Below are 144,179 nucleotides of genomic sequence, written 5' to 3'. Positions count from 1 at the left end.
CATATTCAGTCCCGTGCTTACTGAAATTTTCAACATAGTTTAAAAATTGAGAAAATTTTAATTAAAAAATTAATTTATTTATTGAACAAAAGATAATTTTTTGAATAATATATAATTTATATGTAATTATGACAAATATCATATGAAAAATAGAGTGATCCGGAAAATTAGGAGGAGTGCACGTGTGTGAGAGCGAGTGAGGGAGATAGGAGAGACAAGTTTAACTGTGTGGGAGGTGCGTGTATGGGGGTGAGAGTGACACATACACAAAGTAACACGCGCGCGTGGGCCTTTCCCCGACCCTACCAGCGTTTACTTACTCGCCGTCGCTTTACCATTAAAATTTTGAATTTAAAAAACACAATACAAATTTAATATACTAAAATTCATTTTTTAAATTAAAAATTTATATGCAATATAAAAGTCACTTATAATAATTATATATTATTAAATCAATTAAATTTTTATTAATTTAAATATATTTTATTTATTTATAAGTAATACCAATTAAATATCAAAATATTAATTTCAATTATTTTAAATTCTATTCTTTATTATAAATAATATTTAAATTAACTATTAAAATTTTAAAAAAATAATTATTTTTACTTTACTTTAAAAAATAATTTTTATTCTTTTACCTCCTTCCTCATAGTCGACATTTGGTGGCCGACAACGGTGCCAAGTGGTCACCTAGATCTGGTTGTCGACCCTTCCAAAATGGGGCTGTAGGGGTAGCGGAAAGGGGTCACGCGAGGTCGGCCCCTTTGACAAGGGCAACCTCGCCGTCGCCCCTTTGTGAGCCTGCAGTGCAGAACAGTCTAGGTGACGGCTAGTGGCGGCGGTTGTCGCCGCCTTAAAATATAGTATATATTATATATATATATCTAAATTATTTAATATCTGGATTGTTCATTTTTTTAAATTGAAGATCAATTGTTATTATATGAAGGGTATAACAATTCAGCAAAAAATTAATGCCGTTAGGACTTACATAACGGAAGGGGAGAGTATGCAATGTTTTAAAAATACAAGGATTTTTTTGTCTATTTTTTTAACACAGGGAATTTTTAGCTGAATTTTAAAACACAGGGGATTTTTTTATGCAATTTATCTAAAACTTATTTAACCTGCAATATTCGTAATAAGTCAATGGGGGATAAATATATATTTTTTAATTTTTTATTAATATCAAAAAATTTGAAGATTTGAGTGATGGAGGGGTTTATTTGTTAGACGGAAACGAACCTTAAGAGTACTAGATGTAATTTCTCAAACTACATAAGGTTTACATGTACTTACGCTAAACCTTAGAGTATGGGAGTATAAGTATCCCTATTTGTTATTTTGTTTTTACTACCCGTCTTTGTGTGTATATAATAAATAATAATTTTATATATATTTTTTAAGTTTGGTATAATTATATGTAGATTTCTTATAATTTGAAAATTATATTTAGAGTATGTTAGGTTGCGGTGAAAAATAGGAGTATAAGAGAAGTGGTAGTAAAAAGCAATGGATAAGAAATAGTTTGGTGTTAGGTTAGGGAAAGAGATAGAGGGGAAGTAAAAATTTTATATATATGAAATCCCTTTAGAGTCCAACTTTATTTTCATCCAAAATTGGACGAAAAAGCGAAAGTATAAAGGTATTTATGGTCTTTATTTACTGTATTGTCCACATATATGTATATATATAGTTTTTCTCCAATTCTTTTCTCATTTTTGCTCATAGTATCATACATAATTGCCACTGAAAAGATAACAAACTCACTGAAAAACTACTGCATTTAACTCAATGATGAACATTTTTATTAATAAAAAATATTCTTGTTCTTATTTATAAATATTTTTGTTAATAAGGTTTTTAAGTTTTTTATAAACTAATACAAAATAAAAAGAAGGGTTATTCAGTAAAATTATAAAAAATAATCTTTTCTTTTGAATCTCTTTTGCTCGTACCAAACAAGTGGAAGTGTTTGAGATTTATCCCCCTTCCAATTATATTAAATAATGTGAAGAAAAAACTATTATTCTTTCCTTCCCCTTCCCCCTTTCACGTTCTTTTTCCTCTTACTTGAACCAAACGAACAATTAGTATTCCTTAGGTTTGTTTACTCCTATCAAATAAATTCTTTCATTAGTCAAAATTCATCGAATTTGTTGGTATTAAAATAAATATAAAAATAATTCATATTTATCCTTAATTGACTTTTTACGGATTTAGTCCATGTCAAATAAATTTTTTATGATCAAATTACTCATATACATCGTCACATTTTAATACATGTGATGAGGTATATCTTCATCGTTATAAAGATAGTTTAGTTAGAAATATTTATTTGACCTGCAATAAGTCAGTAATACATCAGTTGAGGGTAAATATCAATTTTTAGTCAATTTTCTATTAATATCAACAAATTCAATGAACTATGACTGACGAACGTATCAATTTATTAAACTAAAGCAAAGTTCAAGAGTGCTAGATATAATTTTCTAAACCACATGAGGACTATATGTGTAATTATACCAAATCTCAGGGGAAGACGACTGTAATGATCCCTATAATAAATAATCTTTCATATATTAAAATATATTATAAATAAAATAAAATATATAAATCAACAAAACATATTTCAAAAAAAGAAAAAAAAACAACTTAAGGTATTATGAAAACAACAAAATAATTGTGGCGGTTGTGTTAAAATAATGTGAAGTCACTTTAAGAAAACAAAAAAAGTTATAATTAATAATTATCTTATACTATTAGGGTAATAATTATTGTACTTAAAAATTGGTGCGGTGATATCATTAATTGTCATCTGTGAGTGTAGAGAGTATTTTTTTCTTTTTTATTAACTAGTTATTGTGTCACATTGTTCCTACCTGTATATAATAAATAATTTTTCATACTTTGATATATATTATAAATAAGAGTAAAATATATAAATCAATAAATTGCATTGAAAAAATCAAGAAAAGATTAATTTATCAGTTAACGTAAAATTTAAAAATTTAACAAATAAGTTATCTTATTAAAGTGCATTTCTTTGTTTCACAAAAAGTGGTGTGATAATATTGTTAACCGATATTTGTGAGGGTGAATGTCCTTTCTTTTTAAAATAAAAAATAAAAAACGATCGAATTGCATTTTAAAATTTTTAGATTTTAGGCAGACTGCTATTTGAGACAACGACTCTATCCTTTTTTTAAAAATAAAATAAAATTTATTTTGCGAAAATTTGTGTTTGTCTTCTTGCAAAAAAATTGTGCTTGTGCTTCCTCCAAAACATTTTCTCAATTCGAATGGCCAAAATCTTATTCAGTTCTTGCGTAATTTTTCTTTTTTTTCTTTTTTTTTCTTATTGGTGAAAATGAGTTGAAGATTTACAAGATCGGCCGAAGATTTTTTCAATCGAGGCTAGTATAGTAAGTTGCTTTTACTATTTTTTGGTTTGATGTTTATGCACTTGGTTGTTTTCATAATGATATTGTTATTAGCTCAATTTATATATATATATATATATATATATTACGAAGATTTGGCAAAGAAAAACAATATTGATATTATTGTATATTTTAGAGGTCAACGAATTGATTGATATGATGGTGTGAGTTATGATCGCCTCTAGTCGAATTTATGAAAATATGTCATAAAGTTACGTTAGTTGAACTAGAGTCAATTTTGTATGAAGAACTTGGGCTTCGTTTGGTTGATTTTAAGCTACAAATATATTTTAGATACACAACATATAGTACTGCTAGAAGACAGAGATGGTGTTACCAATTAAGACGGTTGGTGATGTGTAATTTTGTTTTTCACTCCAGTGCGTGGATATGTGTTCATATATTTTTGTTGAAACAGAGATTGTTTATGAAAATACTGTATCAGATGACTCATTTGTTGGTGATTGAGGAACATACATGTTTATGTTAACACAAGATTCACACAGCTTGCTAGCAGTGATGGTTAAGGTTGGGATTAATAAAGATTATGCAGGTTCATCTACATACAATCAACAAGACAACGAGTATTTAAATGTTGAGCCAGGAGCAAATAGTTTTTTAAATAATGATCCAATGGACACAGAAATATATGAGGTTGAAGTAGAGGGTCAAATTGATGATAATCCTGAAAATGATGAAGTCAGCATTCCAGAGTTTTATTGGATGTGCTTGGAAGAATGATAATGAGTCAACAAGCCATGTCGAGGAGGAGATTGATTTGAACATGCACGCCATATAGAAATCACCTTCTCTATACCAATTGTTCCATTTTTTAATACAACACGTTCAGAGGTCTCTGTTGACTCATACAATATCCCTACTTGTAATTGGAGTAATCTTTACGATTCAAACTCTAAAGAGCTCGCATATGGAATGATTTTCAAGAGAAAGACCACTTGAAAGAGAGTGTACAAGATTTTTTTTGTGTATTTTGTAACACGAGAATACCATATAGTTGAGGACAAACCAAAATTGTGGAAGGTTGTGTGCAAATATGAAGCAGAGAGTGGGTAAATAACGGGCATCTTATGTTTCATGGTGTTTGTGTGGCATAAAACGACAGTGATTGGGTATTGGGCGCTTCGCCATCATTTGGTGTTCGAATAAATTATAACAACATATTATTTGATCAATACAATGGAATCTATATGTCGAGAAATAACTATATATAAACAACATCATTACCACATACCTCATTCTCTTTCATTCGGTCCAACGGATTTCTGATAACACGCAGGGGATTGTGAGCGCTATATGTCCAGAATATATGATACAATCATCTAAAAGACCATAATGACAAGAATAAATTTAAGTAAAAAATACAGATTTATTTTATCATTATAATTAGGGATAATTACACTCCCCTTCACTGAAGTTAGGTGTAATTTCATTTAAATTTCCTATGATTTTTGAAAAATTACATCTAGCACCCCTAAGATTTGCTTCTGTCTAATAAATAAATCTCCCTGTTAATCAAAATTCATCGAATTTGTTGATATTAACAAAAAAAAATGAACAAAAATCTAGATTTACCTTTAATTTGACTTATTATTGACTCATTGTAGGTCAAATAAAATATTTTTTTGACCAAATTATTATCATACATCTTTACAGGTTAATGCATGTGAGAAGGTATATCTTCACTGTTATAAGGGTAATTTAATCCGAAAAAATTATTTGACCTGCAATAAGTCAATCGACAGTAAATATCAATTTTTATTCAATTTTTTCATTAATATCAATAAATTCAGTGAATTTTGACTAACAGAGAGATTTATTTGTTAAATGGAAGTAAACCTCAGGGATGATAGATGTAATTTTTCAAACTGCAAGGAGCCTACATGTAATTACATCAAACTTCGGGCGGAGGGGAGGGAGTGTAATTATCCCTTATAATTATAAATGTAATAAGCATACCGTGCAACATATGTAGGGACATGTAGGATAATTTCATCGTGAATTATTGTTGGCTGCAATATTATGTCATCGTTGGAGGAAATTGCTTTTACAGTTATAAACCGAGATCATGCCTAAATTTGTAACAGCTACATGGCCCTGCATATATTAATTTTTCCTCTCTACTATGTTGTAGGCAACTCTTTCTACGACATGTCAACACCGTTGTACAACAATTTGAGGTACCACATTGCCAATGTCCTCCATATCTCGTAATATAGTGATCCGTAGTATCGGACATAATACACCCACAGACAAAATACATATTCATGTTTCTTGCAATACTTTCCCCAAATAGCTATCATTGTCACACGTGTTGCCCAACAACCAGTCATTTAAAATAGTGAGTTCTGTTCATGAATGTCTAAAAAGCTTCTCATTCGGATAGCACCCCGACCATTGATAGCAATAATCTTACCACTGTTGAGTAGTCTACTTTGTATCTACTCCAATAATAACATTACATTCAATCGAAATGGCCTAGTTGATGACTATGTCCGAAGTGTCATAGTCACCTCACCAATCGGAAAATGTAAACTATGAGTTTCGAATCGTCATCTCTCCATTAATGCAGTAATAAAGTGTCGGTCAATTTTAGTATGACGAAAATGGATAACCCCTAAGAAACTCATATTTTGCAATACTTATAAAATACGAACATGGCATGGGATCAGTTGAAAACCCCAAAAAAGAAGTATCACCACAACGTACATTTAAAGTTATATCCTGACCTCTAGGCATATCTTCAAATTGATAATTTATCTGTTTGTAAAACATACTACTATCACATGGACCAAATTTAACCATAATTCAACTCTCAATATATATATATATATATATATATATAGATTGTTGCTTGAAACTTTTTTTCCCTTAAGAAATTTTTTTTAAGGATAATTACACTCTCCTCCCCTGAGGTTTGGGGTAATTACACCTAGACCTTCTGTAGTTTGGGAAATCACATCTTGCACCCCTGAGGTTTGCTTTCACTTAACAAATAAGTCCCTCCGTTAGTTAAAATTCAACAAATTTGTTGATATTAATAAAAAAATCAGGAAAAAAAAATCTATATTAACCTCTGATTGACTTATTACTGACTTATTGCAAGCAACCAAATTATTCTCATATGTCTGCACCTATTAATGCATGTGATGAGATATATTTTCACCATTATTTTAGTCCAAAAAATTTATTTGACCTGCAATAAGTCAGTAATCGATCACTGAATTTTTCATTCAATTTTTGGATTGATATTAGCAAATTCAATGAATTTTGAGTAATAGAAGAATTTATTTATTAGACGAAAGCAAACTTTAGGGGTGCTAAATATAATTTCTTAAAGTACAAGGATTTATATGTAATTACACCAAGTCTCAAGGAATGAGAGTGTAATTACCCCAAATTTTTATTTCAAAAATTTGTTTTGGTCCTATTGTGTAAAAGGCATCAATTTTACAGAGGAACTTCTTTTTTTTTTCGGTAAAGGTAAATTTCATTAAGTAAAAAAAGTATAATAGTACAATACATCTTGCTTAATCTAAGCGGTTTCCTCGACAGGCCAAAGAATCCGCCATAAGCGATAAAGCGCACAAGTGCTAATAGCAATAGGTAATTCTACACTAACCTCTGCTGAACATCTCGAACCATCAGCGCACCCACAGTGCGTGTATCTCTATGTACTCCATCAAATCGCCTAATGTTGCGCTCACGCCAGATATGGTACACACACGAGGCCAAAAGAGCGCGGTAGGCCGTAGAAACATAGTGTTTGTCTCTCCATCTGCGAGCAGCCCATAAGACATAGTAGCCCAAGCTCAGTTGGGCCAATCAAATTGAAGTGTGCGTCGAATCACCGTCAAGCAGCCACGCGAATAAGTGCAGCGAAAAAAAGGATAATCATGGGTCTCATCAGCACCATCAGAACAAAGTACGCAGAAACTATTAATATGAGCCAACCAAGGCTTATACATAGTAGAGAGTCTACCAAGGATCGCCAGTCATAATAAAAAAGTATGTCTAGGGATTTTGAAGCGGTCCATCAATAGTGAAGACCAGCCTACCTTGGGCCCTTCACCCCGTAGTAAACGAATCATCATAGTAACTGTTAGTTGTGTATCTCTTGACTGCCAAAGGATACGATCAGCCCCTCCATGGATGGGTGGAAGAGACTGCAAGAGCTGTAAGAAGTGAGTGCCAGTGATAGAGGGCCAACACCATTGCCCATCTAAAAGGAAAATCGCAACCTTGTCCGTCTCCATAGTATTTGTAAGTCGAGGGCCTTGCGGAAACTGCTGGATGAATGGACCAAGATCATGCCAAGGATCGTGCCATAGGAAAAAAGTAGTTCCATCCCCTATGAAATAAAGAATAAAAGGCCGGAGAAGTGGCTGTAAGCGAAGGAGTTTCCTCCAATCCCAAGAACCCCCTCGCTCAGGGGCCGTCCAAAATGGTAACCTTTCTCAAGCATGTATGATATATCCAATCAACCCAAATCGAAGCTCGGTTGTCGTGGATAATCTGCCATAATTTGAGTCCTATAAGTGCGCGGTTAAGAGTAGTAATATCTTGAATCCCTTGACCACCTTCATCAATAGGACGACATATGCAATCCCATGCCACCTTTGCATACCCTCGAGTAGATGATCCCTTCCATAAGAAAGTACTCAACCATTTTTCTATCTCTCGAATAATGCCTTTGGGTAGAATAAAAGCGGATGCCCAATAGATATTAAGGGCAGTAAGAATAGATTTAATAATATGTACTCGTCCTGCATAAGATAACACTGTGCCCTCCCATCCTTTAATGCGCTGATCCAGTTTTAACAGTAAGGGTCGGCAATTCAAAATAGTGAGCCGTGATGAGATAAGAGGAAATCCCAAATACTTCATTGGCAGAAGTCCCTCTTGGAAGTGGAGTTGGTCAATAAGCAAATCTCGGATCCCCATAGCTGACCGTGAGATAATAAAGTTACTCTTTTGGGGGTTGACCCGAAGGTCGAACAAATCCCCAAATAAATTAAGTCCCTGCTTGAGCACTCATACGGACTCTAGCTCAGCCCAACAGAACAGTAATAGGTCATCTGCAAATCCAAGTTGAACCAATCTCAACGGCTCGCATTTCCAGTGAAAACAAATCTCTTGTCTTGATCAATTAGTTGCTGCAAAATAAGATTAAAAACTTCCATAATCAAGACAAATAAATATGGGGACATGGGGTCTCCTTGGCGAAGATCCCGAGCACCAGCAACGAAACCATATGGTTTCCATTAATCCCAATAGAGAACGAGGTAGTAGTAATACATTCTTCTACCCAATGAATAAGCCTGTCAGGAAATCCAAAGAGCTGCAAGGTAGCAATGAGGAAATCCCATTTAACTGTATCATATGCCTTACGTATATATACCTTAAGGGCACAGCGAGGTGGCAAGCGCTGTTGATTATACCCTATAAAAAACTCCTGCGCCAGTAGTATATTATCGCTAATAGAGCGACGTGGAACAAAGGCTGTCTGCGCTGGACTAATAAGTTTATCCATCACCAAACTCATTCTTTGCACAATGATTTTAGTAATGACTTTATACAAAACATTACAACAAGCAGTCGGTCTAAAGTCAGATACACGTGTAGGATTGTGTACCTTGGGGATGAGTGCCAGAACTGTAGCATTCACCTGTCTCAAGAGTCGGCCAGTGGTACGGAAATTCCGAACAGCCTGCATCACTTCAGCACCTACAATAGGCCATGCGGCTTGATAAAATCCCGAGATATACCCATCCGGCCCAGGGGCTTTATCAGCTGCAATATCAAATATAGCCAATTTAACCTCATCATCTGACACCGGGTGCATCATCACTCGAGCCTCTTCATTGGTCACAATGTGGTGTACCCACGGACATAGGTATCGAAAGTCTAGAAACCTTCTACACCGCTCGCCCCCCAGCAAGTTGCCATAGAACCCAATAAACTCCTGGATCACCTCCTGGTAATCCGTACAGGTATGGCCAAGCTCATCATCAATTTAGAAAATTCGTCGTTTTGTACGATGCTGCGCAATTTTTCGAAAAAATACTCGCGAGCATTGATCTCCTCCTTTCATCAATTGCATCTTGGCACGCTGCTGAAGCATAACATGCTCAAGCTGCACCGCTCGTGCATATATCAATCTGCAACAATGCTCAAGCGACAAGAACAGAGAATTATGTCGATCCATGCTGAGTAACCGCTGAGCCGTATCAAGAAAGTCCTTGGCCAGCTGCACATTACGTGATAAATCTCCCTTATTCCTTCACTGTTTTCGAAACACGGGCTTTAGTGCTTTGAGTTTACGCATAACCGAGTACATTGGAATTCCCACAATATGGTGCCGCCAAGTATTCTGCACACTAGGAATAAATTGAGAGGATAAAGCAAGATAGTTATCAAAACGAAACATACCTCCCAACCGTTGTTGGGTGTTCCCTCTAAGAACAAGGGGGGAATGATCGGAAAAACGTGGTGTGAGGCTTATGTAGGAAGCCCTCGGCCATCTCATCACCCACATGTCATTCCCTAGCATTCGGTCCAATCGCTTCCATAAACTATGGGAATCAGTACTACAGTTGTGTCACGTAAACCATTCCCCTTGCATAGGTAAAGAGAGCAAGCCAGTATGCACGATACAATCATTAAACTCATCACTAGCTAGTCAGTTGTCACCCGCCTGGCCACATACTTTGCTAGAATCGTACACCAGATTAAAATCACTTCCTACCAACCACATCTCCTTAGAACACTGTCCTGCAAGCGTAATAAGTGCCTGCTAAAACTCTCGGCGGGCACTAATATCGTTCGCTCCATAGACAATCGTAATAGTATAGACATTATCGACATTCCTCATACAGACACGATAGTGGATATATTGTACACCAATATCCATAATAGTGACATCAAGTAATTCATCATCCCATGCAAGCCATATTCGATTCCCAGAACTCACATAATCAGTAAACCACTTCCAACGAGGAAGTGTGGCAAGTTGAATACGTACCGCATTTTTTGCTTGGACCCGTGTTTCCAAGAGGCCGAGAAAGTGTAAGTGATAATCCTCAACCAGGGTGGAGACTGCAAGTTGGTGGTCTCGCCTATTGAGTCCCCGTACATTCCATATAACTAAATTCAGCATGGATTACTATATGAGGGGTTGCATTTGTTAGGACCCCGAGTGACTTCATCTGTATCAGTATCAAGGTAGGTTAGCGCATCAAAACTATTATGCATCGCAATTTTCTTACCTTTATCACATCTATTTCCCGTGTTAGGGACCCCCATGCTGTCATCCATAGCCACCTCAACCTCCGGAGCAGGCGAAGGCGGTATAGGTGCAACAGAAGCTGCCACAGCTGTCTGAGGCCAAGCACGCTGAACATACACTGAAACCGGGGGCTTCAAAACTTTATTGATCGCACAATCCTTCATTGCATGTCCCAGACTCATACAAGTGGTGCATTTTGGAGGGAGCCACTCATATTCTACATCGACTTTACATGCGACTTCCCCCCCCCCCCCTCAGTCGGAGACATGACAATAAGATGCTTTAGTAATTTCATAGTAACATCAAGCATAACACACACACGAGCGAAATCCAGTCTCGTGCATGCTCTAGTGATCGCATCCTGATAGAACGGCCATCCTATTACACTTGCCACTTGCCACCATACTCAATCCCTCATTAGTCCACAATTCCATCGGCAGGTGTCGAATTCTAACCCACATCGGGACTTGTGTGTGTTTCAACTTTCTCATCACCATGCCTGGTTCCCACTTCTGCAAGTCTATGGGTTGCCCTTGGAATAACCATGGACCCCCCTCAATGATCTCCTCCATTGCCACAGTCGTTTTAAATCGGAAGAAGAAAAATCCATTTGAACTTGTTGTAACATCAATCAACAATGGCTATATAGATTTAACGTAATCTTTAAGGTAATGAAAATAAGGACGTTTACTAAGAAAATATCCAACCACTGTGGAATTCCAACGACGTGACCCAATTCGAATAGTTTCCAACGTAGGACGAATAACAATCTCTCCATTTTGCTTCGATGGGAGAACATATTCCAAAGTTTTACGGGTCGAATTATGGAATGCATCTGCAATTTTGTCACTAGCATTAGGAATATTCAAGCAAGAATGCAGGAGAATGTTACCGACAAAAAGTCTGGTCTGCGTCAAGGCCGGCATATGTACAGAAGCCGTCACGGGAGGCAAACCCACTACTGATGGCTTAACAGGTTGCGGCGCAACGGCAGTAGCAGAAGTCATCACTGGTGGCGCAACAGAATCAGTTTCAGTCGTCGGTAGCGTACGGACTGGCGACGAAGCAACATCCATCCTCGAACAGGCCACCACTGGCATCAAAACAGAAACCGGCAGGGACTCAACCACAGCAACAGAGTTTGTTTCCACCGTCTGTGCAGCAGAAGCCGGCAGAATCAAAGCAGATGGGGGCCGGCAAGCCATGCGCAGTCCTCGTGCTAAACGCACTGTCAAAATACGGCTCGGGCGAATTGGACCATAACGCGATTCCCACTTCTTTTTTAGGGTTTCCAGCGCCGTTAGGGAAGCGACATCTCCATCATCAATAATCCTATTTGCCAGCGTCAAGAATTTTGCAATGTTGAAAGAAGAACGAACGTCATCCAAATCAATTGGCGGCAATAAACCAATTTCATCCTCTCTCTGATGGAACTTGCCTCCTAGAGCGGCCTCACCGGCATCCTCCACTACAGCACCATCGTCAGTGCCGTGCATGAGGATAGGAGAGTCCATCTCGTTTGAAAGTGCTGCAATTTTTCCTTCAGTTCATGCACAAAGATAGCCATTGAGTCCTCAAATTTCTAAACTCTTTCCAATCTTCTGTCTGCAACTTTTGCCTATGAAATTTCACAGAGGAACTTCACCCCTTATTCAAACGTTTGAAGTCACGACTCACCTCAAGCAACATAAAATTAGTCTTTTTAGTACCGGTTTGACACATGCACGCGTCAACAGTCTCAACCACAAATTATATATAGAGTAAATGTTATATTTGGTTTCTTAAATTTTCGTTTAGAATCATTTTAGTCTTTAAAGTTCACAAATTATATATAGAGTAAATGCTATATTTGGTTTCTTAAATTTTCGTTTAGAACTATTTTAGTCCTTAAAGTTTATTTTTTGACTTTAGCATCCTTAAACTTTAGTTTTTGCCTCAGTTTGGTCCCTCTAACTATTTTTTGGCAAAAATATGGCCGAATTTAACTCTCTTGAGGGTAAAATGATTGATAAGTTGAATTTTATCACTTTAGTCCCTTAAGTTAATAAAATTATTAAATTAGTCCTTTTTTAAACAAAAAAGATAACTATTTTGTATTTTTTATATTGAGATGTTCTAATTATTTTATGTAAATAATGAAAATTTTGAACTCTTGTTAACATAATAATAATAATAATAATAATAATAATAATAATATATTGCTTAACTTAAAATAACTAATTTTTTTTAACAGTAGTTTCTATAAAAACAAAAATTATGAATAAGTTTTATAAAACTTATCTAATTTGAAAATTTAATAAAATAATTTAAGTCTCTAATTTTTTTTAAGAGTTAAAGATAAAATTAAACCTTAAAAGGTAGATTATACTTTTTAACTAGATTATTTGGTGGGTTTCATATATGTATAATTCACTTTAGAGGTTTTATTAATATATAGCTCCATTTTATAGAAAAAAATTTTATAAATTAATGAATTTTATATATATTTGAAATCCACCAAATAATTTAGTTAAAATTACATTTCACCAACTTTTTCTTCAAAATCATAGCTATTAATATATAATAAACATTGTCAAGATATAAATATACTGAGTTATTTTTAACTCTTAAGATTAAAAAGTAGACTTAGATTTTTTTAATTATATTTTCAGATTAGATAGTTTTTATATAATCTAATCATAATTTTAATTTTTTTTATCACTTTTGAAAATATAGAAAAAAGACTATTTAATTTTATATAGCAATATGTTATTATGTTTACAAGAATTCAAAGTTTGCATTTTTCATATTAGATAATTACATTATATTCACCATATAAAAATACAAAAACAAAATAGTTTCCTTTCTAAAAAAAAAAAGGACTAATTTAATAGTTTTACAAATTTAAGAGGTTAAAATGATAAAATTAAATTTATATTAACCATTTTACCCTCTAAAAAAGTCAAACTCCGGCCACACCCTCCAAAAAAGTCACACTCACACCCTACTCTGTTTCGAATTGAAGACTTACTTAAGTAGATTAAATTTATTTTTTGCTAATATAATCGTTGATAAATTACAATATGTTCCTCAAAAGTTTGTGTAATTATAAATATTCTCTTATTATTTAAAAAATTATTAATATTTCACTGATGTTTAATGAATTATGTAATCCTTCAATAGAAGCTTCGATTTGTCAACTTTCTCCTTATTGTACTTTTGAAAAAAAATTGTAAAAACATCGGATGAGGTGGACGAAAAATTTCTAAAAAATTTATCCATTTGATCCATAAAAAAATTCTAAAAATTTTAAAAAAATTAGTAATATTTTGGTCAGTCACCACAAAAGTATATGGGAAACTTAACAGAAACTAACAGATTTGACTATTTGCTGAGCTACGTTAAAATTAAAGGGTATTGATAATTTGTCAAATAATTATGGTATTTGTAACTATGTCAAATTTCAGGGGAGCTCATTATCCTATAACTTTTTATATTGTTTTGCTCAATTTCTTAATAATAGTCGGTTTTGAGATTAAATTCCATTAAAATCACATTTCGATAAAATTTTAAATTTGTAGCTTATTTTCATCTAATTATTCATTATACCTATTGAATAATATTTAATTTCTTCATTGATTTTAGGGATAATTACATTGTTTTTTTTATATTTGGTGTAACTACACTCAAAACTCTGTAGATTGAAAAATTATATCTGGTGCTCTTGACTGTTGTTTTCATCCATCTAATAGATCCCTCTATTAGTCAAATTTCACGAAATTTGCTGATATTAGTAAAAGAATTCAATGAAAATCCATATATATCTCAGTCAACTTGTTACTAATCTATTGCAAGTCAAACAGATCTTTTCTAACCAATCGGATGGTAAATATAGATTTTAATTCAATTCTTTTTTGTTTGTATAATCAAATTTGATGAGTCTGACAAACGTTAATGGTACTATACGTAATTTTTCAAATCATAAGAGGCTTATATGTAATTACATTAAATTACAGAAGAAAAAAAAGGTATGATTATTCCTTAATTTTAAGAATAAAGTTTTTTTGAAATTTAGTTACAGTTTGTACATATATAATTAATTATGAAATTATGGATCAAACACTAAAAATTGTATTTTTTTCTTAAATTATTTTATTTTAAAATCAATAATTCTATAGTGAAGAACATGATTGGTACGTGTATTTCTCATGCCGTCTTTTCACCCAACCAGAGCCATACGATTCACTTTCGGTGGGTCCGGGGAGAGCCCTGGCGTACAAGACCAAGAGGGCGTGCGAATGTGATCACCTAGGGTGAGACGGAGTTGCGCCACGTCATCTGTGGGCCGGAATATGATGTAAAAGGAGTATGAGGACCACATGGAGCAGCAGTTCCATGGGACCCACTAATCTTCTTGCCCCCCCCCCCCCAAAAAAAAAAAGAAAAAGAATGAAAAAGAGTATAATATGTGAATCAGCTAATTTGATTGAACTCTCAACTGAATTTTCCAACCCCAATGCTTTTGTGGGCTCTTTTTGGCTTTATTTCAATGAATATAAATACATGATAATATTAATATTTTGATAAATTTTGAATCATATATTAAAATTAAATAAATTAATTATAATAATTAATACAAAATAAGATAAATACCCACACATCTAGTGAAATTCAAACGCACGATCCAAACTTATTTACAAGACATTAGTCTTAAATACTAGACTGAACGTGAATTGGTAATATATTAATTATTAATATCGAATATCAATAGCTAATTTTGTTGATATGTCATTAATCAAGTTATTAATATCTAAATGATACATTTTTCCAGTGAAAAACAAATTTATTTTTTTTAAATTTTTTAGAGAGGGACCAAAGTTGCAATTTGAAAATAAAAAGTGAGGGACTAAAATGTTTTTTTTTTATGTAAAAAAGAAAAAGTTGTTATAAGGGTAATATGGAGAAATCATCTATTGGAGGGATTAATTCGAAGCGAGTTGAAAAGATAGGGACTATTTTGAAGTTAAAATCATCGCTAAAATGAATTTTACCGTTAATACATCAATATAACTAAAAAAATAATCAGAATCTAATTACAATAATAAGCATAATGTGAGGCAAATACTCACACATCTTACGGGACTCGAGAGCATGACCTCTAACTTGTTCATAGAACTTCAGTTTTAACCACTAGGCTAAGAACATCATGGGTTTTTAATAGATCAACTATTTAAAACTAATCAACAACTGACGTAAAAGTAGAAAAATAACTACTATTAAATTACGATAACAACTTACATACTGGTGGGATTCACATCCATAACCTTATAGCTTAAAAGGCTTCAACCCGACCAACTGAACTAGACCTTATGCTTATGAGCGAAGACGTGTCGAAATGAAAGCCCCTGGAATATTAAATGTAAATTTGTGCACTAGTCTATGCAAACACGTTTAAAAAGCTTAATGGTTAAAGGTTTAGGCTCTATGAATAAATTTGATGTTAGAGTCGCATCAAATATATAGGTATTTATATATATAACTTTATGTGAGCTTTGTAACTGATTTGGTGAATTACAAACCCCTCTTCAGAGGTTTTGGTATATTTATACGTAGACCTTTTGTGGTTTGAAAATACTAATAGAGAGGTTTATTTGTTAGACGGAAGCAAACTTCAGAGTATTAGATGTAATTTTTAAAACCACATGAGGTTTACATGTAATTATACCGACCTCAAGAGAGGGGAGTGTAATTATTCCTAATTTATTATTATTTTTAGTCATTCAAAATGTATTGATTAAATTGATAATTTATCACTCAATTTATCAAAATATTAAGAGAAAAATGTACTGTATATTTTATGAAAATTTGATGCTAGGTACCGACTTAGACTATTATTCAAGAATTAGACAAAATATTGGACTAAATTTTGGTAGCCAAACTTTGACAATTTTATCCAACTTATTAGGTTTCATTCATGTTCTTAGTCTAAAATTTTGAAAATTTCAATGACTCAGTAAAATATATTTTATTGTATTTAACTATTTTTTTTAATACTTTAATAATTAATTTAAAAGGTAAATTACAATCGTCTCCCTTAAAATTTAGTATAATTCATTATAAGGGTAAAACACACTTTGCCTCCTTGAAATAGTCTTGACGTAACATTTTCCGTCCTAAATTAATAAGTGTAACACTTACCCCTTAGTTGGACAAAAATACCCCTCATGTCTTGAACAATTATATTATTTTTAATATATTTTAATATTTTACATATTAAATTATTATCAAATTATTTTTTAATAAATAAATAATTTAAATTGAAGTGGAGTATAAATGAATCTATGTAGTAGATACTCAATAAATATAATATAACCAACAACTCATATATATTTTTTTAAAAAAATTGACAAATATATGCACTAAATCAAAACTTCAATATTTTTTTTAAAATAAATATATATGTATATACTTTATCATAATTTTTAAAGAAAATATGTTCAAAAAAATTGATATGTAATTACTTATTTTTATCTAAAAGAATAAAGTTAACAACTTAATTCTATAACCAAATTAATAAAAAGTTAAATTATAAATATCTCTCTAATTTTAACATTCGTCTAGCAACGAGTCTATTTTATTAGCTTTTATTAGGTTTTTATCTAATTTTTCTTGTAAACTGACCAAAAAGCCTCTTTGAATTATGAATTTTTTTAAATTTTTTAAAAATATTTTATGGACTAATAACTTTTATTGATTATTTATTTACCACCCTTAAATTTTTTACATGTTTTTAATATATTTTTGAAATTTCAGCAAGAATAAAGTAGTAATGTCCATTTTATCGTCTATAGCTGTATAATTAATTTTCACATGAGGGGAGTATTCGAAGTTTTTTAATTGCCAAGGGGTATTCATAATTATTTCAAATTTCAGGAGAGGTAGCTGTAATTTATTCTTAATTTAGTTAAGATATTATTTCTCATTAAAATTGTATTTGGAACATATTATTTTAGAATATTTCAAAATCATAAAAAAAATAGATTAATTACACTTAGGCCCCCTCTAAAAATATAAAATTATACTTTTGTTTTTTCAAATAAATTTCAAAATTTCACTTACAACCTGTCTGAAAATTCACTATTTACACATGACCTCTTTTCGTCAAGATTTGGATGAAAAATATTGATGTTTGCAGAAAACTTATATAAATTTTTAAGAAGAAAAATTTTGTACTTATAAGAAGAAAAATTTAATGATATTAACCTCACTCCAAATATATATATATATATATTTTATACTTATCATTTTATAAATACAAAAATATATTTAAAAGAGTTAAATCAGGGATAAAAATATATCTAATTTATTTTCTTAATGTCATTATTTTTATATAACATCTTAATTGGAGGGGGTTGGGTGTTAACAATGAATTTTTGAAGGGGTCGTAAGTGCAATTTCATAACTCTTTTTGAGTAAAATAAAATTTTACAGTTTTAAGAGGAGATCATATGTTATTAATCGAAAAATATATTCACCCTAATCAATTCGACCCGTCAAATCTAAGTTTGGATCCGAATCCGCCCCAGATACGTTATACTAATCCGGATCTTTCATATTAGGGCAAATGGGGCCGCAGTAATTATTGACTTTTGAGTTCTAAGAAGCGGGATCTGCCCACGTGCGACTACCAGCAGGTTGGCCCCCGGACCCCAATTACATTGAAATCGCATTTGAGGCGTGGGTGGTGGGGTTTGGAAGTGACGCGACTGTGCTTAAGCATACCAATCTATAAAGTTCTAATTAATATTTGACAAATTATTTTTGAGTATTAATTACAACGAGCTCTTCGTATATTTAATAAAATAATAAATAATTTTTTATTATTTTTAAAAAATTATTAATATTTTTATAATTTTAATAATTATTTAACAACTAGTTCGATCAGTTAGTTTACGTTTGATTTTCAACTATTTTTTGTAATAAACTAATTAAAATATTTTTATGAATCCTGAATTATAATTTTATTTTTATAGGCTAAGTGGATAAATATTTTCCAACTTCTTTCAGACTTTTTCATCCACCTCATTCGATTATTTTTATAATTTTTTAACTTTTTCTAAAAATAGAATAAAATATAACAGGGGCAAAGTTGACAATTTCAAACCTCCATACAGTGATTATCCAATTTTATTAAATACCAAAAGGTATTTATAATTTTTCAAACAGTATAATGATGGGATTCATAATTATGTCAAACTTTTATGAGAGTTCGTTGTAATTCCACCTTAGTTTCAACACTATGAGTTTTCTTTACCGACGATGTCTTAGTCTAATGATTAAGATTGAGTTTCTAAAATAAGTTTCGAGTCTCACCAGATGTGTATGTATTCTCTTTATATGAGTATAATATTATTTATTTTTTTATTCGTAGGATCAATTTTACACTTGAACATCTGAAAATGTGAAATTACACTTTTCCTCAAAATAATTTTGTAATGACACTTGTACCCTTCCGAAAATTCTCCATTTACACCTCAATCTCTTCCATTAGGGTATGAACGAAATGCTGACATTAGCAAAAGAAATTACATAAATTTTTAATTTTCGCTTTATTTAAAATTCTCATGTATATTTTTATATAAAGGGATAAATCTATTATATATGTATATATATAATGAGGTTAATATCATATTTTTTCTCTTAAAAGTACAAAAAAATTATTAAAAATATTAAATAAGGGATAAAATTAAAATATTTATGTAATATTTTTATTAATGTCAATATTTTTCATCTAAACTCTGATGAGGTCTATATAGAATAATTCTTGAAGGGGTATAAGTATAATTTATACTTTTCTAAAAAATATAATTTTGTACTTTCAGAGGAGTGTCGAAGTATATTAACCCTTATTCTTTATTATATTAATATCACCATTTTTTACAAAGTTAATATATATATCTATTGTTTTTTATATGTTATTAAATAATAAAATAAATTTTATTTTAAATAATATTAAAAAAATTACTATTTTCATCAATATATTGACGTACGGATCAAATATTGGAATTTTAATGTAATTATGGGTCGGATGCAAGCAATCTAAAAGGGGCCCGTTTATTACGGGTTCGGGCAAAATTAACCCCACACATAATAATAAATTCATAAATTGAAAAATAAAAACTCAAAATAATATATATATGTATATATTAATAATAATAATTAATGCCTAGGAACAAGGTGTGGAACGTGCATGTCACGAGGGGCCACGTGCTGGTCTCTGGTGGCACACCGGAAGGGCTACATCTGGAAATTACTTACCTAGACTTGTATTTTTTTTATATTTGTCATAATTATAAATAATTTTTTTATCATTTAAAGAATTATAAATATTTTTAAAATTAATAATCGTCTAACAAATATCCCATCACGATAGCCTATTATAGGGAGTGTTAAATTAGACGACTGTCAATTCGGAAAAGACAATTTATAATTTTTCAAATAACGAGAAGGTATTTATTACTATGATAAATCTTAGAAAAACCCAATATAATTTACCTTATATTTGATATTTGGTATACAAAATATCGAATGTAGCTCTCTCTCATGAAGTAAATATTACTACAAGAAATATGACATGTGGTTACGATCAATTATCATATGATCAAAAGTAAAAATTGTGACTAAAATTAATTAATTATGGTTGCGTAACGACTATTAGCTATTATTTCTGTAGATGTGATCAAAATATTTGCTATGACTGCACACCATGCTAATATTTTAATTGCAGCTAAAATCATGGGAAATTTAATTAATCATGATTGAAATTTAAATTTTTTTATTAATTTTATATAATATTTAATTTTCATAGTTTTTAAATCGCAATAATTTATTTATAAGGATTAATCCATTTCTTAAAAATTTGTGAACGAAATATGTACTTTAGTTACAAGAATTCAAAATAGGCCCTCACGTGATCTTGCTTTTCTTGATTTATATAAGTTATATTAATTGATTGTGAAAATATCGAAACAAAAATACTAATGTTTAAATTTTTTAAAATAAATAAATAATTAAATTATTTACGACTTATTTTCCGATTAATTGGTTGGTATAATATTTTGATCTTTTTCATTTCTATTTATTTATAATCTTTTTTCTCATTTTATATATTGTTCACAAAAATCAGCATTTTGTATCCCAACTTTTCTTTAAAAAAAATATCGACATTTTAAAATCAATCAAACATATTATTACAATATTTAATATGCAAATATATTAATATTTTAAATAATAAACAATTTATAGCAAATAAAAAATAATATGTTATTATTAAAAATAAACTAAATATCTATAATCATATGACTCAAACTCATCACCTCTCGACAGGTAAACTCAAATCCCATTTGTCTACATGAAATGTAAACAATTAGAACTCAAAAAGGGAATTCCGAGAGCAGAAATATTAATTTTAAAGTTTATTATTTTTTAATTATTCAAACAATTATATATATATATATATATGTTGAGTCACACGAGAGGATCTCGTTCTGCAAAAGCAAATATTTCTCGAGATAATACAAATAATATATAGTCTAAGTAAACTTTAATAAGTTGTAGACACTAGACAGGTACTCTTAATAAATAAATTCTTGTACTACTACTACATAATTAATTAAATTTAAAAATTTGTATTTAGTATTCCTGATGTTAGTTTATATTCAATAAAGAGAGTTCTAAAATTCATGACATTTGCTGATATTAGCAAAAAAAATTGAATGAAAAATTCATATTTACTAACAATTGACTTATTGCTGACTTATTTTAGATCAAACTAATCTTTCTGACCAAACTATCCTTAACGGGGTAAAAATATATAATTTCACGTGCATTAGCGCTTGTAAAGATGCATAAGAGTAGTTTTAAGTATAAAAGATATATTCGATCTTAAATAAGTCGGTAGTAAGTTAATTGAGTACTAATTTTTTTGTCCATATCAGCAAATTCGATGAATTTGATTAGTCGAGACCTATTTATTGGACGGAACAAATATCAAGTATATCAAATATAATTTTTGAAATCATATGAAATTTATATATAATTATGCTAAAATTTTTAGGAAAAATGATGTAATTATCTCTAAGTAAAAAAGAAACAAAAAAAGGTGTTGGTTGGTAGACTTGGATTGTAATTAGCACAAGTTATGGGACTTTGTATTGAAGCATTGTTTGCAATGCCTTGTTTTGCTCAAAGTCATGTCTCCACTTTCCTTCTCTCACTTTCTAATTTTGGGCTCCACAAATTGCCTCTTTAAGGGACAAAATTCATGGAATTTTGGAATTTGTTTTTTTTTTTGAAATTCTTTTTTATGTATGTAAGTTCATGGGTTTTGGTGCAAGTTTTGGATATTATTTTATTTTTGGGTTAAAAGAGAGCTTCATCTATCACTTTTCTAAGTAAGAGAAATAGTCATTTAAAAAAAATTAAATGAATAAATTTAAGAGAGCATGATCTCAAGATTGTTAGATGATGTTGAATCCCTTTTAGATTCGGTGGAGAGCTTTCAGTAGTTGGAGGATTCCCCCTGGACTCGATGGAGGGTTATTTTTTAGCGATTGGAGATCCACAATTCTCGGAGGGCAATTGGAGTCTCTGTTGTGGATGTCTTTTCGGATTTTCAATAAGGTGTGCATCTAGAGATCTTACATAGATGCCACATAAATCACCTGTGGATGCTATGGGAGATAAGCTTTGACTTTAGTTGAGGGATTTCAAGTCCCTAAACTTCTTTATGGGCTTGTAAGGTCTTCTTGTATTGGAGCCTTAAAGATTTGGGTTGGTTGGATTTCTTTTGGCTAATTTATTCACTGGAGGCGTCTGACGGACTCCCTAGGTGCTCTACCAGGATTGGGCTTCTTGGGGTACATTTTGGATCCCCTCCTAAATTGGGCCTCTGGGGGTCACCGTGATCCTTTCGTTCTTTTCTTCTTTTTAGACCGTTTAAACCTCTTCGGGTTAACTTATTTTTACGAACATCAATCACATCTGGAAAAAGAGCTAAAATTTGTAACTTTTAGTTCCATCACAATCATTTTTTATATAATCAATAATTAATTATAATCATTAAATAATGTTTTAATTCCTTCATCAACCTTAAGAATGAAGTTGGTCTTGAAAATTGACTACAATATCTGCATTTATCTGATCAATTATGACATTGTGAATCCAGATGTCTTACGTATTCTATTTTGAAATCAATTATTCCAAAATTAATTCTATCACAATCACTTACTTTATGATCATTTAGACAACAACTAAACCAAACTGAATATCAACAGCATCAAATTGTTGTGTATATGTGAACAAAATAATTAGATTTTTGGTATTATTTAAAAAATAATAATTAGCGTCCCAAATATTTGACTCAGTGGTTTCAAATCATTATATATTTTTAACCAAAAATATTCTTTTTGTAGGTGATAATTAATATTTTTTTGGCTTGAATTTCAAAATATTTGGTATTTCTTTTAGTAATTAAATAGGTTTTTTTTTTTTTTTTCTTTCGTTCAATTCTATGATTCTTTGGCTCTAAAAGTGCAAAATTCCAACCCCTTGAAGACAAAAGCAAGTACATATAGATTCTTTAGGTTTAATAATAATAACTAAAAAAAAAAAGGTACGTTCTGATGCATCTTTGAACGACATATTTATATATAAACAAATGATGTTTAATTATTGAAATAATACTAAACAAATTCGAATATTCAGAACTCTGCATGCACTAACCTCGTACTCTCGCACACACATACACATGTGTGTGTTTGTATGTATACATATTTATTTGGGTAAATTATAACGAGCTCTCCTAAAATTTGACATACTTACAAATATTTTCTCATTATTTAAAAAATTATCAATAATCCTCTAATTTTAATGACCGTCCAGCCATTTGGTCAAACTATTAGTCTCCTTAGATTCTCATATTTTTTTTTGTGGTGAACTGATTAAAATGCTTTTATTTTGATTATAATTTATAATTTATTTAAATAAATATTAAATTTTTTTATAAATTAAGTGGATATTTTTTTTATAATTTTTAAATCTTTCCATCCATATGGTCTGATTTATATTTATATATATATATATATAAAATAAAATACAACAATGACAAAATTGATAAATATTAAGAGGTATTTATAATATTTTAAATAAAAAAAGTATTTATAATTATATCAAACCTCATGTAAGCTCGTTATAACTTTTTCCCATATATTATATCAAGATTCAAATTTGAATATATGTAAAGAAATCTTTGATTATAGGCTTAATTTTGTATCTCTTTCTCTTTTTAAAATAGTTAGGTCTTTTTATAATGTATTATTTTAATAAATTTTTTGTATTAAAATAATATGGGCATTTTAATTCATTAAATGGGATTTTTATATTCCACTTTCTCTACAATATTGAGAAAAAAAAATTAAATAAAATAATCACTCTTAATTAAATCTAAGCCAACTAAATAAATTCAATATTAGAAAAATTAAAAGTGTATGTATAAATAAAATTAGAAAGTTATTTTATATACTCTTTGAGAATATTTTTAGGAGCAAAATTGAGTTTAGGTCAAACTTTTTGTCCGTACAATAATAGGCCCGGCCCAATAAGGTATAAACTGTGGGCTTTTACAACTGTGGCCCATGAAGCCAACACATGAACCAGAACCCAGTGGGCCACACATCCCTCACAGTTATGTGCCCAATCCAAACACAATTCACAGAGTATTTGCAACTGCTTTTTTATTGAAAAAAAAAAAAACTTCTCAAATTTTGATTTAGATAAATGATTTTTAAGGACTTTTTAAACCAAAAGTTAGAAGCATCTAAAGTTTGGTGGATTAATTGCGATTTTGGTTCTCAAACAAAGTAATTTCTATAGTTTTAGCCCTCAAATAATTCGAAATTACAGTTTTGGTCTTTAATTTTTTTTTTTTTTGGTGTTTTTAGTTCTTTCGATAATAAAACTATTAAAGTGAGAAGAAGTTTTATTTCTAGGGAAACAAAATAGCCATTAACATTCTATTTTGTGGTATTTTTTAAGTTTTGGTAAAATGCACAAATTTCTCCCATTTTTCTTCATGCTTTAAGAGTGATTAAAAATAATAAATTTAAGGAATAATTTTTTTTTATATAATCTTAACTTAATCATCTCTTTATTTATTTTGCATTTTTTTCTGAATTTTTATGACCTATGGATAAAATAAATTTGATAAAGTCAATATTATAAAAACAATAGAATAAATATGACAAAACTAATATTTCACGTTACACATATACAGGTATTATATTATATACAAAACGGATTATTAATAATATTTTGTTAAGATTATATAGAAAATTTATTTTTTAAATTTATTTTCTTTTCTCTCTCTGTTGAAGATTGAAGAAAAATTGGAAAGTGATGATGCCCCCTCAATAATTTTGGTTCTTTGCATCACACATTTATTGTAGGATTATTTCTTTCTACTCCAACAGTCCAATACTAAATTCTCCGAAGGGAGGGGGGGCGGGGCGTGATGATGCCCCCTCAAATATTTTTTTCTCAATATCCAAGAATGAGAAACATACCTTACCAAATAACCTATTAGGTCAGACATTTCAGGCCCGTGAACCAGATACACGTAAATCTTCTATAGTTTGAAAAATTACATTTAGCACTCCTGAAGTTTGCGTCTGTCTAGCAAATAAGTCCATTCATTAGTTAAAATTAACTGAATTTAATATATATTAAAAAAATAAAAATGAATGAGAAGCTAATTGAAACATTTTGATAAGTTAATTTTGATAGGAAACATTTTGATAAGCTATATAGCATGGTCTTGCTCTCCTTTCTTCACCAATTCCTACAGCTGGCGATTACCCTCTCTAGCTCCTCTATCCTCCTGGAAGATTCCTCAGACAATGGATCACCCTGCTCAATCCAGTTGAGTAGGCCAACCTGCCAAAATTTCATGTGATTCAGTAAACAGAATAGAAATTCCATCAGTACTTGATTGTCGATCTAATTCGATGAAGAATGTACTTAATAATATAATGGGATTTTTTGATAAATGAAAAATTCAAAATGCTCGGGAATGCAAATGAGGCAATGTCTACAATACCTGGATTTAATTAGATCCAATTTGAAGGATTTTGTAGGTTCATTGATTAGGGTTTGACAGAAGAACTTTATAAGTTTCCAAAAATGGAAGATACAGATCATGAAATCGCATTTCAATTATTTGTGGAAGGATATCAATTGGTAGAATCGTTGATAAAGGAAAGAAATGCTGTGTATAAATCACTCACATATTCTTCTGAATTATATGTATCCGCGGGATTAATTTGGAAAACCAGTAGAGATATGCAAGAACAAACTATTTTGATTGGAAACATTCCTCTAATGAATTCCCTAGGAACTTCTATAGTAAATGGAATATATAAAATTGTGATCAATCAAATACTGCAAAGCCCCGGTATTTATTATCGGTCAAAATTGGACCATAACGGAATTTCGGTCTATACCGGCACCATAATATCAGATTGGGGAGGAAGATCAGAATTAGAGATTGATAGAAAAGCAGGGATATGGGCTCGCGTGTGTAGGAAACAAAAATTCTCTATTCTAGTTCTATCATCAGCTATGGGTTTGAATCTAAGAGAAATTCTAGATAATGTTTATTATCCTGAAATTTTTTTGTCTTTTCTGAATGATAAGGAGAGAAAAAAAATTGGATCAAAAGAAAATACCATTTTGGAGTTTTATCAACAATTTGCTTGCGTAGGTGGGGATCCGGTATTTTCTGAATCCTTATGTAAGGAATTACAAAAGAAGTTCTTTCAACAAAGATGTGAATTAGGAAGGATTGGTCGACGAATATGAACCGAGCCTAAAAAATGAGTCCAATTTAGCAAGCGTAGTCATCATACAACAGAGAAGCCACATTATATAGGTGGTTGTCACCCCAAGACACATCCTATTAAAAAATCTCCTATTAACTCCAAGAAATCCAATTGGAATTGACTGTTACATCTCTAGATACGTGGGCAGACTGAGCAAAGCTTGGTCAAATGGTCATATTTTCATTTAGATAAGTCAAAACCCTACGTTTCTTTTTCTGTTATGTAGCTAACACGTGCAGCTATCCAATGGAACCAAATTCACCCCAACTACCTTCTGAATCTTGCTCTACAGATGCTTATAATTTAAAGTATTGTGCAGTCATTTTGATAACACAAGCTATCACATCCACATTCTCACACTCTCTTGATTTCTAGACTATTTTAGTATACTTTTTGCCTTTCACGTGATTTTCATCACTTAAATATCATTTTCAACTATTATTCTCACTTTGATTGAAATTTTTCTTTCATTTAATCAGTCAATATATTACTAACTTAAGCATCAAAGTACTAACTTATGTTTTGCAGGTTAGTCCCCAGATAATATTAGAATCCTTACAAAAAATTTTCAATCATTGTGGTGTTGTTGGACTCCGATATGCATCATCATCAATATTTAATAAATATAGCGTAAAGAGGTGAAATGTTTGAATACCTTTAAATTTAGAGTTATCTAAACAAACTCAAAGAATTTATAACTAGATATTTGAAATCTATAATTCAAAATCCATATACAAATGTAGCCTAAAAGAAATGAATTATTGCAATCTTATTAAAGATTATAAATTTGTAGAATCATCTACTATTATTAAACATGAATAAAACAAGTACTAACAAGAAATTAATACAATAAATTCATCATATTATTTAAATAAGATGATATAAAATAAGAGCTGATTTGGGGTTAGGGTTTTAATCTTATTGGGGTATTTGAATAAGTCCAATACATAGAAAAACAAGCCCAAACAATAAGTTGTTTAGTATGTGCCAAGTTTGCGTTTGGGCTTGACAAAAATTTGACATATTGGAAGTTCTCAGTATGGGTGTCAATGGGTAGGGTAAAACTCTACTCAAATTCATAGATTAACTTTAAAACTTAGATCCAAACTCAATGAATATTATTAGACCAAAACCTAGAATCATTGAAAAAGTATAAATTGGGTTTGGGTTGGGTCTCTAACCATCAATACCCATGGGTTTATATATCCGATTTGGACCAAAAAACTATATTTATTTTTTTCGCTATTCAATTGAATTATTATTTATCAATCGATCTAACTTTAAGTGAACAAATTTAAAATACTTAAGACATTATAATATTATTTATCGTGTAATATTTTTATAAGATTATTTTATAAATGATATAATAAATAACATATATTTTAAAAAATTTATATAAAAGGAGTTATTTGTAAATTCATCTCAATAATTTTGAATTTATTAATAAATTATTAAGGGTGTCAAAAATCTGGTTAAGCAGTAAAAAATCCACCGAATCGAATTTTGGTCCGCACCTAAAATTGAATAAAAAATTCAGTTCATTTTTTTATTTTTATTTTTTAAAAAGATCAGTACAATTGGTCAGTACGATTTGGTTAGGTTGATTAGTCATACGGACCGAATAATCAAAATTAAAAAATATATTTATATAATACAGTTTTATAAAATATATTAAGATATATTATATTTATAATTTATAGATATATTATATTATAATAACTTAATTTAAATTCTACTTATTTTATATCTAAAATATAAAAATAAAAAATATTAAATTAATTAATTGACAGATTTTTTGTTATGAATTTGGTAATTTGGCTATTAACGTAACAGAGTCGAAAAAATATTTAGTTAAAATCGAACTAAATTGATTAGTTCAGTTCGATTTTGGTTATGCCGAATCTTTTGGTTAACAGAATTAAATACCACTATAAAAAATAAAAAAATAATTTAATTAGTATGATTTGCAAAAAAAAGTTATCGGACAAAAAAAAATTAGGTTTAGGTCTGACGAACCCAAACATTGGCCTGGTTGGGTCTCGAGTGGGGCAAAATGGATTGGGTAGAAATTGGGTCTAAATTAATTTGTTTGGATCCTTTTTGGGTCTGGATCTGAGTATGATAAGACTCTACCCATTGTCAGGCCTAGTTTCGAGCATGTCTACTTCGTCGTATTCAAGTTACTAGTGATTTATCATTTATATTATTAAAATACTGATAAAAAAAATTATTCTATGTGCGTATATATCTTTTAAATAAGTGTTCACAGCACACTCGATATGCATAAATGTTCCAAAATTTTATTATATTTATTTAATAAATACTAAAAAATAAAAATGCCACAAAATAACTGATAAAAAATGATAAAATAAATTAACTTTAAATGGGTATAAACAAAAATTTTTGATAAACCAAATCTCTTTATTCTAACCAATTTTATTTTAGTTATTAATTAAAAGATACATAGAATTAGGGGGGAAAAGGACAGTATAGATAAAAAAATATAAATAATCGAAAATAATACATAGTCGACACATGTCTATTTATTAATTAGAACCGACGATTAATTGATATTATTAAAATATAAAAAGACAGTAATTAATATATTTTTTATAATTTTAAAAGAATATAAATATAATTTAAAAAATATATAATTGATGAGTTTGTGAGTTGACTAAATTATCTAATTAACAAAATAGCCTATATATTTGCTTAATATTTCAATTAAACATAGACCATATATAGCCATAGCACAATAATAAAACAAGTCAAAGTCAAATAATCAATAGGTCTAGTACCATATTTTCAAATGTGGGAGATGAAATCTTAATATTTTCAAATAAGCACTCCAATTAAATTTTTGTATTTTTTTTAAAAATATTTAATAAGTAGAAATACTTTTATAGGTTATATAATAATGAGTTGGGTCGAGAATTTTAAAAACTCGAGTTAATTTCATATAAAATTATTTGAGCCACTATATTTATATAGGGGTGATAGACGAGTCGAGCCGGTTCGATTTGAGCTCGACTCGAGTTTAAAATATTCTGTTTTTATATATTTAACTCCATATTCAATACTTTGTATTTAAAATTAACCATATATTATAATTATTAAGTAACATCACATATTTTAAATTTATCTAATGATAAAATATGGTATTTTTATTTATATATTTAATATCTATACAAAAATAAGCTTAATTAACGAGTTAGTAAGTTCATTATTATTACTATATATTTTTTATTTTATGTTAATTATTAATTTCTAAAATTATCTAATAGTTTAAAAAAATTAAGAATATCTTTTTATTAAAAATAATTTGGACTTGTCAATCTAACATAATAAATAAATATTCTAAAATAATTTTTATTTTAATTATAAATAAAATTTAAAGAAAATGCTCAAGCTCGAGTTCGAATTATGTACTTTACCAAAAAGTTTTGAGCTGATCGAATGAGAGCTAAATTTTTTTATCGAACTCGACTCGTTTTTTCACCCTTACTATAATCACTTTTTAAAGGTTTGGAAAAGTATAATTACTATAATTAAAGTCATCATAGCATTTATCCATTTCTAGATTATGTCTCCATCCCTATGAAAGTGGTGCAAAAGAAATAAAACTCCATTCAATCGAAAAAAGTAAATTGCAACGAGCTCTTATGATTTTGATATAATTATAAATACCTTATTATTATTTAAAAAATTTATTAATACCTTCTTGATTTTAATAGTCGTCCAACACCTAGCATAATCCGCTAGTCTTTGTTACGTTTTCATTCATTTTCTGTGGTGAGCTAATTAAAACACTTTCTTGTGGATTATAAATTATAATTTTATTTAATTTTTAAATTTTTTATGGACTAAGTGGATAATTATTTTCAATTTTTAAATTTTTCCATCCACTTGCCCGATTCTTTTGTACAAATTTTCAAGTTTTTTTAAATACAGTAAAAACAAACTTGACAATTATAGAGCTTTCGTTCAAGAATTGTATAATTTTATCAATATCATAAAGGTATATGTAATTTCTCAATAAATAATGAGGTATTCATAATTGCACAAAAATTCAAGAAAGCTTATTGTAATTTATCGTAATTACCGTAACTTTGAACATAATGTAGTACTTTCTTCTCACATTCATTAAGAATAGGTCTTAAACCTCTAGATATGGTGTACTTTATTTCTTTCTTATTACATGGATTGAGCTCATAACAAAATGCTATTGAGCATATCTTATTGATGCTATTAAGGTTCTTGAGGATGTAGGATGGGAGTGTTTCATTGTCCCATTCACAAACGTCTAATACGATTCAAGACAGGGCTTACGTTGTACTACGACGTTTGTGGATTGAGCCGGGCAACAAAACACTCTCCTTTTACATGGATTGGGGAATATTTGTATCACTTAAAATTGCACTTAGGTTCAAATTTGATGCAGTGATCATACTTAGACCAATAAATGACTAAAACATCTTCTATAAAAATGATGGAACACTCCAATAACCCACTATTTTGACTCGAAGTTGGTTCAAGACATCACTAGCTTTGATAATCGTCTGATCGTTATTGATTTATACAAGTTGGCCATTACCATAAATACATAGCCCCCCAAATAATAGGTATGTTCTCATTGCCACATTTATTACCACTTACATTATTTACGAGGAAAAGCTAAACGGCTTAAGCCAAAGTCCAATGCTGTTTGAAAAATATATTTAAAAGTTTTGAAGTTTTGATTCTATCATCCACACTAATATAAAAAGAAAAGTTTCTCCAAACTCACAAATGGCGGTTAACAGCACCGCTGCACCAATTATTTACGAAGTAAAAAATGTATAAAATAACTAACTTATTCAATTTTTTAAAATTTACATTAATTGTTAAATTATTATTATTTTTCTTTCTATCTTTCTATCTTTCTATCAATGTAATGTGTTGATTTATATGTTCTACTCTTATTTATAATATATTTTAAAATATAAAAAATTATTTATTATATGCACGTAGGAATAACGTGCCACAACGATTAGTATGAAAAATAAAAGCCCTTTTCACCCACAAATAATGATTTATGACACCGCACACCAATTTTTCTATTATCACATGGATAATACTTCTAAATTGATTTTTTTTAAAAAAAATATAATATATTAGTTTATATATTTTATTTTTATTTAATAATATAGCTTGAAACGATTATTTATTATATACACAAGCACTGACGTGCGGCCATGCCTAATTTCTTTTATAAAGAAAAGGGGGACAACCACTTTTGTCTCTTTTTTGGTTGCTAGAATTGTACTTTGATACTGACACCTTTTTTTAAAAAAAAAATAAAAACATTATATATTAAATGTAATTTTATCAAATCTCCTAAAATTAAAATATGAAACACATTTATTCGAGAAAATAAGGGATGGAATTTTATATACATATGTATATTCTTCTATTTGTTTTGGGCTAAATTACTATATATTATTTAGTGGATAAATATCAGAGGAATATTATGATAGTTTTTTTCTTATCACATAATTGAATTAGAAAAAAATCTGCAGAACCGTACATGAGATTTTCACCTCATACGGCTCCTCGTTCAATTCTTTCGAATTCATTGGATCCTTTTCCGCGTTCGAGAATCCACTCCTTTCTTCCACTCTATCCCGAAGAGTAACTAGGACCAATTTAGTCACGTTTTTATGTTCCAATTGAACACTTTCCATTTTTTATTATTCTCAAGACTATTACAATAAATCACATAATCATTGTAACTTGCTGCAATTACTATGATCATATAAGCAATAAATGATGAAATTGGTCATTTTTTCATATAGTAAATCATACTTTGGACTAAATTTCAATTAAATAAAATAATTAGTTATACACTTAATTGCATATGATTTTTTTTTTGTCATAATTAATCACCATAATAAAAAAATTATGGTAAATATTAATTCATTACGATTGTACAGTGATAATTACTCATTATTTCTGCTAGTAAGATAAAAATATTAACCATCGCTAAGAATCATGTCAAATGTTTTGGCCACCAGGGCAACTGTCGATTGATCGTGATCAAAATTTAAATTTTCATATTGTTTCTATTCGGTCATGGGAGATAGTATTGATAATTTTTAAATTATAGTTATTTATAATATAGGGAATTTATTTTCTCTAATGGTATGAGCTATTTAGACCAAAATATTAATAAAGGGTAAATTACAAGGGACTCTCATAAAATCCGTCATAACTAAAAATACTCCATTTTTTTTTTTGAAAAATTACAAATACCCTACCGAATGAACGATTGTCTAACAATTATCTTCTCGTGATATCCCATCGAATGAGGATTTTTGTTAGATAATTATTAATTTCAGAGATATTTATAATTATGAAAATTTTACGGGAGTATGTTGTAATTTATACTGTTAATAGAAAAAAAAAGAAAGAGAGAAAGGTACCATGATGAGGACCTACTTGAAATATTTCTCTGACTTTGGGGCCATACTGTACTGTACCCAGAGATTCGGGTCCTTTTTTGAATTTTTCAGTTTCAAATAAATGCAAATGATACAATAGAATGAATAAAATAAAGCACATAAAATATAAAATAAATAAATCAAGCCATCGTGCCCCCAAATTTTCGCAATTTCCATTTTCCATTTTTCCCTTAATCCAATCTCAGAAAGCGAAAGAGAAAGGGGGATGCAGTTTCATTGATGAGACCGATCGTTTAGCTCGTCATCGTATCAGGTTCACCGCGCAGCGCTACTGTTTTATATGCATATGTATGATATATACGTGATTTTTCATTTTTGTTATCTCAATTTATTTATTGAGCTTGATTGGGATGCTGGAAACTGAAAGAGATGTAGTTGAGTTATGGGTTTAGTTGGATTTTAGCTTGTTTTAGTATGGGTTGTGATTGTTCCGGCAGGAAAAGAGTGAAATGACTGATGCTTTCGAGCCTTTTATGCTTTCTTGATTTTTGAATGTTTTAGTTGCCGATTGGAGTTATGTTGTTTGAATTTTCGTTGTTTGTGGAATGCTTTTGTATTGGTGGAATCTTTTATTTTATCTTTTAATTTAGTTAATTTGTTGGGAAGGAGCTTCTAGAACTGAGTTGCTCCATGTTAAAGTCTCATATGTCTTTCTTTCTATGCTTTTCGGCAGTGCTTTATGGATAAGTGTTGAATATCTCTTGGGTTATTCGCTGTATGCAGGGGCCAGTATGGATTTCAATTGTCATCCAGATGACGATGACCTTCCAGTACTGCACTTGCGGAAATGGGGTCCTTCTGAATTTCCATACAATCCTTCCAATTTTAAAGAAGGTTTTATTTCTCCAACAAGGAAGTCCTTGCTGTTGCTTTCATATGATTCTGAGGCATTGTTTCTTCCCTTAGTTAAAGGTGACTTCCTAAGTTTCATCGAACCTTCATTTTGATAGCACACTGCATTTGTTTTCAAGGAATTTTGTTTATGTATTCTTTTTTGCAGGTCGATGCATGAAAGATGAGGATCCTGAAATTATTCCTGATGAAACATTTGTTAATCCCACTGAATCGGGTGTGCCTAGTATTTCTGGTTCAGGGGAGAATATCTCTGGCTCTGGATATGCAGACTTGGATGGTGGTATTGGTTATGCATCAGGACTTATCTTTTCAGGATCCACACCTGCATTTATATCTGATATAGATTCTGTGGCCTGGGGTCTATGTGGGGATACATTTGATAGGCATGAAGAGGCTTCATTTCAGGAGTTACTTTTTTTGTCAGGAAAAGAGGGGGTGGTTGTACATGCTTTTTCTCGATTCAATGAATCTAATGAAGTAATAAAACCGTTACAAGCAAGTGTTGTTGGGGAAGGGATGTGGGTAGAGTGGGGCCCATCCACGATGTTATCTTCCAGTTTGGATGTTCAGGAAGAATCAAAATCTCCTCTTAAGGCCTCTCCAGAAAGGTCAAATACTTTTCATCCAGAAGCTATGGAGGGTGGGCAGTCAGCAAGTCCAAAGATATGGATGCGGACTTTATTGACTAAAGTAGAAACATTAACATCTGGTAATACTGTTTGTACCAGGTTTCCGGATAGACCATCATTTCCCAATAACATAGTTGTTTCATTTAGGCTATTTGATCAGGATTCACAGTTCTTGGACTTACTTTCTCATGGTAGTCCCACATCTGTTGATCAAGCTAATGGCAGCATGTCAGTTGTGCATCCTTTTCAGAATGAATCAGATACAAGTCTCAGTTCATCTCACCTGAAACTTGAGGATGATAGTGTGACTAACTCTAGAAGTGGTGCAGCGAGCTGTTCGTATAAATGTGTCAAAGTGTTCTCTAACAATTCGTATCAGTTAGTTGGATTTGCTCTATCCATGATTAATCCTAGACCTCTTGTTGCCAGCCATGTGAATGATGAAAATTATAGTAACATTCGGATTGCTGTGGCCAAAATTGTTACTTGTGGAATACAGTGGGTATACGCAGCAAAGCTTGATGAAAATGTAGACAAAGGCCCATTTGAGTGGACGGACTTTACCTTTTCTCATAAATTTCTTATTTGTCTGAGTACCTCTGGCTTGATCGCATTTTATGGTTCCATGACTGGTAAATTTCTAGCCTTGCTTGAGGTTGCAAATATTATCGGTCCTGGCCATTGTCTAAGCCCTCAGGAGCGAAAAAATGATAGTAATGTTCTTAATCAAATGCATGAAAAGTTGTGGCACCGAATTGGTAGTTTTACCAGGAGGTTTAGAAGGCTCTTTGTATTTCCTCACTCCTCATTGTTGGGTGTGATGGATGAATCTGGTGTAACTTATGTTATACTTCCTGATGCCCATGTATCAGAGGACCTTTTTTCGTTTGAAAATGTGCTCCCTTATCAGCACCATCTGGACCTTGGACTTTTAACTGGCTGGGAGGTTGGGGGTGCTGAAATTGGCTACCAAAGGGTACTCTTTAATAATAAGTCACCTCGAGACATTAGTAGATTACCAGTACAGGGTAAAAATTCATACTCCTTAGGTAGTTTTCCAAGCTATGAGCGCTTGAAAAATGAAGATATTAATATCAAGAATTGGAGGAGTAACTATGATCCGTACATCACTTCCTCTTCAGGTGCAAGACAGATAATGAATCAGAAGAAGTTCCTGGTTTCTGATTATCGATCCTGCCTCATGAGGAAAGTTTTTCTACCACCATGTGCATCCAGTGAAGACGATGTTCTTTGTTGTTCTCCTTTTGGAATTACTCGCATCACTAAACGATATGGTTCTGAGAAGAAAGGGTGTCAGGTTGGGCATGCCAATCTACAATTAGATTTCATTGTGAATGACGATGTAAACTATAACATGCAAAGTTGGGAAACCTCTTCTGTCGAAGCTGTTGGCTGCAATTTCCATGGATTTTTGTTTTTAGTGACACAAAAGGGGCTTTCTGTTGTTCTTCCCTCAATTTCAGTGGCCTCAATTTTTTTTCCTGTGGAAGCAGTTGGATACAGCATACCATATTGTACTGGCAGCACAAAATGTAGAGCTGGTAATCTTATGGAAATTTCTGGAATTAAAAAACCTTGGTCACCTTGGAAACTAGAGGTTTTGGATAAAGTTCTTCTATATGAAGGACCTGAAGTCGCAGAAAAGTTATGCCTAGAAAATGGTAAGAACCTCTATAAGAATAAATAATACTTACTCCATCCAGAAATGGAGGATCCTGTTTCTCATTTTGGGATGTTTATAGATTCTGTTGGATTTTCTAATGTAGCAACTTCTAATGCATCCTTAATTGCAGACACCATTTGTGAACTACCGTTTTGAGGCTACAACTATAAGTACATGTTGAAGTTTGCCTTTTCATCTCTTGTATGAAACTCGTGTCCCAGTTTAGATGAGAACAATTGTTTGTTGATGACTTGATGGAGGGAGTATTTCACTGCCCTTGTTGTTCTCTACATTGTTATTATATTTTATGCTCTATTTTCAAACCCAAACTTGAAAACTTCTTCAAGCTTTTTGGATACTTGTTTTGTCCTTTCATTGTTCACTGATACATGATATGTTACTTGATGGTTTGTGTTCTTTTTGTTTGAATTCTAATCATGGTTTATGCAGAGGGAGACCATGTGATAAGCAGAAGTATAGCATAATTAACTAGGATGGTTGTACATGCTATGTTTTGATGCTTGGCTTAATTTCACTGTAATGCATTGGTCTGGTGTGTTTATTAACCTAACATGATGTTATAGAGAAATAGTTGAATTAACTTTTACAAGTTGATATCCAAACCACATGTTGAACTATTGATATGATGGTATGCTAAGATATGATAAGTTGAATCAGCCAATTGTTTTCTTGAACAGATGCTGCTCCATTTAAGATGGGATTTGGACTTTGACCATTTATGTCATAGATTCACTTTGCATTTATTACTTTCATCCGATATTGCTATCATTAGATGCCATATTACATCTATGCTAAGTATTAGACGCATTGTTAATTAAAGAGGAAAGACATAAGAAAAGTGAGATGTAAAGCAGCTGACATTGAAATGCTTTCTATATCATTAAAGAGGAAAGACATAAGAAAAAAGAGGATATGCATAACAGCTGACATTGAAATGCTTCCAGGGTGGGACTTGGGCATTTCTAGGATCCGCCGCTTGCAGTTGGCTTTGTGCTACCTGGAATTTGATGAAATTGAGAAGTAAGATTCACTATCTCGCTGTGGTCTTTACTTAATTTTTTCATTTAGAATATGAGCAGGCTGATGCAAAAAGTACCGGAAATTTAATTTGTATGCCTGAATGGTTGTATGATGCTTTCTCATCAACATTTTGTTTGAGACTTATTTACTTGGAAGCATGCTGTGATGGAACCTAAACTTCTGCTTCTCAATTGGACAAACAGTTCTTTAGAAACGCTTATGGGGGTGAATCTGGCAGTGGAAGGTATCTTGAGGTTGCTCTTTGCTGCTGTTTATTTGATGTCCTATAAAGTAAGCAACGACAATGAGGTTTCTGCTGCATCAAGGTATGATTTAGACCGTGTTTATCAGCTACCTTATCTTAAATGTTAAAGGAATTAGCTGCATAGGACTTATAGCTTGCGATGGAACTCAATAAAAGAAAGATGCATTTTCTGATAATTATATGCTAGTCAAAAGTCTTAACCGTTGCAATCAGCAACTATTTCTCTGCACTTTCATCTCAGAAGTAGGTGCTGGACTATATAATGGTAATGGGGTTGGGTTTTCTAAGTGTTGAATTTTCATGTAGTGATAGTGTAAAATTCATTAATGTCTCTAGGTATCAAGGCTAAACCAAAGACCTGAATGAAGGATAACTCTGTCTTTCTTTCTGCAGTATAATTGTAAGTGCCTTAATTAAGAGTAGGCACACAAGTTACAACGACATCTGAGATTTCTGCACACAGACTTGTGACAAACCAGTAATATTTTAGTTGTCAAATACACGGGGCCAAGTGGAGAGTTTGTTTGATGTGACATATATGTTGTCACTTAGAGAATGAATCTATAGGAATGTTCTGACCTTTCTATTTCTCTTTTTGTTTGTAAATTGTGGTTCAGGTTAAACCAATCGTAGTCCCCCTCTCTTTTGGATATTTCAGTTTGGTTAAGAGAAGTGAGTTAAATGGGTTCAGCCACTCTTGCCCTTTGTTTTCCACCATAGGTATAATGGAGGTTAGATATATGTTCCCTCCTAAACAAGTAGGTCTCTTGCCAACCCTTTCATGAATAGGTGAGGCTTAATGAAGGGAAAAAAATCTCGGAATTCACCAGCCGAATCTCAAACATCAAAAGAATACAGATGAGAGAAGTTCAGAGCTTGAAGTCATTATAGGATCCCATTAGGACACCACATTAGGTTTTTCACTGTTTTGGTTGTCATCTAGCTTTTCAAGCTTTCTCAATCAGATGGGTCTCCAACATCAACCATTCAGGCAAAAGAACCTGAGTCCACAAAATGATATCATTGCGAGGCTTTGTAATCCATTTCCCTCCTGTCCAGGGCAAATTTGAAAACTCTGGTCTTTAGAAAGTATTGCTCAAAAGTGAACTCTCTCTGTCCTTATTCTTTTTTTCAGCTCTGTGGAAGTGAATTTCATCTTCCTACAATGTGTAGGGCTCTTCAAATACCATGTAACTGTGGCTATTCCTATGTCTAACCAGGAAAGATGGATTCTGAAGTACCTCATATGGGTGGTCGAATAGGTCCTGTGAATATTTTATCTTTTGATATATTATACTTTGAATTACGTTGGCTAATTGTCTCAAGTTTAGTGGTGCATTTTCGTTCAGTTTTTCTGTTATTTGCTGAGCTGGTGGGAGGGGAGTGAGGAAGAACATCAATTCTCGTTTCAAGTTATTAAGTGCATACCAATCATATTTATCTTTCATCTTTGAAGCATTATATTATGGTAGATGATATTTGAATATTTATTTGGCATGTGTAGAATAGTTTGCATAAAGCTACACAGATTTATAACCACATCGAGTGTGCTTAAATAAGTTTCAGTTGGTTTTTCTTTTCAATGGATTGGTTGTATTTAAATTATTAGACCTCAATAAATGTGATACAGGCTTCTAGCATTAGCCACTGGTTATGCAACTAGGGTCATACGTAAATATGGCCTATTGCAGCATAAGAAAGCGGTTGTGAGGCCATGGGATGCTGGAGGTAATGAAGGTTTTGCTCTTCCATTAGAGTTAACAGATAAAGAACATGATGAAGAGGGCAACACAAGAAGCCTGAAGGAAATGGCACAACTTTTGGTGATTATCCGTAGTTTGCAGGGGCAACTAAATGCCAAACTAAAAAGGCCAGGCAAACCGTTGGTAAGTTCTTGAATCATTTTGCTTATTGTATTTGTGCTATTCAGTCATTATAATTAATGGAAAACTTTCCTGTGTCTTTAGACCAACAATGCAGGGTTGCCGAATTTGATAAGCGCAGACTTATCTGAGGATGAAGCCAAGGGTCCAGTTGTTTCAGAAGATGCCTTATTGTTGAATATGCCAGATCGACGTGAAACTGCACATCCTCCATCTGCGACAGACTTGGGCAACATGGAAACCCTTGCTTTAGTGTCTGCAGATACAGTTGGTGCTAAAACCACAGATTTTCAGAACTTCGATAGTGCAATCCTAGTTCCTGGAGGAAGTGCTTTTGGAAAGAAGACTATTCAAATTGAGAATCCTAAAGATATGATTGCACGTTGGGAGTTGGATAATATGGACCTTAAAACTGTTGTTAAAGATGCATTACTCTCTGGCCGTCTTCCTTTGGCAGTACTCAGACTGCATCTTCATAATCTTAATAGTTCTTTACCTGGATCAGAAACTCATGATACCTTTAATGATGTCCGAGTAGCTGGAAGGGCAATTTCGTATGATTTATTTGTAAAGGTTAGTTTCGTTTTGTTAGTTATTTGGAAAAGAATTTCTTCATGCTTGTTCTGATTATTTGTGAGTTGCAATGGATAGGGTGAGATAGGGCTTGCTATAACCACATTGCAAAAGCTTGGGGAGGATGTTGAAACTGCCCTGAAACAGTTAGTGTTTGGCACTGTTAGAAGATCTCTTCGGGTGCAAGTTGCTGAAGAGATGAAAAGATATGGATACCTTGGACCACATGAGTTAAAGATACTGGAGATGGTATCACTGATAGAGGTATGTGACACAGTTTATACTTAACCTTTCGAAGATCTAAGAGATTATATCAATGTGAAATTACGTTTGTGCTAACACTATTATGTTTTTGCCAAAGAGGGTGTATCCTTGCAGTAGTTTCTTCAGTACTCTGGCTACCCAGCAAAAAGAGCTTAAGAGAACATCTGCTGAAGCAGCACTTGGGGAGATAAGTCTACGCCTAGTGCATCCACTATTTAAAAATCTTATAATTTTGTGTGGTGAGATAGATGGAGTTGTTTTGGGTTCATGGACAACTGTTGACGAACAATCTGTTGCTGCTGAAGTTGATGATGACAGCAGTCATGCTGCTTATTGGGCTGCTGCTGTGGCATGGTCTGATGCCTGGGATCAAAGAGTTATTGACCGTGTAAGTTGGATGTTGCATTTTCTGAAAATAACCATATTGGCACAAATGTGAAGCTTTAGAACTAATATTATGACTTGCCCGTTGGAAATATTAGTTGTCTTTTTCATCTTGATGTTGACATTTCTTGCTATTCTTCGCCCTTCAGCATCTTGTACTTATAACAGTGTCTTCTGGTGCATCATTTAATTCTATATCTCACGTGTAATTTGTCAACTCAGTTTATGAATATATATGTGAGCATTTTGCAGTTCTGAAATGCATTTATAGTTTTATGTTTCTTGAGTGGATCAAGGTTTTATGTGTCATTTTGATTTAGTCTGTAGGAATCTCAAAGAAGCTTGTTGAGTTTTTTGGAGGTGTGGTTATTGTCCAGGGGCATGATATATAAATTACACAGATCCATTTCAGTGAGAAACCTTTGTTCCTTTTCAGGTGGCAGGAGATGACACTTGCCACACCTGCTTTATTGGGATTCATTCTTTGAATTCTGATTCATGTCACAGACTCAACCTAAGCAAGGGGCACCGAGTTTGCACATTTTCATTCAAAGTGATAGGAAGAACCAAATGTTTTGGAGCAAAACCAATATATCTGACTGACAATGAAACTCAATACTTCTATCATTCATACACCCTTTACCTATAGACCAAGGTGTCAGCTCCCATAGCGCCTTTACATGCCAGTTGATTGACTCTTGAGTGGGCTTCACATCTTCCATGGTCCGTGTTCGAATCTCCTTTTTCCCTGGACCCTAAACCCTAAACCCAAAACATGGGCAGCACCTTGCCATAGTACCATTTATATTTGTTCCTTTTCAGTTGTTTCTTAAATCGAGATGTGCGGCGCTCCGTTTGACTTTCTGACAAAGTTCAACCTCACTATACAGCTCCATACTTTCTTTTCCATGCCAAATTAGTTTATCTGAAAAAAGAAGTGATGAAAAATGCGAACGCATTGCAGTAAAATCATTTTTCTGGTCAATTCTCGATATTGGAATTTGTGACACCATTTTGCTAACTGTTTCTAGCATGCAATCAAGAATGTATATGCATATCTCCCTTTTGACTGGCCAAAATCTTATTAAGGCAATGAAGTACCTTGGTTCTTTTGTTAAGGATTTCAAGAAAATTTTTCCAATGGAACTGCCGACATTTAATATTCTTTTTCTCCTTGTGTAGATACTGCTGGACCAACCTCTCCTAATGGGTGTTAATGTATTGTGGGAATCACAACTTGAGTACCATGTATGCCACAATGACTGGTTAGAAGTTTCCAAGCTGCTTGAGGTAATTCCATCGTATGCACTGTCCTATGGAAGCCTTAGCATCCGCTTGGATGATGTACATCCAGCTTCGTCGATTGAGTATGGGGAGGGGATTCCAGGATATAACAATTACACGAACTTTCTTGAAGAGTTGGATGCAGTGTGTATAAATGTTCCAAGCATCAGAGTTTTCAGGTTTTCTGCAAATAGGACATGCTCCATGTGGTTAAGAATGCTTATGGAACAGCAGCTTGCAAAAAAACTTATCTTTTTAGCTGATTATTGGCCTGGTACAGCAGATATTGTACCTTTGCTGGCCCAGTCAGGTTTTATGATTGACATGCATGATGATTCATTTCTGGATGAAGCCAACGACAGCTCATCTGATTCAATACTAGTTATTGGTGATGCATCAATTAGTCCAGACACAGTTCAAGCACTACATAAAGTTGTTATACACTTCTGCTCCCAGTATAACTTGCTGAACCTTCTGGACATTTATCTAGATCTTCACAGCCTGGCTATTGACCATGATTCACTTTCCTTTTTTCTGGATGCAGCAGTAAGTACATTTGTTTATGATTTCTTCATCTCATTTTTTGTTTTCTGGTTTTAAGTGATATATGTGGTGTATGGTAGACACACAGATAATTTTTTTGCCTTCAAAATGTTTTGCAGTTCTTAAGTTATATATTCTCAGAGACTTTTTATGGGGCAAATGTCATGCTTTATGTTAGTTCAACCTTTGAGGTTCGTTGTTCATAGTGCATGCTTTTGCAGGGTGATAATGAGTGGGCAAAGTGCTTGCTCTTGCTGAGGATCAAGGGTAGAGAATATGATGCATCATTTTCTAATGCCCGCGCAGTTGCTTCCCGTAATTTAATTCCAGGGAATAAACTTAATGTTTTGGAGACTGATGACATCATTCAAGCGGTTGATGACATAGCAGAAGGAGCAGGGGAAATGGCAGCTTTAGCCACATTGATATTTGCTCCTATTCCTCTGCAAGACTGCCTTAGCAGTGGTAGTGTAAATAGGCGTTGTAGCTCTGCTCAATGCACCTTGGAGAACCTTAGACCAGCCCTGCAACGGTTCCCTACGTTGTGGAACACCCTCGTGGCAGCATGTTTTGGTCAGGATCCTCCTTGCAACAATTTGGTTCTTAAGACAAAAGGTATACAGCCTTATCTTACTCAATTTGTCTGCATGACCTACACCCTCGTCATCTTTTATGGTTCTCTAATTGTTTCCTTTGGTGTATAGTTTCAGGCTATTCTGATTTGTTAGACTACTTGAATTGGCGGGAAGGTGTATTCTTCTCTTCTGTACGAGATACCTCAATTCTGCAGATGATTCCATGCTGGTTCCCTAAGGCTGTCAGAAGATTGATTCAGCTCTATGTGCAGGTTGCTCTGAAACTTGCTTGATTATTGCAGTTATTATAGATTTGTCTCTTTATCATTGGGGGTATATTTAATTTTTTACTACTTCAATTGTATCTGTATGCAAATTTACCATGTAAAACCCGTTTCCTATTGATGATAGCCTTCGTCAGTTGCACAATAAGTAATCTATGACTTATTGCTAGACTTTCTCCTTTTACCTAAATTTTCTGTCTGACCAGGGGCCAATTGGCTGGCAATCCTTAGCTGATTCAGAGACTGAAGAACTTTCAATGCTGAGAGACATCTATTATATTGTAAATTCCAGTGGTCATGCTCAGATTAGCGCCACATCCTGGGAAGCTTCTGTCCAAAAACACATAGAGGAGGAACTCTATGCTTCTTCTTTAGATGTATGATCTCTGTCTCTAATCATTATTATGTGTTGCAAACTGATTCCAGATTCTAAACTCTCTAATTGGTCTCTCATAAAAGTTCACTACTTGTGAATTGTCAGGAACCCAAGTTGAAATGATTGCTCTTCCCTTGCGTTACCTAAATGAGATTATGAATCCATTGCCTAAATTTTCACTTAATCAAATGGCCTTTTTGTCTCCTCTGTTGTTGCATGATATTTTAATTTGCTTAATTGGTGTTAGGGAGCTGAGATCGGACTTGAACACTATTTGCACCGTGGACGTGCATTGGCCGCTTTAGATCATCTGTTATCAGCAAGGGTCCATAAGTTGAAGTCTGATGATAAGCATCGGGGACAATCTGAAACCCCATCGAGTGGGCAAACTAATGTCCAATCAGATGTACAAACCCTTCTTGCACCAATAATGGAGAGTGAAGAGTCACTTCTTTCATCTGTAAGTACCAAGTACATTATGCATAACTAAAAGGAAATCATCATTGATAAGCTGCACCAGAACTAACTATGTTTTGCCTGCATGTTTATTTTTGCTCGGGTAGTACCTTCCATGACTAGTTTTTGCGGACCTGAACAGAAAAATCATTCTGCGAATACTGTGATGAATTCATTTCTTTTGACTGTTCTGTTCTCTGTGTTTCTGGCATAGATTGCTTTAAGTTGTGCGATCAGAAAAAAACCTAGAACTAGATCTGCTATTTGTGTGAAGTCAGGAACTGGAGTAGGATATTTTGGTTCCAATTGAGGATGAGGGACTTGTCATTAGGACTATGGACTTTTTGTCCTTTATCTGGAGACATGATGCTCTGTGTAGTAAGATGGAGTTAAAAGAATCTAGGCGTCCTAGGTTGAACTGAGCTAGGGACTGTTGTAAAGGAATGGTAAATGTCCTCCAGGTTTCTAATTATAGTCCTGTTGTCCTGTCAAAGAGTCCTCTTCAATAGGTCAATTTAGTTTATGTCCATGTGATGTCTACTACAGATCTCTGAAGTTACATGAACTTTTATTTTAGGAGAGTAATCTAGCGAGGTAGTATTTTGTTATCTGTGAAGGATGTACTAAACCATTTTCCTTTGCAACTTCAACTCTTCAAGAACTAGAAATCGACAACTTTGGATATCCCTTTCTTTTTTGGCTCTTGGGTATATATAAAAGTACAAGGATGATAGAACGAAATATATTCGAAGTAGAAGCTACATATCCAGGGGGAACCTATAAGGAGGTGCTAATTATAAAATCTTTCTGTTGTTATGATAATGTAAAGCCCAATGTAGTGTAGGGTTTGAGATGATCAAAGTCTAAGGACACATTCTGATAGGATCTTTGGATACTGCTGATTAAAAGTAGAAAACAACAAATCTAGCAAAAGATGGAGACATATCTGGATGTGAAATAAATAAACAAGGATGAAACTAACTGATATTGATCCTAAAGATCTTAGCTAGGTAAACCTTATAACTGAAGCATGAAATGGTAACCCGTCAGCAGTGTTCAATTTTCCTACAAAGAATTTTACCCAACAAGCTGGTTCTTTACCTAATTTATTACAGACAAAGTTATTCTATCTTGTTTGTGATAATTTAACTTATCCTTGACTATGATTGTTTTGTTGGTTTTATTCTCAACATTATAGTCACTATGTATTTTACTTTAGTTTCATATTTTTACCAAATACATTGCAGTTGAATCCGTTTTGAGTAGATTATCTGAAATTAATATTTTTTTTCAGATTATATCCATTTTATAATTTGTGGTAACTATATTTAGCTGTATCATTATTATCAGATTAATATTAGCTTTAAGTTTACATTTTAATGTACACCGTTACATCATTGATACAAGATTAAATTAAACTGTAGATTATGTTTATAATTTATTGTAAACATATTCATTGTGTCATTTTATACACTAATATTCTTTAATGCTTTTGTACAATGACTTTCATTTATCCTTTATTTTTATTAATTAGTTTATCCATTTTAATATAGTCATAGCATGTCATTTTATATTTAAGTTAAATTAGTTTTATGACCATCATTGTATTATAATTATAATTGTGCACATCTTATTATTTTTTATTAGTTTTTTATGGATTTGTAAGACACTAAAACTATATCTATACAAATTTATATTGTTTCACATTTTGTACATAATTGATTCTGATTTATCATGTTTCTAATACGTAATTTTTAACATGTGAAAAGAATTATATTTATGTATATTACAAATGAACACATTTATTTTGTCTCACGTTTTATTATAAATTTTGTATTTTAGGTTTGCGTTGTGGTAGGGGCATAGGTGTATTTCCACTTGTACATCCACCGCAACCGAGGTCCACGTGTTTAATTTTATATACCGTGCTCCAAGGGGTTGTAACAAAAGATTTTCCAAACCAACCAGTAAACGAAGTAGGGTACCTGGGGTGGGTTTTTTTGGTTGGGGGGGGGGGGGGTGGGAGGGCACGAGGGATTGTATACCCCAACATCAAGCAAAGCAAAAAGGTCCTAATTTTCAGGGATTGCTTAAATATTCAAAGTAAAACTGGAAAGTTAAACTCAATAATGTCTTTTTGCTCTACTCGCAGGTTGCAGTAGAACTCTGACCCTCATTTTTTAACCTTTTCAGGTTATACCTCTTGCTATTGAGCATTTCGACGACACTGTATTGGTGGCCTCATGTGCGTTTCTTTTGGAGCTATGTGGCTTATCTGCTAGTACTCTCCGAATTGATATTACTGCCTTGAGAAGGATATCTTCTTTCTACAAGTCTGCTGACAACAATCACTATAGGCAACTATCCCCTAGGGGCTCTGTACTTCTTCCAACACCTGCTGAATTTGATGTAACAGAATCTCTTGCACGATCACTGGCAGACGATTATCTTCATAAATGTTCCAGGAACATAATGCAGAAAGGTGACAATCAACCATCACGAGCCCTGCTGCTTGTTCTGCAGCATTTGGAAAAAGCAAGTCTTCCATTGGCATCCAATGGAGTAACATGCGGATCATGGTTGTCAAATGGAAATGGAAGTGGAGCGGATTTAAGGTCTCAACAGAAAGCCACGAGCCAGCAGTGGCAATTGGTCACAGCTTTTTGTCAGATGCATAACATTCCTTTAAGCACTAAATATCTTGCTGTCTTAGCAAGGGATAATGATTGGGTACACTTTTCTGATATCCCTTTTTCATTTTTATCATGTTAATCATTGGCTTTTCTGGTTTCTAAGAGTAAAGTCATTTGTTTTCGTCAAACTAGGTTGGGTTTTTGTCAGAAGCCCAGGTTGGAAAATATCCCTTTGAAACAGTAATCCAAGTGGTAAGCTTCATATCCCTATAAGAAATGCTTTTTTCAGGAAAAATCTCCTTTGCTGTGGACTACCTTCTTGGTATTTCAACTGAAACTGCTGATGCAATTGTACTTGTATTGTCTGCTGTGTGACAGGCATCGAAGGAGTTCAGTGATCCACGCTTAAAGGTTCACATTTTGACAGTTTTGAAAAGCATGCAGTCTAGGAAAAAAGTTAGTTCGGCAAACATGGATATTGCAGAAAGAAGGGTTGGAACTCTTTTGTCAGATGAAAACCTTTACATCCCCGTTGAATTATTCGGAATTATAGCAGAATGTGAAAAACAGGAAAGACCTGGCGAGGCTCTTCTCCTAAAAGCTAAGAACTTGTGTTGGTCAATATTGGCTATGATTGCATCTTGCTTTCCTGATGTCTCCCCATTATCCTGCCTAACAGTTTGGCTGGAAATAACTGCGGCAAGGTTTTGATTATCATCCTTGATCTAGCATGTCATTGTAACAATGTTTATAATTTTTCAAGTATTTCTACTCAGTTGGTCTTGTGGATGTTTTTCTTTTGCCACTATGATTTTTTCTTTAGTTTGGTAAGAATAAAATGTTTAAAATTTCATGTCTTATCAGGGAGACTTCAGCCATCAAAGTTAATGATATTGCATCCCAAATTGCAAACAATGTCAGAGCTGCAGTGGAGGCTACTAATTCTCTCCCTGCTAGTGCTAGAACCATAACATTTCACTATAACAGGAAAAACTCAAAGCGTCGACGCCTCGTGGGACCCATTCCAGAGGAATCTTTGGCTTTGGCAGCCTCTCAAGTTTCTAAAGGTTCTGGTGTCTCCAAGACACAAGGTGTTATTTATGACAAGGAAGTGGAGAAACTAGGTGATGAAGATACCATACTTTCAACTGATTCTAATGGCATGGCTACTGCTTTGTCAAGAATGGTAGCTGTGCTCTGTGAGCAGCACCTGTTCCTCCCTTTGCTACAAGCTTTCGAGATATTTCTTCCTTCATGCTCTCTGTTACCTTTTATTCGCGCTCTTCAGGTTGGTTAATCTACTGTACTTAATGTCATTACAAGCATCCCTCTCAAAAAAAAAAAAAAAGAAAAAGGAAATATCATTACAAGTAGAAAAAAGCAGTATATATGGAAATAGAAATATTGCTTTCTTCTTTCCCTCTAATGCATGTCCTACTTGCTAGGAGTTGTCAGCTTTGCCAAGACTAAACTTAGTTTCTGATTATTATCTGGTAATTCATGAAAAACTGCAATTCTCTGTTATAATTGATACTCTAACGAACCATCTACTCAATTGCTTTGTGAATTCCTTCTGGATGTTGATGCCTGATTTCCGCATATGGTATGGTGTGATTGTCAATCCTACTAGTGAAGGTTGCTTCTATTTTGGGTATGTAAGATATCTTATTTCTTCCAAAACCATGACAGTTCATAAGTCATCTGAAAATAACTACGTCTTCTGATTGTCCAATCATTCATTTACATTTTTTTAATATTGCAACTGCCTAAATTATTATGTTATATATGAATGGGTCTTTGCAAGAGTTCTAAAGTTTAGTCCTAATTTCACCTTCCAGTTTGAGCAAGGTATAGAGTACAAAGAAGTTTCTGGTGCTTCTCCTGAGTTTGTTCTTATACCCATTTTACTTAGGTTGTTTGTATTTTACACTCTATGATTTGGTTGCAAAGCTTATTTTTATGTATTTTACACTGTGATTTGGTTGAAAACAGATATTTTTATGTATTTTACATTATTTTAATTAGAAAATCTCACTCTTCAACTGGATAATTTGATCAACTGATTTTTTTTCCTTTCCTAGGCCTTCTCACAAATGCGCCTTTCAGAGGCTTCAGCACATCTTGGATCCTTTTCAATCAGAATTAAGGAAGAGTCTCCTCATACACAACCTCACTGGGAAAGGGAAGGGAAAATTGGAAATTCATGGACAATTTCCACAGCTGTGAAAGCTGCTGATGCGATGCTTTTGACATGCCCATCTCCATATGAAAAAAGAGGCTTGCTGAGGCTCCTTGCTGCTACTGACTTTGGTGATGGAGGGTCTACTGCAACACGGTATGGGCAACTATGTTGGAAGATAGATATGGCTGAACCTTCTCTGCGGAGTGATGAGTGCCCCCTCTTAGGAAATGAAACATTTGATGATGCTTCGCTTCTATCCGCTTTAGAAAAGAATGGATATTGGGAACAGGCTCGCAGTTGGGCGAAGCAGTTGGAGGCCAGTGGTGAACCACGTTGGAAATCTGCAGCCAATCATGTAACTGAAATGCAGGTAACTTCCAGCTTCTGTCTTCCATTAGTATATGCAGAGGATCTCACGAAGTTTGTTTTTTCCTGTAACTGCATATCAAAGTAGCTTGCTTACTTATGTTTCTCTTCATATTATGACTTTCTAGAGTAACTACAACCTAAAATTACCAGAAAATTTTCCTATTAATTTCTACTTGAGTTGTCATCTGCTTTTATGCTAAAAGATGGTGGACACTTGTATTGCTAGGTGCTTTGTGGTGAGATTGATCAATTAATCATATTAAACCAATGAACAAAAGTGAAAATCCTTCAACCTTGTGTGATGGACAGGTAATAGTGCTTTTGTGAGAAATCTCCCCCTCATGTAAACTAGGGAGATCGGTGTCTACATTATTTGAAGCTGCATTTATATGGAATCAAGAGTGAGGTTCATGTGTATGTATGATGCCTCCTGGCCCAATGCAGTACCAAATTAGAATATACTGTCTAAACCAACCAACTGTGGAGAGACTGTCCAGATTCATATACTCATTTAGGACATAATAGTTTGCAAACTGAGAAAAGATTGTCTACTCTTTTGCTCCTCATCATGCTTACAGTGTGCTGTGGGCAAATGAATATTTCACTTTAGTACCACCAACAGGCAGTACTCAAATGGAAAGGTGTAATTCTGAGACAAACAGGAGTGAGCTTGCATAAGTTGATTCAACATTTTGAGATGAGAGTTCAAACTACTTCAATACTTCACCATACAAGACAAGCCATGGTGCCATGTTATAGCAGAGAAGCATTAACCTTAAACTTGGTTGCCATGTAGGTCACCCAATTTTATATAACTCAAGATTGTACTACACTGGGAGCTCTTTGTCATCGGGTAGGTAAAGGCCTTCTCAGATGTAATAGTCAAAAGCCATAACTCATAAGGCTACTGTGATAGAGATTCACTAGATAGTGTAGAGCTTTGTTGGAATCAGCTCCATGATGAAGCATTAAAAAGACGCTGTAATATCATTTTCAATTAAAGAACCTGAGATGGATGGTTTTACATAAGCTTGAAGCCTTGAAGTCATCGTATAAAGTCGTTCTGTTGCTACTTTTAACAGTCATCTTGTAGTTCTGAAACCAAATTCTCATGACAGCAACAGGCTACGTCCTTCTTCTGTATGCAGAATGTCAGTAAACTGGCCCTTGAACAAACCAAAGCAAACTCCTAAAAATCTCTTGTTCTTAACCCTTAGGTTACCTTTTGCGTTTATGTAGTTGCTTGATTTCTTCATCTAGGAGCTGCTTAGGATCTTCTACATTACTTTTGCCCACTAGAGATTCATAGAATTTTTACATATGCGACAAGTTGGTCCAGCAAATCCTTGATTACATCTTTTCTGAGTTGTTAACAACTAAAATCAGATCTGAACCACCAGTTAGGTTAAATCAGTAGCCACGACACTGCAATATGAAGTGTGCTAGTGCCAAGTAATGCGTTGCATCGACTATTATGGCCCTCACAATATGCCTACATTTTACATGTGCACACTTGTTAATTATTCATATGATTTGTTATCGGGTAGCCAGTAGTTACTGAAAATTCTTGCCGGTCGTATCTTCGTTGTAATTGTCTGCTGGTGTTTGGCTTCTGGGGTTCATTTGTTCACCATCCTGTTGCTTCAGTATCTAGCACTGCTGTTTGTCAGTCTGGTACTAGGGGAGTACCAGGGAATGACTCCTGTGATAGAGTGATGTGCGTCCATTGGAACTGTTCTCATAACAAGAGGCCTGAATCATATTGCTACTGGAGGCAATATCAAGTGAGCATGAGTTTTATGCTAAAAGCTTATCGTTCATTTACTTGACTGTTTAATTGATTGCTTTGGCCTTTGTCAAATAACTAGCTATTTTCCAACATTATAGGTGACTTATGAGCTCTGTACAGTCACTGAAGTACTTAATGTAACCTATAGTGCTAGATACGTTGTGTTTAGTGTCACAGTTTGGAGGTTGGACCATGGTTTGTTGCCTGGTTATCATAGTTTACAGCGATATTCTTTGGTACTTTGATTGTTAACCGACCATCAGCTTCTACTACAATGTGTGCGAGTATATATCTGTGGTTTGTTTTCTTGTTCAATTTTTCATATATTTGTCCTAAATGCATTTTGATGTTTCTGCTTATGTCTAGGCTGAAGCCATGGTTGCAGAATGTAAGGAATTTCTTTGGGATGTCCCAGAAGAGCGGGTTGCTTTGTGGAGCCACTGCCAGACACTTTTCATCAGATATTCCTTCCCGGCAATGCAGGTGAAATTTTGAGACTAAAAACTTAGTTCGGGGAATACTAGGCATCACATTAGTGCTTAATTGTGTCCCTCATCTCTGGAATGCTGTCCTTGTCCTGGTTGTGATTTTCAAGTTTCCTATCTTTTTCCTTCTTTTCTTTTAATCTTTGGTGCGGTAGGGTGAGACGGGGATGGATGGGTGTTGGTGGTACAGAGTTACATTGTTGCCAACCACCTATGCCCTATGTTTTCATTTCAGCTTGTCACTCTTTACTTTTATTGGTTTTTAGGCAGGACAATTCTTCCTTAAACATGCAGAGGCAGCTGAAAAAGATATTCCAGCCAGAGAACTTCATGAAATTTTGCTACTTGCTTTGCAATGGCTCAGTGGAACGATAACCCAGTCAAATCCGTGAGAACCCCCCTCCCCCACCCCAATTTTTTTGCTTAAAAAATCTGCCTTCAGTGCCCAATGAAGTACTCAGAATGAATTATATTTACAGGTTTTATCCGCTGCACCATCTGCGTGAAATTGAGACTAGAGTGTGGCTCTTGGCTGTGGAATCAGAAGCTCAGATGAAGAGTGAGGGTGAAGATTCATTAACCTATGCCACACGGGAACCTGGAGCTGGCAAGGGTTCTAACTTAATAGATCGTACTGCAAGCATTATTACAAAAATGGACAATCATATAAATGCAGTGAGTCTCAAATCTTCAGATAAGAATGATAGGGAAAATAGTCAGCCACATGTTAGAATCAATCAAACTGTTGACTCTAGCTTTTCCACCACTGCTGGTGGGAGCACAAAGACGAAAAGGAGGGCAAAAGGCTTTGGATCATCAAAAAAGCCTTTATCTGATACCGTGGATAAGAAATTTGAGTCTGAATATACTCCGCACAATCTCAGAGATGATACACAGTTTCTGGATGAACACTTTAAAATAGATGCATCATTATCGAGGTGGGAGGAAAGAGTTGGACCAGCTGAACTAGAGAGGGCTGTTCTTTCTTTGTTGGATTTTGGGCAAACAACTGCGGCCAGGCAACTGCAAAATAAGCTATCTCCTGAGAACACACCATCTGAATTCTTACTCGTAGATGCTGCTCTGAAACTTGCTGCTCTGTCAACTCCAAGCGACAAAGCGTTCATGTCAGAGCTGGATGATGAAGTGCGCTGGGTCATAGAGTCATACAATCTACCGACTGACAGTTGGGTGATTGACCCCCTGAAGGTATAGTTCAGCTTTGCCTCTTTCTTCTTTGTATTGGAGAATTCTTGTGGAGGAGGTTCAACGTGTCTGCAAATCCATTCATCCCATTTGCATGTCAATGTTAGAATTTAGGAAGAGAATGTGAAAGGACGCCTTCTATTTGCTGTGGTATTTTGTATATTCATTTTTTGTTTTTTGCATTCAGCATTTGCTGAATGCTATCTGTACATAGACCTAATTGATAATCCAACTGTTAATTGCATTCTTGAATAATGTAGGTCTTGGAGAGTTTGGCAACAATTCTTATGGAAGGTAGTGGACGTCGACTGTGCAGGAGAATAATATCTGTTGTGAAGGCTGCAAATGTCCTAGGTCTTACATTTGCAGAGGCCTTTGAGAAGCAGCCAATTGAACTTCTACAATTGCTTTCTCTCAAAGCTCAAGATTCTTTTGAGGAAGCCAATCTTTTAGTTCGAACTCACTCAATGCCAGCTGCCAGTATTGCTCAAATTCTTGCTGAATCATTTCTAAAGGTGAATCTGTTTTTTATTTAAATTAATTTTATACTTCGAGTATGAATTTGAAATTTAGATACTATCAGTGCTGCTGTTATTATGGAATTGGGAGTGACCAAGAAGAATTTTCTTCCTCTGGTGAATCCATTACATTTTATGCCACTTTAATTCGTGAACTGCTGCAAACACTATTTTATTTTATCATGCTCGGCCTACTTGGTTTGAGCAAGCAGTGTAAATATAGTTGTTTGAGAAACTTCTTTAGATTTTCCCATTAATTGGCATTCCTTCGACGTTTTTCAGGGTCTATTAGCTGCACATCGTGGGGGATATATGGATTCTCAGAAGGAGGAGGGACCTGCTCCACTGCTATGGAGATTTTCTGACTTCTTAAAATGGGCTGAGCTTTGTCCTTCTGATTCAGAAATTGGCCATGCATTGATGAGATTAGTAATCACAGGGCAAGAAATACCACATGCATGTGAGGTAATGTTTATTCTCCTTTAAATATCAAGGGGCAAAGCTTTAGTCTTGCTTCATTCGAGTCATGTACAACTTCCGCCTATGATGCCGGCCTCATGCCACCAGTGAAGGCTAAGGACTTTGGAAATGTTCATCAAGTGCATGGACATTGTCATAGGAACTCATAATTTCAATTCTTCTCCACTACGTGACTGGTGCCCCTTTTCTCATGGAAACAAGGACGATTGAATTCATTATCTTACTAAGGCCCGTTTTCTTGTGCTGATATCATTTTAGGTGGTAACTTTATTTTTCCCAAAAATTGATGCAGGTTGAGCTGCTTATTCTATCACACCACTTCTACAAGTTGTCAGCATGCCTTGATGGAGTTGATGTGCTTGTAGCTCTTGCTGCAACGAGGGTAGAAGCATATGTTTGGGAGGGTGATTTCTCATGTCTTGCTCGCTTGATAACAGGAGTTGGAAACTTCCATGCACTAAATTTCATACTTGGGATTCTTATCGAAAATGGCCAACTGGATCTCCTCCTCCAAAAATATTCAGCTGCTGCAGATGCAAACAGTGGTACTGCTGAGGCGGTTAGAGGATTCCGAATGGCTGTTCTGACATCTCTTAAGCAGTTTAATCCAAATGATCTTGATGCATTTGCCATGGTTCGTATATTCAGCAATCCTCTTACCACCCATTCCCTGTGGTTCCCCAAAAGTACAAAATGATCTTCAGATCTCCATAACAAAAACTAGACCCCTTTTTCCATCCTTCACTTTAAAATCTAAATATCACCTTTGGTTAATCATTTATTGAGTCCATTACATTTTTCTCTTGTTCAGGTTTACAATCACTTTGACATGAAGCATGAAACTGCTTCTCTTTTGGAGTTACGTGCAAGGCAATCATCTCAGCAGTGGTTTTACCGTTATGACAAGGATCAAAATGAAGACCTGCTTCAATCCATGAGATATTACATTGAGGCTGCTGAAGTTCACTCTTCTGTTGATGCTGGCAACAACACTCGCAGAGCTTGTGCTCAGGCATCACTTGTATCCCTCCAGATCCGAATGCCAGACACAAAATGGCTTGATCTTTCTGAAACCAATGCACGACGAATACTAGTAGAGCAGTCCCGGTTTCAGGAGGCACTAATTGTTGCTGAAGCGTATGGTCTTAACCAGCCAAGCGAATGGGCTCTAGTGCTGTGGGAACAGATGCTCAACCCAGAGCTTACAGAGCAATTTGTAGCTGAATTTGTTGCTGTGCTACCTCTCCAGCCATCAATGCTTGTCGAACTTGCAAGATTTTATCGGTCTGAAATGCAGGCCCGCGGCGACCAGTCCCAGTTCTCCGTCTGGTTAACTGGAGGAGGACTGCCAGCAGATTGGGCAAAGTACCTAGGGAGATCATTTAGATGCTTGCTGAAAAGGACTCGAGACTTCAGGTTAAAATTACATTTGGCGACCACAGCGACAGGGTTTGACGATGTAATTGATGCTTGCAACAGGGAATTGGATAAGGTTCCTGAAAATGCTGGACCCCTTATCCTGAGGAAAGGGCATGGAGGTGCATACCTCCCCCTGATGTAGCTCCCCAAGCACTAATGACCAAATCACAATATCTCTGCGTGATAAGCGTAATTGGTTGTTGAAGCTTCAACCGCTGATTGGGGCGTGACTGATGCCACCAAAAGATCATGTGAATATATGTTAGGTAAAGCTCCTTGTTTTGAATCACGAGTTTTGCTCTCTGTTTAGTGTATGTAGCACAGAGCCTTGAGAACAATACAAGTAGGTAGTGCTGGTGAGTTTGAAAAATGCGGGTTTTAGGCATCAGTTCATTCTTTTGCTTTAAATTCTTTCAAATTGAGGCCAGTTTAGTGTGTGTACGAGTGTAATTTTTGTTTTTGCTGTGAGAAAGAATGCATTGTAAAGCATGTACAATATGTACATATCTCTCACTCAAGAATAAGATGTGCGCCAATTTTGGGTTTGTCATGTTGTATATACTTTGAGATCCAGATAACACTCCTTGAGCATTATCATACGAGTATTTTACTGTGGTGGAATGATAGATTTGAGTATTATTACTATTTAAAGAGTGAATCAGTCACCATAGCTCTACCGAAATGCGAGAACTCTACCAAGATGCAACACAGACCTAATTCATTCATCATAATCAAGTCATTGGTTTGCTATTGTAAGTGGACTTGTGTTTAAATTGATTCATTTGCATAACCACTTTACTAGTGCAAAGACGGTTCTAATCGATGACTTCTTGCAAATAATGAGCCAGACTTTGATAGGCATCAATCCATTAGCAGTCTTTATTGCAGGAGAAATTGAATCCAATTGTGCTTCAGAGTATATCCATTTCGTCATTTTGAGTTGTAGAAAGGAAAAGGTTCCAGACTTGTAGTTGTAGATTATTGAAGTACCCAACCTCAATATATAGGATGGATTTTTTAGGGATAACTAGAAATAAATCAAACTACTTATGTCTAAGAGGTAGGAGACGATATATATAAATAAATTTAACTCTTTTTAAAAATTCGAAATTATGCTTTTTCGAATACAAGTTTTAAAATTACAGTTATTCTCTTTGAAATTTTCGATTTACACAAGATCATCTTTCGTTATGGTTTGAAAGCAAAAAGTTGATAACAGAAAAAAAAAAAAAAAAAATTCAATTTTACTAGTCATTGAGTTTTTCTATGTAATAATTTTCTACTTGTAAGGGAAAAATATAATAATATTAAACTCACTCCATATATATATATATTACATGTTTCTTATAAATATAAAAATATACGTGAAAATATTAAATGAAAAAAAATAAAAAATAATATAATTTTTTATGTTGACATAACATTGTCCCTTCAAACCCTGACGAAGGGGTGTAAAGTGTATATGAAAATTTTTTGAAGAGAGTGTAAATGTAATTTTGAAATTTCTTAGGGAGAGTATAAATTTTGCATTTTTAGGGGGTTTTAAGTGTAATTAACCCTAGTATAAATCCTAAATGATCAATGATTCCTCCATTTAGAATCCTGAGGATCTTAGTCAGCAACGTTTGAAGAATGGGAAGCTGTAATGAGAATGGTCAGGTAGCTCAGCAGACCAGGAAGGATCATTCTTTTGTTCAAGAAAAAACATAAACAAAGTAAACTGAGCTCTGTATTCCTGCAGACATGCCAAGGATTCTAAGTTACTCTCTTGCATGATGCATTTTCATTTTTCAGTCTCAGTTTAATCAAACTTCAACTACCCAACATCTACATATGAATTCTGTATTTTGCTGACACTCTTGACACAATGGATAACAGTCCATAGAAGTTGCACTAAACCCGATCATTTAATTGCTTTCTCTCACTAATTTTCAGTGCAACAAAAGTATAAAACAAATTTCCCAACTTATGGCGTACCCATCCTATGTGCTAGCCAGAGAAGGGGAAAATTAATGTTACAGTCTATTTCCTCAAAGATCTACAAGAATCAACTTGTAAGAACATGTCAGCTGTATGATCCTACTGGTTGGCATTTGGAATCAATTGCCTCTTGCAGTTTTACCATCTACTCTGTCTTTGAATACCTCTGATCATTAGGACGCCTCTCTGCAAGGAATCGCTTTGTTCTTTCAAGGACACCAAAGAATATAGAACCACCGATGCCTATCCACAGCACTCTTGGCCCAACTCCCTGAGATGCAAGATATAAACCAATAAACATGTTTTTCACTTGGACATGCTATATGGCCCCAAACTTGGCCAGAGATGTTTTGTATTTTGTAATGATCAAAATAGTAGTAGAAGTTCAAAACCATTGATTAGCAGGAAATGGATCCCATTATATTGGTTGATTTTTGCGCCGTCAATTTCTTTGTATATGTCTAGAGGATTTGAACTAGCTTCATAATTTTGAGTATTACTAGTAACAGAAGAACGAGACCTACCTTGAGTAGAGCACTAGGGCCTTCTTCTCTGACAATAGTCTGGACACAGTCGAAAAAACCTTTATACTGGTTTGCTGAACCCTGCAAAGTAACATGGAATTAAAATTCACCAGGCAAAATGCTGAGAGGGAGGAACGCGATACATGTGTATGATTCTTTAATAAAATGGTTAGGACATCTTCATCCACATACACACTAAGGCACCCCTTCATGCAGAAAATAACATGTTGTTTGATTTGTATACCTGAACCATCAACCTGGTCTTAATCACATCCAGAGGAGTGGTTATGGCTCCAGTCAGAGCACCTAAAGTTACAGAAAATCAAGGATCTGGTCAGAAATGTAATTATTAATAGAAATCCTTTCATATAAGCCATTCTAGGAACTCCAATGAAGAAAATTGGAACAATATGGTAAATACAAAATAAGATAACAATGAAAATAATAATGAGACAAGGGAGAGACGAAAGAATAGCAAAGTGCAAATGTAACTGTCAAATGTATCCATGAAAATAATAGAAAGCTCTAGGAAGTGCAATTACCAGCAAAGGCACCGATTATAGCATTTTCAGGATCATTGAGATCTCTCTTTGCCTGGTTAGACATTCACATAAAACAATAGAAACTCAGCATTATCAGAATAATGTCAAATATTCGAGAAGTCTATAATACCTAACAGCTTATTTTGGCATGAATTGATGAAGTTGTCAAGACTCCAGGGTCATACTTGGGACAATAAAAAAGCACGCAGCTGGAAATAGTTTCCACCCAATTTATAAGAAGGAAAGTCAACTTTAGAATAAGTTATATAGTCTATCAGAGAGGTGTATCTAAAATAGTAAAAAAGTAAGGTCAACAAACAATAAAATTATCAAACAAACAATCCTAAAAGAGTAGAAATCTTACTGCCAGTTTATAACCAATCCGAAGCTGTTCATAGAGGCAGAATTGGATCGCATCAAATGGCAAATCCCTCAGCAAAAATGATCCATATCCCTATAATAATTTTGAGTTAGCACACTCTATGTAAAGCAGCCATTAAAAGGAAAATGCCATGAATTGATATTCCTGGTAATGACCCCAAAACACTAGTAGTAGTAGCATACCGCATAAAGACCCTTAAAGCCTTCTTTGGAGGCAATAAGCCGGACAGCATCAGAAGCAGAGGTAAATTGACCTGTCTGCATCCGTTGCTTAACAACCTGAAACATCAAGACTAGGTATGACACCAGCAACAATAGTAATACACAAGGTGGCAATGAAGCAAGTTAGTAAATAAAGGATCCAGAAAGTTAAAAGATAAAAGACAATTGGAGAGATTAAGACATCTACCTCTGTAGGGACACGAATGAAAGAAGATGCAATGCCGCCAAGGACACCTGCAGTCTACATAAAAATCAGAGACTCAAATGAAGCAACATTAGAAAAAGTGCCTTCATAAGTTTCTAAAAGGGTTCAATTCCTGATTGAGCATATAAAAGTACCAATACTCCGACGAGAATCCTGTATGATATCTGCGATTAGAACGTACATTATATTTAACAAGAACCCAGCATAGATATGTACTGATGGGCATAAATATGTGTGGGTTCTACTGGATGTGCTAGCCAGCACAAAAGCCCAATATACAGTATTAGACACAGCACAACTCAAAGCCGCTGGGAGGGAAGAAAAAACTCTGATTGAGGGATGCGTGGATCTAATCATTTCAAGGAAGGCAACTGGAAGAGGGATCACAAAGGCGGGCATAGGCTGTGTGCCTGGAGGAGCTACTTTGGTCCCAGGCTGGGACAAAAACTAACAGAAAAATAATGGATCAGTTTAGGAGATATAGATTAGCATTCTTTTGAGTAATTCAGTATGATTCAAGTTAACTCAGACTATTCTGCATTAGAAACCTTGAGTACTTATGAATATCAGGCTTTTCCAAAAAAATTTATATCTGTTTAAGACAACACAGGTTCCACAATTAAACATTATATATACTATGAGATGATTAGCATAGTCATATGTGTATGGCATGATACTTATATCCCAGAAGAAGTCACCCATAATTTGTAAGCAATGGCAACTAGTCAAAGTCAACCCAGTCTATCCCACTTGCTGAGTGTTTAGGACAATCACAGGGTTTTTATGTTTTGGAACCCCATCCATTTACCCATTTAAACATTATATATTTTGTTAACAGTTTATGTATTACTTGATATGTGTATAGTATGTTTGTTTCTGTACAAACTCACATAGAAAAATAACAAAGTAATCTTATAAAGAAAAGTAAGAATGTAATATAAATAATTTATCATTTCACTATAAATGAAAGTAAAAAAGTATGTCTGAAATCATAATTTGAAAAAATCACATTTATACATAAGTTTGCAATATACAGTCCTTTGTCAATAGCATTATTTTCTCATTTTTAAGTAATAGTGAAATAATATTTCTAGTATATTTAAAAATAGAAATGGATCTAGTAGGTCAGTCTTTCTTGAGATAGTAGGGTCAATAAAAAACTTGGCACCGGCTTCCATTTTTTGACAAACCCAGCCTATTATGCATACATGCTTTATATGATGTTAGATTATGTCACATACACATACCTTAATTATGGTCTGCAAGGTTTACAAGTAAAATGTAATAAGGCCAATGATAGCAAAAATGAAATTAGAAGCTAGAAACAGAAAATAAGGCATCCTATAGCTATTGGCATGACTTCAATCAAGTGGTACATTGCACAAAAAGGAGACATGTGTCAAAAGAGGGAAAAGGTGAAGGGAAGTTCACCTAATAGGAGGTAGATGGTGAATAGGAAAGCCTAGAGATGAAGAAATTCAATGAATTTGAAGGCATTAAGGTGCCATGTGAAACCAAAAAGCACTTTTCTGCTGCTTAGGTTAGGGATTAGGGATTTGGATATTAACTTTAGGAACTGAAATGAAAAACCTAATGTGGTGAGGATTTGAAACATTAACTATAAAGGTGAATAGAGATCCTCTCACCAGATGAGCCACGGCACTGAGATTTTCAGGAAGGTTCCTTAATAGTTGTTGCTTCGCAGGTTCATAAACACCAATAAAGACAGCAGATGCACTGTCAGAATAGTTATCAATCAGACCACATCTCACAAATCCTGCATATTCTTTCTTATTAAATAACAAAATCTGTTCTGTTTAAGCCTCCGAGGGCATTGTCATGGAAAAGGATCTGTATTATTACTAACTAGAAACATCTTTAGGTTTATTCCGACAGAAACCCTTCGGCATAACCAATAATAGATGGCACTTAATCAATAAACCCACAATGTCAATTAATAAACAGGAATATGCATTTACTTTGTAATGGAACCAACTCCTCCTGTTTACTTCTATTCGGTTTTATTAATTCATAAAAAGCAACATTTAAAACTGTTGAGTCCAAAAGCGTAAATAAACGTAGAAGCATGTTTACTTAACAGTTAACACATTCAAATGGAGGGGCACTTGAGGATCCCAACTCTTCAAAACAGAAATCAGTACAAATTCTAACAGAGAATAAACAAGTCAATACATATATATATGCGTGCATGTATATATATGTTGCTAACTTACTGCTTATAATATAAGTTCATTCATATTACCAAATAAATAGCCTGAAATAACTGAAATAAAAAGTGAAACATAGACAACACTGGATAGCATATTCCACAATGCGATCGTGGTAAATGCATAACAAACACATTTAAACATGTCCTTACGGTAAGACCCCAGCAAGATTTCCAGCAAGTCCAGAATATAACCCTTTGAGAATTATTTTACCTCCACCACGTGCTGCCTGCAAAACAGTTAAACTATTCAGGCCAACATAAGGTGTCAAGACATAGCTAGCATTTGTCGAAGATAATCAAAGACATTCTTGTTCATCCCTTTCTCATCTCAAGGCAGCACTGAGCAGAAGGGAAATTCTGTGATTTACAGGTCTTCGTATGTTTTTTAACCATAGAACATACATGGAGAAAACATTAACATTGACATAAGCAAAACAACATCTTCACTTGCCAGACATGCAATAGCCAACTTAATCATTTCAAGTTTTTATCATCTTTGCTTACTTTCCCTCCCTTTACTTCTCAAGTATGAATTTTTATCAGGGATGTCAGAATATAACACTCGATTCATTCTAATCCGTGACACTGCCAGGTGCCAACCCAAAGAAAACAAGAAAAAACTAAAAATATCTAGTAGCGTTGAGAACTTTGGACACCAAACCTCCTTTAATCATTATGTACTGCATATCAGAAACTGACCTGCAGCCGGGTCTTTATTGTATCAATAGGATATAGAGCTGTTTCAACCACGACACCAGCTGTGCCACCAGCTATTACACCCTCTGCAAATTTATTCTCAAATATTCAATGAAACTAATCGATGGAAAAATTGTTGGGTTCATATGTTTGTCAATGCAGCGTGATTAATCAAATGCAGTTTGTTATCTCCATGATTATAGGAGCTTTTTTCCTATTGGGCTCCTAACTCTTACATCCCAGGCTCCTCTCCATATCAAAAACTGTTGGATGTAAACTAAGAATAGAAGTATAAGCAATTGCTGAGATTAATACAGCACTGCAGGAGAGAATGCTTGTAGATGCATCATTGGTTTTTCTCATGGAAACCTTCCTAAATACTTAGATAAGCAGTAAAAGAAATATGGAACTACATTTCAAGCATACCAAATAATATACGCAGAAAATCAAATGGATTTTCATCTCGTGCATTAACCGAGGCAAAGAACTTTTTTGGTTCCAACTGAAGCTCTTGCATTTTCCTATTTGAGGCGTCTGCAAAGATAAAAAAAATTACATTAGTAGAAAAACCCAAAATCATGTTTTCTTCCTTCTACTTGTTTGGTAAGCTCAACCAGAATTCATAGCAAACACAAGCACAAAATGCAATTTAGAAGAAGTCTCGTCACGAAATTGCATATAAACTACACAAACAAAATACAAAGCACTCGTAATTAATTTACTTTCAGGCATTCAAAATATCAACGATGAAATGAATCACTAGCAAATTCATTCAACAACATGATTTTTCCGCCAAGCTCCGCCACAAGATTGTTCTTGCAAATTCTGACCGAAACAAAACCTTATGCAGTTACACAAAGCTCAGAAATAAAACAATTACAACAAAATAGGGAACTCAAATCACCTGAAGAGATTCCACCAGAGCTCTTTGCATCAACAGCCAGCGTAAACGGACCCATTAAACGCTAAATTTGATGTTCATTTCAGTAAGCATCACAAAAGAATCAATATAATGACTGAAAATAATATCCAGAAGCACCAATTCTCGTAGACACATGTACAGCAAATTCATACGGAGAGAGAGCGAGAGGGAGAGAGAGGAAGTACGTACCAATGAGGAGTCTGAAGGAAGGATGGGGATAGTGAAAATGATAACAGTGTATGTGTACAAGGCATTAGCTTACCCACCCTATATCTACTGCACTAGAACCAACATGCCAACACATGTGCATAATTTAAACACTTGTAAAATTTTGGGTAAATTATATTGACACCACTCATATTAGATCAAATTACACAAATATGTTCTATATTTTATAAAAGGATGTTAGTGTAATATTTTTTGAGGAAGTATTTTTGTAAGTTTTGTTATAACTTTAACTTCAGGGGGCGTAATTATAATTTTATAAAAAGTAAAGGGTAATGGTATATTTTGACCTAATCTCGAAAGATGTCAATGTAATTTATCCAATTTTTAGTATTTGAATTTTGCTATTAATGCTATTTTGTTGTCTGTATAATTATAAATAATTTAATTAGTATTCAAATTTCGACGTTCCTTTGATATATGAGTAATTACAAATGAATTAATCTAAGTTTGACACTAATTCATGTCTTTTTATTTATTTATTTTATTATCTTTTTATATGATGGTCATTTTATCTTTAGATATTAAAATAAATACATCATAGAGAAATTGCATAAATTTCTTTCCACTATATTATATCTTTATTTGAAACAATTCATTTAGGGTAAAAAGCAGATATCGTCATTCACTCAAGATCGCTAGTTCCTCATGGAAGCTAGCTTGTTGAATTGGATAGGTAGAGATTCTATTCTATTCTTCCTCGGAGTCAGAATAGGCCCCCAACGTATGGGATGATTTGCACTTTGCCTCAAATTTTTCTTTTTATACTTTTTCATCTAATCTTTTGATTTTGTTTCACTTAATATTTTTCGGAGAATAATGATGGAATATTCCATCCGCGTGTGTACACGCATCTGAGGGCGATTTTGCATTCGGTGAACTTATTAAGGTTAAATGCAGACAGCCCCCAACGTATGTAATTATTTGTACTTAGGCCCCCAACCTTTTAATAGAAATAAAATAAATAAAAAATAAAAAAATGGGGAAAAAATCCAAAAATGGAGAAAAAATTCAATACATAATTTGCAGATAAATAATTTCACATTTAGAAGATAAAATTAAATAGAAAAACTATGAACTTTCTGCAATATCAAGTGTGTAGAAAATAAATGGTCCATGACCCTTAATGATAGGCCCATCCCAAAAGGCCCATCATCTATTCTCACTAGGAAGGTTCACAACAATCCACCATCTTGGCCAATGGTTCGACCCACTACCTGACCCAGTTGTCCATCCTATATAATACAAACCCTAACCCTAATGGCTTTTAGCAATCGTTTATCTTCCTCTCTAATCGCTCCTTCCTCATCTCTCTCTCTCCCTGGTTTCTCCTGCCTCTATTTTTCGATGGTCTTGAAATCCTTCATCCACGGGGCTCATTTCCTCTGCCTCTTTAATGCTTGCCTCTTTAAAAGGCTATCTTGGCCTTTGGGCATTCCTAACGACTGAAGACCCTCTACTGTCTTCTCTGAGTCGTTGCATTTTATTATTTTTGAGTATTTTGTTCTTAGATCTGTAATTAGTTTAAAAGATCTGTATTCTCCATTATTTTTGTTGTATATTTTTATCTAGGTTTGCAATTTTAAGGGTTTCCTACCCACTATTTTTGTAATAGTTGATTAAAGCTTGAGTTTGGAGAACTCACTAAAGGGATATTCCCCTACAGTGGTATCAGAGCCTTGGGCTCTGCATCAGACGACCTATGGTAACATCTTTCTCTTGACTCGTTTAACTGCTTTGTGCTATTGTTTATGTAGATTTGTGCTAATTGCTTTGTGCATGTTCTAAACTGTTGAGTATACCTGTTGAAGCACTGTTACTGTCTTTATATTTTCTGTCGATTTTTTATCCTACTCTTAAACTTATTTTCTATTAACGTGAGGCTTAACTCCCTGCTAATCCCTCACCTGGCACGGACACGTGAGGTCGTCTGGTATCTGGTCAAGATTTGGCCTGGGAACTTTCTGTTTTATCCATTGTGACATTGCAAGTTTTTAACTGTTGATTTTTCCTGTGAACTGTTGTTATTTCTGTCAATATCTTTGTTAACTGTTGAATTTTTTTGTTAATATTTGTCTGTAATAATGATTGGCTATAAGTTGCAACCTTTTGATGGAAAAAATAATTTTAATATTTGGCAGAAAAATTGAAAGCTATTCTGATACAACAATAATTTTTTAAGGCTATTGATGAAAAATATACAGAAAATATTTCTGATGAAAATAAACTTGAACATGGTAAGTATTCATATTCTTTCATTATTTTAAGGCTTCAAATCAATTTTGGTCCCATAGCTTTAGGGATTTCTCAATTAGGTCCTCTAATTTTTTAGTTTCTCAATTGTGTCCCGTATCTTTCAAATCTACTCTATTTTGGTGCTTCAGCCAAATTAGTGACCCCTTAGAAAAACTGAATATAGTCCAATCACATGCCCTAGTTTGGCCCATCGGCATAGGACTAGGGCTTCCAGCTCGCATGAGCCTGCCAACTACACTACGCGTAAACTCTTGAGTCGGACAGGTACCATTCCCTCCCTTATCTTTTGCAATAATTATTAATTATCCTTTTTGTAGATAAAATTCAAAATTTTCTAGATCCATGCACTCTAGTTCCTTTGGATGGAAGGACTCTCCAGGTAGAAACCCTTAGTCGATCAACAGTACTTAGGAAGCATAGCAGGATTTGTCTTGTCCATGAGCACAAAAGTCCTTTTACTTTTTGTACGAAATCCTACATAGTTTAGCAATCCAGCTCTAGTTTAGCACTCCTGGAGTGGGTGTCCCTGAAATATTTCATGAGCTAAGCCCACAAACAATACATATCAGCCACAATGGTTGCAAATAAGCTAACCCACCAGCTGGGAGGTAAAACCTATAATATTATCTCTCTTTGAGTTTACTGAACTGACAGGCTCAAGAATCGAGCTCATTGCAGTCGAACACGTCATTATATAGTTAGGCAGATACGTCATACAATTTGCCAACAGATTAAGACATGTCATCCTAAAATATCTCTGGTTTAGCTCCTAGTAGATTGATGATAACGAGCCGGTAATCTTCAAGTAATAGATTTTTGAATTTCCAAGTAGACCTCACATGTCCTAGTCAATAGAGTGTATATCAATCAATCCAAGTCCAAATCATAACGTGGATTTTTTGGTTAGTTAGTTGATTAAAAAATCTTTCAAATGACATAGTGAGGGAGTGTATTGGACTGGGAAAGCATTGTGGAAATGCGAAAAAAAAAAAAAAAACAAAGAGCCATAAATATGTATAATTAAAATTCAATCCGACAAAGGGGTGTACCCTTGGTGGTATCCGGGTATTCGATTTAGTATGAGGATTAAAATAAAAACAAGCGAGCACACATACTAAGCTATAGATAAATATAAAAGAATAAATAGAAACATATAATGTAAATGATTATTACCTCTTTGCATTTTGTTTCAACCGGCAAAGCGTACCTCCAATTTGTTCACTCTAGACTCCAAACTAGAAGCCTTCTAAAGATGTCCACACCCACCGAGGGAAGAAAGATTATGATCTCCTTCCTAGAGGACATAAAAATCCGTTTGGAAGAAAATGATAAAAAACAACAATACTATGAGTTAGTGTATTCTCTTTATTAATATTTTCTACAACTCTACACTTGATTCTAGACCAAAGAGAGCAAGAGAAAGTGTGGGAATGTGAGAGAGGGAGAAAAAGGGCCCAAAATGCATGCTAAGCCAAAGTGGGTTTATGGTGTACACAAATACATACATTCCTTGTATGGGAGAGTGAAAATGTGTCTAGATACATTTCACTAAATCCCACACGGCAAGCTCTCTTTAACAAGGTATAATTCAATTATACCATATAAATGATGTATATATATGTATTGCTTATATGGGAGAGTAAAAATGTGTCTAGATACATTCGACTCAATCCCATAAGTAAAGCTCCCTTCTACATGGTATGATCCAATCATACAATATAGAAAGGTCGTCGTATATGGTTGAGTTGCACTTTTCTCGGTCACCTCTAGTTTCCAAGTATGGAAGAGTCCAACTCTTCCATTCATTTCTTGAAAGTCAACCCTTTACCGAATGGACCTTAATTTAATGGATCAAGTTTTATTTTAAATAAATTATAATAAGTCCAAGGTCCAATGAATTTATTATATCCATTATAATAAAATTTAAACTAGATTAAGCACAATGCGTTTAATCCGATTAAAGACATAAGTTCAAATATCTCTAATTAATAAATCCAATTTATTAATTATGACAAGCCCAATTAAATTAATCTAATTAATTTAATCTTTTATTATCCATCCAATGGATCATCCTATGCGTAAATAATCCAATTATTTACATCTTTCGGAATTAATTCCTTTTCCTCCTCAGTGATCTATGTGTGTGAAGGGAGTGGATCGGCCTGGAAAGCGTGACATAAACGCGAAAAATTGAAAGTTAACTATTAAAAGCAATAAATCCATATCAAGGGGTGTACGCTTGATCTTTCCCTCGCTTTCTGTGTATAATATAAAATAAAGGCCATATAGAATAACAAAAAAAATACAAAGAGGCAAAATATGTAAAAATCAAATTTACCTGTGTTGATTTTTCTTACATGGCTTCAAGCGTCACTACAAAAAATGTGTCTTTTTGCAAGGTAATTTTTCCTCACAAAAAGTAAAATTTCGTCACAAGCTCGTCGCAAAAACGCCCTCACATTAGACCAAAATTAGGATAACATGACGAAACTTAATTTTCTCACATAAAAAAATATTTTCATCGCAAATAAATTGTTCTAAGATGAATCTATCCTCACATGGAATATTTTTTTCCTCGTATTGATAATTTTTCTCACAAAAAATAAATGTATGTGACTCCACATGTTGTCATATTAGGCCATGTTCCTCACAAATGATTTTAATAAATGTAACAAATATTTTCTCACATTAGAATTATTCATAATTAATAAAAAAATTATAAATTTATTTATGACAAAAAGTTCATCACATATAAATTTTATATTATATTTTTAGATTTTATTTATGAGGAATGTTTCTTCATATTCATATTTGTATTTTAATTATATTATTTTGTATACCTAATGTAAAGTTATCATCACCAAAGTACATAATGTTTATTTTTAATTGCGTGAAGAATAATTATATATGACTCAAATTTTACACCTCCATCACATTTTTTTTTCAACTTTTGATACAAAATTCATACATGGGAATTTCTCTCCGTGAAAATTAAATCATATGTCAATACCATAACAAAATTCTAACCAATAATCAATAATGCAACTCAATACCATCATTACTTACAAAGATAATAAAAATCAATGTGTCAACAAACATTTGAGTAGTTTTCAACCTCCCAAATAAAAAATAGACTAAACACATTTTAATCTAAAATTCAATTATATTTCTATCTTCATTTAGGATATCAACTTATGAACCTAAAAAGGATCCATCTTTCATAGTGAAATCTGTTAAGAAATGTCAAGGAAAGGAGAAAATAAAATTATTAGAGTATAAAACATCCATGAGTACTACTTGAACACTAGGATAATCATTTATACCACATAGAAAGTCCAATTTTTTGTACAATAACTCCACAATAAAACAGTGTGTAAAAATGGAGCATTTGTTTTCTATTTGACCAAAAACAGTGGCCATAATGTTACCTCTTTCTAGGGGAGAAGAGGCAGCATTGCTGCTTCTCTTAAGTTGTTACAATGCTGCCCCTGTAACAGAAAAATGTAGACAAAGAAACTGCCTCTGTTCCCATAATTGGAAATAGCGTATTATCATGGGTGGCCGACAGTTGGCGGCACTAGAGACTAAATGAATAGCGGCATGAATATTTAAACTCTAAATCCATATGAGTAATAACATATTGTCAACCATCTTCCGACCTTAGTTCAAGGCATGGAAGTGGACGTCGATTCCAATCCTTGATTATGCAACTATGCTTGATACTCGAGATGCGTTTACTCTACTCATTCTATTTAGGAAATCTATCCCTGATCGATCAATTGCTTTGGACAAAGACTTTTAGAGTCTAAACCATCTCATAGCGCATAGAAAACCTCACTATCATATGCTAGCAGAGCAGATCCTTTCTTGGTATCCACAGTCCTTGCTATATACTATGACTGCATAGGATAAGGATTATGTTGACCATGCCTCACGACATAGTTACCACTAGCCATATCCAAGACATAGTCTTCGTATGCACGTGGCTGTCATGATTCTTCAAACTTGAGGACTAATCTCGCACTGTCGGAATAAAAAATTCCAGTCATACTGACCAAGCCTTAAGAGGCTTCCATATGATGATTCTCACCAGTCAGTTCAGTCAGTCGACTGCCTTACCAACTAACTCACCAAAACTGCGCAGACAACCACATCTCCTACTGACCAAACATGGCTGCAGTACTTAGTGCAAGTCTCTATAGGACCCCGATGCCCTGTTCCGAGGTCCTGGACTTGAAACGTTTCATGCCGACCTTTAGGAGTTGGTTTCATAGCTGCCAAACCTATGCGCAACCCAATTCTACGGGTTTAATCTTTCTATCTGTAGGCATTTCGTTTGATATTGAAACCCTATTCAATATTAGTGATAAGCACAATGAAATATACAGCCAACTTGATGAATTCTTACCGTATTCTTCAACTCAATATTATTTAAATCCAATTCAACTAATCTTTCCTGATCAACCATTAATTAAGAGAGTCGCTGCCATGGGTAGTAGTCTAGCAACGATTGATGGCACCAGAAACTAGGTGAATGTCTATGTGAATATTCAGGCTCCTGAAGTTCATACTGGTACAGTTCTTTTGTCTACCGTCGATCGGCCTTAATCTAGGACATGGGAATGGGTGTTGATTCCCATATTGGACTATGCATCTATGCTTTAATACTTGAGACCGTGTTTGGCTCAATTGCTCGACATAGGAAACTATTTTCATTCGACCAACCACTGAGGCCACTGGTTCAGAAAACATGAGCGCATTTCCAAGTGCATAGGAGATACTGTGGTCACATACTAATAAGAGATGGATCCTCTTCTTAAAATCCACATTCCTCACTAGATAATCTAATTGCACTAGATATTGCTTATAATGATCATGTCCATAACACAATAATCTCTCGCTAGATCCAAGATACAACCATCATGTACATGTGACTTGTTCCTCAAGTCTAAGAAACTACTCCAATACTATCTGCGCCGGGAATTCCAGTCATACTGACCAAGCCTCCAAGATTTTCATATGATGATCTTTGCGAATCAGTTTAGTCAGCTAATCGCCTTGTCAACTAACCTATTGAGACTGCCTTGTTAACTAACTTACTGAAATTGCAAAGACATTCAATGTTTGTCGCCGATGAAATATGGCACTCATCTAATGAATGCAATTCTCCATCCAAGTCTCTATAAGACTCTCGATGTCTAGTCTTGAGGTCTTCGACTTGGAATGTTTTAGGATAACCCTCAGAAGTTGGTTCATAACTGCCATCCAATACGCAACGCAACTACTATATGGGTTATCTAATTGGTCTGTTGGCATCTGTTGTGACTTTAGTGCGATGTTAACGTAATTGGTAAGAACAACAAATACATATGTCAAGGATGAATACTTACTTTATTCATCAGGAGAATATTACTTTAATAAAGATTGTTGAATAGCTTCCAAAACCGTCAATCCGATTAGATTTCTAGTCACCTATTCCAACACACAGGATTCTCTACAATAACCTCCCATATTCTGCTTTGTATAAGTCTATATATAGAGGTTTTGTGAAGTCATTTAGTAATATCAACTCTTGCACTCAAACTGTCATTTATTCTCTCAATTCTCTTTTGGTTTTAGGTTGTTTTAAGGTTTCTTTTTTGTACTCTATACAAATATATATATATATATATATATATCTTCTTAACATCATTTTCAACTATTATTCTCACTTTGATTCAATTTTTCTTTCATTTTTCTCATTAAACCATAATTGACTTAAGCATCATAGTGCTAACCTTTATTTTGAAGGGTTACTCCCCCGTCAATCTTAGAATTTCTCTGAAAATCCTTCAATCCTTGTGGTGCGACTGAAACTCGGTATGCATCATGAAGTATTCAAGCAATTTGTACATAATCTTGGTATGAGACGTTTAAAAGATATCTCTCTAAGTTGAGGAGGAGAATGTACAACTGTATTCATTTCGTTAGCCCTGGTTTTTGTCCCATTGAATTCTTTTAGGTAAGATTTTTAACAAGGCATGACATATATAACAAGAGGTGTGCATTCAAGGGGGTATTGTAAATATATACATATAATTACCATGTATGGATACATATACCTCTTGGTATTTCTCCATAATACTTATAACCTTTTGTATTACTATAATTTGTAACAACAATAATTTTTAATAATATAGTTTGCAACAACAATTTTAGTAGTTTATAAATTCCACTATGTAATTCATTTGTAAATAATTTTTTGAAAGAATAAGAAAAGGAATTTGGAGAATAATGCATATTTTATTTTTTTTTATATATTATTTGGAGCGATAGACTAATAAATGAATTGAAAAATTATTTAATGGAGAAAATAGATAATTAGATGAAAAAATAATTGCATCGAATTAAAAACTACGAATTGCAGCTTTTATATCAAAATATATTTTTTTAATAAAATTTAATCTGAAAAATGATTACTCAAACTGTGTTTACAATTAAAATATGGATTTGAACTGCTCAATCACAAGCGAAACGAACTCTCAGGTAAAAAATGTATGAAGTGACAATTCTTTTTAGAAGTGGTTGATGTTTTTATCTTTATTCATTTTTTTTTCGTTTTATTTTTCATTTTGAGCTTGACCAATTTAAACACTTCAGCGTCATTTTTAAAATAAGATTTGATATGTTATAAAGTCTAAAATTATTTTATAAGATATATGAGTTTACAATATTTTTCTTAAAGAATTAATAGTCATTAATAATCAATATCAAATATATACAATTAATCAATAACTATTTGATGGGTGTCGAATCCACCAAAAATAATTCCTACGAACAATTTTGTAGAAGTGGGAGTAGGCTCGAATACACAGGGATTGATTTTAAATTAAATATTTCAAAAAAAAATGAAAATAAAAATAATTGGGGGGTTTATGATTGTGAAGAAGAATAAAAATAAAATTAAATTAAACTAAAGAGCTAATAAAATAAGAAGAGATAAATGTATGATAAAAGTATTCCAATTAAAGATAGGATCATACTTAATTCCACGGTCGATCATAGATGCAAAGATAACAATTATTCATGATTGATAAATTGGTCATGGCCATTGGTACGACCTAACGACCTCACATTTTCTTACCTTATGGATAATCAAGGAACGTCCGTTGACTAAATCCCTAATCAATAAACAACCTTGGGAACGTTCTCAAGATTTAATTTACCGACAACATTAAGAACTAAAAAGGCCCAATTCTAACCAATAAATTCCTACGAGGATTTATTTAAGTTAGATTGTGCATTCCCCACAACATAATCAAAAACTTCTACATAATCAATTATGCTATGTTACCACTAGTTATTGAACTAAACAAACAATTATGGATTTGCAAGTTCAATTGGCTAGGCTAATATTTTTTACAATGAATCAGATTATTTGTAATAAAAGCACAGAGAACAACACAAATACTAATATGAATAAAAGAGAAAGCATAAATTAAATCTCACAACTTGTTGGATTTAAGCATTCACCAAGCCTTTAACCGGATTGAGAAAACTAGCTAGACATGCTCATGGAAGAACGCATGAAAAGCAAAATAAAAAAAATCATAAAAACATAGAGAAATAGAAGAGTTCAAAAGTTGTCTCTTAAAGTGAATTACATCACCTATTTATAATAGCTAAATACCTAATTCTACTAAGATTAAAAGTAGATTCCTAATTGAACTAAAAGACTTATGGAAATAAAATTATAATCCTAGTTAAACTCCTCATTCATCAAAAGGAAGTCCAAGCAGCTCCCAATTCTTGCCAAAAATTGAGTTTGAGTCTTGTCCGGATTTTCATTTTGGTGTTTTTCTTCATATTCCATTTCATTTGTCCTAATGCTGCAAAATAATATTTAATTAGGAGCATTTTAGTAACAAAATGGGTCAAAATATTATATGAAATAAGTATTACACTAGATCATACTATTACTAAAGTAGACCATTACCACATATTAAACCCATACCATGACCAAGATGTCTTTTGACTTCGCCAACTAAATTAGATGGCTCATGCCTCATTTACAGTATAATTTATTGATTGGAGCTAGCGAAATTTTTTTAGAAAAACTATCCTTTTGTAAGAATTATATATAATTGGGAGCAGTTAAGCCCCAACTAATTGATTGTGGTTTTGAAATAATTGATTTTTAAAAATAATAATTATGATATTTAATTGAATTTATAATTTTAATAATCAATTATACAATTATAGATTGTAGTTCAATTGCAAAATTGACATCATGTCAAGTAGTTTGGATAGAATGTGACATGTATATATAACTATTAACTTGACGAAAAATAATTAGGATGTGACTAAACTAAAAATCGCAGCTTTTATCCAAACGTAGTTGTGGTAGAATTTAAGGAAAAATTGCATTTTGGACCCATATGCTAGGGCCTCTTAATTTAATCTCATTTGTTATAATTTTCTGACGTTGTATTCTATAATTGATTTTTTTTTCTATTTTAGTCCTCATGTACATGTTTCGTCCAATAATTGACGGAACCGATAGCAAGCTATTATGGGGCACGTACTTTTTTCATTAATTATTGGACGAATACACGTGAGGATTAAAATTGAGAAAATTTTGAAGTTATGTGATGCAATATGAGAAAAATCATAACAAATTAAACCAAATTAAAAAAGACACCAACATATGGGACAAAAAATATGATTTTTCCAAGAATTTAATTATCCAAGAAGTTATTTTGAAAAACAGGCCTAAATGATATAAAAAAATTAATGTATTTACACTCGAAACGTCGAACGGGCACTTAAAATAACATGCATGTTTGCATGCCATTCATAATTATAAATAAATAAAAAAATTTAAGAAACGTACAAAACAAGAACCTAAATAGAAAATTCAAACTGATTTTTTGTTTGCTCAACGTTTATTAAAAAAATTGAAAAAATCAAGATCATAATACCTATTTTTTCTCTCTATGAGTCAATTTCTCTAGACTCTTGGATTCCCATCAATCCTGTTTCAGTCTTTCCTCTCCTCTCTCCAAGCCACAAAGCCTTATCACTTTCACTAAATATTCCCATTTATTCATATCCAGCCTCTCAAACTTTGAGGGAAACTCTAATGCTAAAAACACCTTCAATGAAGATGGCATGGGGTGCTGCCTTCTTGATTGTGTTGCAGTTCATGTTCATATCCGTGGAGGGAATTGGTGTGAATTGGGGGACTCAGGCTGCCCAGAACTTGCCTCCTAGTACAATTGTCCAAATTCTCAAAGACAACGGCATTGACAAGATCAAGCTGTTCGACTCTGATGCATGGACCGTGTCACATTTCGCCAAGACGGGCATCGAGGTCATGCTCGGCGTCCCCAACAACCAGCTTGCTTCTCTGGCCAAGAGCTACGACAAGGCTAAGGACTACGTTAAAGAGAACGTCACCGTAGCTTATAAAGCTGGTGTGTATATTAGGTAAGCGTTCTCAAGAACCTGACGTGTTGAGGTGCGGATGTGTCGTTGTGTATGATCTAACGGTTTCTGTAATCCAGATTGTGTTGCTAGCGTTTGATGTGCCATATATGGTTCAAGAATTGTATATAGGCCGTCCGGACACATGCATTTAACGTCCTTTCTTGTCTTGTTTCTTCCCTACATGTGCCTAGATTTAAAGTAAAATGTCGATGCTATCATGTATGATCTGACGACCTGTTGGTAATGCGACAGGTATGTTGCTGTTGGAAACGAACCGTTCCTGAAATCGTACAACGGATCCAACCACGACACCACTTTTCCAGCAATGCAGAACGTCCAAAAAGCCTTGAATGAGGAAGGCTATGGAGACAAGATTAAAGTGACCACCCCACAGAATGCCGACGTCTACAACTCAGGTTCTCAAGGCCCATCTGCCGGCCAGTTCCGCTCTGACATAAGGGACGTCATGCTACAAATCGTGAACTTTTTAAAGGAAAACGACGCCCCTTTTCTCGTAAACGTGTACCCTTTCCTCAGCCTGTATCTGAACCCTGATTTCCCTGTCGAGTTTGCATTCTTTGACGGTGGAGCCCAGCCTGTCATGGACAAGGGAACCGCCTACACCAACATGCTTGATGCAAACCTAGACACCCTTGTTTGGTCACTGAGAAAAGCCGGCGCTCCCAAGCTGAAAATCATCCTAGGGGAAATCGGATGGCCGACTGACGGCAACAAGGACGCCAATGTCAATATGGCCAAGAAGTTCTACGACGGGTTTTTCAAGAAAATGGCTACAAAGAAAGGCACCCCATTGTACCCTGGAGAGATGGAATACTATCTATTCAGCTTGACGGATGAGAACCAAAAGAGCATCGCGCCGGGTGACTTCGAGCGGCACTGGGGGGTTCTCAGGTACGACGGGCAACCAAAGTTCCCAATGGATTTCAGTGGGAACGGCAGACAAGTGTGGCCGGTCGGCGCCAAGGACGTGCAGTACCTGGAAAAACAGTGGTGCGTTTTCAATACTGATATCAAGAACATGACGTTGGTGCCGGCGAACATGCAGTACGCCTGCCAAATGGCCGACTGCACGACGCTCAATCACGACGGTTCTTGCGACAAAACATTGGACGACAAGCAGAAGATCTCGTACGCCTTCAACATGTATTACCAGATGAACAATCAGGACGTGCGGGCGTGTAACTTCGAGGGTTTGGCCCGTGTCGTGGACCAGAACGCCTCCACCGACCAGTGCCTCTTCCCGATTGGGATAGAGAGTGTGGGATGGAAACTTGGGATGCATGTGGGAGCTAATGTCATGGTTGGGCTATTGGTCTTATTGTTGTTGTTGTTTAGTCATTAAGGTGTGGGTACCTCAAATATTATTCTAATTAATATATACTTGTCATGTGTACATACATTACGTTCTAAATTTCATTTAAAAATATATATATAATATATATATATATATATATATGGTAGGATGAAATGTACTTTTAATTTTGTAATTTAGGTTATTTGATATTTTTGTTCTTTAATATTTTCTTAGTATTTTTGATACTGCATTTTTCTATATTTAGTAATTTCAGTCTTTTTTTTCGTTGAAGTTCACATTCACCAGTAGAAGGGTGAAATCTAACCAAAAAGAGGACTAAAGTTGCAAAAATAAAAAAGATACAGAATTAGAAAGTTAAAGATAAAAATGCTAGCCAAAATGAACTAATAGGAATAGCATTGCCAATTTTAGAAAGCCACATGTATATTTTTAGTGGGAAGAGTGAATTCCAACAAAGAAAATTGTTGAAATCTCGAAAAGTAAACAAGTACAGTACCAAAATATTATTATAAAAAGTTAAAAAATAAAAATACTAAATAATCCAAATTACGATACCAAAAATACATCTAAGCCTACTTTGATTGCTGGGTTGCTACGAGTATAGGCAAAACTTCCTCCCCTTGTGATGCAAACATGCATTCAGGTTCATCATTAATTATAAAATAACTAATTATGAGAGAATTAATATCGACTATGACGTTTGAATTCACAATGTCAATAATTAATTACATAAATACAAATAAAAAATAGAAATAAAAAGATTAATAGTTGAGAGAAAATATGATAATAATAAGGGTCAATTACAATAAGCTTCCTGAGATTTTTTAAAATAATTATAAATGTTTCCTTATTATTTAAAAAATAATTAATATTTCTTAATTTTTTAGCCATTGTCTGACAATTATCCTGATCTGTTAGTCTTCATTAATTTTTTATCATTCTTTATGGTGATCTGATCAAAATACCTTTATGGAGTACTATAAATTATAATTTTACTTATTTTTTTTAAAATTTTGTAGAAAAAATTTATGGACTACGTAATTACTTTTCTTTTTATAATTTTTAAAATTTTTACATCCACACTGTTATAATTTTTTAATAATTTTTAAAAAAAATTCACTAAGTTGACAATTGCAGACCTTCAAACATTGAGGATATTTATAATTATATCAAATCTTAGAAAAGCTCATTGTAATATTCTAATTATAATAATAAAAATAGTATTAATTGGAAAATTGTGTCATTGTCATTTATTTTCTGACAGAAATTTGGATAGGAAACTAAACGTGTCCAATTTTTTATAATTTTGAAACTATTGTAATTATAAAGCATAAAACTAAATATGAGATTACTTTAAAATTTTCATAAAGTAAAGAATTAAAAATATTAACGGCTATTTTATGGGGCTAAAAATATAAATTCACCAGATATAGATTTCTGGGGCAATTGGGTCCATTTGTTACTTACGATATTTAAAATATCTCGGGGAAGTAAGGCCCAATAGCCCATACGATGCATCAGCAAAACAAAGCATGAAGCACAACCACTGTCCGTCGTTTTCTATTTCCTGATTGCCGCCGCCGAAGTACAACCGCCGTGAAATTGCTGCTTCTCGATAGCTGCGGCCGTCGGTGTACGGCTAGTTGTTTTTTTGGACAAACTCTCCAGAAATACTGCCAGTTGCAAAGCTCCCTCATCAGACTCAGCCAATCCTTCTCCATAGACAAAGTGACCACACTCTGCTATAGCTCTACGTAGCCTCATATTTGAGACCAATTCCTTGGTTTGGGAGGAGGCGTGGTGTAAATTAAGTCGCTCGAGCAAGAACACACCCCCTGCAACATTTTCTGAACAAATTATTGAAATGGCAAACAGCAAGTACGAGTACGTGAAGTCATTTGAGGTGGAGGATGAGATCATGTTGCCCAATATAATCATTGTCCGTGTCGATGGCCGTGATTTCCGCAGGTCTGACTGCAGCATACTTTCTAGGCAAATAAATATTTACCTTCCGTGTGATCCTTTTTTGACAAAAGAATTTTTCCTTGTGTTGGAGTAGATTTTCTGAAGTGCATGAGTTTGAGAAACCAAATGATAAGAAAGCACTGGAGTTGCTGAATGAGTGTGCAAAGGCTGTTCTGGAGCAGTTCCCAGATATTATTTTCTCTTATGGTTTCAGTGATGAGTACAGGTAAGAATGACATGTTATGGAAATAAGTATTTTTTCTTACTTTATTTTTGGATTTTCTGGATGATACTTTATTTTTTGATGTCAGTTTCATATTCAAAAAAGGAACCAAGTTTTATCAGCGTCGGGCGAGGTACATGTTTTAGTTATTGTTAATAAGCTTTTCCATAATGTTCATATGTCATATAAGTTGTCATAGAATAGTTTCCTTTGCCTATGTTTCAATACATCTGGGATTTGATCTTGTATGCTGTTTTTGATTTCGTGCTTTGACTAATTTTCTTGTCATATAATAGTACTTGATTAGATAATGCTAGGGAGTGGCAAGTCAGATTTGCAATTTGTGATACTTTAATGCTTATTTTTCATACGAATTCATATAGGTGAACATATATTTTATACGTTTTGGTTAAAATCTGGTTTCCTGGATGGATTTATGTGACTGGCTACAAGAAAAAGAAAAGTATTCAGTACACAGTGGGGAGGTGAGATAATTGCTTTTCCGGATTGCTTTTCCATTTCCCTGGCTTAGGAAATTTGCGTTCAAAGACATAAGAGATGCTGTCTAGAAGTTTGGGACAGTCTATCTGCGTGCTGGCACACTGGATTTGCGAGTTTTTCCTGGAATTTTTCTGTCTGGTTGGAAATGCCTATATGAGGAACCCTTTAGATGGTCAACCATCTATTTGATGTTCATTGTGATAGTGTTAATTAACCTGAGAGATGGTTGAAGCATGTGCAGTTTTAGGAGTAATGCTGAGAGGGTTGCCTTGGTATTTAAGGAATTCGCTAGACAGGCTTCATATGTAGCAGAAACCTCCAACAAGATAAGAATCAGCATCATTACACTGCTGTTGAATGTAAAAAGTTGAAACTTAAAAAGGAGGCTTGGACATCGTTGTAACTATGAGCTAGCATGGAGATGCTTTCAATGGGTTCTGTCAAACTTCTAATAGATACCAATTGATGCTGATTCCTACCGCATCTACATTTAAGAGTTAAGTTTATCACATCAGCATCTACTAATATCTAAGAGTTAAGTTTGCCACATCAGCATCTACTAATATCTAAGAGTTAAGTTTACGACATCAGTAAAGTACAGTGCCCAAGGAACTCCGGTTGTAATTTGCTAAGGTTGTTAGTGTAGTTTTGCTGTTCGTTTTTGCATGAAACCTACCAATGAAGCTTAAAATGTATTTAGTTAACTGAGACATTGTCCCTAACAAAGTCTTTCGTCATCATTCTCTCGATCTTGTCAACATAATTATCGAAAGGGAGAAGTTGTGATGGTGGAACTTCAAGCGTGGTGGATCATTTTTTACTTTATTTTCTCATATTTATCGTTACAAAAATCTCGTCGTAGGTTACACTTTAGAAATTTGGCTCAGCTTTTGTGGACTTCTAATCCAGTCTTCTAAAATTTGAATAAGCAATGCATTATGAGGTGGATGTGGTGCCATGATGACTCAGTTTCTGGGATGTGGCATCAATCTTCTTTTTTACAATTGTCAAAAGGAAGCTGAATATTGTCGTGCTCAATGTTATGGAATATGTGCATTATAAAATTTAATGCACTGAATAGTTTAGTGGATTTTAGCCTTGCTGAGGACTAATATTCCAATTTATGGACTAATGCTTCTCCATGTTTGTTCTATTATCTCGATTTCTAGGCATTCTTACTTAAAATGAGGTTGGAAGCAGGATATTAAATACCTATGCTTCTTCTTCTATTTGAATCAGAGTCGATTGGCTGACTAATAAAATGCTTTGCAGCAAGATACACTCCCTCATTGTGTCTTTCTTCACATCTGTTTATGTCACTAAATGGAAGGCCCTTTTCCCTCAGAAGGAGTTGAGATATCCCCCTTCACTTCGGTCACGAGTTATTTGCTGTGCATCTGTTGAAGTCCTTCAAGCATATCTTGTCTGGAGACAATATGAATGTAAGCTAATTTTAAACTACTTCCAATGGTGTATTAATCAATATAATGAATTTATAAAGTTGCACTACTCTGTACATTGTATAACTATCATTCATATTTTAGGCTGCAGAACTTTTCAATATCAAGGGGTTCTACATTCATAAATTGAAATTCATTATCCTTTTGGCAGGCCACTTAAATAACCAGTATGATACTTGTCTTTGGAAGCTGATTCAGAGCGGAAAGTCTCAGAAGGAAGCAGAAGAAATCCTGAAGGTGAATTTTTATTGTTCAAATGTGCTTATACCCATCCAATTTGAATTCTTGATGTTGCACGTAGAGATTTAAAACTTTCGAGGCTATATTGTCAATATGATCAATCATATATTTTATGAGACCCTATGGAAATCTTGGGTTCGTTAGGAGTTAGACATATCTTGTAAAGGCTGAAGAGTGTTACTGGATGGTTTTGGCTGATTTAAATCATAACTAAGATACTCTTTGTCATACACAGTATAACTATGTTAACCTTTTATCAGTAATTTGTTCAAAACCATGGCTTCTGCATATGAGAGTACTTTGTAAGCAGGTGCTTCCTCACTTGCGAAAGGTGGAAATATGCGTAATGGTTTATGTCCGAAAATGGCTGTCTTACATTTTGGACTTCTAACCTTTTAATGAGGCATAAGAATTGTTAGATTTTGATGTCTTCTGTGGATCTTGTTGCCTTTTGAGTTTTCACCACCTGAGCTGGTGTAACTGATGATGACTAAAACATTATGAAGTTTCTATAATGAACGTGCCTATATACTAACATGATAGTTCTGCAACTTCATATGCCATTCAGCAGGCTAATGCTGTCCATAAAATTTATGTGTACACAAAGCCTTCTTTCATGTCACATCCTATACAGTGTGTCATCATAATGATGTATTAACGATGGAGTTAAGAATAAACTCTAATTTGTTTCCCTATGGTCTCTTGTTTCCATTAATTATTTTAAGTATTGTATCCATCACATGCTGATCCACTGAAAATAACTTGTGGTTACTATTCTGTAGGGATCTCAGAAACAAGATAGGAATGAATTGCTTTATCAGTGCTTTAACATCAATTACAAGAAAGACATTCCAGAAATCTTTCGTCAAGGGACATGTACCCTCAAGACAGAGGTTGCTGCTGCTTCTTCTTTTTCTTTTCTACTCTTTTCCCCCCTCTCGATTGCCTTTCTCTCACTAGGTAATTATTGTTGACTGAAAGAATTTTATTGAATTTCTGGACCTACTCTGGGATTGTACCTGTCGACTTCTTGACATTGCTTCTGAGCTGTAAACTTGTGAATCTGCTAACAAGCTGGCTTGACTCCTTACTATTATATGTTTCGGTTAAGAATATAAGCTGATTCATTTTGGTTATCAAGTGGTGTATGTAATGAAACATTAACTTGCCAAAATATGTATTTGTTGTGACCAGGTTGAAGATATCGTGAAGTACAAAGATGATGGATGTCCCGTCAAAAGACCAAGGAGGAAGGTCATAACAGTTCATTCGGAAAATGTTGCATCGAGAAGGTTCTGGAATGACCAGTTGTGTCTTCCAAAGGAACTGGGTCCATTTACTGAAGATTTAAACAAAACAAAGCCAGAGTATCTTAAGTCTTTCGAATATGAGAGCAAGTTGATGCCATTTACTTGGATTGTTATTCGCATTGATGGTTGTCATTTTCACAGGTAACTTGCTCATGCTGAGCTCTATAGTATTTTCTCTCAAGAGGTTATTCATCTACAAGTTGCAGTTAGTTGGAGTTGTTTGACTTGTCTTAAGCTCCATCACAAAATATAGATCTAATTGTTGTACAACTTAAGATGCTCTTTGCAATTCAGTGCTCGAATTGACATTCTGAATTCTGGGCTTTTTCAGCTATATCCTATGATGAGTGACATTATTGTGCAGGATCATTAATCATTAATTAACTTTTGTTGACTTAGCAGGGACAAGAAAGCATAATAAATACAACCTAATCTTAAGCTGTTACATCATCCATTTCTACTGGCTCTAGTTTTTACCTCGTTCGTTTGTGCAAGTGAAAGTCTTAGTGCTTTATCATCCACCTAGATGGGACTACATAAAATTTTCTCATTTGAATCTTTGATCACTAAAAATATTGGTAGGAACTTTTAATTTTAGAACTCTGAAAAAAATTCATACATTCTGCTTCTGTGAATGAAGACGTTCTTCGAAAAAAAGAAAAAAGAAAAAGAAGACATTCTTGTGGTACCTGGAATATATATATATTTCATCTCACTCCTTTTCAATTGGCCTTTCTCTGGTGGTTTCTCTTTTTGCCTTTTTTTGTGGGAAAAGTAAGGCATGAACTCTTGAAAGTTAAGGGTTGGTTTGGTTTAACTGAGAGGAAAAGGGGATTGAAAGGGGGGAGGGAATTGAAAAGGCAAGGGGAAAGAAAAGCTAAGTTTTCCTTTACGTTGTTTGATATGATTGGAAATACATAGATTGAGAAGAAAAGACTAATTTTTGTAATTTTTCCGGTTAACCCTTTTTCTTCGTTTAGTATTAGAAAACAAACAAATTAATATTATACTAAAATAATTCGAGTATATCAAAAATTTGAAAACCTTATTAGTAAAAACATTTATCAAGAAGAAATATAATTTTTATTAATAAAAATATTCATCAAATTGAGTATTGAAACTATTTAGTTTAAATAAACTAAAAACTACTACCAATGACCTCAAATAAAGAGAATTTAAATAAAATATGTACTTCTTTTGTCTTTTTTACCTACGGCCACTTTTCGGGCCGAATTTGGACTGAAGGGGTTTCATATACCCCATGTTTTACTTTACCTCTTAAGTATTCTAGCTAACCAAACACCAAACTTGTTCTTATGCATCCATTTTTAGTTTCATTTTTGTTATGCATCCTTTTTTCACCCACAACCAAACAAACCCTAAATTCCTCTTGGTGGTTTATCCTTGCTTTATTTATGTTGCATAAGTTTTTCTGTTAGCCCTTGTAAATAATGCTCTGGTGTTTTTTATCTTCACAAATATATAGCGGTTTTCAACATATTTGGTATGACATGCATCTTAAGTTCTTAACAGTCAAAATTTGAATTGGTAACCTTGACAAGATCACTAAGATTTTTCCTAATTTTGCTATAGTTGGAGGTCTCTCATTGTCCTCTGATGTTCTACTTCATCCTGAAAAGTTCAGTATTGGGAAGAAATAGGGACTTGTACTTGTCACTCATACATCTTGTGGCATTAGCTAAATATTTTTCAAATTGGCTGTGATTACACAGGAAACCGACATTAAGGAATTTATGTAAGCTAACCTGATTCGTTTGAGTTTAATCTTCGTAGTGAATTATTGAAGCATGTATGTTAATTATCTATCATTGTCTGAAACCAAGGAAATGGCAATACTCAACAGCATGTTGGTCTCCGTGAAGAAACAATGTTGCTTTTAAAGTACAATTCCCTCTACTACAAAATGGTAGAATCTACTTAAATTTTAGAAATTAAGTTGAGAAATTTTAGCTAGATTGAGTTGTGTCTTCTGATGCAATCCTTCCTTGGTGAGTAAATATTTGTTGCCTATGTTTGTTACAACATTTGAAATAGCACTCAATGGTTTTGTGTTTTTCCTGGGATTCTGGTAGATTTTCTGAAGTTCATGAATTTGAGAAGCCCAATGATGCACAAGCTCTCAACCTAATGAATTCATGTGCAGCTGGTGTACTAGAAGAGTTCAAGGATATTGTCTTTGCTTATGGGGTTAGTGATGAGTACAGGTAAGTAAATCAGTTTCACCTATTAGGCTTTCACTACATTAATTTTCTAAATTTGTACGTTTGACAAGTTTCTTGGTACTTTCAGCTTTGTGCTGAAGAAAGAGTCTCAGCTCTACCGAAGGCATGCCAGGTATCTCTTCTATGCATTAATAACTTCTAGCAGCTGATGGTAACGACAATCTCTGTGGGCTGTTATTACATATATAGTAACTGAATCTTTTTACAATGTAAATTTCTAGTTTAGATTACAGAAAATTTTGATTAGCATTATTTGTAAAAATTTCCTTTTTCCTCTGCTTTATTTCTTTTTATCATCTTGTAGTGAAATAGTTTCCGCGGTTGTATCTTTCTTCTCTTCGATGTACGCAATGAAGTGGAATGAATTTTTCCGACATAAAGAGATGAAGTACCCACCATATTTTGATGGCCGTGCTGTTTGCTACCCGTCATGTGAGATTCTTCTAGATTATCTAGCATGGAGGCAAGTTGATTGTAAGTTTTCTCTTTCCTTTTCCCTTTTTATCACATTAATTAATTCCATTTTTAATTAGATGGAAGAGGGAATCTACGGGAATGTAGTCATCCTTTTTTTTTCTTTTTCTTTTTTAATGAGTATCAGTTGTTGTTAGCACCCCATATATCTGAAGTTTGTTCGTATTTCTTGTTTGCCATAACAAGTTTTATATTTGCAATTCTCTCATTAAGTATTTTGAATTCGTAGGTCACATCAACAATCAGTACAATACTTGCTTCTGGATGCTTGTAAAGTCTGGAACGAGCAAGCGTGAAGCACAACATTACTTGAAGGTAAGCATTGAGTTTACATAGCAGCATACACCTCACATATGATATAGTTTAACTAACCATTTGAGAATTTTTTACTTGAGATTACTATAAGGCAATGCATAAATTTATTTTGTGCTCACTAATATATACTCCTACTCTGTCGTGTTAAAATACCTTCTAGTAAGGAATGTTTGGTTTCTTTTTCATCTTGACTTCATAATTCATTTACATAAAAACTAGTTCCAAAAGTTGGAAATTGAGTTCCTTGAAAGTTTGTGAAACTAAAAGTATGTTTGAATTATTTGATCTGGAAATGGAGAAGTATTTGGTTAGTTAATGTGAAAATTTTAAAGGGATTGTCTAAAAACAGAAAAATATGTTGGTTTACACATTTCAAACTCACAAGTATTCCTTGAAAATGGTCTGTTTTCTGAAATTGGGGGATGGTGATATAAGGTACAAAATGGGGTTGTGGATATTGGAAGAAGATATTCAGAATGAGCCATTTGAAAATGAGGTAAAACAAACACATTTTCAAATATTGGTTTATGTGAACCTGAAAAACAGATAAGGAAACAAGAACAGGCTAACTGTCCATCAAATGGAGTACATAGGCTGTGTAAAGATATTTGATTGCAGTATGCATACGCATAAAGTTGGAGGTTTAGGTGCAGGTATCTAAACCATTGATTTCCTACCATTGACATTGATTATCTGAGTGGTACATTTACCAGTAATGTCAAAAGTCAGTGTAAAGTGTAGCTGAATTTGACTAATAGATTGAGAGGAGAGCTAGTTGGAGAAAGGTAAGCCTAATGGACTCTGTCTGATTGCAAAGTGCTAAATAGTTTTTTCCATTAGGCGAGAATTTGCATTTCTCAAATTTTCATGGAACTACTGAACGAATTAAGTAGTTCTTCTGAGGAGACCTTTATTACATGTATCCTTTTATGAAGGAATGCTCTGAAAAAATTGAATAGCTGCCGCTAGAGGCGATAGACATTACACATCACTAGTAATTATACTAGTGTCTCGGTATCAGATTATGACAGTGTCTTTGAGTTCGTAAGATAATATTTACCAGATGAGAGAATTTTCAGTCATGTTCACTCTGGATAGGGTAATCTAGTCCACTGCTTTGTGCTTAATGCCACGGTTGATTCGAATCCTCTGATATTTTTGAAATGTCAATAAGTTGATGGATTGTTTATTCCAGATATTTCTTCTCATTCCAGGTGGCTTTTCTTCTTTTCTATTTTGCAGGGTACTCAAGCTCAGGAGAAAAATGAACTTCTGGATCAGCTCTCTGGTATTATCGATTATTATAACAAATTACCACTCATGTTCCGCCAGGGATCATCTGTTTATTGGGACAAGGTTACCTCCTTCCTCCTCTCCCACCCCACCACCAAATCCATCGCAGTAAAAGGATTTTAACAAAACACACATCCACACATATACATATATGCACGGAAATAATGGTGTAAGTTTTGTCATTATGATTTAACACATTCCAAATGCTTGTCTAACCATCTTGTGAACATCTCTAGATGGCCACTTTTTAAGTCTTTTCATCGTGGCATCCTTCTATTGTTTCCAGAATTTGTGCATTTTTCTTCTTAAAAAGATTTAGTTGATTGCTACTATTTTACAAAGTATTGTCCCTGATTATCATTCAGCCTTATTGATGAATCCTTTGAGTGACTCTTTAATTTTGGAGCTAAGAAAATTAAAACAGCATTGAAAAACTATTAAGCCTAGACTTATTATACGAAGGATATTGAACATTGGTACAACATTTTTGGATGAAGACTATAAAACAGTGCTTTTAGAATTGAATAATACATCAAAGACTAAACAAAATGTTGTGAAGGAAGAAAATAGGCTTCATGTGCATTATAAGCCATCCAACTACATCCTCTCAACTATTTCTGCTGCGCTGAAAATGTGGAATCTAATATTTTGCAGGAAAAAATGGTGGACAATGAAGGAGGTGCTGCCGGTAAATCACGCAAGATAGTTGTAGTCAAACATTGCAATATAATTGAGACAAGCTTTTGGGAAGCACACCCAGGAATACTCGATGAGAAGCACAATGACTTTAGATTATAGTTGCATTAGTTCTGTCTGTGGGGTTATAGATTAACCCCAACCAGCCACAGTAAATGGCTTTGGGTGCACCACTGTAAAAAGGGTCAAAACAGATACTCATGGAACATGTATATGTAGGAACTTTTGGTGGGTTAACCATTCATTAATTCCCAAACTTTAAATTCTAATTAAAAGATTTTATTAGAGAAATCTCTAAAATCACCCTCCTCCCTCCCCCAACCCCACCCCCAAAATAATAAACTCTCAACTGTCCACTACCAGCTGCCGATCGCCACAACCATGAAGTGTATATCAGCACTGTCTGTGGACGGCTAACTGAATTGCTGCCCTCAGTTTCTCCACCTCTGGCAACCTCACTCCACTAGAAGCCACACTTGTGTGCTGCTTATTGGTATGTTCACTCGATCATTCAAATGGTGTTATTTACTTGTGTGCTGTTTTTATGGTTAATTTGGATCTGGCTCTGTCTACTAAAACAGAAAATTAGAACTGGCTAATCTTATATGCTTCTTTGCTCATTTTTTACTTTTAGGTATTGGAAGCAGTAGGGATTTGGATAAACTGATTTTACAGGAAACTAAAATGTCCATGACCATTATTTAGTTATCACAATATTTTGTCATTTCTTTATGGAGGGATCAGGGATGGAAAAATGAACTGTGATTTTGTGGTTGCACCTTGCACTTTGTGATTTTTACTGTATAGTACAGTAATCACATTCCCCTGCATCAGCCATCTGCGGGGCCCGTTCAAGCCCTATTAAACTTGTGCCTTCTAGCAAATTGGAAGTGATACCATTGAGTGGACACAGAGCCAATCAGTTCTGCGTATAAATGGAATTTAACTTTTGGAAGTGTTTGACAAATCAAGCTAGACTAATCCCTTGGCTGCTTCCACTAACACTGTTCTTCCTTTACATGAATTCTGTGAGGTCGGAAGAGATATATCCATGTTGTGCATATTCCTTCTATCTTACTCTGTGTTGTAAGAATTTCAAACTTCTTTTGATCAATTGATGATTTTTTTAAAGTAAAAATTGGTAGATTTAGATTTGTGCGGAGGTTTTTTGGTCATCTTTTTTTTTTTAGTCATTTAGAGTGCAACAAATATCCAGATGTAATAGACATGCAAACCCCCTTCGGTGATTTCATTTATTGCTTGTTCATAACAAACTGCTGTTACATAACTGCATTGCTACTAGGCTCTAATTTTACTGGACCTTGACATCTTGAACGCATGCATTTTGTGCTCCAGTGATTTATTTTTCCGCTGTTGTTTCTTCTCTTCTCTTTATTTATTTTTTAGTTTTGACCCTTCGACCACTTGTATTATTGAGGCCCAATGTTAAATGCTGAATTACGCAGAATCTCCAGCTATGCTGCTCTAGGCAACAGCTGCTGTTAATTCTGGAAGCTAGGACTTCTGGAAAACAAGGACAACGAATAATTCGAGAGATTTGCCTCCAAGAAAAGCGGGAACTGAGGTTTTACTTCGGATGTTTCAGTTATGGGCTAGAGATGCAAATAGCTTCAACATCAAGGGTGAAGCTTGGATCTTCTGTCGGATTAAGGTTTCATGTCTTTCTTGCTGAAACTTGTACTATATTGTTTTAACTTCGCAAATTTCATGGTGAACGAAAGGATGGTTTCTGTTTTCAGCTTTTGGCTATTTTAATTTTTATATGTCGACTTTCAGTGTGCCTTATTTTTCCTGGCAAGATGTGCAGATGTGATGCCGAGTATGTTAGTTGAATTGACTAAAAACAGATATAACGGACCTAAGCAGCCAAAATGGATAACCTGGTCCAAGAATCCATCTGAAGCTATAATTTACCTATTTTAAAGTTGTAGTAATCTTGCATGTTTGATTAAAAGTGGATGAAAATAATAAAATTTATTCAATACAGTGTTGGCCTCGGATACAGCTCAGACATGCTTCGGACAGGTGTTGAATACGACATTCATGTGTCTGAAAATATAAAATAAATAGGGACATAATGTTCGACCCGCTAGAAACACGCTTGTTGGAGTGTTAGATGTGTTTTGGGCTTTTTTTACAATTTCAAAAAAAAATTGAGTTGTCTTTTGTTTTTCAAGGAAAAAAAAAATTGGGCTTCGTAAGAAAAAGAAATAATTCGCTCCCAAGATAAAAGTTTTGGGATAAAATTACAGAAAAGTCGAGAGATGTTAGCAAATTTGACAAATTAGACAAGAAGGTTTTAACTTTCGTGCCATCAAGTGAGCAAATTTGCATATTTGCAATTACAACATTTTTGGTACGAAGTACGAAGTAGCTCTTTTGCTATGAATTTACACAGATGATGTAATATAATGATTGCATCAACCTAAAGACTTATCAAACTTGGTTGTTGAAAGAACAAACCTTTCTCTCCAGTTCCTTTCGGAAGTGCAGAAGTTGGAGCAACAAAAAGAATTTGAAAGATCCGAGCAGCACCTTGATGCATTACACTTGTGCGATGATTTGCGTGCAGTGTCGACAATCTTTCACAGTATTTACGTTGAAGAATTGTGATTGTGAAATTTAGATATTGTCTTCAAACGCTAATCGATGAACTTTCCGAATCTTCAGCTCTGATCTTATAATGCAAGCTTGAACCCTCCGGCAGACCTAAAGGTGGATTCTGGCACGAACAATTATCAACGGTAAATAGCTCCCACTCCTTGATGCTACATCTATCTAGAGCAGCTACTAATCGCGGGTTCTGGCTCTCATCCGGATACAAGCCATCTCTGCTAACAAGTACTGCACCAGTATACGACTGTCCTGCAGCTCGAGCAGCTCCATGGTAATGGAACAAACCCCAGCTAAAATCATCAGACACGTCAACAATTGTCCAGAATTCATTTGAAATGACTCCATTATCCAAGACGCTGAAGTAAAATGTTCCTGGAATCTTTCCTCTTTTCACACGATATCTTCTTCGTCTCCACACTAGATCCCCATCCAGGGTTCTTACCTGGAAAACAGGCTCATACCAAAATGATCCCTTCGCCTTTCCTCTATAAAACAACTGGTACTGGCATGGGAACTGATCGTAAGCTGGGTTCTGCCCAGCTACGACACGCCAACTCCAATCCAAACTCCCCAACCAGCCCACAAAAAGATCTTCGGCAGTTTCATAGTCCAAATCCTGTCCTCGGAACTGGACCATTGGGGTAACAAGAGGTTTATCTGGAATCTTAGCATCCAATTCAAGACAGTTATGTTTCTGCAGTACGCATAAAGAAAACTCTTCTAGTTGTCGACTCTCGTATGAAGCGATACATTGATAGTTGCATACCTGGTCCACAGGACTGCACTTGTTCAAGCATTGAAGAGCTTTCCTACAATTTGGATCCAATAGACAGTTCAAAATTTGAGTCCCACAATTGCTTACCATGCAATTCAATGTGGAAAAGCCCTTTGCCCTTAGGTTCTTCAGAATAGGAACTGGTCTGATGTAAGCATTTATTATAACTAACAAACAGAACCTTATATCATCAGAATTTTGTCTGTCCCACGCTTCAAACACAGAGCGAACTACTTCCTCTGATTCCTTTACTTTCTTTGGCTGAGGCAACGGTAATTTGCTGAATATACTTCCAGTGGTTTTGGTTGGGATAACAGATCCCCCTAATTTGTTTTCTAAAGCTGGAGACGAGTCGAAGCATATGACGTTTGAGACATCTTGACAATTGGCCTGAATCCATTCGACAGATTCTTGATTTGTAACAGCAACAATCATCAAAATATTTGCTTCGCGTAGTGCCTCCCTAAGCTGCACTATGGTCTTATCAGCTTCGTAAAAGTTGTCGGGAAATACCAACATTTCATACTCATCATCAACCCATTTCAGTTTTTTTGCCTGATTACACAGAAAACACTTAGAAATAGCCACGAATAGCATGATCATCGTACATACCAATTGAAAGATAAACTTATGCACTTGAAGGATAAACCAAATAATTTAAGCATACCATGTAGTCGAGGAAATAAATTACCACTAGTATACGCTAGCATGAGCAATGACATAACAAATTGATGCATATTCGACAGTATGAAATGAATGAAAAGACGAGACTGAGGTGCTCTAAAATTGAAGAGTACATATACCTCAAAGTAAAGAATCAATCTTTTAAAACAGCTGACTTCTAGCATCTTAAGTTACCACGTAGAACAACCTCAGAACGTGAAGACATAATGGCAGTTCAAGACCGAACAATACCATTTCCCACATGCATATTATGCAGTTTTGCATTTCAAATACAAAAAAGAAGTTAACTCTTTATACATAGAACAACACAAATGTGATATACTTGAGTACAAAATAACATCTACTCACTGAACAATGATTTCCACACACAGTTTGTAAATATCATCAGCATATATTCACAGCTTCTCCTAACATTACCAATATAAGCAATCAAACAACCTTAAAAGAAAGAGTGCATCATTATTCTCAGACCAAGTTTAGGAGAATTTGCACTTTTAGTCCCACAATTTACGAGCTTAGCGCATTTGGTTCCATAAGCTAAAAAATTGCAGCATTTGGGATAAAAAATGCTACAATTTTTTATACATGAGACCAAATGTGCCAAACCCGTAAATTATGGCACCAAAAGTGCAACATCCTCTGTTGTGTGGGATCGGAAGTTCATTTTTCCCCCAAGTTTATAATCATTTAAACTACCATCACAGTTAAATGTGCTAAACAGGTGAATTACTGAAATTTGAGAATAATATATCTGAAGGCAAAATTCAGAGAAACAGAACTTCAAACATATCAATTGTCAAGAGCAAGGTCAGATTTTCATAGTGCTAATAAAACAGTTAACGTTTTAATAGTTGATCATACACTAGAAATGCAAAATAGGAGATTATCAAGAACTCAACTGAGAGAACCCACCCAGCAATTTTCTTCAAATATTCAAAAAGAAAATAAAAGTTAGAATAAAAAAAGTACACACACACCCATTTGGAGTTCAATTTATCTACTTACAGTGTGGAGCATGACTTCATACCAAGGTGTGGACTTAAGCGGGCTGACACTACCTTCCCCAACAAGGGCTACTACTCTCACCGGAGCTGCACCTTCCGCCGCTGCCGGCGCACCATTATCTGTCTTCTTATTCTCACTATCTATAGCGCTTCTGCAACAATACGATGAGCGACGCAGAAGTGGTGAAGAACCCATTAGCCTGGAGAATTTACCCGTGTCGGAGGAGAGTAGCTGGAGGTGGGTTCTGGCCAACCGGCGGCAATCTTTGTAGATGAAGGAAGACGGTGGCGCTGTGCAGCTGTTCAGAGTAGCCATGGTGATGGTGTTCTCTACAGAATAGAGACACTATTTACGTTTGTGGAAAATTGGTAATTCAAGAAACGTGACAGTTTGAGAGCCATTGAAGCTGAGTTCGCGGACTTATGAAAGGAATTTTCTGGCATTTTCTATTATGTTTTAGGAAACAATAAATTTAGTTTAAAATAAGAGTAAAAATTATTTTGATATCTGAGTTTTGCGTATTATTATTTTTTTTAAATATAATTTTCATAAATAGAAAAAATATAGTACAACAATCATGAATCAGATAGTGTTTTCCTTAACAAGTCAAGGGATACGTCAAAATCTATAAAATGCATGTGTACTAACAGAGCTAATTAAGGTAATGCTAAGTATACGCTGTCTAACATCCTCCACAATTAAGCTAGCTACAATATTTCGTATTATTATTGATACATGAGTTTTTGTAAATGATCTAATCGATACCCGATATTTTTTTATATATATCAAATTGATATATGAGATTTTGCAAATAATTAGATTGATACTTGAGTTTCTCCATAATTACCGAATAGATATCTATGTCTATCTTAAAATATTTTGTAAAGATAAATATATCCTTTAATGTAAAAATAGTTTCTCTTTTTTTTTTCATTTGAATCAAAATAATCCTAAGTATTTATTTATTTATCATGGTACATTCTATGACTAAATAAATAACATGCTTTAATTATAATAATAAAAATATTAGTAAAAGGGAGCCACTATTTTATAAATAAAAGGTTATAATTTTAAAACTACTAAAATAAATAAAATAAATGTCAAATTTTAATTACTTTAAAGTTACAATATTTAGGAAAAGTAGTAGAATAATATAATTTTATTATTATAAAAAAGTACACAATAACATATCATTAGATTGAGAAGTATAAAAGCTCATAATTTAAGATAATAAATAAAAATAAAGTCATCTTGATAAGGTAGATGGTTATTAAAAAAAATAAAAGAATAAATATAGGAGATGAAATTTTATATTTAATTTATAAAAATTAGAACTTAAGGAAAAGACTGGTGAAACTATTTTTTTTTCATTTTTTTAGTTTTAATATATTTGTTTTCTTAACTTATAATGTTTTAAAAATTAAATCCAAAAAATTGGTTTTTGCTGAACATGTCTTTAATAACTTTTATTTTTAAAAACATCACTTCCTACCCAATCTATTAAATGTTGATTTTAATTATTCAATGAATATTCTTATATACTAAACTAATTTACTATTACTCACTGTTATCATGTTATAATAGTATAATTTATTTAATTATAAAACTATATTGTGATATAAATAAATGGATATATATAAATTAAGTTATATTAAAAGGGTAATATTGTTATTATAAAATGTCCAAAATAGAGATATGCATCTCTTTTATTTTTATGTAAAAACTCAAGTATCAATTGAGGCATTTATAAAAACTCATATATCAATTCAATATTTATTGAAAAACTCGGGTATTAATTGTATCATTTGCAAAAACTCATGTATCAATTTAACAATAATATTAAAACTCAGGTATTAAAATATTTTTTAATCTTTAAAATAATATTGAAATTTAAAGATAGTAAAAATTTTGATAAAATTATATTTTCAGTCTCATGGCATAGAGGTTCAACACTTCTATTCATCTACTTTTACTTGTTTTTTTTAAGATGATCGTTTTTTCTAAGATGATCCCAAAATTATAAAAAAAATAGACATATTTAGTCTTTTACTTTATGAAAATTTTAAAATGATCTCAAAATTTGAAAAAAAAACAACACATTTAATCTTCTATCTTATGTGATTTATGGAACTAATTATATCTTCTTTTTATAAAGCAAATCAACTTTGATTCTTGAATAATTCACATCACTTCTACTTCTATTATAACACAAGATTCCATTTATGAATTTCATAGTAATCAAAATACATGTCCTATCGAGACAGAATTTGAAATTTGCTATCCTCTTGCCTAGCAGATAAAGATTTATCTACGCATAAAGGATGACTCGTTTGGACTTAGATAAATCGAAAACTCCAAAGTATATTCTACCGCGAGTAAAAGCAAAAAAGACAGTTGGCTTAGGATTCGTGATGATCTAGAACATGGGTTCTAGTCTTCTTCTTTCTTGACCCGATTCCTTCCTTGACTGTTATTTGCATATAACTAGCTAATGCTACTAGGAACGGCCCTTGATAGATTTGCACTTTCACCAATTTAGATATATACATTAAGGGACTATTAATCAACAGGCTCTGTCAACAAGTTTGGATACTGAATCAAGGTATAAAAGTCCTCTATCATTGATGGTGAAGGCTAAGTGGGGTCGGCCATAGGAGCAACCTAGGCTTCTACTCTCTCGTTCTGCTGCTGGTGCTCCTCCATCTCCATGAACATAAATCTTCCATTGTAATCTCATCACACAAGTATTCAATTTTACCGTCGTAATTCCAAGTTGTAATAGTAATATGACCATCATTTATATTTTGAGATGTAAGCGAAAAACTGAATCAAATAACACTCATTTTAAGACAATTATAAATATTCATATAATTAGATAAACCAATTGAGGTCCTGTGATGATAGTAGTAAGGTATTGAATTGGTATTATGAATTCAAGTCGTGAACCTTGCTCTTGTTTGATATGCGATTTCTTTATTACTTAATTTTTAATATGTAATTATTTCTAATTAAATATTTTTTTTTTTAAAAAAAAGAACAAGATAATCTTATGCATGCAGCAGTACAAGTCTAGAATTTTCACAATGGCCTACCTTTCTTTTATTTATTTATTTTTCACCAAAGTCCTGGATAATTCATAACAGTTAACATACTTTATCTAGATGCAACTTCACATAATAATTAAAAGAAAAAAGGGATGCAAATAGAATCAGATTTTTTTTAAATTCTGTTTCACCTTTTATTCCATTTAATATATCCAAACCGTATGTACAAAATCTTTCCTTAAGTAAAACAAATAATATAATCCTTATTCATGTGACGTATGTATATTTAAAATAAAAAATTCAATCCATGAGCATTGGCTCTCTTCACAGGAAAAAGACTTACAGTGAAATAGCTCTTTGCACTTCTTCATAACCAAATAATATTCAGTTCCAAGGAACAGTGTAATGCGTTCTGGATCATCATATTAATTTTCTTGGTAGATCTTTACACAGCAAAGCAGAAAACTGATATGAGATAAGTTACTGTGTTTAAGTATTTCAAAATTGTGTTCCAGGAAATCAGCAAGTTCTAGGATGGATTACCGCGATGACTTTCTTATAAAGCGTCCAGACAATCTTGTGCTCTGTACAGATTTGTTCATACCTCAGTTTGAAGTTAGTTTTGGAATTTCTCAAGGATTTATCTTTGCAGCTCCTTCCGTAGCTTTTGCTTAGATTCTGTTTTTGCTGCCAAGACGACATCATCTAGGAACCCCCTCTGTGGAAACTCTTCAGGAACAAGACTCCGGTAGATCTCAAAGTTTGCATCTGCTTCCTTTCTTTTGTCCAGTAGGCTGTATACGATCCCCTGAGACACATTTTCACCGAGTGACTAATACAGATTTTCCAGATTCCGAACTAATTCAGGAGTCTCTTCTTTAACATGAACTCATATTGGGACTACAAGAATGTGATCATCAAACTATATGCAATTGATCAACATTCACATTGCTTTATGTCCCAGAATCAAGGACAACTTCGGATTTTACGGCCTAATTGGGGGAGATAATACATTAACTTTGTAAATGCCCAAAGTTACGAGTTTTCAATATAATCTGCAAATATTTCCAGTGTATACTTTACCTTTTAAGAAATATTGTTAGCATATGTATGCTAGCGACGAATTACTATAAAGAAACCATGTATAGTTTCAAAAAAGAAAAAATAAATAAAAAATCAGAATAAATGCACAGGAGCTGCTAGTCAACTAACCTGACATAGATAAGGGCGAAAATCCCTTGGATTCTCATCAATAAGAGCTTGAAACTTCTCTAATGCCTCCTCGAAGTCTCCCTGCAAGGAAAAGGAAGAAAACATTCAAATTTCCTGAGATGCAACCATAGTAAAAGAGTATCAATACTGCTGCTTCTTGTTTTGCAGGTTGAAAAATTGTCTTCTGTATCTTTCTTTTTGATTTGAACTTTTTTAGATGGGAAAGTTGTATTTCACTTATCTTAATGTTTAATGATCTAAAAGTTCCTATTTAATCTATAGTACTTAAAATCAGTTTACCAGGATGGAACAATTTTTACCTTTATTATATGCATTTGTGCTACTAAAATTCTTATGTTTCGCTCTTCATTAACCTTTTTTTGCCGGCGAGCAACCTCTAAAGCTCTTTCTAGCATCTCAAAAACAGCTGGCCCTTCATGGTTCTTATGCATCACCATTGCCAGACCCTATCAACGAGAAGGAGAATCTGATGATCAGTCTCACCATCCATAACCAGTATGCAGCAACTAATAAGGTCATGGAGCATAAAAAGATCTTTATTACAGCATAAAGCACAAAAGAAATAAAGCAAGCAAGTTCAGCAAAATGACTTGCGGGTGCAGAAAAGTTAGTACCCGCGCAAGTGATAATCTATTGCTTTGAAAATCGACATGGATAGTCCACATCAATGAGGAACAATATGAGAAAATTGAATTGATTTTGAAAGCATATCAGATATACTGCTAGTGGAGAACTTCTAGTATGAGGACAACAAGCCACGTATTTAGCCTCACGAATAAGATGGTTCTCAATATGCCACAAGCTGAAAGATAAAGTGCAAGATCGTGCATACTCCATAGGAAAATTCCAAATGAGACAAGCAAACAGCAGAGCCTGCACTAATTGTTAAATATTCATCGAGATGTTTAATCGAAGGGGTAGGACGAGAGAAATGAGACATTTATGGTTTTTCGATAGTCCAGCTACATAGCTTGTCTATAGTTCATGCACGGATGAAGAGATTCGAAAATCAGCTGGATTCATGATTTTGCAATTCAAAGGATTAACAGTTTTACCAGTAAGTCCTTCAGATAACTCAGTAGTATACATCAGCACAAAAAATTGAGAAACATCCCCCTGGATGAGCAAATAAGCATATCGTAGTACAATATTTATATAAATCAGATTAGAGAGCAGTGGATCAAATCAGCTAGAACAAACGAAGCTCAAAGACTGGACATCTTCAACTGTTTTATGTCAATGAAGAATTTAATTTAAGAAAAAGAATGGAGCTATCTGTTCGCAAGTACTTCCATTGCAGCAGTGTGCTCATGCTATACATTTTTATGGTTGTAGTAGTTATATAGCAGGTAGTCAATCGACCACTAGAATTCTCGGCCTCAACCCCTACACATATAGGAAATTGATATGAACGAGTTGTTCAGCAAAAACCATGGGGTCTAATGAAAACAATTTTTACCACACCATGAACAGAAGATTCTCAAACTAAACTTGGCAACCAATATTGGCAAGCAGCACATAGTGGTGTAGAACTGAACAGACGAAAAAGCATAAGGGACAGGCTAATACTTATGTCAGTTAGATCAGTAGTTTATGCCTTCAGAAAGCCTATGAACGCCAACACAAAACATAGCTCAGCACAACTCAGAAAGAAAAGAACAATGAAATGCACATCAACAGAGCTAACACATCATACATGCAAAGCTCTGAGCAAGAGAGGTTTCTGCTTGAGTATATTCTTGAACAAGCTCTTGGCCTTGCTCAAATTCCCCATCATCTCATAACAAAGAGCCTGCAAAAGCCTCCACTCCATCTCATTAGGCTGCAACTCAATCAACCTCTCCACATACTCCACAGCCTCACTAGTCTTTCCCTTCTTCATCTTCACATTCACAACCATCTTCAATGCCTCGACATCTCTCGGATTTTCTTGCAACAACTTCACACACATCACCTCTTCTTCACTATCACTACTTCCACCCAGACGGGAACCTTTCTTTTCCTCAACTCTATCACTTTCTTGAACAGGCTGAGCTAAAACTGGCCTTGATTTCAAACAGCCCATAAAAACGAGTGATCCCAACAGTACAGTTGCGATGCTTTCTGCAAAAAACTTGGAAATACTCTTCTGGGGCGGTGAGAACAACGCTGAAACCGAAGGTTTAGATGTGGGTTTCTGCGAAACGAGAAGTTTTCTGACGGGTTGCCGGAGCTTGGGAGGATAGCAAAGAGAGGATGATGAGCTGAGAATGTGGGTTGTGGGTAACGAAAATTTATGGCTATGATTCATGTAACAATGAGAAGAGAGAGTGAAATTGCCGAGAGATAGAGCAGCCATTTCTCTCAGTGGAAAACGGTCGAACACTTGGTGGATTGGGAGCTCAAAGAATAAGAGAAGCAGAGATCAGGGTTTTGGAGAATACGGCCGTTTGAGGGGTTTAGCTGAAATGGCTTCTCCATATATTGCACTGCAATAAAAGAAATATAAATTTTTATGTTATTTGGCCCCGATTTCAATAATTACTTTTAAAATTAAATTTTAGGGTAAATTATCAAAGTTTTTTTGTGAGATTTATCATAATTATAAATATTTTTTTTAAAAATAATAGTCGTCTAACAAATATGATTATCATGAGAAAATATTTGTCAGACGGTCATTAATTTGAGAAGGTATCTATGATTTTTCAAATAATTACGGGTAATTTATAACAATGACAAATTTCAAACTTGATTAAAATTATATTTTGATAAATGTTATAATTTGTATTTTTTTAATTTAATTATAATTATTATTTATTTAATTATGCATATTAAATAATTTTTAAAATTCATTCAATAACTTCAAAAATAAAGTTTTGAAATTTAAATATGACATAATTTTATAGTGGACTATGAAATTGAAAGTTTTAAAATGACTAGTTGTCCACACACATGCAATGCATAAATAAATAAAAAAGTTACGACAAAAATTTTAGGGTAAATATTATTGACATTTTCTGAGATTAGGTCAAAATACACAAACACTTTCTTTTTGGTAAAATGCAGGTTGTAGCTGTAATTACAACTATATTCCTAATCAAATGCAATATTTTAAATGTAATTTTCATTAAACAAATAGTATAATCGTACAGTACAACAGTGCTCAATGAGTGGAGTCTCCCTCGACAGGCCAAGTGATACGTCAAAGTCTATATAACGCACAAGAACTAAAAGTGCAAGCTAAATAAGCAATAAGAATCCTCTATCTAACATCTTCTACAATAAGTCTAGTAAGTACGGTCGGTTCTCGCTCAGACTGCTCAAAACGTCTCAAGCTCCGTTCCTTTCAAATATGATACACACATGAAACCTACCATGATTACCTTCTCCATTTTTTTGTAACCCACTCTATATCCATTGGCCAGTGTCGGTTCGGTCAATTGAAGCGAGTAGATCGTCGAATAGCTATAAGACACCATCGGACGTAGCGGCATCGGAAGAATAAGTGCCTATGCGTCTCATTCGCGCCTTCATCACATAGAATACATGCGTCTAAGTAAGAGAATCATGGTTTATCAACTGTCGAAAGCTTCCCCAATATAGCAAGCCATAGAATAAAATTATGCTTGGAGATCTTGAGGGAACCCAAGAGTAGTGAAGACCAACCTACCTTGGGTTCTGAAGGGACTAGTGACCGATATAGAGATGTGGATGTAGGATTACCATTTTCATACCGCCAAATGATGCGATCAACACCGCCATGAATCTGAGGCATTGACTGTAGAATCTCCAACCAATCAATGTCTATAATGAGGGGCTATTGCCATTGCCCCTATATGATAACGCTACTGAGCTTGACAGAAATCCCAAACTTAGGGAGTGCCGGTCCATGGGGAAATCTAGCAATGAGGGCCTCAAGATGGTGCCAAGGATCCTCCCAAAGATAAAACGTAACCCCATTACCCACCCGAAATTCCACCATCAGCCGAATAACGGATCGTAGATGAAGTAGTTTCCGCCAACCCCACGAACAAATGCAGTATTTACACATATATAAAAAATATTATACAAACACACTAACACCGGCTAAAATGCATTTTACTCCTCTTTTTTGTTGAAAAAGCTTAAAACTCCCCCTATGTTTTCGAAATAGGTTAAAACTCTCCCTGTATTTTCTAAAACTCAATAAAAAACACATTTTTCGTTAGTAATTAACGGAAAGTGTATTACACGCGCTTCTTATGTATTTGTAAATGTTTTTCTTTTTAACTAGTTTTTACCTTATTTTTGAATATTTTTTCACTAAAATACTCTCATTGTACGTATATATTTCACATGTATATTTTTTCATTTATTTTGTGTGGTTTTTTTGCTTTTTCAACTAACAAAAATAAAATATTCTTTTAAATATATTTACTTAAAAATATGAAAAAAATTATATAAGTTTTTTAAATTTTATAATTTTAAATTGAAATATTAAATTAAATTATATTTAATTTTAAATAATTTTTACAATTGTCAAAAACTAAAATTTAAAAATTATAATTGTTAAATCTAAAATTATTTTTAAAAAAACAACTTGAGGCGACGACATCACATCACCCATGGTTTGGGCATCGCCCACAGAAAGGCGGCATCACCCAATTCCCAGAACATGGGTAAATGGGCGATGGAGTCACCGCTGCCCTCTTTCTTATTCTGGGCGACGCAACGGGAGGAGAGTGGAGGCGAGGGTGGTAGGGGGAGGGGGGAGGCGGTCGGGGGTTGCGTAGGGGGCGAGGGGGGAGGCCACGGGGGGTTGCGTAGGGGGGCGAGGGGGGAGGCGACGGGGTGAAGATCCGGTGATTGGGGGTAGACAGTGGGTGGGGGTGCTGGGGATTAATTATTTTTTCAAATAATATTTTTATAATATATATTTTATCAATAAAATATTACTCTTCATTTTTTTTATAAATTTAAAATTTAATGGTTAAAATTAATTAATTATATTTGACGGCTCTGTTATAATCAAACAGATTTAACGGTTATCAAAATAAAAAATAATATATACATATATATATATTAAGTAAGGGATAATATTTATTTTATTATAAAATTAACACCGTTAGTTACATTTAATGGAAAATGACGATTGAGCAATATTTAACAAAACGGAAAGAGGGTTTTTGCCTATTTTTAAAATAGAAGGGAGTTTTTAACAGATTTTTCAAAAGACATGAAGGTTTTATACATTTAAGTCTACTAACATCGCTTAGGAAGTGTAGCTGTAATTTTGTAAAAGATAGGGGGTGTTTGTGTAAATTAGCCTAACCTCAAAGGTTGTCAATATAATTTACCCAAAATATTAATATATATTAATCGATGTATTTAAATTATGTATTTTAGTAAATTTTGATACATATATAGCTTCAAGTGAAACGTCACAAACGTAGTGTAAGTTGAGGAAAAGAAAGAAGTTTGTGAAAAGAAAAAATAACCCAAAGGTGAGAGAGAGAAAAATAACTGTAATTGTGGATTTATTAAATATACAGAAGTTTGTGTGGATTTAATTAAATTAATAATGAACGAAAAAGTAACTTTTAGTCATTACTTTAAAGGTAATTTCTAAGAATAACACAACTATTATGGAATAGGAGTCATTGTTCTTGGAATATTTGTTTTAAAAATTTACTAGTATAGTCAAATTATAAAAAATAAAATAAAAATTAAATGTCATGTATTATTAAAAAAAATGGCCAATCGTGTCAGCCTACTAGCTCGAATTGGTGGTTAAAACTCTGGACCCATTGTAGCTAAATCAAGATCATCCTTCCACGAACTATTTCTTTCAATGAGCTCTAAACTTGTTATGAATGTAAAAATTAAATGACCATAACTGCCATGAGATATCCCTCCTAACGAATCCGTTGTGGCTACTTCAGAATGTTCATTTTGCCACAACTCGTTGGGACATTATCAACTTGGTTATCATAGCCTCACCAACACACTAGTAAGTCAAACATAACATTCACTATATCAAGCATTGTGGCAGTCACGGACATCCCGTCATGCACCCATGACTAGTTCTATATCCTCGTCGAAGTTCAAAATTCGTAATATTTAAGTTGATAATTGAATATTTGACAGTCAAATCAATTATAGAATTAAATATATCTATTTGACAAAATCGGAATTTTTTAATATACTAATCATCACTTTACTGCATTGGTTTTATGAATAACATTTTACTTATACACATTAAAATTAATTTATTTGATCAATTTTGATTAGTTATTCATTTTATTTCATTTATTTAAATAATTATAATAAAATTTAAATATACATAAGCCTCGATTGTACTTTGATCACTAATAAAATAATAAATGGGATATTTATAGTGACAATTATATTCATTGTCACTATATTTGCACATAATTTTTTTACACCAATTATTCTTGCTCACAACATTTATTTAAATATTGTCACTTTTAAAATTATGAAAATTATTATAGTGATAAAATAAAAATAATAATTTTCATTTAATACATATAATTAATGACAATATTAAATGATCATTTGAATTTTTGAATGGCTGATTTATTGTTTCTAGTGCTTGTTTTATTAGCAACAAAATTAATTAATTGGTCATAATAAGACAACATGGTTCATGGAGGGGTGCAACATTGACCAAGATAAAAGAAATTATTGATATAATTGACAAATATTTTATCTTTTTTTTTTAAAAAAAAAGAAAAGGCAAAATACAACTTTTCCATTATTTCTTGAGGGAAGCTTCTTGGGAGGTGGGGAAGCACTAAAAATTCTACTCCATATATGTTTGAAACATGAAGTTATAATTATTAGGTGGACTTGGAAGAATATAACCCACCCCATTTCCATGCACCTTCTCTTCACAAAAAATTATCACTATTTCCTAAATAAGACAACCTTAATGGATAGACATTAATTGAATTGTTTTTCTCAGCCCAAACAATAAAAAAGAAAATAATATTTTTTTCCGACTTATATAGAATTGTATGATAAGTCATACTATTTTTCCTCATGTTTGGTTGTGTTTTGATTTTTAATTTTCAATTTTCATTGAGAAATGTGTGTTTTTAATTATGTAAGATTTTTGAGCGAAAATAAGGATTATTTGAATTAGTTGATACGATTATGTTTTATGTTGTTTGATGCATATTTGGGTTCAACAACACCGCAACAGTCAAAGGAATTTCTTAAAAATTCTAAAAATAAAATGGGTTAACCTACAAAATAGAGATTAGTACTCCAATGATTAAGTCAGTAACTGAATAATTGAAAAAAACAATAAGAAGAACTTGAAATAATGCGAGATAAAGCCAAAATAAGTGACGTGGAGTGCAAGAATGGATGCTGAAGTGAGCTTGTATGAATGTGAAAAATGAGATGGGAGCTCGAAGCCTTGTTGTTTTTTTTTTTTTTTGGATAAATGTAAGTTTCGTTAATAAAATAAGATCGTACAGTACAACAGTACTCTATTGGTGGTTTCTCCCTCGATAGGCCAAGGGATATGCCATATTCTATATAACGCACATGAACTAACAGAACGAAATAAATTAACACTGATAATCCTCTGTCTAATATCTTCCATAATAATGATGGCTATGACATTCGGTGGTCACTCTGTATTCAAACAACAAGAAGCCTTGTTGTTTTGCAAGAAAAAAAAGTGTTAAGTGTGAGGGGCCAAAGTAACTTACCTTTTGAATGACTAGGACCTTTCTTTATAGGCAAATCTAGATGAGATTCAGGAGTTGGTTATAGATAATTTGCATATTAACCTAATCCCCTGGATGTTAGCTAACAAATGAAAGTATACACGCCTATTTTGGACATATCTTTAGAGACTTATGATCATTTGAACGAACATTACCCAATTAACTCGAGAAATAGAAAAATTAGTTATTAGCTTCGTTGTCCAACTGCTCCCGCTCATACAGGAGGAGTTAGTTGGAGATCTTTTAGGCTGATGTTGTCTTGACGTAAGAATCCAGATGATGTGTCATCCTTGTTGTCCAGTGTGTGGGCGTGCCGATTGGGCCTTATTTTTATTTCCTACTGTGTTAAGTTAATTTTGATGAAATAAGTTTGATACATTTTGTTATCGGATCAGTAAGGCTTAGGCCTACTGGGCTGATAGATAGGGGCCTACTTCTTTGCCTTTGGCTGATAAATAGGGGAGAATTGTTTAAATTAGTTGATAAGATTGTGATTTATATTGTTAATAGTGTCAAACGAAATAATTTTTTTATGTGATGAAAATTTTTACTTTTTATTGGTGGTGTCAAATCAAGTATATATCTTTTCAAATGAAATTGATAGTTTTATCTTTTATTAATTAAGAATTGTTAGTGATGCCATGTTAAATTATTATGAAAAAAATTATTACTCGTATATAAAATTAATAATTAATTTTTTTTCTATGTATATAAATATATAAAAAATTAATAATTGATATGAGAATGATAATAATATATTTTCAGTGAAAATATATATAAAGAAACATATTTTCACTTTTATTATTATTTCAAAAACTGAAAATAAGAAACGAAACGGAACCAAACATGCATAATTTACAATAGTTAATTAATATTTATTACGATTTTGGCCATGATAAAAATATCCGACAACATGGCTTCTAATTACTATTAATATTTTGATTTAGTTTGTAAAAACAACGACTAATAGCCATTTTACAGTATATTAATTTTTTTATTTATAATCATAATAATTAATTATAATAAATTTCTTCTAATAGTCATCGAAGACGAGAATATTATTCTTGTAGACTTAAATATTAAAGGATTACTGCATCCTTTACCACATGATTCTTATTATTTTTTATCTTTTTTTATTTAAAAAAAATATTTCAAACGCACATCAAATATACATACATATATATATATATGTTGACAACCTCATCACATCAAAAAATAGTGACATTGCATTATATATATATCACACACTGATAGGTGGTCCAATATTTATTATTATTTTTATTTCTTCTAGATAAATATGTATGTCCCTTATTCATTCTATTAACCCCAAAATGCTACCTGACGTCAGCACGATGATGCAATCATTCATGTCCAATCTTTTACTGCCACGTGTGTTGGAGCACCTTCACTGCGTAGCTCTTGGAAATGGCCCATGAAGCTTCATGCATGTTAGAGAAAAAAATACAAACAAAAATCGAAAACAAATTTAATTATAAATGGAATTGAACATCAATTTTCCACTCTATTCCAACATCTTCAACTTCACGCCCAAAATGAAAACTGCTCCCCAATTCCAAGATTTCCCTAACCCTAACCCTAATTTTGAAGATCAATTTGCATATACAACAACCCATCATCATCATGATCAACTCAACGGTTCCAAGTACTTCCGCGATATCTTCAACTACCTCATGTCCGACGAGGACTTGGAGGAATTAACTTCAGATCTGCACAGTAGAACTGCTTCTGAGAATATTGCAGATCTCTTCGATCAGTTTTCGAGCTCAGCTCCGTTTGTTGATCATAACATGCAAGTCTTGTCTTGCTAGCACTTAATGATCTCTCCACTGCTGGTTTCTTTGTTTGAATCTCTGTTTGTGTTTTTTTGCAGAAAACGTAGAAGAAAAGTGAAAATATACAAAGCCCATGAGGAGTTTAGGCTTGCGTTTAGAACAAGATCTGATCTTGAAGTCATGGACGATGGATTTAAATGGAGAAAATATGGGAAAAAGAAGGTCAAGAGCAGCCCTAATCCTAGGTAAGACCATAGAAGAGCTTTTACTATGATGAAATAATCTATCTTTATTTTCTTGTTTGATGTCTAAGCTAAAATATGTAAGAAAATTAAGAAGATCATAAGATAAAAATTATCGCTGGTGTAGTAACAATCCTCCTATCTACTCTTACACATGCAATTTCAAGAAAGACAGAAGTAGACATATATAGTACCATATATATATATATATATATATGGAATTACACACACGAACCCCAACATGTGGATGAGAATACATACATATACACATATAGATACAAGCAAAATTATGAACATACACTCATAACGTGTATATTAGAGGGTCGATTCATTTTGATAATTTTCGTTTCAAATAATTTTGATGTATATATATATATATATAATATGGGATTACTAATAAATGGATATATGACTATATATTTGTCTAATTTTATTTGACCATAGACGACTTTTAATATATATATATATATATATATATATATATCTTCCTAATAGGCAGGCAGCTTATTAGAGGGTTGGTTTATTTTTTTTATAAATGTGGTTATTCTATTTTTCATTAAAAATAATATTGATGTATGTATAATTCTTGGATTACTAATAAACGGGTACGTAGACGGCCTTTGGAATACATACGTGTATGATTTTTTTGATTAATTGAACCTGAATTACGATTTTAGAGATTTTGTTTCTCTTTCATAGTATAATTAATAGTATATACACACCATACAATATATTTGATTTTCTCTAACCATCTATTTAAAAATTTTGAACTACATGTGCACATGCATCCTTCACCATGTTTAATTTGTTCAACTTTGGGAATTTAATTAGTGTTGTGAAATATGGGGAATTAAAACAAATCTAAGGTAAAATTACACTTTTTAGTGTTATATATAGAATAGGTGTTCGTCATTTTTAGTCTTTTATTTTATATGATTTTAAAAATGATCTTAAAATTGGGACTTACAATCGAATTAAATATCTCGAGTTTTTTTAAACTTTCGTGAAATATAGGATTATAATTCTGTAAAACAAAAGACTAAAAGGTGTTGGATTCTTAATTATTCTATGATACTAAAAGCGAAATTTGACCAGAATAAAACACAAAGATGTATCTGGCTAATTTATTTAATTAAAAAGAATTATGAGTTTGTATATTTTGTAATGTTTTTTCTCAAAATTTATAATGTATTAAACTTTATTTTAAGATAATTGTTAGCTCTTGAAGTCACTACAAATTAATAGATATATATTTGGTACATTATAAATAATTATGGTAAATCAATTCTATAAATCATGACTAGTAATTGATGTAAAAACTCAAGTCTTAACCAAAATAAATTAATATTTGTCATGATTTTACTTGCAATCGAAGTATTTGACATGATTCTTAAGTAGATATATCGAAAACATCTGATATATATTATATAGTTATGTCTAATATTTTGAGCTCGTTTTTGCTTAAACAATAGCTTATAGTTGTTGTGAAGCAGTAGTAAACAGTCATTGACCACTGCCCAGCAACGATTCTTGATTTTGATTTTTGTGAATATGGCTAAAATATTTATCAGGTTAAAAGTCATAGTAAAAATATTTATTATGATTCATAATCATGTCAAAAATAGTTTTCATAATAAATAAATTAAATTCTTACATATATTAATTTTATTTAATTATAATAAATAATAATTATTTATGAGGACTTCAATTCATAGTCAGTAAAATCATAGACAATTATAAATCTTCTCCAGTGTTAAAGTGCTCCTTTTAATTATTTACTGTTCTAATTCTATTCATCCCTCAGCCGCCTAAGCTGTTTCACATGTCTTGTCCCAGTTCATTAATACACACATACACATGTGTGTGTGTGTGTGTGTGAAAATGTGTGGCTTCTATCAAATTCATCCATCAACCATTACAAACCCCACAATTCTAATGTTTGATTAGCCTAATTGGAATGGTAAGATTGAAATTTTATAATAAAAAGAAATATATGTATTTGTTTCATCATAAATATTAATATAATAAAAAAAATGGTAATTTTCGTCTTGTAATTTAGAGGTGGCAATTTTGGTCCAGTCAAAAGAACGAAATTTTTAAATATTTAAATCTAAGCTATAGGACGAAAAATAGTAATTTTCCCATGTAATCGTGTCATTACAAAATAATAAATTATTTTTTATATTTTAAATTACTGTGGTTAAAAAACCACGGCAACTCAACAATTTCTACCACGGTCAAACAAAAAAAATCAGTACAAAAACTTTAAATTTTGGTCGCCGTCAATCAATCAGCATTTGTCATGATTTGAGATAATATTACTCAATATTATTCATAAAATCATAGTTTGGCTCTGCAATTTACAATATAAAAAATAATGTATTATTTTGTAATTTTCAAATAATCACTTTTGCCATTAAAATCAATCAAAATCATTTTTTGATGAAAGTTACAATAACTTTTAGTCCCACTGCAATTAACTTTTATCTAATTATGCCCACTGCAAAAAAATTATTACTTTCTGCTCTATTAATCATTACGATTTAAATTATAACAAAATAATATTATTTACCATGACTAGAAAAACTGACGCGAAAACTTAAATTTTGACTATGGGCTAATCATCATCAGCTATAGTTTTATCTGTGATTAAGATATTTGTCATAATTTTCAGCTGCAGCAAATATTTTGACTTTGCTTTAAAAAAAATGTCTAATAGTCATTGGAGAGCCGTCATGACTTAGTATCCAGTATAATTTTTTACTTTTAATCATGGTAATTGATCATGGTAAAAAAATTATATTTCTTCTAGTGACATTATTATGCGCGCATACAATCTTAAATCCTGTATTAACCTTAAGAATGAGGTTAATTAGTTTAATATTTAATTGCAATAATCTGCACTTGTACAACAATTAGGAGGACACTATATATACATCACTAAGGATTTGTTTGGTTGGGGCGAAAAATAGGTGTATAAGAAAAGTGAAAGTAAAAATAGATGTATAAGAGAAAGATCGGTGTTTTGTTAGGGAGAATAGTTGGAGAGAAAGTAAAACTAGATGTAAATGAAACCCCCGTTGAGTCCAATTTCGTTTTCATTCAAAATTAAGAGAAAATATATATTTTATTTAAATTCAAATTCTTTGTTTGAAGTCATTGCTAGTAATTTTTATTTTATTTAAATTGAATAGTTTTAATTATACTCGTTTTGATGAATATTTTTATTAATAAAAAATAATTTTACTAATAAAATTTTTAAATTTTTTATGTACTAAAATCATTTTAGTATAATATTAACTTGCTTATTGTTTTAACACAAAATAAAGATAAAGGGTTAACTGATAAAATCACAAAAATTAGTCATTTATTTTCAATCTATCTTCCTTGTCCCAAATTAGGAGAAGTATTTGAGATATACTCCGTTCCAATTATACTAAATAATTTGAAGGAAAATTATTATTTCTTTTCTCCCCTTACCTTTTCACTTTTCGTCCCATTTTCGCTTCCCTTTTTCTCTTAATTGAACCAAACGAATTCTAGTTGTCTTCAGTAACAACTTTATGCACAATTTTTGTCATTAATTTTTTATAATAACAACTTGGGAAAAGTACTATTTTAATCCGCTAAGTATGCCTAATTTTAGTTTTAGTTCGATAACTATGTCCATGTTTTTGTTAGGTCCAGTAACTTACGAAATTGTTTACTTTTAGTCTTCTGACATATTTTCGGACAATTTTACCCCTATGAGTTCATATGGACTAAAACTGCCTTTCAAAAGTTGTATAGGGGTAAAATTGTCCGAAAATCTGCCAGAGGACTAAAAGTAAGCAATTTCGTAAGTTACTGGATCTAAACAAAAATAAACATAATTATCGGACTAAAATTAAAATTCGACATACTTAGTGGATTAAAATAATATTTTTCTCTAACAACTTTTACAAAATAGTAATCACTATTGAAACCATAAATTGAATTATTGTGACAAAATAAAAATTCTTGTTGCTAAATTTATAGAATAATTAGGGTTGATATTAAAATTGTCTGTTAGTTTTCTTTGTCATTAATCTTCTCTTTCATTATGGTGTATATACATATTGTCTAAGAATTATTCATTTACAACTGCATCCTTTTCATTAAGATTTGGATGAAAAATACTGACCTCAACAAAAAAAAAATATACATAAACTCCTAATTTTACGTTTAATTATTTTATAGAACCTATTCGCGACGTCGCTAATTTATTCAGCATTATGGAAATATTGCATTTTGATAACAAGTAACTGATGATAAATAAAATTACCCTCTTACAAGTATAGAAATTGTAATTTGTCAATTATATCAAATGCTGAGTGAAGGATAAAATAAAAGTTTTATAAATTTTTTATTGACGTCATCATCTTTCGCTCATATCCTAGTAGAATGAGTACAGTTATAAATAGAACCTGGGAGCGGTATAAATGTAATTCTGAATATTTTTTGGGTGGAAACAATAAGTTTTCACTTTTAAAGGGGGTTTAAGTGTAATTAATTATATTATATATATGCAAACTTTAGACCCTTTCTGTATATAGAATTACTTTTTAGGGTAGAAGAATGTAATAATGAAATAATGATGGATGAAACAGGAATTATTACAAATGTACAAGTGAAGGATGCAGTGTGAAGAAAAGGGTGGAAAGAGATAGAGAGGATTCAAGCTATGTGATTACAACCTATGAAGGAGTACACAACCATGAGACCCCTTCCCTCAATATTCATATCTCTTCTCTATAAATCCCTCTTCTTCTTTCTTTCTTTTTTAATAAAAAAGAATATATATATATATATATATATATATATATACGGAATATATAGCATCTCCTAAAATAAAGTATAAATACACGAACTTTTTCTGTATTTTGTAAAATTACAATTACACTCCTTAAGGTTGTAGTTGTAATTACAAGCGTATCCTCAATTCAATACAAAATTTGCACAAACAACTTCTTACACTTACACCCCTTAGGGGTATATCTGTAATTTTATAAAAGATAATGAGTATTTATATATTTAAACATAATTTCAAGGGATGTTAATATTGTAATTTTTTACCCTTTTATTTTTGTACAAACCTAATTAATTTCTCGAATTAAGTATGGTATTGTTTATGTAATATTTTAATAATAATAAAATTATAATTATATATCCTGAGAGATGTTAGCGTAATATTTTGCGAGGGGTGTTTGTTTAAGATTTGTCTTTAAATAAGGAGTATAGCTGTAATTATAACTATAAAATATGAACTGTCGCTGTAATTTTTTAAAAGATAATGGATGTTTGTATATTTTAGCCTAACATCAAATCATGTCAATGTAATTTACCCTTTTATTTATGTATTAATTTGAATAATAAATTATTCGACTCAATTCGAATTTTTTGTTACGCTATTTTCAGCTATATTATATAGATTTAAAATTTACGATGAAGATTGAAAATATATAGTTTGAAATAATAGTTCAACGCTTTCACTTTCTAAAAGAAAAATTATTACAATTGTTTTTTATGAGGTTTGATGTAAGTACACGTTATATGGTTTGAAAAATTACATCTAACACCTTTGATGTTTGTTTTCACTAACAAATAAATCCATCCGTTTGTCAAAGTTACTGAATTTGCTGATAGTAGAAAAAATTGAATAAAATTCATATTTACTCCCGAATAACTTATTATAGATCAAATAAATCTTTTATAACTAAACTATTATTATAAGTTGAAAAAGTATAAGGGTAGTTTGGTAAAAAAAGATTTATTTGATCTGAAATAAGTTAGTAATAACTAGTAAGTCAACCGAGGATAAATATAAATTTTTATTCAACATTTTTGGCTAATATAAACAAATTAAGTGAATTTTGGCTAATGTAGGGATTTATTTGTTAGACGAAAATAAATGTTAGGGGTAATAGTTGTAATTTTTTAAATTATAAGGATTTACTTGTAATTATATTAAATTTTAGAGGAGGAAGTAATTATCCCTATGATTTTTTATTTATGACATCATTGTTCGTACATCCATGAGCTCACAATTAATTCTATCTGATTGTATCTAAGTGGGCCTGGAAAAAGGTTTCAACAAAAGGGTTCAGCCCAATTTATCTGTTGGGCTGGACCAGAATGGCCTAAGATTGTTATTTCTGGCCCAATAATATTCTCGAAAGTGGGCTAAATGGGCTTCAGCTTCGGCCCTAAATGAATGGGCCTCTAATGTTGACCAAAATCAGAAGGTAAATAAGGACTAAGAATTTTAAGCTCACATTGAGTTTAGTCGGATATAATTTAAGATTAATTACATTTAAACCCCATTTAAAAGTATAAATTACATTTTCTCTTAAAACTTTTTAAAAATTATAGTTATACCTATTAAAAAAATCTTCGTTTACAATTGATTTCATTCCACTAGGGTTTCGATAAAAAATGATGACATCAACAAAAAGAATTATATAAATTTTTATTTTTTACCCTTTATTCGATATTTTTCTAATAATATATTTATATTTTTAAGAGGATAAATATAATATATATATCATAAAAATATAATTATAATGAAATATTATTTTTAAATTATAACGATTAAATAAAAAGTAGTCGTTGATAATTGAAAAACCTAATCAAATTTTTTGTACATGTTTTTTTTTTTGCAAGGTCGTAATTGTATTTTCATATGGTCTAATAATATAAAGATGGTTTTAGTTTTCCCTGTCAAACTCCTCTTTTTTTTTTTCAATCATATTATTTTATATAGAGGTGAATAGTAGTTTACCCCCTGTAATATTAAAAATGAGCACACTATCCCTCTATGAAAAAAATATAGCAGTTTACCTTCATGTACTTTTTAAAATGAAGCAATTTACCTCCTTACATGGAGGTAAATTGTTTCATTTTAAAAATCATAAGGGAGTAAATTGTTGTATTTTAAAAAATATAGGGAAGTGAATCGCTATTTATTTTTTTATAAGAGGATAATTTGCTTATTTGCGATCACAAGGGAGTTGTTTGTATTTTCTCCTTTTATATAATAATATTAAATCAACAAATTCTACAATTGGAAAATATCTTCCAACATACATATAATCTCGTGTTTTTTTTATTTAAATAAATTATTTCCGGAGTTTCTGCCACGCTGTTGAGCAAAAACGCGACTTTAAACACTGGCCGTGAGATGAAAGGGATTAATATGAGACGTGGGCTCAAATGAGTTTGGGGCCGAATTGAACAAATCCAGCCGAAACGACATCGTTCAAAGGGAAGCTAGGGCAAATCAATTGAAGGGAAGAATTGGGAATTGAAATTCCCTCACCCTCTTCTCCATTTTCTTTCTTCTCTTCCCATCTCCATTTCTGTTTTTGTTCTATTATGTTACAATTTCTTGAAATTCGTCGTAATTATAATTATTACAATTACATTCAAGAATTAAACATCGTCTGACTAATATCTTCTTGTGATAATCTATTATAGAGGTATTTATTTGACGTTTATTAATTTTAGAGGATTATTTATAATTTTTTAAATAATAAATAAATATTTGTAATTATAATAAATTTGGGGAGTCTGTTGTAATTTGGTACATTATAAAAAAAATTTAAATTAATCTCGTGATAGTCTATTATAGATGTATTTATTAGATGTTTATTAATTTTAGAATTGTTTATAATTTTTAGAGAAAAGTATTATTTTAGTCCGCTAAGTATGCCTAATTTTAATTTTAGTCCGATAACTATATTCATTTTTGTTTAGGTCCAGTAACTTACGAAATTGCTTACTTTTAGTCATCTGACAGATTTTCGGACAATTTTACCCCTATGCAACTTTTGAAAGACAATTTTAGTCCATATGCACTCATAGGGGTAAAATTGTCCAAAAATCTATCAAAGGACTAAAAGTCAACAATTTCGTAAGTTACTGGACCTAAACAAAAAATGGACATAGTTATCGGACTAAAATTAAAATTAGGCATATTTAGCGGACTAAAATAATACTTTTCCCTAATTTTTAAATAATAAATAAGTAATTGTAATTATAATAAAATTTGGAGAGTATGTTGTAATTTAGCATATAATAAAAAAAAATTTAAATTAATCTCGTGATACTTTATTATAGAGGTATTTATTTGACATTTATTAATTTTAGAGAATTATTTATAATTTTTAAATAATAAATAAATAATTGTAATTATAATAAAATTTTAAAGGGCCGGTTGTAATTTATCCAAAAAAAAAAAAAATGGAAATTTAGACTAATCTCGTGTCTGTATACCCGTCAGGATTTAGCAACTACCAAAGTCGCAATCCCAAATAGTAGCTGAACAGTCCGAACCCCAACCGTACAAACTGTCGATCATCAATCACAGAGAGTGAATTTGGAGTTCTTGGCCTAAGCAATCTCATCTCGTATCACTCCTCTTGATCTCTGAGATTTTTCACATGCTAAAAGCCGAAAACCCGTCAGATTTTCTCAAGGAAATTGAAGTTTATCATCAGCCGAAGCTATATTCTTTCAGATCTTAGTTTGCCTGTTTGCGTACTGAAGAAGACAAGCCGAATTTTGGACTACAATTTTTTGATTCTTAGCAGTATTAAGTTGAAGGATGGGAGAGTTTTGTAGGTATATTCAGATTTAATGTTATTCTCTTGAAATTTTTGGAAGACCGGTCCTTTTTGATTCGTATGGGGATTCGCAATGCTGGGTGCTTCGGATTGAATTCGTTCTTGGTGTGACATGGGTTTTGGGTTGGAATCTGAAAGACCCATTTTGAGGAAATGCTGTTTGTCCTGGAGATTTAGTTTATTTCTTGATGGGACTTGAGGTAGCACTGAGTTGAATATTGTTTTGGGTATATTGTAATTTCTTTTCTATTGAAGGATAATTTTCTGTTCTGGAGGGGGAAGAAAAATGTTTTGGAGGGAAAGGGAAAGGGAGACTAAAGAGCAGAATGGTGGGCCTCCAGTTGGGCAGATCAGGGTGCTTGTTGTTGGAGACTCAGGTAAATGAATATTGTTTAGCAGATCTTATGTTGTCGTTGTTATTATTCAATAATGTTTTCTTGATTGTCTGCTTGACTTTTAAGATAATCTTGTGAACTCTTTCATGGCTTGGTTAAGATGCTTTTGAATTGGTTGATGTTTTAGCGGTAACATTTGGAGTTGTTGCAATGAGGTTTGTGTTAATGTGTTGTGGATTTAAACGAAAATTATGTGACCATTTCAAGAGCCGAAGCTTGTCAGTATTCTGGATGAAGTGAGCTTCAGGTTTGCAATGGGACTTTAAAAAAATTGAGATTTGCTTCTTGTTATCCTTCATGTAAAAGAGTATTAGAATCAAGGATACAAGATTTCAAAGCATGGTGCTTACATAGTCTAAATGCTTTCCTTGTTCCCATATATAATGGGACTTTTCGCAGTCATGGTCCTGTCGTGGACTTTAGCAAACAACTTAATGATGATGTACCGGAAGGACAAGAAGTTGTTATGGGTGGACCTTTTAATGTAGAATGTTTGTATGGATAAACATAACGCAGGCCAGGAATGTGATAAGGGTAGATAATTTTGGAGTGGAAGAAATGCTCGTGGTTTAGGAGGTGTTTAGAGTTGGGTTATGATGCCCCAACATCAGGTTAAGTCTTGAAGAGTTAGTTCGTAATACAAGCATTGGGGCAGCTGATCAACTAATTGGATAAAATTGATATGAAATTCACCATAAATCAAATATATGCTTCAGTTTCTACCCTTCCCCTACAGTCTAACTATTTAGTTTTCCACTCTCTAGTTGAATGCGATTAGGATATTAGAGAAGTTCTAAAATGTTGTACTTATTGATGTTTGAATCATTGATACATTGGAACAGCTCTGAGGAACCTGCTCTGTGCAACTTCATACTTTAAACTTTAAGCAGATGATTCTTATGCGCTCTGCAAAATGCTATTCTATCTGGTTGTAAATCTGGATTTACTGGAAATGAAGTAGTTAGGACCTAGATTTTAATGCTGGTCTCTGGATGTAGTAAAATTATATTTTTTTTCTTGTATTCAGTTGATAATGCTATAGACAATGATGCTTTCAAATCATATTATTCAGCCCCCATATTAATTGCAATCTTTGTTCAGGTGTTGGGAAAACTTCTCTTGTTCATCTGATTATGAAAGGTTCTTCCATTGCTCGACCTTCTCAAACAGTTGGTTGTACTGTTAGTGTCAAGGTAAGACTTCTATTCATCTTTTAAAATTGATTTATAGCTAATCATGTGGATGAAGTTGATGAGTTTTGTTGTTCTTTGCAGCATACAGCTTATGGAAGTTCTGGTAGCTCATCAAGTAGCATGAAAGGTGACGCTGAAAGAGATTTTTTTATTGAACTGTGGGACATATCAGGACATGAACGTTATAAAGATTGCCGGTCTCTGTTTTATTCTCAAATCAATGGTATGTAATCATCAGTCTTTGCTTGTTTAGATTTTCTTATGACAAAGTGTAGCTCAGGACAAAGGATTGGCAATAAGGTCCTCTTCATTAAGTAAAACTCTAGTCACAATGCATGTTTTTTTTCTGTAAGCAAGTCGTGCCTGTGGTTTCAACCCATCCCAGGTTGACGTACCCAACATTCATTAATTATTCTTTAACAGAGCGTTTCTACTAATTTACTGTTAAATAGGAGGTCTTTGATTTATTTTACATTGCCAAGTTGGATGATGTGGAATTTGTTTTTCTTTCACTGTGAGGTTCTTCATCATAAGCCTTTTGTCTTCTTTTCTGCCGTGGTCGTTCATGTTAGGTGTTATGTTTGTTCATGACCTTTCTCAAAGAAGGACAAAGACCAGCTTGCAGAAGTGGGCTGCTGAGATTGCAGCAAATGGGACTTTCTCAGCTCCTTTGGGATCTGGAGGTCCTGGGGGACTTCCTGTTCCCTATGTTGTCATTGGTAACAAAGCAGATATTGCTTCAAAAGAGGGCACTAGAGGGAGCAGTGGTAATCTTGTTGATATAGCTCGTCAGTGGGTTGAGAAACAGGGATTACTTCCATCAAGTGAGGAACTTCCGTTAACTGAGAGTTTCCCTAGTGGTGGAGGACTTCTCGCTGTAAGTTAACTTCATATCTGGCATTTGTAAATGCTTTATGGCGTCTGATCCTTGGGCTGCTTGCTTGATTGGCATATGAATATTAAGATTTGGAAAAAAGCATGTGTTGTATATAGGTGTTTGAATGTCTAGGTTATGTTCTGAGGTATTCGTCAATTGGTATGATGCCATCTTGGAGTAGGCCTTGATGATTTGGTTAATTAAGCATCATCTTTTGCAAGAGATCAAGGTCTTATAACTTCTTTTGCACCAACTCTTATTTGATCTAGTCAAAATATTTTAATGTTTCTGTTTTCATGTTTCCTACGCACCATAATGTGTTTGTCATTAGTGGTGTTCTTTCTCTTTTTATGTGATCATTTAAATTTCCATGTACACTATAGCGAATCAAGGTTGCGGTTGGGGTTCAACTTATCATGAAAATCAGCTCCATTGGGGTTTAAGACTTGGTTAGGGAAGTACCATTGTGTATCAAATTTGGTTCTCTTTCGGACGGCAATGATAGAAAGCACTTCTTAATTATGATGAGCGCGAACGTCTATTTTAGGCAACTATTGGTAGATCGATGGTTTTCTTACCAATATGCTCTCCCTCTTTGTTGCCAAATTATTGCGTGCGAAAACTTGATGAAGAGACTATGGCTTCAGTGCTTTCTGCTTACTTGAGGCAAATCTGATTCATGAATCTCATGTTGAACGTATATTTGTTGTATGAGTAAATGGATTTGGCTTTCTCAACTCAGGCTGCCAAGGAAGCCAGATACGACAAGGAAGCTGTGATGAAATTTTTCAGAATGGTCTGTATTTTGTACGTGTTATTATCGTGCTTCGTTTTTGTTGGTGCTACCTTTTAAATGAGTTGCATGTTGGTTGTAGTTGATCAGGAGGAGATACTTCTCCGATGAATTGCCTGGTGCAGCCCCATGGTCTGCCCAAGTTAATCGGCCACTGCCACAATCGGGTGAAATAGTAAGTGATGACGATCAGCAATACAGAAGTCTGAGGTAAGTTATTCAGAACACTGCCTAGAATAGTTTGTTCACATCAGATGCATGTTTCGGCTTTTTTGGTTTCATCTTTTAGCTGAATGCTCGCCCATGTTCTTAATGAACACACCGTTCAATGCTTTTTATTTTTATTTCTCCTGACTAATACAAAACATAAAACCAAATATATTAAAAACCACATATCTCATCTCTATCTCTCTTCTCTGTGAAAAACAAAGAATAACGCATCAAGCAAAATTAAACCAAACAAAGCCAGACTTCCTCTGATATGTTTTTATGGAACCATGAATGCTCTTGGTTGACTAGTTTTGTCCAATTGCATTTTCTGAAATATACGTCTACTTTCAAGATTTTATCATCTGACAATAATGTACTTTTGTCGAACGAGCTTTCTTTCTTCAAATTTTTCTACCAAAGCTTCTGAGTTCATCTTCCGTTGATTTTCAGTCTAAGTGGAGACCCGTACAAGTACAACATTCTTCCTCCCCTTCCGGCTCAACGCAACCTGACACCACCACCGACACTCTATCCACAGCAGCCCATGTCGACACCCGACAATTACAACATCCCCAGATTTGCATACACAAGCTCCCAGGAGATCAGTACTGCAAGATCAAAGCGTACAGATATAAACGTATAAAATCTCAATCCACCCTTATAAGCTCAAGCGAATACGTTCAGCTTTATGGAATATAGTTTTTTTGTTTTCCTCTGTGGGGTGCTAAGGGTGTGCCTTCCAACTGCTTGTATACAACTCCATTCTTTCTGCTAATCTTGATTTTCAATTATTACTTGTTCTGTTGTAATTCTTTCAGCTACTATTGGAAAAAAGGAACCTGTCTTTGCGGTAAACGCGAAACTCTATATGGATTTCATCTTTAATTACGGATTTTCTCTATTTGAAATTGAGAATTTGCTTCATCTATTTTGAGGCCTTCAGTATTATACAGTCACAAGGTAATTATATAAACATCCCTGAAGTTTGATATAATTATCGAACTACCCAGGCTCAAATTATTCAACAATAAGATCATCACAGAAGTATATTCGCTGGTTCTATATATGTCGTATATATACATAAAATACAATATAAATTATAATACAAATTGCAATATAAGATCCAATAAAAAAAAAAAACCCATATAAGAATATAATTGATTTAATTATCACACTATACGAAATTGTATGAACACAAGTATTATGTTGTGATCGTGGCCACAGATCATGAACAATTGTTACCATTCTCTCTCTATATAAATGTATATATATATAGTACAAGAAGAAATTCAATGTATCAACTTTCTGGCAACATGAGGTTATGTGGAGAGTTCATCCCTCAAATTGCACAGGAACTGTATAAGAACACTGATTTTATTACAAAGTAGTTGCACAAGAGTATATTTTCACTTACATTTTGTTCAACACAATAATACTTTTCATTTCACAATGTACATTTTACATGTACTAATCGAATAAAGACAAACAAAGCAAGGAAATTAATCAAGAAACTTCTTATTTTCCGAATAATTAAACTACATACCTAATTTCGATTTATTATACCTAACAATTAATATATGTAGTAGTACATATATATATATATATATATATATATATATCTTCAGCCCGCTACAGTTATAATAAAAATTATTTCTTTTCCCTGCACAATGCTTCAAAAACAGGCAATCGGCTTTTCCCAGTGCCATAGAGGACGCTGTCTATGTACTCATTGATGGTATCCTTCACGAATTCCTCATTAATAGCTTTTGATCGAGAAGAAATAGATATTATATCATCTGATAAAGGCGACCATTTGCTATTTGTCTCTGATGTGTTCTTTGTTGAAGTTGTCGTTTGCTTGGTAACGTTGGTTGTCACGTTGATTTCTTTTCCCTTGTTCGGAGCTTGCCTGATACTAACATTGGCAATAGCACTGATTTCTTTTCCCTTGTTAGGAGTCACCCGTGATGCCATTATAATCCTTTATCTACCAAATCCCGAATACATATATGAATGTAAATTTATTTGATAAATGACAAGATTTACATACAAACAAGAAAAATACAAAACCCTTTTGATTTCTTCATCAAATGCAGTGTTTGTGAATACCATTCATCTCTCTCTCTCTCTATATAAACACGTATATATACGTATGTATATGTGTGTGATAGTGTGTTGAGAATTAGGGTTTACACATACCTTGAAAGTTTATGGAGCTGCTGAGGTGCGAAGAAGAAAATCTTAATGAGATAATGAGTTTTAGATTTACTATTTCAATATTTATATAGAGATTGAGGAGAGAGATTTAAGGAACATAGATATGATTTTCAACTAGGATTCTAGTATATCCATATATATTTTACGATATTATACCTTTTTCAACTATGATTCTAGCTACTATATCCATATATATTTTGTCTACGTTTTCATATGATTCTTCCTCCATTATGGTTGTGTTTATTGTTTTCTGAGCTTTGAATTTGTGAACTTTGATTTTATACAATATATATAACAGTATTTTATTGTTTTTTCTTTCTTTCCAGCCCATATAATAAAAATCTGAGCAAAAAATATTTTAATTTTAAGAACAAATTGAACTAAATACACAATTTTTTTATTTTTTTAATTGATTCATATATATACACCTTATACTCAAAAATATTCTTTTTGGAAAATTATTTTTTTAATCATTTAATTTTGCTTACTATTAATTTTAGTGATCTTTTAAATTTATCGATTTTAATTTTAGTTTGATAACTTTTAAAATTACTTAATTTTAGTCTTTTGACCCAATTTAAGACAATTTTACCCCTACACAGCTTTTCAACAACATTTTACCCCTACACAGCTTTTCAAAATTATATTATTTTTTCATAATTAACTGAATTATTAGTATATGACAGTAATTAGAATCGAAGAAAGAGAAGAAATAAATAAATAAAGGATTTCAAATGGGAAAATTTTGATTAAAACTTTTAACATCGAAACTTGATTATTAAAAATGAAAATCTATCCCATATATATATATATATATATATATTTGATCTCCATGAATGGATGGTGATGATTAATTGTAATGGTGATGAGAAATTCTCAATATTTCTCAATCATATTTGTATATTTGATCTTCATAATAAGTGGATGGTCAGGATTAATTTTGGCAGCATCTCTCACAAGAATATTTTTAAATACTATAAAAGCTTCTATATTTGTAGGCAAAATTTTATTTTTAGACCTGTAGGATAGGAGGTTCAATATTTTTAATCTTTTGTTCTATGAGATTTTTAAAATGGTCCTGAAATTAGGAAAATTGGACGAATTTGGTGCTTTGGTTAACAAAATTTTCAAAATAGTCCTAAAATTGAGAAAATTAGACACATTTAGTCCTCTACTTTACGAAATTTATGGAACTAAATATGTCGAGTTCTTTTTCTTTAATTCTGGGACCATTTTAAAATTCCATAACATAGAAGACTATAAGTGTTGAACCTCTATTTTATGTGACTAAAAGTATAATTTTGCGTACCATTGTATTTAATTAGACTCGTTCAAATCTTGTCTCAACTCCTATACTATCTAAAATCTTGTATCCATAGACTTCTACATTGATATACAATATTTGATTTTTTTATAACATTCTTAAATTTATATTGCATTCTTAATATTAACCTTTCGAACAGTTGTTTTGAAAATTGTTCATGTATGTACATGTCTTTTGTTTTTTCTTAGCGAAATGAAAGCAAGATTTTAAATATTTTATCATTTCAAGGAGTTTAAAATTAAAACACGCAGAGCACTGTGCATGGTAAGAGAGAGAGAGAGAAGACATTCATCGTCAATTGACTTGAGATAGAATGGATAGTTTTGGGAGGATCAAAGATAAGGTGAAGGTTCTCGAAGAACATCTTGATCGACTGGCAAAAGATGCAATAGTAGTGAAGCTGCTCAACGAAGGGTGGCTTTGTGCAAGGAGTTGGAAGAGGTCCTTTTTAGGGAAGAAATCATGTGGAAGCAGAGAGGGAAAGCTCAATGGTAGCAGACAGGAAATCGGAATACTGCCTACTTTCATTCTAGGTAGAGCTCAAGTCAGAAGAAAAATTCGATTGCTCGCCTGAGGAACCAAGATGGCCGATGGTGTGTTTCGGTAGATGAGGTGCAACATACAATTTCGGAGCATTTTGAGAACCAATTCCGTAGCACCAACCCGAGGGATGAGGATATCAACGTGGTGCTTGAGGGGATGACGGCTAGAGTCAGTGAGGACATGAACGCGATTCTCAATCAACCATTCTCAGTTGATGAAGTGAGAATTGCCATCTCTCAGATGCATCTCTATAAGTCTCCAGGTCCTGACGGTATGTTCCCCGTTTTCTTTTAAAAATATTGGAACATAGTGGACAACGAAGTTACATCTTTTGTTCTTGATTTTTTGAATAATAGGGAGTTCGATCCTAGGTTTAACTTTACTTACATAGTTTTGATTCCTAATTGCCTTAGCCTAGAGCATGTTAGTCAATTTAGACCTATTAGTCTCTAGAATATCACGTATAAGATTGCCACGCCAATCGCTCAATATCTATCATGAATGACATCATTTCAGAATTTCAATCAGTTTTTATGTCCTATAGATTGATCACTGATAACATCCTTGTTGCATATGAGGTTAACATAGGTCTAGACCCATGCAATTGTGTGGTAAATTTGCTAAGCGTAATAATAACTACAAGTTAGTATGAAAGGGAAATAAACTTGCTTTAATAGAACCGTGCAAAACAGTTAAATTTTGAACGTTTTCAGAATTCCATGAAACTTGACCCAAATGTAGGTCTAGACCCATGCATTTGTGCGGTAAATTTGCTAAGCATAATAATAACTACAAGTTAGTATGAAAGGGAAACAAACTTGTTTTAATAAAACCATGCAAAACTTAACCACTACCTAGCTCACAAGTATTGGGGTTCAGTGGGACAAGTGGTGCTCAAACTGATAAGCTTAGTTATTTCCACCCTCAGTGAGGGCTCCATTAAGGGGACCCACTTTCGCCATATCTTTTCTTATTTTGTGAAGAAGCGTTGAGCAATCTTCTTAGGATGCCTGAAGCGAGGGATGAAATCAAGGGACTGGCAATTAGCCGTCAAGGCCTTAGGGTGTCTCACCTACTATTCTTGGACGATACATTGGTTTTTTGTCAAGCAACACATGCGACATTGGAGAGTGTCAAGTGCATCTTAGAATGGTTAGAGGTGGCATCTGGCCTCATGATGAATATGGAGAAGTACTCGATGGCCTTTAGTAAGAACACATTGGCAGCAGGGCGGGAGGAGCTTGCAGTAGTTTTTGGAGTTCGAATCGTGGAAAAGCACGACAAGTATTTAGGCCTACCAGCTGTGATAGGCCGCTCAAAGAGGATGGTGTTCCAGTATGTTAAGGGCCGAGCATGGACCAAGCTTCAAAGCTGGCGCTGAAACTTATTGCAAGCGGGTCGTGTGGTTCTCCTTCAGTCGGTTATTCAGTCTATGCCCACATTTGTAATGAGTTGCTTCCTTTTCCTACTTTCCACCTGCCATGAGATAGAAGAAATGATGACGGATTTCTTGTGACATAATAAGGAGAATAGACACGTTCATTGGATAGCATGGGACAAATTGCGCACTAGGAAGGAGGAAAGAGGGTTGGGATTTTGGAGGCTACACTTATTCAATAAAGCTTTGATTGCTAAGTAGCTATGGCTATGGCGCGTTATTTCAAAGTATGAATCTTTGCAGGCCTGAAATCTAAAACATAAATACTTCCCTAATACGGACGTCTTTTTGGCACAGGTTGGACCTTCTTGCTCCTTCACCTGGCACTGCATGATGATGTCTAGATTGTATTTGATTCAGGTGGATTCTCGATGGTAGATTGGTGATTGCTGAAGTGTTAGTATTTGGAAGGATCGTTGGATTCCACGTTGTTGTTCAGAGTGCTCGCCGTCCCGCATTCTCTCTAGTTAAATGCCACGATTAATGTTCTATTAACCAATGGAAGGAGGAGTTGATAAAGGCTTTTTTATTGTTGAGGATGTTGATGCCATTCTGTCAATCTCGGTAGGAGGGGTGAATTCTTTGCAATGACATTACGAGTGTCATGGCCATTTCATAGTACGCAGGCTTTGCAGCTCGCCTATTGAGAGGTCCCGCGTGGGTCTGTTGAGCAAAGGGGAAACCTCATCGTCAGGTACAGCAAGCTGGAGCTTTAGTCAACTCGTATGTTGTCGAAAGTTCATCTTTGCATGGAGAGTTGGGCTGATGTTGGAAAAATATGACCCAGAATCAAAATGGTAGGCCCAAGACCACAACACCTGGAAGGCTAAACCTGTTACCTGACCTATCTCTTTTGGCTTAGCCCTTTTACTCCACCCGGCCCATTACCCCACTCAGTTTCCCTTAATATCTCTCTCTCTCACCCTCTGCAGAACAGAAAATCTAACCTAATTGTTATCTCTCATCTCCTCGTATCGCTTACCCTTCTCTCTTGAGCAAAACAGTGCCGCCCTCATCTCTCCCCCAAAATGTTGTTTCTCCTTCGACGATTATTCCTCTCTCTTTCTTAGAAATCAATGGTATCCCTTTATAAATACTCCGATGGTTTACCCGATGATAACAACTGAATCAGAAAAACTAATCTTCTATCTCTTCCTCTGATAAAATAGTTCTTTGTGAACTAAGTTCCTAAGTGGAATTCTACGTGGTTGTAAGTGGTCCTTTTATGGATCATCTTTTGGTGGTTTGATTTGGGGTCTATGTGACCGGGCTTGGTGGGTGTTTGAGTTCCCGAGCCTTTGTGGCTGGTTTTGGGTGATAAAGCAACTGGTGTTGTGGTTGTCGGCCTTTGGTGGTTGTGGGCTATTCCTACCGGATCTAGCTTACTAAGCCATTTATCCTTTTGGTCCTTGTTCTTTATAAATCTGTTAATATTGTCTCTGTAATTATATTTGTTATTTTTATATTATAAGATCTGTTAATATTTTTTGTAAAATTGGATTATAATATTAAGGGTTTTTCAAAACACATAATTCCTTTGTAATAGTTTGATTAGGGCTTATATTTTTGGCTCATCGCTGGTGGTGTATATTCCCAACAACTAGGAATGACGTTGAATCTCGAGCGCCGGGGAAGGGGTGTGTGATTATGAATGGCGCCTGTCCTTGGTGTAGAGATGAATATGAGGATCTTATGCATACTTTACTCCGGTGTTCCTTTCCTCGTTAGGTTTGGGCTTTGTCAAATCTTCGTTGGCGATTCATTTCGCAAGAGAACAGAGATCCGGAGGCATGGTTGCGAGCCTTGCACGGGCTGTAGGATGGTAATGAATGGGGAGGTGATGGAGAGGGTTGTTTGCTTTGAGGAAGCACTAAAGAAGAAACGCTAAACCGAGTTTCTGCTTATTTCTTTAAGTGGTGCTATTTCCATTCTTTTGATGTTTAAGTACTGCACTTTATCTTTCTTATTTTGATCCATCTACAAAAAAACATTCTTTTCCTTGAAAAAAAAACAGGAGTCTAATAATATTATAATTAGATTTTGTGTGAGCATTGTTTATCTTCTAGGCTTAACTGTATTTACCTCCTTGTATATAGAGGAGTGGCAAAATAGAACCGTAGATATAAGGGTGACAAATAATAACCCGAAAATATTTTTTTTTGGACAATTACTGGATTTCGACTACCGATGTTTTGAGTGTGGCTAATATGTACAAATTTAGAGCCTTTTTAATTGAGAGTTTTGTTGATAATAATTTTTTTTTATACTTCATCCGACACATAAGAGCTTGGCCAAATTGCATATTACCTTCCCGTATATTTAAAATTCAGCTAAAAATCTACTTTTGTTTCAAAAATAAAAAAAAACCCTTTGTTTTTTTAAATATAGCACACTTGTGCCTCACTATTAGTTGAAGTTAATGGTGTTAATTTTTCTATCAAAAGACCGCTATGCTCTTATCTATAGTTTTCATGACTATTGAATTTTTCTATTGCATAACAGTTGTAAGGTTTAATCAATACATCTCAACTATTAGATCTAAATTATTAAGGGTCAAGATTTAATTAATTTTAATATATATTATATCTACAATTATAAAATATAAATTATTATTTATAAAAAATAAAAAATAACAAAATTACCCTACCCTCGCCACCCACCCTAACCCCCTTGCACCGCCAAACACAGAGGCGGGCAACATTGCCACCCAACACTGAGGAGGTGACGACGACGTCACCAAGGCAAGGGGGCGACGGCGATGCAGCGGTTGCCTAGGGAAGTTTGGGCGACTACAACACTGGGTGATCTGGGCAACCGTGATACGGCGGCCACCTAGGGTAATTTTGAGCGATCCCTATGCGTCACCGTCACCCAATTTTTTTTACGTTTTTAATAAATTTAAAACTAATTTAAAAACAATCAAAATTTAAAGACGATAAGAAAAATTGATTTAAGTTTTTAAAATTTAAAAATAGTAAAGGAAAGTATTAAAATTTTCATTATAAATATATATACTAGTAAACTTTAAATTTAAATTTAAAGGACTCTGTTCAAAATATGACAAGCCGTATTGAGAGTCTCTTTCCACAAATACTTAGGTAACCCGGAAGTTAACAGAAGACTGTTAATCATATCTTTAAAAGTTCTAATCTTTCATTCAACTAGTCCATTAGATGAAGGGGAATATGGAGGAGTCTCTTCATGAATAATGCCAAATTTTTTTGACAATATTCATTGAACTTACTCGATTCATATTCTCCTCCTCAATGAAACCTTAACGAACTATAAGATAAATAACCTTTACCAACAAAAGCACCAAATCATTGAATTAAAACTTTATTCAATTTAAATGATAATTCATAACCCTTATTAACTATTACAGAACCACTTATTATATTTTTCCTAACAGTAGGTACATGATGAACTCTTTTTAATGACAGAACATGCCTTCAAGTCCACGATTCCTATCCCAAGTATTTTAGCTGTACTGGAGTTCCCCATACTTACTGTCCTTCCATTGATGGCCTGATAAGATAGAAACAAAGATTTATCAGTAGAAATATGCACATTTGCTGCAGTGTCTATCAACCAATCAAAAGATTCATAAATACTCAAGACTTCGGGTTGTACAGGAACATACCTTTTAGTTGCTCTTGAGGTGCTATCATCGCTAGAACCTCCCACAACCATAGTGATAGTTGTCTGCCCAGTCTTGGCCTTTTTAGTAGGACAATCCTTGGCCCATTGTCCAACCTGCCTACAGTCCCAGTAGGGTTTGTTTGCCTTTGATTTCTTACTTTTTACGACTTTACTTTTGTTGGTGGTTTTTGAGTTGGAGTTCACGTTATTTATTTTCTTTTTCTCAATTATTAAATTTGCCCTGGGTTGATGCTCAACAAGCATCTTATGGGTTTGATTTCTGTGTTCTTCCTCAATACTGATTGCGATCATGAAATCATCTAGAGACAGTTTCCCTTTCTGATGTTTGAGCGTCATGCAAAACTTTCCTAGGATTTGAAAAATTTATCCACTATGGACATGACCAGAAACTTCTCAGGAAGCTTCATGTCGGCATCAGACAGAGTATGCTCCAAATTTATAATCTCATGCGTCTATTCAGCTACAGATTTTCTCTTGACCATTTGATACCTCATGAACTTGGACATAAAATACTTTCTAAACCTTTGCTCTTCATTATTATATTTCCTATCCAACTCATCCCACAGAGATTTTGCAGTGTAAAAGTCGGAACAATGGACATCACATAGCGTATTTGACAATGCTGACAAAATAGATCCTCTGCCTTTGATCCAGCTCAGCCCACTACGAGATCTCCGCAGTCTTGGGATGGGTTTCAGTTGGTTCAGGTCTAGTCACCTGAATCACTCTCAACAGCTCTTTCATTGTCAACCATATTTTATTCTGCTATTGCCAACATTTGAAAATTGGCCCAAAAAAATCCGGCAGACAGCACCAGTCAACTTTTGAGGTGATCGAAATAGCAACAAGAATAGCCTCGGCCATTTAATAATTTGAGAATAATACACAGATTTAAATCACAGAGAAAACAACAATTTAAAACTCTTTAAGTTCCAACAAATCCAATTTTTTCAAGATAGTTCTAATTTCTTCAAGATTGTTGGAAAAATTCATATCAACAATGCGTAATATCATTTTGAAATTGATAATTGGATATATTAATTGTTTTTAAAACCAAAACACAAATACCCACGTTGGAGCAAAAGAATAAAGACTACGGTTAGATATGTTATTTTACAATAAATTAAAGGATAACTTACAATTAGAGTTGTATCGTAACAACTTCCGGTCCAACAAAAAACGACACACTAACCAAATCGCAGAAAATCTGCTTGCCTTGAAGAAATTATATGCCTATCCAAAAGTGCACCGGGCATTACGCAGCTTCTTCTAAGATTAGACGTTTACCGTTTGCTTAGTATTGCACTTATACTGACAAACACCTCGAACAACATTCAGTAGCTGTTTTACCGAAACTAGAGCTCAAAATATGAATTTTGAGAGAGAACTCAAGTGGTAGAGATGGGAGAAGAGAAATGTTCTCGGTTGTGGTTTTGGTGTTTCAAATGAAAATGATTAGCCTTTTTATAGGCATTTCCAGCAATAGCATTAAAACACGACATTTAAGAAGGACATTTAACCTCCAGTTGAAACCGCCTAGAAACGGCCGGTCAACCATTTTAAAAATACAGTTTGAAGACATTTTGACTGAAAAAGGTTGTTTTTGCTCATGACCAGTTAAGTTAAATTCAAAGTTTTCTGCTGCAAAAAATGACTAAGAAAGATTGTTTTTGTTCATGTCCAGTTAAGTTAAATTCAAATGTTTCTGTTGCAAAAAAATATTCCTATATGGGATATGCTCTTCTTCCAATTTCTTCCTCTTAACCTATGGATTTTATCATGTAATTTAATTCAAATTAGAACATATTCAATAGATTTTTCTTTTCTGAATCAAATTTTATATGCTAAATTTATTTTGCATTTGGCATCCATATAAGCATTATATGTATATGTATACGTACACACTATACATATATAAAAAATTCATATCACTTCTATATATATATATATATATATATATGCGATAAAAACAAAAATATTAACTTCCTAGCAACATGTGAATGATATCTTAGTCGGACAGTTGGTTAAGGCTGAGATCTATAAACAAGTTTTAAGTCATGGGTTCGAGTTTCTCAATTTATAGAAACATTGAGGTCATAATTACTGTTTCTATCAAAAGAAAGGAAAAAACCTTCCTAGCAACATGAAGCAATGTGGAGAACTCATCCCTCAAGTTGCACAGAAACTGCACAACACACAGTTTTGCAATTCGCACAACAGTAGCACAAGAGAATTCATTTCACTTACACCATATATAATTTCGTCAATAACATAATTTTGATTTAACAGTATGCATAGGGGCCAGTTTGGCTGTCCGATTGAGTAGGACATATATGCATTTTGTGTTGTTTGGACCTTTTTCTGTAATTATTTTTTAGATTAAATTCAATATATTTGAACAATAATTTAATAGAAGTTACATTTAATCCCAAGACAATTATTTTTCATTTAATTATCCATTATGCTGCAATATTAAATAATATTTTAGTTTGTTTTGTCATTAATCTTAAGAATGATATTAGTTAATTATAAAATTTAGCTACAATTTACACTTGTATATATAATCAATTATGTTATTATGTAAACAATAAATATGATCACTTTTTTTTCTAAATTTTTTTTATTTTATAATCAAATTATGCAGCCACTATGCCAGAATACGTTACAGTTATAATAGCCATGGATAATTCAGAAAGACCAAAAAATAAAAAATTACTCAGAAAATTAGTTATAATGAAAATTAATTCTTTTCCCTACATAGCTCTTCAAAAATGGGCAATCGGCTTTTGTCTTTGCCGTAGAGGATGCCGTCTATGTACTCATCAACAACATTCTTTACGATCTAATCTTTAATAAATTTTGATTGACGATTAGCAAATAATATGCCCTTCAATATGGGCGATCACCTACTGTTTGTTTCTGATATATTCTTTGTTGAAATTTTCGCCTGCCTGTCGACGTTGGCAGTGCTAGCTGCTGCAGTCTTTTTTTCTATGGAGTAGCCCGTGATGCCATTTGTAGTCCCTTTATCTAACAAAATTGAAAGAATGGTTATAATTATTTACTATAATTCATCCAAAAATACATGTTAATTCTATGAATAATTCACGGGAGCAAAATATATAGTATTTAAATTTAATCATAATCTTATCGTTCCAATAAATAAATATAAAGGAAGCATAATCAATAATAGTTCAATCAACTAATGAGAAATTATAATGAAAATAATATATATTGAACATTATTTCTCATGCACAGTATTAAAATCTTTGAATTTTTTCCTAAATTTTGAGAATTGGATCTATCCAAAAGACAAGAAATAATCAAGAACCAAATCGTGCTACTACAAGAAAAGAAATCGTATAAACCATAACCCCCCCTCCCCCTCTCTCTCTCTCTATATATATTCCCTATATGTATATGAGTGTGTTGAAAAGTTAGGTAACCAGATAATTAAATAAATATCCTAAAATTTGATATAATTATGAAACCACCCAGGCTTGAACTATTCAACAATAATAAGATCATTACAGAAGCACATTTTCTGATTTATACATACGATGTATATATATAATATATATATAAAATGCAATATGAAATGTAATACAAATTTTCAATATAAGATCCAGTCGAAAAAAAAATTCTTGTAAGAATATAATTCTATTTAATTATCACACTGCACGGAATTGTACCAACAATCGGACCCTTCTTAGGAAATGCAGCTTTGCCAAAATGTACAACTGGTAATATCGAAATAACTAAACTTAAGCACAAGTATTATATATATATATATATATATATATATATGTGGAGAGTTCATCCCTCAAGTTGCACAGAAACTGTGTAAGAACAATGATTTTATTACAAAGTAGCTGCACAAGAGTTTTTATTACATTTTCCTCTACACAATAATACTTTTCATTTGATACAGTGTACATTCTACATGTACTAATCCAATAAAGACAAACAAACAAAAAAAATAATAAGGAAATTAATCGAAAAACTTCTTACTTTCCTAATAATTAAACTATATACTAACTAATCTCAAATTGTTGTATCTTAACAATTAATATGGTGTTACATATAAATATTTATTTAGCCTGCTATAGTTACAATGAAATATATTTCTTTTCCCTGCACAACGCTTCATAAACAGGCAATCGGCTTTCCTCAGTGCTATAGAGGACGTTGTCTATGTATTCATCGATAGTATCCTTTACGAATTCCTCGTTAATAGCTTTTGATCGAGAGGAAATATATATTATACCGTCTGATAATGGTGACCATTTTGTCTCCGATATGTTCTTTGTTGAAATTGTTGTCTGCTTTATGGTAATTTGGCTTTGACATTGATTTCTTTTCCCTTATTCGGAGTTTGCCTGATACTGACATTGGCAGCAGGACTGATTTCTTTTCCCTTATTAAGAGTAGCTCGCGATGTCATTATAATCCTTCGTCTGTCAAATCAAGAATATATATATGAACGTAGATTTATTTGATAATGATAAGATTTAAACATAAAACTATAGTCGATTAATTATTAATTAACTTGATAATTATATACAAGAAACTTAATTTACGTTGCTCACTTATTCTATTTATTTTCTTGACTTTTATATGTTTTACCCCTCTAAATTATTCTCTTTTGATTTAGTACTTAAATTCAACCATAGAGTTATTGCTCAAAATAAATAAAAAAGACGAAGTAAATAAATATAAATAAAAAAAGAAATCATATGAACAAACAATCTTGGACATCTCTGTACTTATGGAAATTACATGTATACAAAGAAAATACACAAGTCTTCTAATTTCTTCATCAAATGTAGTGTTTGTGAATTGTGAGTGAACCCTTCATCTCGCCATATATAAAACATGTACATATAAGTGCATATATATGTGCATATATTTAAACAATAATCGTGAACGTTTGTGCTCATAGATATTGTATATATTCAAGAAAAATACAAAACTCTTCTAATTTCATCATCAAATGCAGTGATTGTAAATGCCTTTCATCTCTCACTAGCAACATGCTAATGATATCTTAGTCGAGAGGTTTCTTAGGGTCTATAAACAAGTTTTAAGTCATGGCCGATTCGAGTTTCTTGGAACGTGTGGATATTTATTTTATTTTATATTAATTTATTTCATGACTCTTTATTATATTTATGTATCGATCGAATTGATATATTACGGTCTTTCAATTTATAAAATTGATGTTATGATTGTTTCTACCAAAACAAAGGCAAAAAACTTCCTAGCAACACGAAGTTGCATGGAAACTGCAGAGATCACAATTTTGCAATTTGCACAATAGTAATAATTATTTTTTAGATTTAATTCAATATATTTTTTAAATAAAAGATATTACTATGTTTGTTTTTATTTTCGAACTATTTTCGAAACAAGTCAAAACATACCCAATGTTTGTTATTATTCAAAAACACCTTACTTAGGTGTTTTTAACCGTTTTAGCATAAATACATACATATATATACACACACATATACATAAATATATATAAAAAAGACATGATTTGACAATGAATAATAATTTTGTTTCCCAAAATATAATATTAAACATATAATACTTATTTTAAATTATCTCTAAAAATAAATCCAAACATACATATTATCTCTACGCACACTTATTTATCTTTATTTTTCTCTCTCTATCTCCACAAACACAACAAAACATTTAGAAAATGAATCCAAACATATTATGTATAATTTGTACGTAATTTTTAATTCAAAAGAAATTATTTTTCATTTAATTATTCATTATGCCCCAATATTAAATAATATTTTTTGTTAGCTTTTTCATTAACCTTAAAAATGATACTAGTTAACTATGAAAACATTATGATAACAATGCACATTTGTATAGATAATTAATCATATCATTACGAAAACACACGAAATGATCATTTTTTTTTAGAAAAAATCTAATATTTTATAATCAAATTATGCAACCATTGTGCCAAAATAGGTTGTAGAGGTCATGATAACCATGGATAATTAAAAAAAACAAAAGGAAATTAAAAAGGAAATTAATTACAATAAAAATTAATTCTTTCGCCTGCACAACTCTTCAAAGACGGGCAATCGGCTTTTGCCCTTGCCATAGAGGACGCCATCTATGCATTCATCAACAGCATTCTTCACAATCTCATCATTAATAATTTTTGATTGATTAGCAAATATAATGCCGTCCGATATACGCGATCACTTACTGCTTGTTTCAGATATCTTCTTTGTTGAAGCTGTCAGCATGTCGACACTGGCAATGCTGCTGCCGTCTTTTTTCTGTGGAGTAGCCCGTGATGCCATTGTATTCCCTTTTGTCTAACAAAATTACAAGAATGGTTATAATTATCTTTTTTTTTTCTAATAAATAAATGTAAAAGAAACATATACAATAATAATTCAATCAACTCATGAGAAATTTTGTAAAAAAAATTAATTACCTTCAACTTTAACGTATTATTTCTCGTGCACAGTATTAAATCTTGGAAGTTGCCATTGCTCAGATCAGATACGAGCGACAATGATGTAGCCCAGAGAGAAGAAAGAGGGCGACGGCTTGCAATTTTTTCTTAAAAAAATTAATTATTATAATTTAATTAACTATTTGGTCTGATAAATGTATATATTATTAGATTTCTTTTTATTTTAAATACATATAATACTAATTTAAATATAAATATCATTTATAAAAAATAATATAATCAGTAAAATATTTAACGTAAATAATAATTTAAACTAATTTATAAATTATAATTATAATTGCTTAAGATTTATATTCATGTCCATATCTAAATTTGAAAAACAAAATTTAGTATATTATTCTTTTAAATGTAATTTTTTTATTTTTTTGTAGTTTATATTTAATATAATATATTTTAAAAGATTTTGCAATAAAAACAATAATGTATATAAATATCTTTAAAAAAATATATTTTTTGGTACTTTTAAAAAATTTTGAAACAAAATAATATGTACAATTTTATAATGTAATAAATTCAAATATAATTTCTTTAATATTTTTAATTATATAATATTTAAATTAGTTAATAATGTTTAAAGTTTGTATAATTAATTAATATTCATATTTGTTAAGGTATTTAAATTTTGTATTGTAATTTTAATTTAATTTTTTAACTTAAATTATTAAACATTATTAATTTTATATAATGTTTTCATATTTTTGAACAAAATATATTTGAAATATATTTTTTAATTTTTCAGAGAGATGAAAATAAAAAAAATACACCAAAAAATGCTAAAAACAAGTAAAGAAAAATTGCCCAAAAATTATTATATAGTCAAAATAGGGGCATTTTAACCATAAAAGCAGCAAAAAAGTCATGCAAGAACACCAAAACAGTCCGCAAACTGCACAACTCGTCAATTCCTAACAATAGGGGATTTTTTGCAGGAGTTAACAAAACACGAAGGATTTTTTTACTTATTTTTACATCACATGGGGTCTTTTAACTAATTTATGAAAACACAGAGGGTAAAAAGGAATTTAGTCTAATTTTTTATCCATGTTAGCAAAAATAAACTAATTAGAACAAAAGTCGAATTTCAATAAACTACGTACGTGAGGCACACATAATTTATTCCGATGACTTTTATAAAATTACACTGAAAAGAATAAAATTATGAAATATTAAAAAATTAAAAGGTTCTTTTACAATTATAAAAAAAATACTAAAATTATAAAACCAAAAGTATATTTAATCCTTTCATCTTATCTATTTTCCTTTGTCGTTTACGAGAATGCAATCACTCACTCATCAAATGCAATGTTATAACATATCATGAGTATAAGTTTCCAAGGTTTCTCTTTTCTGATTCAGATTTTATATTATAAGTTTGTTTTGCATCTCGTTTGTATAGCATTCTGTATATATATATATATATATATATATAAATAATATATATATATAAATTGACTTTACATCTTTTATATATGTGTGCGATAAAAAAAAAATTGGAAATATCAACTTCCGAGCAACATACCAATGAGTCTTATCCGGAAAAATATTGTTTGTTGTCCCATAACTTAGGACCTTTTCATTTTTAGCTCTATTGATTAATTAGCTCTATTGATTACGAAATTATCACTTTCAAGTCTAGTAACTTTTCAAAAAAGCACTTTTGGTCCCATGACACATTTTTGTTATCTATACTCGCTACAAAAAAATACGCTTTTTGTAACGGTTTTTTTGTAATGGCTATATGACCGTTCCAATTGTAACAGATTTGTAATGGATTGGACGTGCTAATGTCATTGATTGGGTGATAAAAATGTGTTTATTTTGTAATAGTCATAGCCGTTACTAAAGCCGTTACAAATATCAGGTGCGTAAAACGGTTACAATTTATTGACCGTTACTAATTTGGTACGGTTTTTGTAATAGCTCAATTCTTTTTGTAACGGATTTTGGATAAAATAAGGAGCCATTACAATGGCAGTGGGAAAAGCCGCGGGAAAATGTACAAAAAGACGGTATTACAAAACTCGTGACAATTGGAACGGATTTTTTACTAGAGGCCATTTCAAAAGCCGTTACAAATAAAAATGTATTTATTTTGCAATGGCTATAAACCGTTACTAAAGCCGTTACAAATATATGGTGTGCATAAAATCGTTGCAATTTATTGACAGTTACTATTTGTTATGATTTTTGTAACTCAATTTTTTTTGTAACGGCTTTTAGGTAAAATAAGGAGCCGTTACTATGGCAGTGGGAAAAAACCGCGGGCAAAATGTGCAAAAAAGATTGTATTACAAAAAATGTGACAATTGAAATGGATTTTTTATAAAATGCCGTTACAAAAGTCCTTACAAAATAACAGAACATGAAGAGTTCCAAAGGCCATTACAAAAGCTGCTACAAAATAATTTAATTTTTGGAACGACCGAACTAATAAGAAATCATTACAATGGCCGTTCCAGCTGAAGGCGGAAAAAAAGGCGGGAAATGGTATTTGTAATGGCCAAATTATATATAGCCATTACAAAAGTCGATGCAAATTATTATTTTTTGAAATCAAAATAAAAAAATTGGTGGAAATTTTAAATTGGTTGGCTGTTACAAATGTTGTTAGAAAAGCCGATACAAAGGTAAATTACATTGCCTGTTACAAAAGCAGTTAGAAAAATTGTGTCATTCAAAAAATTCAGATTGGAAAATACGATTTCTTTACATTCGGGCACCCAATTCATATCAAATTTAAATGTATACGAGTATGTGTCCATTAATATGAGACTATATGATTTTAATCACATGACCTGATTTAAAAATACATCGATTTGAATTATTACCATTACATTTCAGGAACAATTTGTCGAAATTTGTATACCCAATAAGGCTACAACTTGGCCAAATGGATTTTTTAATAAGTGTGATCAATCTGATGGTTCAATCTTAATTTTGATTAACTGATTAATCCATGCAGTTTAGTACTGTAAGATGATAGTCACATCAATGTAATACTAACATTTATAAATATACAAATTTATTGCAAAATGTGTACATGCATCAATGTCAAATAAAAATTTTTGTTTTTCTAATTTATTTTAATTATATTGTTCCCCTACAATAATATGTTTCTACAGCATTAAATTGTCGAAAATAGCAATTTATTTTTTAAAATAATTTAAATTAAAATAATTAATTATTTTGGAATTAATCTTTCTAATGGCTTTTGTAACGGCAATGAACAAAATGACATCATATCCTCAATTTGTAATGGCTTTTTTTAATTGCTTTTACACTCTATTTTGTAATTCCTTTTGCAACGAATTTTTAAATATTGTAACTCTCGTTGTAACGATATGGCCGTTCCAAAATTATATATATAAGCCGTACTTGACTGATTTTTCCCCTTCTCCTCCCGCTCGCTCTCTCTTCTCTCTCTTCTGTCCGTCTCCCTCTCGTTTAGGCGATGAGGACGACGACGAAGACATTTGCTTTATGATTAGTTTCTCTTCTTGAACTGTACATCAATAACAAGACAAGTACAATATAATTGATTTAGGTTCGACCGAATTAGGATTACACTAAAATTTCCTCATCACTTAATTACTTATATGTTCTTTATAAAATTAATTCAACTATCTGGTTGCATTTACTGTTCTGAAGTTTGACATGCAGGAATGTTGTAATGAATACACTAGCAAGGTTTGATTATGGTTACTTATAAATTGTTCAAGGTACACAAATTTGAACTCATATTTTATTTCAATTAAATCACTGGGTGTTGTAAATTCTCCATCTTATTGTGATTTTAGTTTATAATTGTATTTCTTTTACTTTTTATATCAAAAATTTATTGGTAATTATATATCAAAAGTTATTTTAAGTAGTAATTCAAAATTTTGTCATTATCTTTATAGGTGAAGAATACTGTACGATTAAAAATTTTGTTAATGATAATGCCATTTGAATTAAAGAGTTGGAAGAAAAGATCACATAGTGTGAGTGGAAGGAAGTTCAAAATATAGAGTATGAAATATAGAGTTTTTCAAAATATACATTGTCAAATTACATGAGATGTTATTTAAATATTACATAAAATCTTATTTAGTGTTATGTAAGTATATGTTTCTGTTTCCTTTGCCCTCTTATTGTATTTGTCACAATTTTTTAATTGGCAGCCCTCAAAGATGCAAGTGCTAACTCTTGATTGGAAGGCTATTATTGGGACAATAGGAAAAATCGAGGCAAATGAATTTTACGAGTATTAAAAAAATAAAACACACATAGGTACGGGATTCTTTAAAGGAAAAAAAAAAATACAATTTCGGTTCATTATTTTAGGGGTGGTGGCGTTTTCAATCCTGGTCTATTCTAAAATAACAATTAAGGACATTAATTTAAAAAAAATGATAATTTACATCCAATTTGCCTAATTTCACCGGAATCATCCACGCCCCTAGCACGTGACCCTCAAGACTTGGGGGTTTTTAATTTTCATGCCAAATATGCTTATGTGGCATCTTATTTCCGAACAAGGGTTAATCGACAAGGTGACGTGTAAAAATTAAACACGTCACCTTGCCACTTCAACTAGCATGCCAACTCAGCTAGTTCTGGGGGGAAAATTGCATCATGTCGTCTCTTCACTTCAGACTTTATCCAAAAGCCCTAAAACAAAATTCGTAAAACACAAAATCCCTAATCTGCAAATGCTACTGTGAAGTTTCAAAGAAGAGAAATTTTGAGTTTACAGGCTTGAAATCAACACTTGAAGGGAGTAGCATAAGCTGAAGATGGTGATGATTCGTGGTGACAGGCATAATAACATGCCCCCACCCGCATATCATAAGCAAAGTCCATAACCCAAAATCTCTTTTTTCACTTTGGAAATCAACTCTATCTGGCTTGTTTTTTGTGACCCAAACATCGTCTTTTTATGTGTTAATTTTGTCTTTTATTTCATTTTATATTAATGGAGAATGAAGCATGTTGTTTTTTGTTTGTTTAATGCTTTGTTGGTCCCCCCATGTAAGAATTTATGTACCCTAGATGTGAGGTAGTAGAATATATTTATTGAGTATCTTATTATTGTATGTAGTGCTCTTATCATTCTTTCTATTTTGTTTTTTGTTTTTTGTTTCATTTCCTTACAAACCTTGAAAGTCAGAGCATTACCGTTTCAGTGTTCTATGGTGATGTGGCTATAAATTGCCTGTAGCTAAATACATTGGTGGAAATGTTAAAAGATTTGATTATGTTAATGCTACTCACATGAACAAGCTTAATTTGGACTTAATTGCTGAAAAATGTGGAATATCTAGGGAGGGAGTGAGGTATTATATTATTATGAATGGTGGTTTAAGTTATTATTTAGTGATGAAGATAAATTAAACCAGACTTTGAAACATATGCACTGCAGGGAAATTAAGATATATGTTAAGCATAATCCTCCAGCACGCTGTAGGTTATCATGATGAGGTGGGTACAAAATGTTGAAACATGGGTTAGGGATGTTGGGGCACATAAGGTTGATCTGGGGATAGAAGATGTTGTTGTAGCTGATGAGGATGATTATGAAGGTATCTTGGACAATGAATATGACGTGCATGATCATTGCAGTGAAGATGATGATGAACTATTTGGAAATAATGTGGATGGAAATAGTGAGCAGATTTGGGAAAATTCAGAATCTACTTTTGAATATGAATTAGCTAATGTGGTGGCAAGTGAAAATAACTTGAATGAAGAGACGGTGTTAGATGGGGAGCGAAATGAGCTAGCATATGCAGTATTCAATCTTGTAGAGATGTATGACCCTAGTTTAGAGTTGGGGATGATCTTTAGTTCAAAAAAAGGGGTAAGAAGAGTAGTAAAATCACATGCAATCAAGAACAAGAGAAGTGTAAGATTTACTAAGAATGATTCTTTCATGATATATCTTGTTTGTTGCGGGGAGGAATGTGAATGGACAATACATTCAAATAAAATTAAGAATGAACAGACCTTTTAGATTAATCTGTTCAAGTCTCAACATACATGCCCACATGTATTTTTTAATATCAGAAATGTGAAAATAAGTTGGTTAAGTGAAAGATTTCTTCAAGATTTCAAGTCAGATCCTAAAAAAAATGTCAAAGGGTGGAGGGTGGATATTATCAATAAGCTAAGATGCTATCTATCAAGAGATCAGGCATATAGAGAGCCAAAAGACAAGCTTTGAAAAACTTGAAGGAAGTCTTGAACATCAATTTAGCAAACTCTAGGATTATGCAGAGGAACTATTCTTCCTCCAGTCCTTAAACAAAATGAGGCAATCCAAGTTGATGAGGGACGACAAATAATGACTGAACATAGGCCTTCAATTCTGACTCAAACAGGCCCTTCATTGACACAACCATCTGTGCAGGGGCCATCAATGAGCAATTATAAATGGCCCACAACGACATGTCTATTAGCCCACAAGTGACATTGCAACCAAGATTCAACGTCAAGACACCACCCCTAATGACTCGTACTGGATTCATACCATGTTTCTCAAGCATATCAGCTCAACCAGTTTCCAAGAATCACTAAGGAGAATGGACAAAAGTTTCTTGATCTCTCAAATTGTCCAAGGAGTCAACCATCTAAAGATCATAGAAAAAATAATACTATTGACAACTTAGTGTTTTGTTGGTGTTTTTGGCACATACATTTGATCGGACAAGGTATTTTGTCAGACTTTACATTTTGGCTATTTTCTGCAATTATTGTGGATAGTTGTTTTATCCCTAAACATATATAAGGTAATCTATTATCAATTTTTTGGGAATGAGTGTGAAAGATGGTTGTTTTTCGGCACAAACATCTCTATAAGTTGCCACTCTCATTGGAATGAATGCAAATGACAATTTGTTTTTGCACATGGATTGTAAATGACATTCTTATTGTTGCATTTTAAATTTTTTTGTGCTCATGATAGTTTATTGTAATATCAATATATGTATGTTTGCAGTGACTCTTTTATGTGCAGAAACTGCTGAGATATAACAGGTCAAAATAAAAAATACAACATCTCAAAAGATTAATATTGCTTAAAATGCAATTCATTATAGTATATAAGTATTACAATAATCTAAAATGCCAGCATTTGGCTCAACCAACAATTACAATTTCATATCTTAGGCTACAATTTTACAACTTATGGAACGTACACATTCTTAAACTACAATCACAAGTCCACTTTGCTAGCAACCATCTTCATCTACAAGTTGGTGCACCTTTCATCCTTCCTCATACAAAACCTAGAGCATAGCCAAATGCAGATGACACAAGTCAAACAAGCTAAACAAAACAACTTCAACAACCTTTCTTGCAAGTTTTTAGATTCAAAATCTCTAGTTCCATTGTATTCTTCTTCCCCAACAAACTAGGAATAAGTGCTTGTGCCCTCCTACACATTGTAGGGTCCTCTCAATTAAAAAATCGACACCCACCCTCCATAACCGACAAAAACAAGAAACAAACAATATACCTTAAAATCGTGATATTATAATAGAAAGAAAACGAAGGAATTTTATCTTACATTTTAATCTCTACAACAGCTGAACCTTCTTCCAGGGTTCATGTCGGTCCAAGAAATGCAATCACTTCTCTCTTTCCACAACAGCATTTTGATGAAATCAGTAACACTAGCATTGTGTTTGGATTTATAGTTTGAGCATTTTGTTTTGTGTTTTGGAGATAAAGAGAGAAAGATAGAGATAAATAAATGTGTGTGGAAAATAGATGATATGTTTAAATTTGTGTTTTGGGGTAGTTATAAATATTTTAAAATAAGTGGTGTAGGTTTGATGTTGGGATTTGGGAGACAAAAATCACTGTTCATTGTCAAATCATATATATTTAATATATATTTTTATATATAAATATTTTATGTTTAATGTTGTATTTTTTGAAAACAAAAATTACTATTTATTGTCAAATAATATTTGTTTTATATTATATATATATATATATTATATATAGAAAGTTGAAAACAGAAAAACACGCAGATAAGGTGTAAAAACACAAAAATAAACATTGAGTATGTTTTATCTTGTCTCTGAAAATGCAAAGACATAATAACGGATTTTCGGACAATTTTACCCGTATGAGTGCATATGGACTAAAACTGTCTTTCAAAAGTTGCATAGGGGTAAAATTGTTCGAAAATCTGCCAGAGAACTAAAAGTAAGCAATTTCGTAAGTTACTGAACCTAATAAAAAATGGATATAGTTATCGGACTAAAATTAAAATTAGGCATACTTAGCGGATTAAAATAATACTTTTTCCTGAATTAAATTCGAAAACATAATCCTAAACATTAAACTCAGTTTACAACAGTCCTTGGTAAAATAATCATAATTCTCTAGAGAAATTTTAATGGACTTGAAACTTGAACCATTTGATACTCGACTCATAGAGCTTAAATTTCATGTAAGATTCACTCGGAAAGACCAACGTTTGCCTATTACATAATCTTTTAGTTAATTCCTTCATTAACCTTAATAATGAAATTAATTATAAAATTCAACTACAATCGACATTTGTATATAATCAGAAAAAATTATAATTCCAGTCTTGTAAATTTAAGGGGTGTGGCATTTGTGGTCCTGTACAATTAATTTTGACAATTTAGTCTTATAACTTTATAAATTTTTTGCATTTATAGTCGTTTTCCAGCTAATTTTGCCCGAAAAGTGCATATGGCTTTGCACATGACCAAATCAAATTGAAATTGTAGTACTATAAAACAATTCGTGCCAGTCCAAAAATGTCAACTCCGTCAAGTTACGGGACTAATAATGACAATGCCGCCTAAATTACAAAACTAAAATTACTATTTAATTAGATCATGTGTAAGTCACATGCAATTTTTTCGGCCAAATTGATGACCAAAAAACAAAAGATGAAAATTATTTAAATTTTAAGGTTACAAGATTAAATTATAAAAATCAATTTGTACTGAATCAAAAATGCCACCCACTGTATAAATTGTAGGACTGAAATTGTGTTTCTTTTTTTATTAATCACTTATAAAATTGTGAAAACAAATCAATTATTTTATAATCAAATTATTCAACCGTTGTGCAAGATGGGTTATAGAGTCATGATATATAGACTTGTACTAATTAAAAAAAAAACGAAAAAACTACATGAAAAACGAACGAAAACTTATATACTTAATTTGTCAACTTCTCATCAATTACAGTGAAAATTAATTCTTTTCTCTACACAACTCTTCCAAAATAGACAATCCGCATGTATTCTTCACGACTTCGTTGTTAATAACTTTTGATCGACAAGTAGCAAATATTACAGCATCCGATATAGGAGACCATTTGTTGTCTTTTTTTGGTATAATTTTTGTTGAAGTTGTCGCCTGTCTGTCGATATTGGAAATGCTGCTTCAATCTTTCTCCTTCTGAGAAGCTCGTGATGCCATTGTAATAATCCCTTTATCTGGCATAAGAATACTTATAAATATTTATGTGTTAATTTGATTATTTACTCGCCCATGATTTAACCTGTTAACAGCATCAATAATTCACTTTGGAAGCGTAATATATAGTATTTAAATTGAATCAAACAATATTGTTCCAAAGAATTAAAAAAAATAAAGGAAGCATAATAATAACATGAGACTGAAAATGCAATTTTGCTCTTGTTTATTATTTGTGTTTGGAATTTATTTTATATTCTTTTATTTTATTTTTCATACTTAAATTCGTTTTTGAAAATAACTAATTAAATTAATTTCGATTTGAAAGTTAGTTGAATTAGGCAGGTTTTTAAAGAGCAGTATTTGCAGAAAAATCTAATTATCCTAAACAAGAAATATTTTGTCTCCATACTTGAAAATTAATTGGATTAAATATAATTTTGATGTTTTGATATTTTAGTTATTTATCTTTTTAGGATAATAATTAATAGGGAGAATTGCATTTTTTATCCGCTATCTATGGAAAAAATTGTATTTTTAGTCCTGTAATTTGTGAGGGTGGCATTTTTGGTACCACACAAATTGCGTTTTACAATTTAGTCTTGTAACTTTAAAATTTTGACAATATTCATCCTTTTCTAGCGAGATGGCTGAAAAAATTTCATATAACTTGCACATGACCTAGTTAAATTGCTATTTTACTCCTGTAACTTAGAGGGTGTTAGTACTTTTAGTCCTATAACTTA

General features: G+C 33.0%; 8 protein-coding genes across 11 annotated transcripts; 5 read left to right on the top strand and 3 right to left on the bottom strand.

Annotated features, from left to right (window-relative positions):
* The first annotated feature begins 33,270 nt into the window (after positions 1-33,270).
* Positions 33,271-55,888, top strand: LOC105178313 (spatacsin carboxy-terminus protein). Of its 2 annotated transcripts, none has more exons than XM_011101772.3 (26): positions 33,271-33,419; positions 33,890-34,078; positions 34,167-36,332; positions 37,300-37,375; positions 37,579-37,701; positions 39,271-39,526; positions 39,608-40,096; positions 40,175-40,360; positions 40,458-40,748; positions 41,927-42,574; positions 42,793-43,186; positions 43,276-43,418; positions 43,637-43,807; positions 44,054-44,266; positions 46,456-46,992; positions 47,088-47,147; positions 47,274-47,599; positions 47,760-48,183; positions 48,977-49,447; positions 51,602-51,718; positions 51,987-52,108; positions 52,200-52,929; positions 53,187-53,441; positions 53,727-53,909; positions 54,217-54,558; positions 54,736-55,888. In XM_011101772.3, the coding sequence occupies exons 2-26, from the start codon at positions 33,898-33,900 to the stop codon at positions 55,483-55,485; spliced, it is 9,654 nt and encodes a 3,217-aa protein (XP_011100074.2). In that variant the 5' UTR covers positions 33,271-33,419; positions 33,890-33,897; the 3' UTR covers positions 55,486-55,888. The 2 variants fall into 2 exon arrangements, with proteins under 2 accessions (XP_011100074.2, XP_011100075.2); XM_011101773.3 differs by having other exon boundaries at positions 33,291-33,454.
* A 1,327-nt stretch (positions 55,889-57,215) lies between these two features.
* SAMC1 (S-adenosylmethionine carrier 1) lies at positions 57,216-63,347 on the bottom strand. Its single transcript, XM_011101774.3, has 13 exons — positions 63,235-63,347; positions 63,028-63,088; positions 62,550-62,657; positions 62,127-62,209; positions 61,578-61,654; positions 60,844-60,934; positions 59,180-59,233; positions 58,954-59,049; positions 58,754-58,843; positions 58,390-58,441; positions 58,092-58,153; positions 57,848-57,928; positions 57,216-57,594 (listed from the first exon to the last, which is right to left on the bottom strand). Exons 2-13 carry the CDS (start codon positions 63,080-63,082, stop codon positions 57,469-57,471), a joined length of 975 nt encoding a protein of 324 aa, XP_011100076.1. The 5' UTR covers positions 63,083-63,088; positions 63,235-63,347; the 3' UTR covers positions 57,216-57,468.
* An 11,269-nt stretch (positions 63,348-74,616) lies between these two features.
* LOC105178429 (glucan endo-1,3-beta-glucosidase 8-like) lies at positions 74,617-76,418 on the top strand. Its single transcript, XM_088885337.1, has 2 exons — positions 74,617-74,994; positions 75,247-76,418. The coding sequence occupies exons 1-2, from the start codon at positions 74,648-74,650 to the stop codon at positions 76,355-76,357; spliced, it is 1,458 nt and encodes a 485-aa protein (XP_088741463.1). The 5' UTR covers positions 74,617-74,647; the 3' UTR covers positions 76,358-76,418.
* A 1,404-nt stretch (positions 76,419-77,822) lies between these two features.
* Positions 77,823-88,856, top strand: LOC105178315 (tRNA(His) guanylyltransferase 1). Its single transcript, XM_011101777.3, has 14 exons — positions 77,823-78,298; positions 78,390-78,521; positions 78,607-78,651; positions 80,292-80,461; positions 80,631-80,716; positions 81,502-81,612; positions 81,914-82,170; positions 84,123-84,254; positions 84,340-84,384; positions 84,577-84,746; positions 84,976-85,061; positions 86,304-86,417; positions 87,009-87,543; positions 88,517-88,856. Exons 1-13 carry the CDS (start codon positions 78,195-78,197, stop codon positions 87,150-87,152), a joined length of 1,596 nt encoding a protein of 531 aa, XP_011100079.1. The 5' UTR covers positions 77,823-78,194; the 3' UTR covers positions 87,153-87,543; positions 88,517-88,856.
* A 482-nt stretch (positions 88,857-89,338) lies between these two features.
* LOC105178316 (violaxanthin de-epoxidase-like protein) lies at positions 89,339-92,586 on the bottom strand. The gene is made up of 2 exons (XM_011101778.3): positions 92,152-92,586; positions 89,339-91,017 (listed from the first exon to the last, which is right to left on the bottom strand). Exons 1-2 carry the CDS (start codon positions 92,464-92,466, stop codon positions 89,707-89,709), a joined length of 1,626 nt encoding a protein of 541 aa, XP_011100080.1. The 5' UTR covers positions 92,467-92,586; the 3' UTR covers positions 89,339-89,706.
* A 2,948-nt stretch (positions 92,587-95,534) lies between these two features.
* LOC105178317 (Tetratricopeptide repeat (TPR)-like superfamily protein) lies at positions 95,535-98,890 on the bottom strand. Of its 2 annotated transcripts, none has more exons than XM_011101781.3 (4): positions 98,125-98,890; positions 96,782-96,874; positions 96,408-96,488; positions 95,535-96,003 (listed from the first exon to the last, which is right to left on the bottom strand). In XM_011101781.3, exons 1-4 carry the CDS (start codon positions 98,764-98,766, stop codon positions 95,836-95,838), a joined length of 984 nt encoding a protein of 327 aa, XP_011100083.1. In that variant the 5' UTR covers positions 98,767-98,890; the 3' UTR covers positions 95,535-95,835. The 2 variants fall into 2 exon arrangements, with proteins under 2 accessions (XP_011100083.1, XP_011100082.1); XM_011101780.3 differs by having other exon boundaries at positions 96,728-96,874; positions 98,125-98,889.
* A 6,649-nt stretch (positions 98,891-105,539) lies between these two features.
* Positions 105,540-112,198, top strand: LOC110013162 (putative WRKY transcription factor 56). Its single transcript, XM_020698995.2, has 3 exons — positions 105,540-105,956; positions 106,038-106,184; positions 110,810-112,198. Exons 1-3 carry the CDS (start codon positions 105,643-105,645, stop codon positions 110,955-110,957), a joined length of 609 nt encoding a protein of 202 aa, XP_020554654.2. The 5' UTR covers positions 105,540-105,642; the 3' UTR covers positions 110,958-112,198.
* A 2,297-nt stretch (positions 112,199-114,495) lies between these two features.
* On the top strand, positions 114,496-119,219 carry LOC105178318 (small GTPase LIP1). Of its 2 annotated transcripts, XM_011101783.3 has the most exons (8): positions 114,496-115,023; positions 115,099-115,200; positions 116,320-116,411; positions 116,493-116,634; positions 116,984-117,288; positions 118,031-118,084; positions 118,164-118,291; positions 118,742-119,219. In XM_011101783.3, exons 2-8 carry the CDS (start codon positions 115,110-115,112, stop codon positions 118,932-118,934), a joined length of 1,005 nt encoding a protein of 334 aa, XP_011100085.1. In that variant the 5' UTR covers positions 114,496-115,023; positions 115,099-115,109; the 3' UTR covers positions 118,935-119,219. The 2 variants fall into 2 exon arrangements, with proteins under 2 accessions (XP_011100085.1, XP_011100084.1); XM_011101782.3 differs by having other exon boundaries at positions 114,497-115,200.
* The last annotated feature ends 24,960 nt before the right edge of the window (positions 119,220-144,179 follow it).

This window comes from Sesamum indicum, linkage group LG9 (assembly GCF_026168435.1).
Source record: "Sesamum indicum cultivar Baizhima isolate 11 linkage group LG9, ASM2616843v1, whole genome shotgun sequence".
In the NCBI taxonomy this organism is placed as follows: Eukaryota; Viridiplantae; Streptophyta; class Magnoliopsida; order Lamiales; family Pedaliaceae; genus Sesamum; species Sesamum indicum.
This window is presented reverse-complemented; position numbering and strand designations above follow the sequence as displayed.

Excerpts from the sequence above, each read along its gene's own strand:
- LOC105178318 (XM_011101783.3), top strand. The coding sequence starts at position 115,110 with ATGTTTTGGAGGGAAAGGGAAAGGGAGACTAAAGAGCAGAATGGTGGG. Across the intron at positions 115,201-116,319 it reads GCTTGTTGTTGGAGACTCAG|GTGTTGGGAAAACTTCTCTT; the intron begins GTAAATGAATAT and ends ATCTTTGTTCAG. Across the intron at positions 116,635-116,983 it reads GTTTTATTCTCAAATCAATG|GTGTTATGTTTGTTCATGAC; the intron begins GTATGTAATCAT and ends CGTTCATGTTAG.
- LOC105178317 (XM_011101780.3), bottom strand. The coding sequence starts at position 98,766 with ATGGCTGCTCTATCTCTCGGCAATTTCACTCTCTCTTCTCATTGTTAC. Across the intron at positions 96,875-98,124 it reads TCTTGCTCAGAGCTTTGCAT|GGTCTGGCAATGGTGATGCA; the intron begins GTATGATGTGTT and ends TCTCGTTGATAG. Across the intron at positions 96,489-96,727 it reads CACAAATGCATATAATAAAG|GGAGACTTCGAGGAGGCATT; the intron begins GTAAAAATTGTT and ends TTTTCCTTGCAG.
- LOC110013162 (XM_020698995.2), top strand. The coding sequence starts at position 105,643 with ATGGAATTGAACATCAATTTTCCACTCTATTCCAACATCTTCAACTTC. Across the intron at positions 105,957-106,037 it reads CCGTTTGTTGATCATAACAT|AAAACGTAGAAGAAAAGTGA; the intron begins GCAAGTCTTGTC and ends GTTTTTTTGCAG. Across the intron at positions 106,185-110,809 it reads AAGAGCAGCCCTAATCCTAG|GAATTATTACAAATGTACAA; the intron begins GTAAGACCATAG and ends TGGATGAAACAG.
- LOC105178313 (XM_011101772.3), top strand. The coding sequence starts at position 33,898 with ATGGATTTCAATTGTCATCCAGATGACGATGACCTTCCAGTACTGCAC. Across the intron at positions 40,097-40,174 it reads CGTATGATTTATTTGTAAAG|GGTGAGATAGGGCTTGCTAT; the intron begins GTTAGTTTCGTT and ends TGCAATGGATAG. Across the intron at positions 54,559-54,735 it reads ATCTTGATGCATTTGCCATG|GTTTACAATCACTTTGACAT; the intron begins GTTCGTATATTC and ends TCTCTTGTTCAG.
- LOC105178315 (XM_011101777.3), top strand. The coding sequence starts at position 78,195 with ATGGCAAACAGCAAGTACGAGTACGTGAAGTCATTTGAGGTGGAGGAT. Across the intron at positions 81,613-81,913 it reads CATGTACCCTCAAGACAGAG|GTTGAAGATATCGTGAAGTA; the intron begins GTTGCTGCTGCT and ends TGTTGTGACCAG. Across the intron at positions 82,171-84,122 it reads GATGGTTGTCATTTTCACAG|ATTTTCTGAAGTTCATGAAT; the intron begins GTAACTTGCTCA and ends GGATTCTGGTAG.
- SAMC1 (XM_011101774.3), bottom strand. The coding sequence starts at position 63,082 with ATGGGTCCGTTTACGCTGGCTGTTGATGCAAAGAGCTCTGGTGGAATC. Across the intron at positions 62,658-63,027 it reads CTCTGGTGGAATCTCTTCAG|ACGCCTCAAATAGGAAAATG; the intron begins GTGATTTGAGTT and ends TTATCTTTGCAG. Across the intron at positions 58,844-58,953 it reads GCTTTAAGGGTCTTTATGCG|GGATATGGATCATTTTTGCT; the intron begins GTATGCTACTAC and ends AAATTATTATAG.
- LOC105178429 (XM_088885337.1), top strand. The coding sequence starts at position 74,648 with ATGCTAAAAACACCTTCAATGAAGATGGCATGGGGTGCTGCCTTCTTG. Across the intron at positions 74,995-75,246 it reads AAAGCTGGTGTGTATATTAG|GTATGTTGCTGTTGGAAACG; the intron begins GTAAGCGTTCTC and ends GTAATGCGACAG.
- LOC105178316 (XM_011101778.3), bottom strand. The coding sequence starts at position 92,466 with ATGGCTACTCTGAACAGCTGCACAGCGCCACCGTCTTCCTTCATCTAC. Across the intron at positions 91,018-92,151 it reads ATGAAGTCATGCTCCACACT|GCAAAAAAACTGAAATGGGT; the intron begins GTAAGTAGATAA and ends CTGTGTAATCAG.